Here is a 144179-nt window from a genome sequence, read left to right on the forward strand (position 1 = left end):
TGTTCAATGCAATTTAAAAAAAATTAAAAGGCCGGGCCAAGATTTGTGCAAGCCCAAAAATTCTAGCTGCTTTGGGAGACGACGATCAAGCATTCAGATAACATGGCCATTCTGGCATAGGAGCATCACTTCAATGCTGGTGATCTTTGCTTCTTCCAGCATGCTGACATTTGTCCACCTGTCTTCCCAAGAGATTTTCAGGATTTTCTGAGACATTGCTGATGGAATCGTTCCAGAAGTTGAATGTGGATTCTGTAGGCAGTCCATGTTTCACACACATATAGAGGACAGTAGCTTTATAAACAAGCACCTTGGTATCCCTACGGATGTCCCGATCTTCAAACACTCTCTGCTTCATTTGGAAAAATGCTGCACCTGCAAAGCTCAGGCTCTATCATAAAAACACGGAAAATGTTTATTGAACTGCAAAAACTTTGTTTACGTGGAACATTCTGCAGCACATTTTGCTATAGTTTTTCAATGAATATCTCGAGTCTCAACCAATTTAACATAGTTTGTGGCAGCCACAAAAACGAAGTTTCTGGAGTATAACAACCACTTTCAAAGTGTGTACCACACAATTAAAGAGGAAATAACACTTTCAAACCAGGAACAGATTTTTTTTTCAAATTTTGTTACTGGAATAGCACCCCAAAAGTCCAGGGTTCAAATTTCTGCTCATCCATGGAAACCCACTGGTTTACCTTGTGCAAATCACTCTCCTAGCCTAAGATGAAGGCGATAGTTAAAGCTCCGATCCTATGATATGATAAGGTTGCCTTAAGGTAAAGGTTTTCCCCTGACATTAAGTCCAGTCGTGTCCGACTCTGGGGGTTAGTGCTCATCTCCATTTCTAAGACAAAGAGCCATCTGTAGACATCTCCAAGGTCATGTGGCCAGCATGACTTCATGAAGTGCTGTTATCTTCCCACGGTGCAGTACCTATTGATCTACTCACATTTGCATGTTTTTGAAGCTAGGGCTAATAGTGGGAGCTCACACCGCTCCCCAGATTCGAACCTGTGACCTTTCAGTCAGCAAATTCAGCAGCTCAGCACTTTAACCCACTGCACCACCGGGGGCTCCTTAGGGTATTCCAGATTGGAAATTATTTGAAGGCACACAAGAATAGTGACAGCATCAACAACAATTGCTGGGCAAGAGAGGCAAAGGAGAGAAGGCAATTCTCATCTAGGGAAAAGGAGACTTTGAGACCATGCTATGGTGTCTCATTAGGAGATAAGAGCTGAAATATGGGAGGAAAGCCACACATAAGTTCAAGGTGAAAGGCATGGATCCCAGAACATAAGAGTTTGTCAGTGTCAAGGCTTAATGAGAGATGTGACAAGTGATAAGAGAGAGAAATGGCTCTTTGTCAGGAGGGCTTTGATTGGATTTTCTTGCCCTGGTGAAGGGAGTTGGATTGGATGGATGGCCTTAAGTATTTTCTGTTGGTCATGGGGGTTCTGTGTGGGAAGTTTGCCCCAATTCTGCCATTTGTGGGGTTCAGAACATTCTTTGATTGTGGGTGAACTATAAATCCCAGTAACTACAACTTCCAAATGTCAAGGTCTATTTTCCCCAAACTCCATCTGTGTTCATATTTAGGCATATGGAATATTCGTGCCAAGTTTGGTCCAGATCCATCATTGTTTGAGCCCAAAGTGCGCTCTGGATGTAGGTGAACTACAACTCCCAAACTCAAGGTCAATGCTCACCAAACCCTTCTAGTGTTTTTTGTTGGTCATGAGAGTCCTGTTATACCACGTTTGGTTCAATTCCATTGTTGGTGGGGTTCAGAATGTTCTTTGATTGTAGGTGAACTATAAATCCCAGCAACTACAACTCCCAAATGACAAAATAAAAAAATGAGTGAAGGACATACATTGGGTTGTTAGGTGTATGCTGTCCAAATTTGGTGTCAATTAGCCCATTGGGTTTTGAGTTCTGTTAATCCCACAAACGAACATTACATTTTTATTTATATAGACTAGTTATTCCTTTCAAATTTACATGCTCATCTACAACCCTGTTCCATGGTCAGTTCTGACTGATGCTACTTGGTCCTTATACAGATCTGGGTTGTTGTAGGTTTTTCTGGGCTATATGGCCATGTTCTAGAGGCATTTTCTCCTGACGTTTCACCTGCATCTATGGCAAGCATCCTCAGAGGTAGTGAGGTCTGTTGGAAGTAGGAAAATGGGTTTATATATCTGTGGAATGACCAGGGTGGGGCTAAGGACTTTTGTCTGCTGGAGCTAGGTGTGAATATTTCAACTAACCACCTTGATTAGCATTTAATGGCTTGGAAGTGCCTGGGGGAATCTTTTGTTGAGAGTTATTTGATGTGCCTGATTGTTTACTCTCTGTTGTTTTGCTATTTGTAATTTTTGAGTTTTTTAAATACTGGTAGCCAGATTTTGTTCATTTTCATGGTTTCTTCCTTTCTGTTGAAATTGTCCACATGCTTGTGGATTTCAATGGCTTCTCTGTGTAATCTGACATGGTGGTTGTGAGAGTGGTCCAGCATTTCTGTGTTCTCAAATTTTTATTTTTATTTTTTGTTGTGTCAACGTCTGCAAGTACGTTGCCCAGGGGACACCTGGATGATTTGATGTTTTTATCATCCTTGTGGGAGGCTTCTCTCATGTCCCCGCATGAGGAGCTGGAGCCGATAGAGGGAGCTCATCCGCCTCTCCCCAGATTCGAACCTGCGACCTGTCGGTCTTCAGTCCTGCCGGCACAGGGGTTTAACCCAGTGCGCCACCGCGGGCTCCTGTTCTCAAATAATATGCTGTGTCCAGGTTGGTTCATCAGGTGCTCTGCTATGGCTGACTTCTCTGGTTGAACCTCATCAACCAGAGACTCCCAGAAGACATCACAGCTCTGTTTCACCATTGCCTCACCACCAGCTACTTTCAGTGGGACAATGAATTCTATGAACAGAAAGATGGAGTAGCTATGGGGAGCCCTCTCATCCCGGTCATAGCTAATTTCTACATGGAACACTTTGAAAAACAAGCCCTTGTAACAGCAACCAAAAAGCCCACCATATGGTTCAGATATGTGGATGACACCTTCACTATTTGGAGCCATGGAGAAGAAGAACTCAACAGGTTCCTGGACCATCTGAACAGCATCCACCCAAACATCCAATTCACCATGGAAAAAGAAAATGAAGGAAGGCCAGATCAACAATTGGGTCACACCGTTTACAGAAAACCCACACACACAGTGATAGATATCTACATAAAAACTCCAACCATCACCCAAGTCAAAAAAGAAGCACCATTAAAGCCTTGGCAGACCGTGCAAAAAGAATCTGCGAACCCCACCTCCTCCAAGATGAACTGAACCACCTCAACTGGGCTCTACAGACCAATGGATACTCCACCTCAGACATCAGAAGAGCGGCAAGACCAAGAACAAGCCACGAGAGTAAAGATGAAGATCCACCCAGAGGAAAAGTGTTCTTGCCATACATCAAGGGAACCACTGACCGCATAGGGAAGCTGATAAGGAAACACAACATACAAACCACCTACAGACCCACCAAGAAAATCCAACAAATGCTACGTTCAGCAAAGGACAAGAGGGATCCTCTCACCTCTGCAGGAGTCTACCGTGTACCATGCAGCTGTGGACAAGTCTACATAGGGACCACCAAACGCAGCATTGCCCAAACACGAATCAAGAAACATGAAAGGCACTGCAGACTACTTCAACCAGAGAAGTCAGCCATAGCAGTGATTCTGGCCATGAAAGCCTTCGACTTATACAGATCCCTCAGGAGAGAGACAAGGTGGATTGGTATCCCCAAACCACCAAGAACTTGCCACAGGCTAACCTGCTAAAAGTCTCCCATTATTCCAGTGCTTCTCAACCTTCCTAATGCTGTGACCCCTTAATACAGTCCCTCATGTTGTGGTGACCCCCAACCATAATATTGTTTTTGTTGCTACTTCATAACAGTCATTTTACTACTGTTATAAATCATAATATAAATGTATTGTCGAAGGCTTTCATGGCCGGGATCACTGGGTTGTTGTAGGTTTTTCTGGGCTATATGGCCATGTTCTGGAGGCAATTTTTCTCCTGACGTTTCGCCTCCAGAACATGGCCATATAGCCCGGAAAAACCTACAACAACCCATAATGTAAATATCTGATATGCAGGATGCATTTTCATTCACTGGACCAAACTGGGCACAAATACCCAATACACCCAAATGTGAATGCTAGTGGGGTTGGGGGAGGATTGATTTTGTAATTTGGGAGTTGTAGTTGCTGGGATTTATAGTTTACTTATAATCAAAGAGCATTCTGAACTCCACCAGAGATGGATTTGAACCAAACTTGACTCCCATGACCAATGGAAAACACTGGAAGGGCATTGACCTTGAGTTTGGGAGTTGTAGTTCACCTATATCCAGAGAGCGCTGTGGACTCAAGCAATGGTGGATCTGGACCAAACTCAGTATGCCCAAATGTGAATACTAGTGGAATCTGGGGAAAATAGATCTTGACATTTGGGAGTTGTAGTTGCTGGGATTTATAGTTTACTTATAATCAAAGAGCATTCTGAACTCCACCAGAGATGGATTTGAACCAAACTTGACTCCCATGACCAATGGAAAACACTGGAAGGGCATTGACCTTGAGTCTGGGAGTTGTAGTTCACCTATATCCAGAGAGCACTGTGGACTCAAGCAATGGTGGATCTGGACCAAACTCAGTATGCCCAAATGTGAACACTAGTGGAATCTGGGGAAAATAGATCTTGACATTTGGGAGTTGTAGTTGCTGGAATGTATAGTTCATTACAATCAAAGAACATTCTGAACTCCATCAATGATAGAATTGGCTCAAACTTCCCACATGGAATCCCTATGACCATCAGAAAATACTGTGTTTTCTTATGGTCTTTGGCGACCCCTCTGGACACTCTCAGGGGTCCCGACCCCCAGGTTGAGAAACACTGCATTATTATTTATTATTTATTTCACAGTTTTCTATACCGAGCTTCTCAACCTCATTGAGGGACTCAGCCCGGTTTCCAGCCATAAAAAACATATACATTCATTAAAATATCATATATCACAATTACAAAAACAACTTTAAAAAAACTATATATAAAACTACAGTGGTCAGTCGTCGTATTAAGATGGATCTACATCAACTTCCATCCAGGGTCCTATGGTATTGTCTCATTCATCGAAGGCCTGACTCCACAGCCACGTCTTCACCCGTTTCCTAAATGTTAAGATGGATTTGGGGGGGGGGGGTTCTGGCCTCCAGAGGGAGAGAGTTCCAGAGTCACGGGGCCACCACCGAGAAGGCCCTGTCCCTCCTTCCCATCAGACGCGCTTGCGAGGCCGGTGGGACCGAGAGCAGGGCCTCTCCAGATGATCTTAGTAATCTTGATGGTTCCTAGGGGAGAATACGTTCGGAGAGGTAAACGTATTCCATAGTACTGAGCCATGGCAATTCAAAAGTCTCAAACTGCATTAATTCTACAGTATGGACACACCCTTGTAGGTCTTCCATTCCTCTCTACAAACTGATCTCCGTGAACGGGAGCGAAAGAAAGCCGCCACTCCTTGTCTAGCCGCCCCGCAAATAACGCGCGTCGCCTTCCCGCGTGGGCCCTGCTGCCATTGGCAGAGGCGCCGACGCCTCCCTCGCGTCTCAGCCAATGGGAGAGCGTCCCTCCGCGTCCCTCATTAGCATCTCAAAAGGGGAAGGCGAGGTTAATGAACCCCTCGTAAAAAGGGAGGGGAGAGGCGCCTATGCACACAAGTATAAAGCAGGGAGGGAAATCAAGGAAGGGGAGGAGCCAAGTTCGCCCCCAAAACCCCAAACTTGGAGGGAGCCTTAGACAGAGGTGCTGCCCCCCAATAAAACTCCCTCCTCCTTCTCTGGGAGGAAAAAGCCCGGCAAAGTGGACCATCTGCTCCACACGCAGGAGAGTTAGAGGCAGGGAGAGGATCTGGTACGTGTGGATCCAAGAGAGCCTGGTTCTCCATAAAGTAGGTCATTTTCCGAAAAGGAAGGCAAGTGGGAAGGGAAACAACACCACCCCCTTCCCACGGATACATAACCTCCTCGGCTGCATTTAGATTTAAGTGACTGTGGGAAAGGATTCGAGAGATCTCTTCTGGATCACCATGACGGAAATCACCGAGAAGGAAAACGAGCCCCAAAACAACCCCGATCCGCAACAGACCCCCGTGGGCAGCCTCAGCCTCCAGGAGAGCAAGGTAAGCCACTTCCTCCGTTTGTCCGCACTGGGGAATTAACGCGGGTTGATCCCACTTGGAGTGCTCGATGCTACGGAACCAGGGGAGGTCTCATTTGACAACAACCTTCAGGTCTTTCTGAGGATGCCTGCCAGAGATGCAGGCGAAACGTCAGGAGAGAATGCTACAACACCGACAACAACCTGAAGGACCTTCAGGTCTTTCTGAGGATGCCTGCCAGAGATGCGGGCGAAACGTCAGGAGAGAATGCTACAACACCGACAACAACCTTCAGGTAGTATTCTCTCCTGACGTTTCGCCTGCATCCATGGCAGGCATCCTCAGAGGTTGTGAGGTCTTTTGCCTTCTCCAACTACAATGCTCCTGAGCCTGCTTATGATTCCAGAAGCAGTTCAAAGTGGCATTCATTCTATCCTTTTAGTACTAAATAAGATTCAAACCAAGCGCCTCGTTGGCTTCTGCCACGCTTTCCACTCACAGCAGTCAAGGTTTTCCCAAATGCAGCTCTCCCTTTTTCTCCCAGGATGGGAGTATTGAGAGGGATGTCATCTTTCCTCGATTTTTGGTGCAAACGTGCCAACTCCACCCTTTGTTTTGCAAACCGTTTTCCTTGCCAGCCTCGTCTGGCTTCTTCTGCTGCCATCCATGCCCTAACCATTGGCCATGCTTCCTTTCCCCAATTCTTCTCTCCCTCTATTATTCCAGTAGTAGGGAAGCCAGGGCAAGAGCCAGAAAGTAAGACTTGCCTTGTGTGTCATCATCACCATCATCGTTATTACAATCACAACTGCAGCATCTTCCATGGAATTGAATGGCAAGCTTTCTATTGAGTCCATCATAGCTTCCCATCATATTGGGAGCATTGCAGAATCCAAAAGTAAGCCTTGCCTTGTGTAGTATTATTATTATTATTATTATTGCAATCACAACTGCAGCATCTTCCATGGAAATGGATAGCAAGCCTTCTGTTGGGTTCACCATCTTCCTGGGAGCCCATTGCAGAATCCAAAAGTAAGCCTTGCCTCATTTATTATTATTATTGCAATCACAACTGCAGCAACTCCCATGGAATTGAATGGCAAGCTTTCTATTGAGGCCATCATAGCTTCCCATCATACTGGGAGTCATTGCAGAATCCAAAAGTAAGCCTTGCCTTGTGTATTATTATTATTATTATTATTATTATTATTATTAATATTATTATTGCAATCACAACTGCAGCTTCTTCCATGGAATTGAATGGCAAGCTTTCTATTGAGTCCATCATAGCTTCCCATCATACTGGGAGTCATTGCAGAATCCGAAAGTAAGCCTTGCCTTGTGTATTATTATTATTATTATTATTATTATTATTGCAATCACAACTGCAGTATCTTCAATGGAATTGAATGGCAAGCTTTCTATTGAGTCCATCATAGCTTCCCATCTTCCTGGGAGCCCAATGCAGAATCCAAAAGTAAGCCTTGCCTCATTTATTATTATTATTATTATTATTATTATTATTATTGCAATCACAACTGCAGCTTCTTCCATGGAATTGAATGGCAAGCTTTCTATTGAGTCCATCATAGCTTCCCATCATACTGGGAGTCATTGCAGAATCCGAAAGTAAGCCTTGCCTTGTGTATTATTATTATTATTATTATTATTATTATTGCAATCACAACTGCAGTATCTTCAATGGAATTGAATGGCAAGCTTTCTATTGAGTCCATCATAGCTTCCCATCATACTGGGAGCCATTGCTGAATCCAAAAGTAAGCCTTGTCTTGTGTATTATTATTATTATTATTACAATCACAACTGCAGCATCTTCCATGGAAATGGATAGCAAGCCTTCTGTTGGGTTCACCATCTTCCTGGGAGCCCAATGCAGAATCCAAAAGTAAGCCTTGCCTCATTTATTATTATTATTATTATTATTATTATTATTATTATTATTGCAATCACAACTGCAGCTTCTTCCATGGAATTGAATGGCAAGCTTTCTATTGAGTCCATCATAGCTTCCCATCTTCCTGGGAGCCCAATGCAGAATCCAAAAGTAAGCCTTGCCTCATTTATTATTATTATTATTATTATTATTATTATTATTGCAATCACAACTGCAGCTTCTTCCATGGAATTGAATGGCAAGCTTTCTATTGAGTCCATCATAGCTTCCCATCATACTGGGAGTCATTGCAGAATCCGAAAGTAAGCCTTGCCTTGTGTATTATTATTATTATTATTATTATTATTATTATTATTATTATTGCAATCACAACTGCAGTATCTTCAATGGAATTGAATGGCAAGCTTTCTATTGAGTCCATCATAGCTTCCCATCATACTGGGAGCCATTGCTGAATCCAAAAGTAAGCCTTGTCTTGTGTATTATTATTATTATTATTACAATCACAACTGCAGCATCTTCCATGGAAATGGATAGCAAGGCTTTTGTTGGGTTCACCATCTTCCTGGGAGTCCATTGTAGAATCCAAAAGTAAGCTTTGCCTTTTATTATTATTATTATTATCATCATCATCACAACTTCAGCATCTTCCGTGGAACTGAATGGCAAGCTTTCTATTGAGTCCATCATAGCTTCCCATCATATTGGGAGCCATTGCAGAATCCAAAAGTAAGCCTTGCCTTGTTTATTATTATTATTATTATTATTATTATTATTATTACTATTATTATTATTATTATAACAACTGCAGCATCTTCAATGGGATTGATTGGCAAGCTTTCTATTGAGTCCATCATAGCTTCCCATCATGTTGGGAGCCATTGCAGAATCCAAAAGTAAGCCTTGCCTTGTGTATTATTATTATTTATTATTATTGCAACCACAACTGCAACATCTTCCATGGAATTAAATGGCAAGTTTCTGTTGAGTCCATCATAGCTTCCCATCATATTGGGAGCCATTACAGAATCCAAAAGTAAGCCTTGCCTTGTGTATTATTATTATTATTATTATTATTATTATTATTATTATTGCAATCACAACTGCAGCATCTTCCGTGGAATTGAATGACAAGCTTTCTATTGAGTTCATCATAGCTTCCCATCATATTGGGAGCATTGCAGAATCCAAAAGTAAGGCTTTCCTTATTTATTATTGTTGTTGTTATTATTATTATTATTATTAGAACCACAACTGCAGCATCTTCCATCTAAATGGATAGCAAGCCTTCTGCTGGATTCACCATAGCTTCCCATTTTCCTGGGAGCCCATTGCAGAATCCAAAGTAAGCCTTGCTTTGTATATTATTATTACTATTATTTTTTACTATTATTGCTATTATTATTATTATTATTATTATTATTATTACAACAATCACAACTGAAGCATCTTCAGTTGAATTGAGTGGCAAGCTTTCTGTTGACTTCATCATAGCATCACATCCTCTTGAAACCTCATTGCAGAATCCAAAAGTAAACCTTGCCTTGTGTATTATTATTATCATCATCATCATCATCACCAAAATTGCAACATCTTCAATGGAATTGAATAGCAAGTCTACTGTTGAGTTCACCATAGCTTCCCATCATCCTTGGAAGCCCATGGGTACAATCCAAAAGTAGGCCTTGCCTTGTGTATCATCATCATCATCATCACCATCACCATCACCATCATCATAACCACAATTACAGCATCTTCAATGGAATTGAATGGCAAGCCTTCTGTTGAGTTCACCATAGCTTCCTATCCTCTTGGGAGCCCATTGTAGAATTGGAAAGTAATCCTTGCCTTGTGTATTATTATTATTATTATTATTATTATTGACACAAAAGCACAGTATGTCACAGCAAATGAGATCTATATGCTGGATTTCGTATGACAAAATCACAAGTCGAACTCTTCCCAAGCGTCTAGGACTGTATGATGTATTTTCGAATGATGCGCACAGATTATTATTATTATTATTATTATTATTACAACCACAATATCTTCTGTGGAGACCCCGGTAGTGCAGTGGGTTAAACCACTGAGCTGCGGAACTTGCTGACCAGAAGGTTGGCGTTTCAAATCCGGGAAGTGTGGTGGGCTCCTGTTGTTAGCCCCAGCTTCTGCCAACCTAGCAGTTTGAAAACATGTAAATGTGAGTAGATCAATAGGTACTGCTCTGGCAGGAAGGTAATGGCACTCCATATAGTCAACTGGCCACATGACCTTGGAGGCGTCTATGGGCAATGCCAGCTCTTTGGCTAAGAAATTGAGATGAGCACCGCCCCCCAGAGTCGGACACGACTAGACTTAATGTCAAGGGGAAACCTTTACCTTTACTATCTTCTATGGAAATGAATGGCCACATTTCTGTTAAGCTCACCCTGGCTTCCCATCAACTGTTCTTTCCATAGGGAACCACATTAGGGTTAGGATGGAGTGGGGCTGGATGGGACCTTGCATTGGAGAGAGGTTCATCCAGCTCTTTCCAGTCCGACTCCCATGATAGGAACATCCTGAAGGTTTGTGTATGTGTCTGTGTGTTTATCCTAGCATTAAAGTCATGGAAGCTTATGTAAAAAAAACCCATCCAGTTCTCCGTACGCATACTGATGCCTCCAATCATTACAGATCAAAAATCAAATTACAGGAGGGACTCACAGCCGCACCTCTCCCTGACCTTTGAAAAATCAAAATCCCCTTCCCAGCCTCTTTATTCCCCCCTTAAATATAAACCAGCTTGATTAATTGCATATCCTTTCTGTAATTTCCTACTCGCCACCCTTCATTTCCACTTGATCCCAGTCATTTAAAAGGCAGATGTGGGGTTTTCAACATCCTGCAGTGCATGGGTGGCCATGCATATCCAGGATGGGATATAGGTGCCTCGTTGGCATGTTTTTGTATAAAGACGGGAGGGAGATCAAAGGAAGCGGGGAAAGGCAGAGGGGATGGAGAGGAAGAGCATTGCCACTTCTGTACACATCATGTGCATGCGTTTGTAAGAGAAGCGGGAGCGGGAGCCCGTACGCAAAGGTTACTAGCGCACAAATCTCATAACATCTTAATTACGGTGAGGTGGGGAGGGGGAGGCCTTGGAAAGCAGCAATTTCTCCTGGTGGGTCTGTGTGTGTCTGCCTGCATGTCTCACTGCAGCAGTGTGACTTATTAGCGCACGCTTTAATTGCAGCCTATGCTGTTATGATACAGGCAGTCCCCACGTTATGAACAAGATAGGTTCTGTTGGTTAGTTCTTAAGTTGAATTTGTTTGTAAGTCACAACAGGTACATTTTTTAAAGTGTAACTCCAGCCAATAATATATATTTAGTAGCTTTGGATCACATACTTACTTACTTAGGCGATCCCTCATTGGCCGAGTAGGATAGTCTTCCAGGATCAGTATTCTGGTGGGTCTGTAGGTGACTGTGGAGTCCGGTTCTTGATCTGCATCTTCTCCTGCAGTGAGGGCATTGGTTTCCAGGTGGAAGGCAGTCTCGGTCGGGATTGACTTGATGCGCCTTCCTCTTGGCACATTTCTCTCTTTCGCCCTCCATTCGTTCCTCTTCAAATTCTACAGCACTGCTGGTCACAGCTGACCTCCAGCTGGAGCGCTCAAGGGCCAGGGCAGTGTCTATGCCAGAGTTTTTAAGGTTGGCTTTGAGCCCATCTTTAAATCTCTTTTCCTGTCCACCAACATTCCGTTTTCCATTCTTGAGTTCAGAGTAGAGCAACCGCTTTGGGAGACGGTGGTCAACGCGGCCAGTCCAGCGGAGCTGATGGCCGAGGACCATTCGCTTCAATGCTGGTAGCCTTTGCTTCTTCCAGCACACTGATATTTATCCGCCTGTCTTCCCAAGAGATTTGCAGGATTTTTCCGAAGGCAGCGCTGATGGAATCATTCCAGGAGTTGTATGTGACATCTGTAGACAGTCCACGTCTCGCAGGCATATAGCAGGGTTGGTAGGACAATAGCTTTATAAACAAGCACCTTGGTATCCCTACGGATGTCCTGATCCTCAAACACTCTCTGCTTCATTCGGAAAGATGCTGCACTCGCAGAGCTCAGGTGGTGTTGTCTTTCAGTGTCGATGTTGGCTTTGGTGGAGAGGTGGCTGCCAAGGTAGTGGAAATGGTCAACATTTTCTAACGTTACACCATTAAGCTCTATCTCTGGCATTGGAAAGGGATTGGCTGTTGACTGCTGGAAGAGGACTTTGGTTTTCTTGATGTTCAATGACATCTCGTATGCTTCTGCGAAGGTGTTTAGGGTGGCTTGTAGATCTTGTTCTAAATGCGCAGATCACATAGGGAAGGGTTCACATAGGATCACATAGGGAAGGGTTAACACCCTGTGGTTTTTGTTTTGCTGTCTGTGCCCATGTTCCAGAAGATTTCGCCTCACTTTCCGTCCCTGTGATAATTGGATTTTCAAAAACGTGGCTTGTTGTGGAAACAAGCATTGGTGAGAAAGCTTCCATTGAGACCCCTTTTCCCTATGATAACTCTTCCAAGAGTGAATTTCCCTTCCTAAAAGTAGATTTCTCTCGCTTCCTGTTGACTCACCACCATTCTTAACTATGATCTAGGGAAGATCCAGGGAAGTCATTCTGCCTTGGTTAGACCACACCTGGAATATTGTGTCCAATTCTGGGCACCATAATTGAAGAGAGATATTGACAAGCTGGAATGTATTCAAAGGAGAGCAATTAAATGATCAAGGGTCTGGAGAACAAGCCCTATGAGGAGCGGCTTAAAGAGCTGGGCATGTTTAGCCTGAAGAAGAGAAGGCTGAGAGGAGACATGATAGCCATGTATAAATATGTGAGAGGAAGTCATAGAGAGGAGGTAGCAAGCTTGTTTTCTGCTGCCCTGGAGACTAGGAGGTGGAACAAAGCTTCAAACTACAAGAAAGGAGATTCCACCTAAACATTAGGAAGAACTTCCTGACTGTGAGAGCTGTTCAGCAGAGGAACTCTCTGCCCTGGAGTGTGGTGGAGGCTCCTTCTTTGGAAGCTTTTAAACAGAGGCTGGATGGCCATCAGTTGGGGGTGCTTTGAATGCAATTTTCCTGCTTCTTGGCAGTGGGTTGGACTGGATGGCCCATGAGGTCTCTTCCAACTCATATGATTCTATGAGTTATTTGTAAGTCGGATGTTTGTGACTCAGGGACTGGCTGTAGTTGTGTTCTTTGGCAGCAGAAAAGTCAAAAGGCTGAAGGGTGGCTTAGGAAAACCATATTTTTACGAGGAGGAGGAAGAGAACGGGCTGCTTCAATGTAAAGCTTGCAAGAAGGAAAAAGAAGAAAATTCAAACATAGACACATCCGATCTGCCTTCTGTTCGAACAGAAGCCTATGTTATACTGCTAAGAAGCTCACAAGATGGGTATTTGAGTGGCAGTAGTGGTCTTTCTTTATCTCTATCCAAGGCAAGGATCTAGTGCTCAAAGCAATGGTATTTGTGCACATGGAGGCTGTTCTGTCAGGTGGTAGACGTATCTTCCACCCAGAAAGGCAGTTTCTATATTGGTTTTTCTGAAGATGAAAAGATTTTCAAGTGAATGTCATCATATGCACCTGTTCTCACATGTTGAAAGGAAAAGAGCCAATTTAGAGAGGGTATGAGTTGCTTAGAAGTTGTTTGCTGTTTTCCAACAACGTGTATTTTTACACCAGCCTTTCTGAACCTAATTCATCCCTAAAGGATGGATCCCAACTCCCATCATCTCCAACCAACCTCTCGTGCCTGGGGATGATGGGAATTGCAATCTGACACACCTTATTTGGGAAATTTGTTCTGTCCCCTCTTTGTTGGAACAAAAATCCATACATTCAAAAAAAATCTTTTTGTTACACAGTTGAATCCTGACACTGAAAGCAGACATAGGACCTTCCGCACATCCACATAACCCAGAATATCAAGACAGAAAATCCTACAATATCTGCTTTGAACTGGATTAGCTGAGTCCACACTGCCATATATTCCAGCTCAAAGCAGATATTGTGGAATTTTATGCAGATGTGTGGAAGGGGTCTTAGTGGAAAGAGCTAAGTTGGGGAGGGTTTGAGTTGCTTACAAGTAGTTTGCTGTGTTCCAACAACCTGTCTTTTTGACTCCAGTCTTCCCAAGACTCACCTGATAGACCCCAACTCCTATCATCCCCAACTAGTCTCTACTGAATGATAAGAACTGTAATCTTACACACCTTGTTTGGGGGAAATTATTCTGCTCTCTCTTTAATGTTGTTGGAGTGAAACGTTATTCATACTTCAAAGATGTGTTTTCCTTTCTGTTCTGTTACGCATCTCAATCCTGACATTGAAAACAGATTCAAGGGTTGAGTTGCTTAGATGTTGTTTGCTTTGTTCCAGCAACCTGCCTTCATGCTCCAGCTTTCTGGAGTATCCTCCCTGCATGATTAACCCCAACACCCATCATCCCGAATCAGCCTCTGGTGCCTGGTAGTGATGGGAAATGTAATTGGACACACATTATTTAGGGAAAATTCTTCTGTTCCCTTACCACTGTAGTTATAGTGGAGTGAAAAGATATTCATCACATGTGCAAAGACTGGTTTTTCTTTCTCTCCCTTTGTATGAACCTTGTCATTGAAAACAGATTTAAGGGGAAAGTTGACGGCTGCATTCTGAACTGTCATGACTCAAATGAAGCCTCACATGAAAATTAAGTTGGGGAAGAGAATCAGATTTCTTAGATGTTGACCTATTTCAACCCAGATGACAGAGCTTCAAAGGGCGAGAACAAAGAGTGGGCCCTAATGATGACAATCTGCAAACGTGGTTTGGAACTCAATGGGATTTCTGTCCAAATTAGGTTAGGATGTAACTAACTGGAAGGAGTCTAGCATGCCGATAATTGGCAGTTCCGCCCCCTCTCCAAGTTAAAACCAATGGGCATATGAGTCAAAGTAAGGATTGACAGGCTGGGTTTTCTCCATGCTTTGATGTCAGCATCCCTGCTGATGTCAATGCTGTGACGTTAGCAGGCAGTGAATCTGAAATCCGGAGTGGGTTTTAAATAGAAGGGTTTGGATCATTGCAAGCATAGTGCTGCTGATTCCACTCTTGCCAAGTATTTCTTGCAACCATCACTGTGTCTCTCTGTGTGTGTGTACACATACACACTTGTTTCATGCAAACAGAACAGAACACATTGGGATTTTAGTCTGCAATTCACCCAGTGGGGAGTTAAGTGTGGGCACTGTGGGAGAGCAAGACACAGTATATTACAGGTCCCTTGTGTGGGTCAAGTATCCTGAAGAGGCCCTAAAATCTGGTGGTTTCAACAAGCCTTTGAGAACGACTGGGTCCAGCTCAGCCCTAGACATTGTTGAATATAGCCTTATTTTTCCTACCATTACCCAGGTCATTTGTTGTAATAGGCCCTGGAAACGAACAGCCATAGACCCATACCTATTATTGTTGTTGCCTGCTATAACACTTCACTTAATTCCCGGACCACCTAGAATTTTTGAGCTTGCACTAATCTCGGCCCGGCCTTTTAAATTGCCTTGAACAGGCAGGATTACTTTTAATATATGTGTGTTATGGCGACAATTTTATTTATTTTATTTATTTACAGTATTTATATTCCGCCCTTCTCACCCCACAGGGGACTCAGGGCGGATTACAATGTACATATACATGGCAAACATTCAATGCCATAGACATACAACATATATAGACAGACACACAGAGGCTATTTAATATTCCAGCTTTTTCATGAGGGTATTCTGGCCTCCAGGGGAGCTGTCACTTCACCGCCCATCTGTGACACTGATGAAGTACTTCCTCATTCTTTGCATGCTTGCTGGAAATTTTTATGGCATCGGAAATTAGCCTCCCCACATAATTTCCTACTTGACAGATTCAACTGTCTTTCAGGCTGCAAAGGTGGACAGCAACCTTCACAAATTGGTCGGAAGCTCACTCCGACCCGGGATGGCTTCGAATTCATGACCTTTTGGTCAGTTGTGATCTTAATGCAGACCAGGGAAAACTGTACAGATAATCAGGGATAAACAGAAAACCTGGAATGAGATCCTGGGATATAGGGCCTGTCTGATAGGGCCCTTAGAGAGAGAGAGAGATCTATAATGAAGATATTCTGGAATTTAAAGCAATAGGAAGAATATCCACTCTGTTTGCATAAGAGAGAACACAATGGGTAGACCTGATCAGGATAATTGAACGTGAGAAGGTTTTTAAAAACCTTTTTTCAGAGCATTTCTCTCTAATACTGTTTTTGCCATGGAAAAGAAATATGGGAACCCATAGTGGGCAAGTCATACACTTCTCAGCCCCAGCAAACCCCATGCAAGGTTCACCATAGGGTCAGAATAACTTCAGTGCACACAACAACCACCCATACGATAGCTTTACATTTCCACCATGAGGCAAATAGCAGCTTGCAAGGGGCAATCTTAAAATGGAACAGGAGTGTGGGAGTGCGAAACTTGTACAGGTTCTTCATCCAGTGCCATGGTCCGGATTTAGATTCCCCTCTCCATTCGTACAGCTAGATTTTTTAAAACATATACACATAGTTCTGTGAGACCAAGTTGCATGGCCCAGATCATAACCTTTTGAGCTAAACTGCAAAATACTATTCATTGGGATTACATTCTCAACACCTCTCCCAGTCTCCAAGACAGCATGACCAGTGGACCATACTGGTGAGAAAATTCCAGAATGTGTAATCCAAATTCTGCTTTTAAGTGTCTTCAAACTGAGACTGGATCTACACTGCCATACAATCCAGATTATCAAAGCAAATAATTCACATTATCCACTTTGAACTGGATTATATGACTCTACACTGCCATTTAATCCAGTTCAAAGCAGATCATCTGGATTTTATATGGCAGTGTATGAGAGTTGAACTCGTAACTCCTCAACTGATGGCAGCACTGGTATGCAAAGGTACTGGCTTGTTCAGTAGACTCTCCTCTATAGTTCCATTTTGGTGGGAAGCCTTAGCATTGAACGGGTGTGTTGTTAAAGTGTGAAGTATGGAAACCTGCACAGGCGGTCAGTCAGTGAGGCTTAAGCAACGTGCAGCGATTGAATTCTTGACAGCAGAGGGTGTCACCCCAAAGGAGATTCATCAGAGAATGCAAGCAGTTTATGGTTTTTTTTTTTTTTTTTGTCGTGTCAGGAGCAACCGCTCCTGTTGTGAGAGAATTTGCCGTCTGGAAGGACGTTGCCCAGGGGACGCCTGGATGATTTTTTTAATGTTTTATCATCCTTGTGGGAGGCTTCTCTCATGTCCCCACATGAGGAGCTGGAGCTAATAGAGGGAGCTCATCCGCTTCTCCCCGGATTCGAACCTGCGACCTGTTGGTCTTCAGTCCTGCCAGCACAGTGCTTTAACCCACTGCGCCACCAGTTTATGGTGATTGTGTTGATGTGAGTACTGTGCATTGTTGGGTGAGTAAGTTTAAAGATGTTGAGGTGGGGACACCTGATTTGCGTGACAAACAAAGAGTTGGACGTCCTATGACAGCAACCACCGAGTTTCACAAGCAAAAGTTGACAGATTGATTCAGGATGATCGTCGTGTCACTCGGAGAGAAATTTCAAGCATAATTGGCATTTCACAAGAATGTGTAGGTCACATTATTACTTTGCTTGGCTATTGGAAGATCTGTACACAATGGGTTGTGGAAACAAGAGTGTCAACTTCTTCCGCGACCGCTTCAAAAAACATAATCGTTGGCAGAAATGTATCCAATTGTCTGGTGATGATGCGGAAAAGTTAATAGTGGTAGTTAAAGAGCACATTCTAAGGATTATTTCTGCATTTGATTTATTAAAATATTCCCATCCAAACCCAAGTAACGAAGGTGGAGGCATTACTTTTCATTCAACCCTCGTAGATGCTGTCTGAGACTGTACAGTTGTTGATCCTTTGACCCAACGTTGTTGTCTAAACCACTTGCTACACATTATGTTTTCTTAAATGTTGCTTCCCTTGACTCTACAATAATGGATGATTTACATACTGAACTTGTGCTGGGATGCCTTGCCTCTGAATTGATATCAGACAATACAAATGTTCTGACTCCAGTGAGATAACTAATCCGTGAAAGTTTATTCACTTGTGCGGATCATGCTTTGATCCTGCCAATGGTGAGCAATGAAGACGCATGGGTGAGCTCACCCTGAGACATTGAAAGGTTATGCCTATGAAGGCTGAGTTTTCCAAACTCATTGGTCCCCATCCCAAATGCTCAGGTTTGAATGGAAGCAGGCAGGCAAAGAGGACACTGAGGTTTGCCAAGTGAATCAGCTTAGTTTTACTCTGTGCTTTAGAATGAATAGGACAACCATGTGACACCACCAAAAGGTAGGAAAGACACTGCCGAATTTCAGAAATAGACAAAAGAAGATACGTATTTGCATGTCTGGACGAAAATTTAGAAATGATGACTATAATGGAAATAGAACTATAGCAAATCTCACCATGGAAAGTTGAGGAAAACTACAATCAGGTGAATTGTGAGGTTCTTCTCAGGGTGCATCTGCACTGTCAAATTAATGCAATTTGATACCACTGAGTGCCGTGGCTTGATGTTATGGAATCCTGGAATTTGCAATTTGCTAAATATTCATTCCTATTGGTTAGAGAAGGTTAAAGACCGTTTGAAACTATGTCTTTCAGGATCTCACAGCATTGAGTCATTAAAGTTGAAGTGGTATCTGAAGCGGATTTTAGCCAAATGCAATAGACACACAGGCAAGGGGAAAAAATGAACAGAAAAAACTGTACTCTTTCCAGCAGAGGCAAAACATAACCTTGCAGTGTTGCATACAAAATCAAACAGTGCAACAAACTTACATAGTCCTTGCAAGTAACACAGAATAAGGCTTCTTCATCTTCATTCAAATGAGAGAGCAAAACATAAACCTTGAATAAATAGCTATTCCACAAAGAGCATCACTGTTAGAATATAGCAGTATTACAGCATATTGCATCTCCTTCAGAGCAGCATATTGCTTCTCCAAACGGTATTCTTCTCCAAACTGTATTCATCGGTATGTGGCCCAAACATGCTGGCTGACCTACATTACCAGCTGCACATAATAATAAATATTGTAAGGTTTTTCTTTAACACACATACACTTGATCCTGCTACGACTTACTGTAACAGTATCAAACTGCATTAATTCTACTGTGTAGATGCAATCAAAGTCTGTTTTTCCAGGTAATTTCAAGGCCCCTTTTGAAGGGGAAATTCAAGTTCCTTTTATCCACTGTCTTACACTTCACAAACTTTACACTGGACTCAGACTGGACATGCTAGCTGCCCAATGGTAAGGCTGGCCTCAGATAGACTTTATATTGTAAATAGCAACCTTCTACAAGCCTCCTACACTAGTTATTTGTTATGTATATAGTTCAGATTGCTTACTATATTGTATATATATATATTTAATATGCAGTTTCCCCTTAACTCTATGTTGTTTGAAGTTTGAAGAGGACTATGTGACCAGATCTGTGACAATTCAGACAGAGACTCCATTTTAGAAGTTTGTTTACATCAGAAGCAGTACAGTTCAGTTTAGAAGTCAGTAGTGTCAGTATGCTGCAGTGTGTGGTCAGTCTGTATTGAGTCAATATTCGGTAATGTATTAGATTGAAGAGAGGGTTAGTGTGTATGCAACAAAGAAGAGACTGAAACACAATGCTTTAGAGAACTTACTATTTAAACTCTCAACCTATAAGAAATGTACCTGTATGCTGAATACATGAAGTTTGAAAGTAAAACAACTATGTTTCTTTTTAATGAAGACTACCTATTTTTGGTCACTTGAGAGCATGATTAAAAAGCAATATATTTTATGGGACAGTAGATTGTGAAGTAGTGTAAATTCAGTTAGTTCTTAGTATTTGTGAATATTTCTTCAGCAAGGGAGCTGAAGGTGAAACCTCGTTAGGTTACTTTGAGGAGAAAGAATCTAACAGAGGGGGTTTTAGGATCGCCAGTAGTGGAAGACTGGAGATCAGTGGTTTGATCCGGTATAGGACAAACAGTGTGAATATTCACAATAGGGAACACTGAAATAATAAAGCACTTCACTGAAGAAGGAGTTTATAAGATTGTAACATCAGAAGCCTGAATGTATCTCAACCAAGCCATATTGTAACCATCAAGCATATGCCAAGTTCAACATCTCAATATTGCAACAATTACGCTTTGTTAATAATAAACTTGTTTTCTTTGTATTTTAAACCTGCCTCCCCCATTGAATTTACGTTTGGTGTATTCCACTCTACCAAAGTTACCTCACAACGCAAATAGGGATAAGCAGAGACTTTAAGACCAGCGTCTCTAAACATATTGGTGGCAGTTTAATTTAATAGCAATCTAGGAACTCCCTTACATTTTTGGTAATCCCATTTGGTGGGATTAACGCACGTCTTTACATTTTATTGGTGGCATTGATACGTCTTTACATTTTTGGTGCCATTCGGTGGGATAAAGACTTCTTTACATTTTTGGTGGCAGACGACGGGATTCGTGTAACAACTGATCGAGTGCCTTAAGTTTAATTTAGGAATAAGTTGTGAGGTAAAAGTTGTTGAAAACATGGCTACCAGGCGGCAGAGAAAGCTGGCTGAGGAAAGAGAAGGAGACCAAGAAGAAAGTTCGAGCTCTGAGACAGAGGCAGAGCCAGTGCCTATGTCAGAAATGGCTTTTAAGTACAAATTAGAGATGAAACGATTGGAGATGGAAGAAAAACAAAGAGAGAGAGAACAGGAGTTAGAATTGAAGAGAATGGAGTTTGAGCTAGAGAAACAAAGATTGGCTTTGTCTCAAACATCCAGTGATGTCCAGGAAGGGAGATCTGGAGGAGATACCCCAGATTTGACAAAGAAATTCCCAAAATTTACCAAGGACGATTGTCCAGAGAAATTCCTAATATCTTTTGAGAGATGTTGTCGAGATTTTGGGGTGGCTAAGGAAAAATGGATGACATACCTTAGGCCACAGATAAGTGGGAAACTTTTGCAGATTTATGGACAGATGCCTGAGGAGTCTTATGGAGACTATGATCTCTTTAAGAAACAGATTCAACAAGAGTTTAGATTGACTCCTGAATATTACAGATTTAAGTTCAGGACATTAAAGAAAGATAAAACACAAAGTTTTGCTCAGGTTGCCTCAAACTTGTCTCAACTGTTCGATAGTTGGATAAGGACGTCTGAGGTGGAAGATTATCAACAGCTGAGAGAACTTTTAAAGCTGGAACAGTTTTTTCAGTTAGTGCCTTATGATATTCGCTGGGTGATTCAAGATCGCAAGCCATCCACTATTGTAGAGGCAGCGGTTATGGCAGATCAAATAACAACCTTAAAAGAAGGATTCAAAAGGGAAGATCTGCCAAATGACAAAAGAACAAACAGGCAGCCATTTTATCCACAACAAACGCGCCCACAGCAAGAAAAGGGCTCTGACTTAGAAAACACCATCTATAGGAGGCAGAGTGTAACAAGACAAACTGCTCCTGAGGTAAAAAGACGGTGCTTTCAATGTGGAGAATGGAATCATATAAAGTATCAATGTCCCCTGTTAAGGAAAGAGAAAACAACCCTCTTTGTGAATAAACCCCAAAGACAGAAACCCCAAAGACAGAACCAGATACTGTTTCAAAGGAGAGTGCAGGCTCAGAGCCTCAAGAGAAACAATGTTTGTTCATCTTGTCAGGCAGCCCATCTAAGGATTACTTAGAAACCATTTCTATTGATAACAAAGACAGGAAAGGACTTAGAGATACAGGCTCCGAAGTGTGTATAGTGCACCCCGAAATAATACCTCAGAAATTTCAGCAGCCAACCTCTGAAATAAGATTAAAAGGTTTAGGACCTGCGATACCAACAGCAGTGGTGACTTTGCCAATAAAATATGAAGGATGGAAGGGTATGTGGGATTTTGCAGTCAGTCCTGACATACCATACAAATGTTTATGGAAATGATTTGGCTAAGAAGATTGAGAGCTGGAGGATGGCGTGTGAGGAGAAAGAATGTAACAACGAAAGCCCTGAACAAAAAGCCATGTGTTTTGCCATACAACAGGATGGGGATGAGAGTCCGGAAACCAGTGCTACAGTGGCTGAGCTTGTTAAGAGGACGGGAGGAGTTGAAGAGATTCGGCAGGAACAAGGAGCCGATGTTTCTCTTAAACCTCTATTCGCTTTAGCTCAAAACCCCACAGTATCGGCAAAAGAACAGCCCTCCGAGTTTGTGTTAAAGAATGGTGTCTTATATAGAGAAACCAGAAGTGTGAACTCGACAGAAGGATCAGTAACATGTAGTCAGATTGTAGTGCCTCAAAGTTTTAGAGAACAGCTGATGAGGGTGGCACACGAAAACCCTCAAGGTGGACATTTGGGTGTGAGGAAAACCACGAAGAGAATTACTAAGAACTTTTATTGGCCTGGCATGTTCCAGAGGATCAAAGAGTTTTGCCAGTCTTGTGACATCTGCCAGAGATTGAGTACTGGAAGGGATAAAGTTAAAGCTCCTATGATCCCTATGCCAATAATTGGAGAACCATTTTACAGAGTAGGCATTGACATAGTGGGGCCTCTTTGTAAACCGAGCAGACGTGGTTACCGATACATTTTAACCATGATTGACTACGCCACAAGATATCCAGAGGCTGTAGCTCTGACTAACATCGAGACAACAACAATTGCAAATGCCCTGTTATCCATTTGGGGAAGAACTGGATATCCTAGAGAGTTGGTTTCGGATTTGGGAACCCAGTTTACTTCCAGGCTTATGTCGAAATTGCTTGAGTTATGTGGAATCAGACACCTGACTTCAACAGCTTATCATCCACAGACAAATGGACTAGTTGAAAATATGAACAAGACTTTAGTCAAAATGATAAAGTCTTACAGTCAAGAGAAGCCATATGACTGGGACGTCAAATTGCAACAACTGTTATTCGCCTACAGGACCGTCCCTCATGACAGTACTGGCTACAGTCCATTTGAATTGCTATATGGAAGGAAAGCTCGTGGTCCGTTAGACCTGATAAGAGAATATTGGGAAGAAAGTCCGGCGACAGATCCAGTTCCAGTGTCGGAATATTTAAAAGATCTTCAAGCAACAATGCAGCTAGCTAGAGACATTGCTCAAGAACATTTACTTGCGGCTCAGCAGAGACAAAAAGACTATTATGACTCTACTGCTAAACCAAAGATCTTCAACATCGGAGATGAAGTTTTATTTTTATCTCCCAACAAGACCAACAAACTTCAATTGGATTGGTCTGGACCCTGGAAGATCATCAGAAAGCACAACCACATAAACTATGATATTTTTGATGAACATTCCAATGTAGAAAGAAGAGTCCATGTAAACATGTTAAAGCCTTATGTTGTAAGGTCTGCGAATGTATGTTTTGTTGTTTCAGAAGAGGAATCCGGTCCCTTTTCTTTTTGGGAGGGTGATCGTGAACAGTACAAAAATTTAGATCGAGTAGATATGAACATAGAATTGTCCCAACCACAGCGTAGAGAGGTTGTGGAAGTTTTAAGTAAAAAATGGCATTCTGATGAATGTAGTATGTCAACAAATGAAAATGGCTAGATAATGTGAAAGGTACGAATAACAAATTGTTAAGATGGAGTTTATGTTTACAGGATTTTATATTTGAAACATGTTTAATTTCAAATGTTTCAGGTAAATGAAATATAGTTGCGGACGCCTTATCTAGACTTCCATAGGTTAAAGGTTTGTATGTATGTGTAATTGAAATGTATTTAACCCTAATATGTTTCCCTTTCAGAATTGATGTATATGTATATATTGTTGAATAATATGTGGAATTATTTTGCCATTCTAGGATTGAGAATGGTCCAAAAATAATTTTTCTGGGGGGGAAGGTGTAGAGATATGTTTATTATAAAGTGTTTATTATACTGTGTTTAAACTGTATTTGTGTTTTACATTTGTTGCCATGGCCTAGCTGTGAGAGATAGGTTGCCATGGAGACAAGGCAGCAGAGGAGGTGGGCGGAGCTTAAGGAGAAAAAGGTTTGAAAGTGACAGTTAATTTTCAGTCAGGAGGATGAGACCCTGAGAGGAGGAGCAGAGTCAGATAGGACTCTGGAAAAAGTAGTTTAGTCAGGAGGATGAGACCCTGAGAGGAAGGGCAGAGTCAGTTAGGGCTCTGTGGTGTGAAGTAGTGTAAATTCAGTTAGTTCTTAGTATTTGTGAATATTTCTTCAGCAAGGGAGCTGAAGGTGAAACCTCGTTAGGTTACTTTGAGGAGAAAGAATCTAACAGAGGGGGTTTTAGGATCGCCAGTAGTGGAAGACTGGAGATCAGTGGTTTGATCCGGTATAGGACAAACAGTGTGAATATTCACAATAGGGAACACTGAAATAATAAAGCACTTCACTGAAGAAGGAGTTTATAAGATTGTAACATCAGAAGCCTGAATGTATCTCAACCAAGCCATATTGTAACCATCAAGCATATGCCAAGTTCAACATCTCAATATTGCAACAATTACGCTTTGTTAATAATAAACTTGTTTTCTTTGTATTTTAAACCTGCCTCCTCCATTGAATTTACGTTTGGTGTATTCCACTCTACCAAAGTTACCTCACAACGCAAATAGGGATAAGCAGAGACTTTAAGACCAGCGTCTCTAAACATATTGGTGGCAGTTTAATTTAATAGCAATCTAGGAACTCCCTTACATTTTTGGTAATCCCATTTGGTGGGATTAACGCACGTCTTTACATTTTATTGGTGGCATTGATACGTCTTTACATTTTTGGTGCCATTCGGTGGGATAAAGACTTCTTTACATGAAGAGAGGGTTAGTGTGTATGCAACAAAGAAGAGACTGAAACACAATGCTTTAGAGAACTTACTATTTAAACTCTCAACCTATAAGAAATGTACCTGTATGCTGAATACATGAAGTTTGAAAGTAAAACAACTATGTTTCTTTTTAATGAAGACTACCTATTTTTGGTCACTTGAGAGCATGATTAAAAAGCAATATATTTTATGGGAGAGTAGATGTTTTGGGCAACTGAAACAACACTTCTGAAGATCTGCTATATATTTTGTGCATTGGCATATCTTTGTTCCTGACAGTTCAGAGAAATAACCAGGTATATCAGTCTAACAACTGAGAAACCTAATTTGTCTTGCATGAATAATACGAGTGGATATTTACCACTAAGGTGAAGACTCACTCAAATGAGTATTTAACTCTTCTCAGGAAGGTCATACTTTACAAAAAAAGGTTGTGATTATTCCAAATAGTATGAATACCAATTAATCTCCAAATGGGTCATGTTGCCAAAAGGTTATGGAGATTTCTTGTTTCTCAAAAGGTCATGCCTTTCCCAAACTTAACGCTGCCAATGAGGAAAGAAGCTGAGGGATAAATGATCCATTATATTGGGAAAAAATGAATGTATGCTGGAGAACAACTTAGCCTAGTTTCCCGTATACATACTTTGCTCTGGAGAACGATTTGTGTGTGAAAAACAGGGAGGGGGAAATGCCAGCAGAAGTGATAGAGTCAAGGGAAAGGTCATACTTTCTTTTCAATCTATGTGTCCCTCTTATCCTCCACAAACACCTCAAAAAACTAAAGCACAATTTTAAACATACCCAATGAAATAAAAATACAGTACAACTGCCACCCCGTTGAAAACCATTTGATCATACTTCTTGTATAACACCATGTTACAGAATTTGAAAAATGTTCTGTTTCTGGTTTGAAAGTGTTCTATCCTGTTTTATTGTGCAGTACTTCCTTTGAAAGTGGTTGTTATATTCCAGAAACTTTGTTTTTGTGGCTGCCACCCACTATGTTGAATTGTTTGAGACTCTATGAGATGTTCATTGAAAAACTATAGCGAAAGGTGCTGCAGGATGTCCTGCAAAACCAAAGTTTTTGCAGTTTAATAAGCCTTTTCCGTGTTTTTATGATAGAACCAATTAGGAAATGACATTTATAACCCAGGAACAAAAATCGTGTTACATAGTGTAATTGGCCAGAGATCGAAGGAGAGATGTGACATAGGAGGGCTCTAATTGGGATATCATAACCTTTAAAAAATAGCAGGAGAGCTTTGGGGTTTGAATTAAATTATGATTTATTTTTCAAAAAATGCACAACCAAAAAGGAAAATAATAAGTGAAGGTGGAGAGGTAGGGACCATGAATAATGACTTTGAAGGTGGGATGGGGACTTGTAACATTTTTCCTGAATCATTTTCCCAATTAACCTCTGCAGCTGCTATTTTCTCCGTTGGGAAAAACAAAAGGGGTGTCAAAATCATATGGTCCTCCAAATGTGTAAAAATTATATGGTCCTCCATATATGTGTAAAAAAGATCTTGGAGTCCTTGTGGACAACAGGTTAAACATGAGCCAACAATGTGATGTGGCGGCAAAAAAGCCAATGGGATTTTGGCCTGCATCAATAGGAGCATAGTGTCTAGATCTAGGGAAGTAATGCTACCCATCTATTCTGCTTTGGTTAGACCACACCTGGAATATTGTGTCCAATTCTGGGCACCACAATTCAAGAGAGATATTGACAAGCTGGAATGTGTCCAGAGGAGGGTGACTAAAATGATCAAAGGACTGGAGAACAAGCCCTATGAGGAGCGGCTTAAGGAGCTGGGCATGTTTAGCCTGAAGAATAGAAGGCTGAGAGGAGATATAATAGCCATGTATAAATAAGTGGGAGGAAGTCACAGGGAGGAGGGAGCAAGCTTGTTTTCTGCTTCCTTGGAGACTAGGACGCGGAACAATGGCTTCAAACTACAAGAGAGGAGATTCCCTCTGAACATGAGGAAGAATTTCCTGACTGTGAGAGCCATTCAGCAGTGGAACTCAGCCCCGGAGCGTGGTGGAGGCTCCTTCTTTGGAAGCTTTTAAACAGAGGCTGGGTGGCCATCTGTCAGGGGTGATTTGAATGCAATATTCCTGCTTCTTAGCAGGGGGTTGGACTGGATGGCCCATGAGGTCTCTTCCAACTCTTTGATTCTATGATTCTATGTTAACCACAACTTCCCACATCAGTTAACGTTTGGGTATGCTGGCTGGGCCTGATCAGAGTTGGAATCATAATAACATCCAACTCTGCTTCGACTTTCTCCCAGTGAGCCAAACAGCAGTTGACAGGGGGGTTGGAAAGTTGATTGGTAATTGTAAGCCCACCCTGATTTATAGCCTACCATTCATCTCAACATGCCGCATGTAATCTCTGCATGTAAATGAAATTGGGGTGGGAAGAGGAGAAAAGGCAGGAAGCAAAAAGCCCAGAGATCCAGCCCCTCCATCTGCAGTCCCTGTGCTGTTGGTGACGCTTTGGTTTCTTTCAGAAAGTGCTGCACAGGAAAGCTTTTATGTTATGTCTCCCAGAAAGGGCCAGAACAGGGTCATTGTCTTCCTATTCTTCCTACAGTGGCCACTTCACTTTAATCTCACCGGTGGAAAAGCAGCATCCGCATTTCACTGATGGAAATGAGGTTACTTTTGTGTACTTGCAGTGTCCCTATTCTTACGTTAACAAAGAACTGTTGCCACCCCAGGTCTTCCACTCATCTAAATTGACATGTTGCAGGAGGCTATTCTCTGTCTGCCAGGTGACATGTTCATTTAGTCTGCAATGTCCTCTGTTGTGCTGGTTTCTGAAGCAAGGCGAGTGAGTAAATTGACCGTGACATAAGAGTTATCTCATACACTGATGTAGCCAACTTCTTTTTGGAGTGTGGTTCCTTCTATAGCCAAAATGGCACCACTTAAATGCATGTGGGAAGTGTCTAAATGCACTGTTAAAGTTCAAGATTGTAGATCAGTGGGGACCAGGAATGGGAGATAGTGATGAAATACTAGATAAAAGTGCGGGGAATAGAGGAGAAATAGATGGGAGTACTTTGGAAAAGGGCATGCTTGGCTGGCTGGCTAAAATTCATCCACACTTCAATCTCCATGCTGAATTATACACAGATAGTTATTATCTGTATATAATTCAGTTATATACAGTTATTATTTATTTTCTACTAGCTGTATCTGCCACGTGTCGCTGTGGCCAACCTTCCCTCTTTCTCTCCTTTCCCTCCTTCCCTCCTTCCTTCCTTCCTTCCTTCCTTCCTTCCTTCCTTCCTTCCTGTCTTTCCTTTTCTTCTTCCTTCCTTCTCTATCTCTTTCCTTCCTTCCCCCCTTTTCTTTCTCTTCTGCTGTCTCTCTTTTTCCTTCTCTTTCCTTCTTTCCTTCCCTCCCTCTTTCTCTACATCTTCTCCCTTCCTTCACTCCCTCTTTCCTTCCTGCTTTCCCTTTTTTCTTTCCGTCTCTTCTTCCTTCCTTCTCTAACTTTCCTTCCTTCCGTCTTTTTCTTTCCCTCCCTCTTTCTCTCCTTTCTTCCTTCTCTACCTCTTTCCTTCCTTCTTCTCTCTTTGCTTCCATGCTTCCTTCTCCCTTTCCTTCTTTCTTTCTTTCCCTCCCTCTTTCTTTTCTTTTCTTTCTTTTTTTTTTCTTTCTTTTTTTCTTCTTTTCCCTCCCTCTTTCTGACCTTTTTTCTGTATTGTCATTTAGCTTTTGGGGGCTTTTTAAGTCCCCTCTGCTGTGTTTTTCCATGTTTTTATGAGTTAAGGGCATACATTGGGGTGTTAGGTGTCTTGTGTCCAAATTTGGTGTCGATTCCCCCAGTGGTTTTTGAGTTCTGTTAATCCCACAAACGAACATTACATTTTTATTTATATAGATTATTTACAACATTTGTATCCCGCCCATATCAGCCCGAAGGCGACTCAGGGTGGCGTACAAGTCGGCAACAATTAGATGCCATATATAAAAAGACATACATCAATAAAAAGGAAAAACATCACAATATGTTTAAAAACTATAAAAGCAATGAATAATAAAAATTATAAAAACGATGTCTTCTTGTTCAAATCCTCAACCGTTCCATCGTCTTAGCCGTTCCTAGTTCATTTTCTGATTTGAGTTTTTTTGGTCATGCTGTGGTTCCAAACACTTGCTCAAAGAGCCAGGTTTTCACCCTTTTTCGAAAGTTACAAACATGATAGGTTTTGTATGTTTGTTCTTATGTCCGAACATGTACATTTTTAAGTGTTACTCCAGCCACCCATACACACAGGGGCGATTACGCGAAGTAAGCGGTCCATTACGCGAAGTAAGCGGTCGCAGAACACTTTTTTTTGCCAGGGGCACAGAGGCGCCTCTGTAAATGCCCCTCGACTGCCACTTGAGGAGCGCCCCCTCAGCTCACAACAGCCCTAGCAGTCCGGGGGGAGCCTCGGCTTTCTTGCCTTGCTGCCGGGTGATCCTCTTCCCAAAGGTGCTGGGCCCTTGAGCCTCGCCTAGCCCCTCTCGTTCCTGCTCCACCCGGCCACCGGGTGCACGAGCAGAGCCGGCGCTCAGTCGTTCTCCACGCAAACGCACATACAAACACTTTGGATAGCATAGAAAAGTGTTAACACCTTGTGGCATTTGTTTTGCTGTCTGTGTCCCTGCTCAGAAGATTTCACCTTGCTTTCTGTCCCTATGATAATTGGATTTTGAAAAAATTGGCTTGTTGTGGAAATTCCGATTGGTGAGAAATCTTCAATGGAGACACCTTTCCCCCTTGATAACTCTTTCAGGAGTGAATTTCCCTTCCTCGGGAAAGATTTCTCTCACTTCTTGTAGTCTCACCCCTGTTCTCAACTTTTAGTCATTTGTAACTCAGGGACTGCCTGTATTGAATTTAAAAATGGATCTGCTTATACTGTGCTTGCCAATTTAGGATCCCAGGTTTTCAGTTTATCCCAGGTTATCCGGCAATGTGGACTTATATTATCCAGATTAAAACAGAAAACTTGGCATCGGATCCTGGGATATGGGACCTGTCTGGAAGGGCCGTCCGAGGCAACCTTGGTAATACTATTATGTGCTATGCATCCAGTGTCAACCTCAGTTGTTCCCAGCTCGTCATTCAAATATACATGATATACTATCTTGGAAATTAAGATTTAGCTAAAAGGGATTTGTAGATCACAATGAAGTGAGGGGATTATTTCTTCTCACTCAGGAGTACAGGATAAGAAAGCTTTAATGTGTTTGCTTCCAAATACCCTAAAGACACAGATCCTGCCTGATCTTAGAGCTAAGCAGGTTTAGTACTTGAGTAGGAGACCATCAATGAATCCCAGGTGCTGTGGGATATGTTCCAGAGAAAGGAACTGGCAAAACCACCTTTGAGCATGCCTTGCTTAAGAAAATCCTGTGAAATTCATAAGTCAAAGGGGCAACATGCACACTCACACTTGCCAGAAGTCAGATATGCAACACTGTAGAAGTTGGATCCTAGTGTCACAACAATTGGGGGACGGGGGACGGGGGGGACTAAGTATTTGCTTAGATCTCCCCTAAAGGGCCTTTGCATGTAGCAGCAGCAACAAATCAATAAAGTTTTGCGAATTGTAGAAAGCTGCTGCTCTATGAGGTGAGATTTGCATACAGTCCCTTTTGTTCTTCCAGGAGCTGAGACTAGCAACACTGGAGAATTTGCAGTCTTCTCTCCTGGAGATGGCTCATTTTTTGTTTTTCCGTGGCAGCAGTGACTTGAGAAACTGCAAGTCACTTCTGGTGTGAGAGAATTGGCCGTCTGTAAGGACATTGCCCAGGGGACGCCCAGATGTTTGATGTTTTACCATCCTTGTTGGAGGCTTCTCTCATGTCCCCACATGGGGAGCTGGTGCTGACAGAGGGAGCTCAACCCACTCTCCCCAGATTCGAACCACTGACCTATCAGTTAGTGGTCCTGCAGACATTGGGGGCTCCTGAGATGGCCCATGAAAACCAGAGACTCGTGGCATGAGATTTGATAACTGTAACTTATAATAATTACACAACAGCTGTAAAGTTGAATGTAGTTGGACTATTTCACATTGGGGCTGGGGAAGCTTGGGTTCAAATCCAAACTCACCCCGAAGCCCCCTGATTGACCTTGACCTTGCTGGATTTTTATTCATTTTATTCACTGCATCCCAGTTTCTCCCAATCATGGGAGAACTCAAGCTGCTTTACAAAATTTTAATACCATTACAGATTTTTTAAAAAATCCAAAAGTCAGCAAGATACACATAAAAGTTGTTCTTAAAAGCAATTAAACAATACAAATTTGTATTAAATTACGGAAGGATAAACGGGAAGAGAGCATGACGTACTGTCTGGAGAGATGGTTAAAATGCAGGAAAATGGAACAGACTAGGAATTAGCATGTTGGCATTTGGTGTCCACATGAGAACATTTACATAAATATGGAAGAATTAGTGTGAATTGTTCACCACTTTCAAAGATTTTACTTCTATAGATTTCAGACTGGAAAATCTGTAATATAGAAGTATGTGCAAAGGCCCTATTTTCAAAAGGTTCTTGTATCTCCGTCCCAACCCCTCACTCCCCTCAGGCAAAAAAAGGGATACATATGCATTGTAGAATTAGTGCAACATGACACCATTTTAACTTCCATAGCTCATTGTTATGGAACATTGGGAAGTGTAGTTTTTCAAGATCTTTAGCCTTCTCTGGCAAAGAGTGCAGGTGCCAAACTACAAATTGAAGGATTCCATAGTATTGAGCCATGGCAGCTAAAGTGATGTCAAACGGCATCTACTGTGTAAATCAGTGTTTCTCAACCTTCCTGATGCTACAACCCCTTATTACAGTTTTTCATGTTGTGGTGACCCCCAACTATAACATTATTTTTGTTGCTACTTCATAACTGTAATTTTGCTACTGTTATGAATCGTAATGTAAATATCTGATATACGGATGTATTTTCATTCACTGGACCAAATTTGGCACAAATGCCCAATGTGCCCAAACTTGAATACTGGTGGGGTTTAGGAGGGGGGTTGACTTTGTCATTTGGGAGTTGAAGTTGGTGGGATTTATAGTTAACCTACAATCAAAGAGCATTCTGAACTCCACCAACAATGGAATTGAACCAAATTTGGCACATAGAACTCCCATAACCAACAGAAAATATTGAAAGAGTTTGGTGGGCATTTACCTTGAGTTTTGGAGTTGTAGTTCACCTACATGCAGAAAGCACTGTGGACTCACACAATGATAGATGTGGACCAAACTTGGCACAATTATTTATTTACTTACAGTATTTATATTCACCCCACAGGAGATTCAGGGCGGATTATAATGTACATATACATGGCAAACATTCAATGCCATAGACACACAACATATATAGACAGACACACAGAGGCTATTTAACATTCCAGCTTTTTGATGAGGGTATTCTGGCCACTAGGGGAGCTGTTGCTTCACTGTCCATTTGTGACACTGACAAGGACTTCCTCATTCTTTGCATACTTGCTGGAGATTTTTATGGCATCGTAAATTAGTTAAATTAGCTTCTCCTCATACGCTGTACCTAAATTTCCTACTTGACAGATGCAACTGTCTTTCAGGCTGCAAAGGTCACCAGCAAGCTACACAAATTGGTTGGAAGCTCACTCCGACCTGGGCTGGCTTCGAACTCATGACTTTTCGATCAGTAGTGATCTTAATGCAGCTGACTCCCAGCCAGCTGCGCCACAGTCCCGATGGCACAGTCCCGGTGGCGCAAATACTCAATATGCCCAAATATGAACACTGGTAGAGTTTGAGGAGTTGTCATTCAAAAATAATGTTTCCAAATTTGCGGAGTAAAGACTATCACTGCTCAGAAGGATGGTCTAGAACATGTGAAATCAGAAACCGAACAGATTACATTAGAAGAGTGGAAACTTGATTGGAATCCAGCAATGGAGAAGTAAGATTTCCAATTAATCATTTGTTCTCCAATAGCTATAATAACATCCCCTTCTCTGCACTGAATTATTCAGTGGTGAAAACATAGAAGAGCTTGCCAGAAGTGGGTTTTTTTAGTAGTAGTGAGACACTGACCTTTGTTCATTTTTAGTACTATGAACAAACTTCTGGCCTTGAAATGTTTAAATCCTAAACCATGAGCCATTTGTACCAGACTCTGGTTGGCGGGTCTTGAGCTTTTGATAAAAAGCAAATAAGCAAGCCTCGAGTCTGTCCGCCCTTGCCACTTATACAATATTTTGCCATGCCAGGCTAATAATCACCATGAACAATAAGCGACTCCAGATGCCATCCCCTCCCCTTTCCCTCCGGTCTTACTCAGTCTCAGTCATTTCTTTCCCTTTTTAAGACCTTTCGTTCCACTAAGCTGGGTGCTTAGCAGGCAGCCTGCCCTGGATTCAGGTTGCAGCTCCTTCTAAGGAAAGAGCGTTTCCAAAGGAAAGGAAAGGATGCCCAAGCAAACAAGCCAAGCTGAATGGAAAGAGAGGCCTTGCTTAAAGACCACCCCGGATCCAAATTCCAAACCTTGGGATTATTTTAATGGGTTATTCCATCTCTGGAGGAAGTTGCATTTGGTCTTGGGAAATTTGGGATGTTGTAGTCCAGAAAAAGCCACTTTTCCAAATGCCTGTGTATTGTTTATTTTACACAGGGAGGGGGCATTTGAATCCTCCTCATTATCCCAACCTCTTGTTATTTAAGGCCAAGATGTCTTTTCAGGAAAAGGCGTCACACGCCAAGGTCTTGCATGTTTGTGATGCGTAAGGGAAATTCTTTTCTGTGGCCTTTTGCCGTTGCCGCAGCCCCTTGAGCAATACAACAGATCAAACAGAACAGGCAGAAGAGGTTTGTGCTGATTCTTGTTCTTTTTCACTCCCAAGGTTGGAAGCAGATGTAGAAATGATACATTTCCCAAGCAATTGCTGTAGTTGGTCAGTTTCTGGAAGAGAGAGGAAAGGATGTTTGTAACTCAGGTATTACCTGTATTGAATTGCTTTCTCGCTTGTAATGGAATCACTTCCAGTATAGAATGGAAAAAGAATGGGCAATGTGCCGTCCGCCCAGACGATATAAAAAATAAAACTGCGACGTTCTTCTCTCTATGCCTGAGCGAACTGCAAGTGTCTATCTTGAGAAGCTTGAGATACTCAGCAATTGAGACCATCACTGGTTTTAAACATCAAAAAAGGATATTTATTTATACAAAGTCCTTGAAGACTTGGCACAGTTCACCAAAGTTGCAAATAAACAGTCAATAGATGAAGCTACAAAAATATTCTTTCTTTTCTTTAGTTACAGAGGTAACCTTTTCTCCAGATGGCAGATAATATCCTGGAATCTTTACACCCTAACCTTAAGCTGTTATGGTTTAGAAAAAAGCAGGCTTTTCCCCCTATCTATAACTTAAGGTTAGTTCTGGAGACAAAGCAGTGAAGACTCTCTATAACTATATTACTCAATCTTCTCAATTAAGCTTATCTATCTATAATATCTCAATACAGCTGAATACACAATACACTATCTATATTAACTCAATATAGCTTAATACTTATCTATAATGTATAATATACTATCTATAGCTTAATATAGCTTACTCAATTCAGTTTTTGCAATGGTTTTCCCAGAGCTAACTGCCTAGCCATCAACACGCCTGAAGTCTTTACTAAACTGAAAAGGCAGGGGAGAATCCAAAATGGAGATCTCTTCCCTGGGAGAAAAGGTGGTCCCTGGACCCCCCCCCCCCCAAATGCCTTTCTGAACCAATAGCTGCAAAGGAGGCCTGCAGACTCTGATACTATTTAGGGCTGTTGCAAAGCCCTGAGAGAAAATGTAAGAGGAAGCAATCTCAAAGTAAGGGAAATCAGGCTCCTGGGAGATGGAACAGGCAAGTATTGTAAAGATTGCTGGACTACAATTGCCATCACCCCAAGCCATAATGACCCCAATGCTAATGTTGGGGCTTGCCTGATGTCCTTGGGAAGTGAGTTCCAGAGTCAGGGGGCCACCACCGAGAAGGCCCTCTCCCTCATCCCCACCAATCGCGCCTGCGAGGAAGGCGAGAGTGCGAGCAGGGCCTCTCCAGATGATCGAAGAGATTGTGTGGGTTTGTACATAGAAATGCGGTCATGCAGGTAGGCGGGTCCCAAACTGTTCAGGGCTTTGTAGGTAAGAACCTGCACCTTGAATTGGGACCGGAAAATGAATGGCAGCCAGTGAGAGGCCAGAAAAATCAAGAGATTTTTCTGGCATTCTTTTCTCCAGTCTGAAGTTGCCAAATTGCAACATTCGGCATAAACCCCTGTGCTTTACCACCATCTCATGATAAAGCTAGCACTTGATGCATTAAAGGACAAAATGTTTGGGTTTGGAACAGATTCTGGGAAGAATGACTAGTGAACTCTCAGCTTAAGATCTGAATGTAGGGCTCCAAGAAAGTTAAATCCTGCTGTAGACCTCTTAATCTTTTAAGAGCAAGAGAGAATATTTAGGTTGGCACTGAAAGACCTGCATTTGCATTCCTTCCCAGCCAAAGTTTGAACATACACTGGATAATCTTGGAGGAGTTAAGGGCTGTTTGGAGATCTTAAGAGTACTGAACATTAGGCTTGTGCAATTCGACTGGAGGGCGATCCATTTTTGGTATCCAAATTTCATTGGATACCCAGTTCTGTTTTTCGGGAGCCTCCCAAATATCGGCTAATGGAAAAATCTGTTTATGGCTAGGCAGCTGAAAGATCTGGGAAGATCTGGCCCATTGGCGGAAATGGGAAACTTACGAGGCTCCCTTTCCATTTCTGGGATCCTTTCTTCTTTTCTTTTTTTCAAGGGAATCTTGGTTTGAAGAATGGGGTTAAGGAAGCACCCCACCTGGGACCCTTACCTTTCTTCCTTTCAAGGGAGTATGAGAAGAACGGGGTTAAGTAAGCACCCTCCTGGGACCCTTTCCTAGACACAGCTTGCGTAAGATACGTAATGGCATTCTTCCATTCTGATTGGCGCAACAGGCAGGGCTCACAGGGGAACCCCATGTGAGCAGTACATGGCAGCCTCTTTGTGCACCGCATGATGCCAAATAGGGAAGGAGGAGCCATGATTTGCTATCATGTGGTCCCTCCCATTACAGACAAAAAGAGGTGACCGCTGGGCCCTTGCCGTTACGGCCATCCGACCAAGCCGGATTGGCCAAAGGGAACCAACCACTCTGAATCTATGCACAAGCCTACAGAACATAAGGTGATTGAAAATAATCAGTTGGCAAAGTCATAAATAAATCTTTTGAGACTAACTGGATAAAATTCAGTCCACTTCATCAGATACAGTTTTGCATCTGATGCTTTTTGCTTGAGATCCCCCCCATATGATTTTGCTGGAAATTTCTCTTCCCTAGTTTTCTCAGAGATCCTCCTAAGCTCTTGATGATATTTCCAACTGAAACTCAATAGACATGAAACCCACAGGCAGTGATACAAGCAGAATTACAGCTTTTACTACAAGAGAAGGTCATTTTCTGATGCTAATGGGGTTGAAATTGCATTGCCTGTTTTTTATTGCTCTTTGCCCCAAGTTCTCACCCAATAAGTGTAGTTGTCTTTGCCTGCATTGAAACCCATGAATACCACCTCAACTGAGAACATCTCACACAGAACGTAGGCCTTTGAGTCTAACATTATCACAGTTTTTCTAGTTCACCATTTTCAAAATCTTTGCTGATGAAGCCAATGAAGCCAGTGAAGCTTGGAAGACTTGCATAATGTATTTTATGCTTTTTAGCTGTTTCTTATGAATTTTATATTTTGTCATTCTTTTTCTATACAGCGACTGCAGCTACCTTTCAAATTTTTTAATAGACCTGCAGACACCGAATTTGTTCAGTCTTCCTTTACCTAAAAAGGCTGGAACTTTTGCTTCCTTTTGCATGTTTTTTTAATAATTCTTCATAGCATGGAATTTTCCTGGAGAAGTTTCTTCTTTGTTTTCTTCTCTATAATTCACCCAATTTTTGGACTGGCCTTGTTGGCACCCACCCACCGGAGTTTGCTGGTAAGAGAAAGCAATGATACTGCCAGCTTACTTAAATTGGGTTTGCTTATTCTGCAAGCTAAGGGAATAAATGAGCAAGGAGGCTGCAGTTCTGCACCGCCTCAATTAAGTGAAAAACAAACCTGATTAAAGCTGCACTTTTTGCATCCAAGATGCTTAGTTTGCAAATGAAGTAAATTGCATAATTTAAAGCCTGGAGCCTTCGGATTTGTATACATATATTAAAATATTTTAAACTGATCCTGGATCAGCCGATCCCTAGGTGGGTACAATCAATGAAGCCACTGTAGAGCAGTCTCAATCAGTTTAAGCTGACAAATAGTTTGAACAACTCAGAACAGCTGGAGTCTAACAAAATAAACTCTACAATCTGACAGATAAATAATAGAGCCAGGCCATCTAAGCTTCAGTGATTCACCAGATTTTAACTTGGTACCAAAATAAGGATAGAATGGTGTGGACCTGGCTTTGAAGAGAAGGCCTTCCACAACTGGGACCCCACAGTCAAGAGCACCTTCTACTAGAGTTGTGCACATAATTCGTTTCTCCCATTTCCTTCAATTTTTTTTGTTTCTTTGGAATCATGGAACAGGAAGACCCCTCGCCGTATGAAAATCAGCTCAGCATGAAAGTAAACAGGAGCAGGTCCCATCCCCTCGCCTGCTTTTCAGCATCACGGAGTATTATTATTATTATTATTATTACTATTAAACTTTATTTGTACCCCGCTAGCATCTGCTGAAGAATTCGATGTGGCTTACAAAGGCCAAGGCCTCAACACACAATATAACAATACAAAACCTAAGGCAAATTAAAAACAATTAAAGCAATATAACAACAAGCAATAAGCAATACGCTAAGACACAATAAACTGGGCCGGGCCAGAGTAATGGGTACAGAATTAAAAGTGCTAATGTGACAGGTGGTATATAAGGCTTATAGGGCAAGTGCAGTGTGCAGCGTGTGGCAATCTTAGTTTTAATAAAGTGCTTATGGGACTTGGTATTGGAGATTTCCTATTCTGGGAAGGCACATCGGAACAGCCAGGTCTTCAAGTTCTTTCTAAAGACTGCCAGGGTAGGGGCCTGTCTAAGATCTTTGGGGAGGGTGTTCCAGAGTCGGGGGGCCACCACAGAAAAGGCCCTGTCTCGTGTCCTCACCAAACGCGCTTGCGATGCAGGCGGGATCACGAGCAGGACCTCTCCCGATGACCGAAGTGAATGCGTGGGTTCGTAGACGGAGATGCGGTCACACAGGTAGGATGGTCCCAAACCATTCAGGGCTTTGTAGGTAAGCACCTGCACCTTAAGTTGGGCTCGGAAAATAAACGGCAGCCAGTGGAGCTCCTTGAACAGGAGGGTTGACCTCTCTCTGTAAGGGGCCCCAGTTAACATCCTGGTCGCTGCTCGTTGGACCAGTTGGAACTTCCGAGCCGTTTTCAAGGGCAGCCCCACGTAGAGCGTATTGCAGTAGTCCAATCTGGAGTAAGAGGCGCTCGGATGCAGGCACTGGCAGGCGTGGGTGCTTTCTGGGCCTGCATGCCACAAACACATTCTCTTTCCAAGGAGAATGCATGTGTGGTGTGCAAGAGCACCCACCCCTGCCAGTTCCTGAAACTGAGTGCCTCTTACTCTGTGATGCCGAAAAGCATTCCGGGAGCTGGAACCTGCTTCTGCTTACTTTCGTGTTGAGAGTGCATGTGTGGTGTGCAGACCCAGAAAGTGCCCATGCCTGCCAGTGCCTACAGCCAAGCACCTCCTTTAGAGTAGAAATAGCAGGTAAGAAGAAGCCTCCTTAAAGCACACGCCAGGAAGGGACCCCTCCCCTGAAATGGACCAATAGAAAATGGATCAAAACAGATATCTGCCCTCCCAATTTCAGGAGGCTCCTAAAAATGGATTGGGGCCCAACCGAAAGCCAGGACACAAAACAGGTCAAGGTTTATCCCAAATGCACAACCCTACCTCGAGAAGTCTGACTTGACCATGGTGATCCATGCCTTAGTTACCTCAATATTGGACGACTGTAATGCACTCTACCTAGGGCTGCCCTTGAAGATGGTTCGGAAACTATCGCTGGTGCAAAGGTCAGCGGCCAGATTGTTAACTGGAGCAAGTTACAGGGAGCATTCAACCCCCCCTCCCCCGTTTTCAGGTCCCAATTCAAGGTGCAGGTTATTACCTATAAAGCTCTGAACGGTTCAGGACCTGCCTATCTTCGCAACCGCATCCTCCCCTACAAACCCACTGGGTCCTTAAGATCTTCCGGGGATGCCCTTCTCTCACTCCTGCCCCCGTCTCAGGCGTGGTTGGTGGGCACAAGAGAGAGGGCATTCTCGGTGGTGGCCCCTTGTCTCTGGAACTCCCTCCCCAGGGAGATTATCACCCTCCCTATCCATATTCCATAAGGAATTAAAGACATGGATGCTTCGTTGTGCATTCAACTGACCACTCCTGTGACAGATGACCTGAATCTGAATTCCTATATTTCATTATTACATTTAAGTTAAGCCGAATTGATCCTGTTTAATTGCTCTGTTTCCATGCTATTTCCTATGCTATAATACGTTTCTATCCACCTTTTGACCACCCTATCCTTTAATCAGTTTTGCATAGTGGCCCCCTCCTCTCCCCATAAATGAGTCTGTTGTTGCTTTTGATGCTTGTTTATTATTGCTGACGCTGTTTTATGCTATTTTAATTTCTTATTGTTCTGCTTTTAATTGTATGTTGTTTGGCTTGGCCCCATGTAAGCCACCCTGAGTCCCTTCGGGGAGATGGTAGCTGGGTAGAAAAAAATAAAAGTTCTACTACTTTACATGATAGGTGGTGGTTTCCATGTTAATGGGATGGAGAATCTGGTCCTGGCTTTAGCCTGAACTTCAGAGAACCTTTCCATGGTGCTGGAATATATATTTGCAATACACTCAGCATTTGGAGAAAAACCTGGATCAGATCACTATCTCACTAGAGTGGAAATTATTCAACATCATTGACTGTGTGTACATGGGGTACCTCATTGGTTGTACTGATACCCCCCTTCCCAAAATAATACTGGACATTGAGCAACAGTGCCAAGTGAAGGATGTATTGTGTTTAGTTAATTTTGGGAAATGGCACAGCTGTCTGAGTGTCAGCTGCATTAAGATCACTTCTGACCATAAGGTCATGAGTTCGAAGCCAGCCCGGGTCGGAGTGAGCTTCCAACCAATTGTGTAGCTTGTTGTCGACCTTTGCAACCCGAAAGACAGTTGCATCTGTCAAGTAGGAAAATTAGGTGCCATCTATGTGTAGGGAGGCTAATTTAACTAATTTACGAGGCCATAACAAAGACACCAGCAAAGCACTGCAGCAAAAGCATGCGGGGAATGCGGAAGTACTTCCTCAGTGTCGGAGATGGATAATGAAAGCGACAGCTCTCCTGGCGGCCAGAAAAGTTAAATAGCTTCTGATTGTCTGTCTATATCTGTCATGTGTCTTTGGCATTGAGTGTTTACCATATATGTGTACATTGTAATACGCCCTGAGTCCCCTGCGGGGTAAGAAGGGCGGAATATATATACTGTAAGTAAATAAATAAATAAATAAATTATATGACTGTATGGCAGGGGTCCCTAAACTAAGGTCTGGATACGGCCCTCCAAGGCCATTTACCTGGCCCTCACTCAGGGTCAAACTAAGTCTGAAACGACTTGAAAGCACACAACAACAACAATCCTAACTCATCAGCCAAAAGCAGGTCCCCACTTCCCATTGAAATAGTAATAAGTTTATATTTGTTAAAATTGTTCTTCATTTTAATTATTACATTGCTTTTAAGTGTTTTTTGCACTACAAATAAGATACGTGCAGTATGCATAGGAATTCATTCATATTTTTTCCAAATTAAAATCCGGCCCTCCAACAGTTTGAGGGTCTGTGACCTGGCCCTCTGTTTAAAAAGTTTGAGGACCTCTGCTGTATGGCATCCATGACCCCCAAATGGTCTGTTTTCCCACCTGCTTCCAAATCTCATTATTGTGCACTCTGGCTAATATGGGTGAGGTTATATGGAAAGGAAGCAGGCTTCATGTCTATCACAATGCTCTCCCCAAGTGTTACGTTCTTCTGCATAACTGAATGGCTACACTGCAATTCAAGAATTTTCCATGCTTTGGAAAGATGAAGGAAACAAGAGGAGAAAGATGGGAGAGAGAGGGATAAACATAAGTCCATATCTGACATTCCATCATATAGTGCAGATGTAGGCAGAGTGAGTTTCTGCAGCCAGCCCGCCTACCTCACCAGATTCTTTGGACTGCCTTTTTTCCTGGCCAAAGAAAGATGAATTGCCTTTCATGGAAGCTCTAGGAGTGACAATGCACATTTAAAATCTGTTTCATGCTCTATTAAGCATTTGAAAGTGCCAGCTTTGCAAAACCAAGAGAAGGAACTTTGGCCGCTTTCAGTTTTGATGTTTTGCTAAACATCAAACCAAAACAAGAAAAGAAAAACAAAACTAAAAAAGAGTTCAATGTATTGTCCGTTGACTTCCATTCTGTGCTTTAGCTATTAGTATTTTGTCCGTGTCTTCCTGATTTTAATAAATGTTCAAACATAGAAGAGTATGAAAAATACATTTATCTTCCCTGTTCTTTCTCCATTACATACACATCAAAAAGTGTCCAATCCGTCTTCCTTATTAGGTTATCTGAATTCGACTTCAAAAAGAAGGTTAATTTGTCCATATCTCTAATTTCTCCTAATTTACTTATCCAATCTTCCATATCTGGTATTTTATTTAATTTCCAAAACTTTGCATATGATATTCTTACCGCCGTAGAAATATATGTAAATAAAATGTCTTTATTAAGATCTAAATTTAAATCCAAGTCTGTGAGGCCTAAGAGATAATACTCAGGTTTTCTTTCATATTTAATTCCCAATATTTTTTGAGACTCTTCGTGTATCAGCTTCCAATATTTTTGGGTTTCTTTACAAGTCCACCACATGTGGAAAAAATTACCCTCCTGATGTTGACATTTCCAACAGTTTTTGCTTATGTTTTTCTACATTAATCCGAGCTTCTTTGGGGTAATGTACCACCTATGGAACATCTTTAAGAAGTTTTCTTTTAAATCCATAGCATAGGTATATTTCGATTTTTTAGTCCAAATTTGTTCCCACTCATTCATATGAATGGGACGTCCCAACTAGATTCTTTCAAATTGAAACCTATTTTTCTATCTTGGTTATAATGTTTCTTAATTTGTAGGTAGTGTAGCCAGGAAATATTTTTATATTCTCACTTAAGCGCTGAGGGGGAAAAGGAAGGGGCCTGAGGCTGTTAAGAATTGTGGGAGTTGTTCTGTCTTCCAGGAGCATGGTTTACGTTGCCTCTTAGCTGCATGGGATAGCATTCCTTTGCATTTCCCCAGGGTTGCTACAGACCCAGCAGCACCCTGGAAGTTAAACAGTATCAGAGTCTGGAAAGCCAGGCTGCAGGCCCTCTGCAGTTATTAGTTTAGAAAGTATCTCTTTGGGTTAGGAGTCTGACCTTTTTCCTGAGGTTGAGATCTCCATTTTAGAATCTCCCCTGCCTCCTTTAGTAGAGAAAAGAGCCTCAGATGTGCTGTTGGTCAGGCAGGGAGCTCTGAAAAACCAATTGTGAGTACTATTGAGTTATAGATAGATATTGAGTTATTAAGAAAGGTGTAAAGACGTATCAATGCCACCAATAAAAAGTAAAGTCGTGCGTTAATCCCACCAAATGGGACCACCAAAAATGTAAGAAAGTTCCTAGACTGCTATTAAATTAAACTGCCACCAATATGTTTAGAGACGCTGGTCTTAAAGTCTCTGTTTATCCCTATTTGCGTTGTGAGGTAACTTTGGTAGAGTGGAATGCACCGAACGTAAAATCAATGGAGGAGGCAGGTTTAAAATACAAAGAGAACAAGTTTATTGTTAAACAAAGCGTAATTGTTGCAATATTGAGATGTTGAGCTTGGCATATGCTTGATGGTTACAATATGGCTTGGTTGAGATACATTCAGGCTTTAGATGTTACAATCTTATAAACTCCTTCTTCAGTGAAGTGCTTTATTATTTCAGTGTTCCCTGTTGTGAATATTCACACTGTTTGTCCTATACCGGATCAAACCACTGATCTCCAGTCTTCCACTACTGGCGATCCTAAAACCCCCTCTGTTAGATTCTTTTTAACTCAAGCAATCTAACGAGGTTTCACCTTCAGCTCCCTTGCTGAAGAAATATTCACCAATACTAAGAACTAACTGAATATACACTGCTTCACACCACAGAGCCCTAACTGACTCTGCCCTCTTCTCAGGGTCTCTTCCTCCTGACTAAACTACTTTTCCAGAGTCCTATCTGACTCTGTTCCTCCTCTCAGGGTCTCATCCTCCTGACTGAGCTACTCTCTCAGAGTCCTTATCTGACTCTGCTACCTCTCAGGGTCTCTTCCTCCTGACAAAAAATTAACTGTCACTTTCAAACCTTTTTCTCCTTAAGCTCCGCCCACCTCCTCTTCTGCCTTGTCACCATGGCAACCTATCTCTCACAGCTAGGCCACGGCAACCAATGTAAAACATAAATACAGTTTAAACACAGTATAATAAACACTTTATAATAAACATTTCTCTACAAAAGGCAATTGAGATTCTGGCCCAAGTTACCTATCCGAACGTATCTCTGCCTATCAGCCCGTCAGGACCCTAAGATCTTCTGGGGAGGCCCTGCTCTCTATCCCGCCTGCTTCACAGGTGCGGCTGGTGGGGACGAGAGACAGGGCCTTTTCTGTGGTGGCCCCCCGGCTGTGGAACGCCCTTCCTATGGAGGTAAGATCAGCCCCCTCGCTAATGGTGTTCCGAAGAAGATTAAAAACTTGAATGTTTGAACGGGCATTCGGTTAAACAGTGCAATGAATGTGATGATTACAGGAATGGAAATTTGGACAACGGATTGGATCACGACTCTAGTTATGAGATGCATTGTGTTGTCTATTGTTGTGTCAATATTGTATATTATGCTTTTATGGTTTTAAATTGTATATCGTTGATTGATTCTTATCTTTGTTGTAAACCACATTGAGTCGCCTGTTGGGCTGAGAAACTGCGGTATACAAGTAAAGTAAAATAAATAAACAAAATAAAATAGAGAGAGAGATATTAAGATATTGAGATAGTAATTGAGTAATTGAGTTATTGAGAAACAGAGAGAAATAGTTATTGAGTACTATTGAGCATTACTTCATCTCCTAAACTGACCTTGTGCTTAGATAGGGGAAGACCTGTTCTTTCTAACCATAGCAGCTGAGGGTTAGGGTAAAATATCTCAGGATTTTTTCTACCATTTGGAGAAAGGTTACCTCAGTAATTGAAAAAAAAGGGAAAGAAAGAACATCTCTATGGTTTCTCAAATTGACTGTTTGTGTTGTAACTTTATCAAGCTGTGCCATGTCTGCCAAGGACTTTGGAAATAAACATTTTGTTGATGTTCATATCTTGACAGGCATCAGTTGCTGAAAGTATTGAGTTATTGCTTCAAAGAAAGACCCCCAGTGGTTCACCCAGATTAAGAGAGAAGCACATCTTAGTTTTAATGTTATAGGGTCTGGGTGTGACGGCACAGGAGTTGAAGTCCAAAACACCTGCAAGGCCAAAGTTTACCCATGCCTCCTGTAGATGCACCCGCTGTATTTGAATGACACCAAATGCATCATCTTCTTGATTCGATCCATATCACATGCAAGCTGTCAATAACATTAGGCCATTGATAAACACAAATATAAATACTCAAAGTTAAGTAGATGAACAATTTTAAAAAAGAAAGTTGGTATTCTCATACTTGTTTAGCAGTGATGGCCATACCTATAAACTATTATCATCATTATTATTTGTCACCAAAATGTCAAACTATGATTCGTCACCAAAATGTCAAACTACGATTCGTCACCAAAATGTCAAATCTACCCCTTTAGCAAAACATTCAAGCCAGCTTACGATAAAACCTTTAAAAACACGAATCAAAAAGACAATACAGGGATAATTGCAGTCAGAAAGAGCTGAAAGAAACCAAATGTGCAGTTTGGGCACTGATTCACCTTGCTAGCTGGATTTTCAAAATGCCAACTGGAACTTAATCAATTCCTTGTTGCTCATCTAAAAGCAAACAGACTTTGCTTAGATTTTTCCCTATACTTCATTCCTGGCAACTATAGTTACCCCATTCCAAATAAATGCCTTTCAAATTTCCAGTGGCAGAGAGATCCAGAGCATGGTCAACAGAGATGGATCACATTTCTCAGAGAGGCTCCTCTGGAGGGAGATATTTCATGAGATATTCTGGTATCTGATCATATGGGCTTTAGAGGTGAATGCTATCACCTTGAATTGAGCCTAGAAGCAAGCTGGCAACCAGCACAGCTCACGTAAGATCAATGTAATACAATCTGACTTTGATTTACTGGCTCCATTCATAACACTGCCACCAGCGTTTTCAATCATTTAAAAGTTTCCAGGCTTGTCTTCAAGGGCTGTCTTACACTAACTGTATTATAGCAATCTAGCATAGATAAGGCATGTGTGGCCAGTTCTAGGTCTGGGTTGTTGTTGTTTTCAATGATCCTGTATATAACGTGAAATTGGCTTGGCATATGTTCTGTATCAGAAACTAGTGCTGATGTGGTCTATCCAATTCAGTTTTATGAATCAGCACCCTAAATAACCAAACTGAATTTAAAGTTGACCAAAAACTGATTCGTAACCCTTTTGGTACTAATGTTGGAGTGTGGTCCCTGGTCAAAGTGGTCTCTAGTCAAAGTGATCCCTGGTCAAAAAAAAGATTGAGAACCACTGTTCTAAAAGAATCAGAAATTCTAATCGAGGCAGGGAAGACACTGGCCCATCATCAGTATTGAATACATAGTATATCTGCCTGTTGACCTTTTAAAACTTGGGGTGCATCTATTTATTTATTTATGTATGATTTACCGCATTTTTATCCCACTCTTTTCAGCCTGAAGGCGACTCGGGGCAGCATACAGACAGTCAACAATTAGATGCCAGTCAAGATACATACATATCAATTTAAAACATTTAATACCAGTTCAACTCCTTATCCATTTACATCGTCTAAGCCATTCCAAGTTCGTTATTTCATCATACTGTGTTTATCTACTTACACTGCATTTCCAAAAGCTTACTCGAAGAACCAGGTTTATACTCTTTTCTAAAAGGTCAGGAGGGAGGGGGGCAATTTAATATCCCTGAGAAAGGAATTCTATAGCCGAGGGGCTGCCACTGAGAAGGCCCTGTCTCTCGACAGATCTAATATCCCTGGGAAGGGAGTTCCACAGCCGAGGGGCCACCACTAAGAAGGCCCTGTCTCTCATCTGATCTAATATCCCTGGGAAGTGAGTTCCATAGCTGAGGGGCCACCACTGAGAAGGCCCTGTCTCTTGTCTGATCTAATATCCCTGGGAAGGGAGTTCCATAGCCGAGGGGCCACCACTGAGAAGGCCCTGTCTCTTGTCTGATCTAATATCCCTGGGAAGGGAGTTCCATAGCCGAGGGGCCACCACTGAGAAGGCCCTGTCTCTTGTCTGATCTAATATCCTTGGGAAGGGAGTTCCACAGCCAAGGGCCACCACTGAGAAGGCTCTGTCTCTTGTCTGATCTAATATCCCTGGGAAGGGAGTTCCACATCTGAGGGGCCACCACTGAGAAGGCTCTGTCTCTTGTCCCCTGCCAGGCGCGCCTGCAATGAAGGTGGGAGCAGGGCTTCCCCAGATGATCTCAAATTCCTGGTTGGTTCATAAGGAGAGATCCTTTGGACAGGTAAGCTGGACTGGAACCGTTTAGGGCTTTATAGGCTATAGCCAGCACTTTGAATTGTGCTCAGTAGCAAACTGGGAGCTAGTGCAGCTGGCAGAACAGTGGAGCTGCTGCCTACTGGACCATTTGAAGCTTCCGAACAGTCTTCAAAGGCAATCCCAGGTAGAGCATATTGCAGTAGTCTATACGGGATGTGACCAGAGCGTGGACTACCATGGCAAAGTCAGACTTCCCAAGGTACAGGCACAGATGGCGCACAAGTTTTAACTGTACAAATGTCCCTCTGGTCACTGCCGAAACCTGGGGTTCCAGGCTCAGCGATGAGTCCAAGACCACACTCAAGCTGCGAACCTGCATCTTCAGGGGGAGTGTAACTCCATCCAACAGGCTGTAGCCCAATGCTCTGTTTGGCCTTTTGACTGACCGGGAGGACTGTCTGGATTCAATTTCAATTTGTTCGCCCTCACCCAGACCGTCACAGTGGCCAAGCATCGGTTTAGAACCTGAACAGTCTGCTTAGTAGCAAGTGGGAAGGAGTGACAGAGTTGGACGTCATCTGCATACAGGTGATACCATACCCCAAAACTCCGGATGATCTCCCCCAGCGGCTTCATGTAGATGTTAAACAACATGGGAGACAGTATTGCGCCTTGCAGAACTCCACAGGACAATGGCTGTGGGGTTAAGCAGGTGTCTCCCAACAACACATTCTGGCAACGGCCCTCTAGGAAGGACCAGAGTCACTGTAAAACAGTACCTCCAAGGCCCATTCCCACAAGGCATCCCATTGGATACCGTGATCAATGGTATCAAAGGCCACTGAGAGGTCCAGCAGAACAGACAGGAACACATTCCCCCTGTCTAGCTCTCAGTGTAGATCATCCACTAAAGCGACCAAGGCTGTCTCGGTTGCATGTCCCAGCCTAAAGCCAGATAATCTGTGTCTTCCAAGAATCCCACACATCTACACTGTAATATTAATTCAATTTGATACAACTTTAACTGTCATGTCTCAGTGCTATGGAATCCTGGAAGCTGTAGTTTGGTGAGGCACCAGAACTGTTTGGCAGAGAAGGTTAAAGACCTTGTTAAGCTAAAACTCCCAGGATTCCATAGCATTGAGCCATGGCAATTAAAGTGGTGTAAAGTGGTGGCCGTGACAGACTTTGTATTTCTAGGCGCAAAGATTACTGCAGATGCAGACTGTGGCCAGGAAATCAGAAGACGCTTACTTCTTGGGAGGAGAGCAATGTCCAGTCTCGATAAAATAGTGAAGAGTAGAGACATCACACTGGCAACAAAGATCCGCCTAGTCAAAGCCATGGTATTCCCTGTAGTAACCTACAGATGTGAGAGCTGGACCTTAGGGAAGGCTGAGCGAAGGAAGATCGATGCTTTTGAGCTGTGGTGTTGGAGGAAAGTTCTGAGAGTGCCTTGGACTGCGAGAAGATCCAACCAGTCCATCCTCCAGGAAGTAAAGCCCAACTGCTCATTGGAGGGAAGGATACTAGAGACAAAGTTGAAGTACTTTGGCCACATCATGAGGAGACAGCAAAGCCTAGAGAAGACAATTATGCTGGGGAAAGTGGAAGGCAAAAGGAAGAGGGGCCGACCAAGGGCAAGATGGATGGATGGCATCCTTGAAGTGACTGGACTGACCTTGAAGGAGCTGGGGGTGGTGACGGCCGACAGGGAGCTCTGGCGTGGGCTGGTTCATGAGGTCACGAAGAGTCGGAGACGACTGAACAAATGAACAACAACAACAAAACTGAATCAGCACTTCAGTGTAGATTTACCATTGGTTGTAGCCTCAGGCAGTGATTTGGCTTATAGATGGGCATGAAGCTGTATTTGTTCACCATCTCAATTCATGAGTTCGAAGTTTCTATTGCTTTTGTATCATAATGGCCTTTTTGGCTGGTGATTATATACCCTGGCTGTGCCGTCTGAGCGATTCTGGGAGTTTTTGCTCCCAAAAGCAATTTTTCTGAGCTCTGATAGATATGTGCGTTTCAGCTAAGTGTTCTTTGCATACGACCAGAAGTTAAAGAAGAGTAAAGTGCTTAAAGCCATCCCCCAAGGAAGGAACTGGCAAAACCACCTCTGAGCCTTCCTTGCCTAAGAAAACCCTAGGAAATATATGGAGTTGCATAAACAGACAGGCACTTTGAATGCATGTACAGACACAGATAATGTTTGGTGGTTTTTTAATGCAGCAGCAACAGGTGAAGCTGTGAATGTGCACTTGAGACACCATCCAGAGAATGAGGTGGAATTGGGGGCTGAGACAGGCACAAGCAGGAAGTTAAACATTCTATTTGGTTTCCAAACACGGGGGAGGAGAGGCTTTTTTGGAAAGGATTGGGAGCTGAGTCGCCGATGAGACTTCTATTTGCCAAGCTGTTTTCACAGCGCTTGGGTTAAAAATAGCTCCTGGGGGCTGGAGCCACACGTCAAGAAATATTAAGGGATTTTTTCCCTTTTTTTCATAGCATCTTGGCATTCTCGATCGTCACAGGAGGTTAAAAAAAGAGAGGAAGAGATGGCATCTCCTTCTGTTTGGGTAACTCAGGCAGGACTGTTCTCTTGAACACTTATTTAAGCAGCATAATGTGGGCCAAGGGGAACATAACAGACCCTTTCCTCTCCAAAATAGTTGTGTGTATGTCTGTGTGATTGAGAGACAACCTGCTTGGGGAAAGGGCATAGTTAGTTCAGCTATATTATTCCCGACCAATACCTGCTCAACCCCTGAGGTTCTGTGTTGCAAGCATTACTTTCTACCAATTTCAAGAGATGATTTCTTTCTTATTGGGGGGAAAGAGGGAGGGAAAAATTCTAGCACTCATAAAATAGTAACATAGAGTTGGGAGATACCCCAAGGGCCATCCAGTCCAACCCCCTGCCATATAGGAACACACAACTGAAACACTCCCAACAGATGGCCATCCAATCTTTGTTTTAAAAACTTCCAGAAAAGGAGACTCCACCACACTCTGACTCAACATTCTCCATTGCCAAACCACTGTTATTGTCAGGAAGTTCTTCCCAATGTTCAAGTGGAATATCTTTTCCTGTAGTTTGGCTCTATTGCTCTGTAGCTTCCAGAACACCAGAAAACAAGGTTGTCACCTTCTCAATGTAACATCCTTTCAAATATTTATACATGGCTATCATGTACCTTCTCAGCCTCCTCTTCTCCAAAGTAATCATATACCACTCTGTAAACCAGGAGCTCATGGTGGCACAATGGGTTAAACCAGGGGTCCCCAAACTATGGCCCGCGGGCCGGATCCGGCCCCCCGAGGGCATCTATCTGGCCCACGGGCTGTGGAGAAGGGTGAGAGGCAGGTGAAGGGGGAGGGAGGCGGCGGGTGAAGCAGGGGAGGCAGCGGGCAAAGCGGCTTGGGCCCGCTTTGCCCTCCACCTCCGTGGGCCCAGGCTCTCCTGCCTTCGGGATGCAGCCTCGCTGCATCCCGGAGGCAGGAAAAGGGGGAGGAGGCAGTGGGCAAAGAGGCTTGGGCCCACTTTGCCCTCCGCCTCCGTGGGCCCAGGCTCTCCTCCTTCGGGATTTAGCCTCGCTGCATCCCGGAGGCAGGAGAAGGGGGGGCCTTAAATCCAGTCATTTCCGACTCTGGGACTCTGCTGTTCATCTCCATTTCTAAGCCGAAGAGCCGGTATTGTCCATAGATACCTCCAAGGTCATGTGGCCGGCATGACTGCATGGAGCGCCGTTACCTTCCTGCCGGAGCAGTATCTATTGATCTACTCACATTTACATGTTTTCAAACTGCTAGGTTTATATTTATTCTAAACTGCTAAGTTTATATTTGTTAAAATAGTTCTTCATTTTAATTATTGTAGTATTTAAAGTGTTTTTTGCACTACAAATAAGATATGTGAGGTGTGGATAGGAATTCATTCATGTTTTTTTAAAATTATAATCCGGCCCTCCAACAGTTTGAGGGACTGTGACCCGGCCCTCTGTTCAAAAAGTTTGGGGACCCCTGTGTTAAACCCTTGTGCCAGCAGGACTGAAGACCAATAGGTCGGAGGTTTGAATCCAGGGAGCTCCCTCTGTCAGCTCCAGCTCCCCATGTGGGGACATGAAAAAAGCCTCCCACAAGGATGATAAAAACGTCAAACATCCAGGTGTCCCCTGGGCAATGTCCTTCAGATGGCCAATTCTCTCACACAAGAAATTACTTGTAGTTTCTTAAGCCACTCCTTGCCTGAAAAAAGAAAACTCTGTAAACCACTCTAATGCAGCCAGTCTTCCAAAACTTTGATCATCCAGCTCGCTAATATCCTTAAATTGTGGTGCCCAAAACTGGACACAGTACTCCAGGTGACATTTAACCCAAGTGGAATTGAGTGGAACGATTACTCTCCTTGATATCTAGACACTATATTTTTATTAATACAGCTTAGAATCACTGACAGACAACACCAAGGAAGCATTTTCAAGAAAATTTTTCAACCCAGTTGTTGTGTGCCTTCAAATTGTTTCCGACCGTAAAGCAAACCTATCACAGGAGCCAGAACTGTGTAGCTTGTCCAGGGGGTTTTCATTGCTGAGCACAGGTTAAAATCCTGGATTGCTTTTGACCTGGAACTATATGAAAACAATAAGACTCAAGATTTATATAACACTAGCTGTGCCCTGCCACGCGTTGCTGTGGCTTTTAGTAAGAGTTTTGAAGTCTGTGCCTGGCCTCTCTTCCTTCCTTCACTCGCCCTCTTTCCCTCTTTCTCTCTCTCACACTCCTTCCTTTCCCCTCTTTCTCTCTCTCTCTCTCTCTCCCTCTCTCTCTCTCTCTGGCATCCCTCCGTCCTCCCCCTTCTTTATGCTTGTGTGTAAACTTGAGTATCTTCTGTTGGTCATGGGGGTTCAGTGTGGCATGTTTGCCCCAATTCTGTCGTTGGTGGGGTTCAGGATGCTCTTTGAGTCTTGGTAAACTCTGAATCCCAGTGACTACAACTCCCAAATGTCAAGGTCTATTTCCCTCAAACTCCATCTGTGTGGATATTAGGGCGTATTGAATGCTTTGGTCCGGATCCATCATTGTTGTCTTCCAAGTCGCCCCCTCCCTTCTCCCCACCCCTTCCCTCCCTGAGTCACTCCTTCCCTCCTCCCCCCCCTCCGGAAAGACACGCCCCCTCCCTTCGCCCCACCTCTTCTCTTCCTGATTGACTCCTGGAAGGAAAGGGGTGGGGCGAAGGGAGGGGGCGTGTCTTTCCGGAGGGGATGGGAGGAGGGAAGGAGTGACTCAGGGAGGGAAGGGGTGGGGCGAAGGGAGGGGGCGTGTCTTTCCGGAGGGGGGGAGGAGGGAAGGAGTGACTCAGGGAGGGAAGGGGTGGGGAGAAGGGAGGGGGCGAATTTGAAGACACGCCTCCTCCCTTCTCCCCACCCCTTCCCTCCCTGAGTCACTCCTTCCCTCCTCCCACCCCCTCCGGAAAGACACGCCCCCTCCCTTCGCCCCACCCCTTTCCTTCCAGGAGTCAATCAGGGAGGGAAGGGGTGGGGCGAAGGGAGGGGGCGTGTCTTTCCGGAGGGGGGGGAGGAGGGAAGGAGTGACTCAGGGAGGGAAGGGGTGGGGAGAAGGGAGGGGGCGAATTTGAAGACACGCCTCCTCCCTTCGCCCCACCCCTTTCCTCCGTGACTCACTCCTTCCCTCCTCCCTCCCTCTCCGGTTAGACACGCCCCCTCCCTTCACCCCACCCCCTTGTGTGTGCCACGCGGGGGGGGTGAGGGGCGGCGCGTGCGCGCGTGGCGGGGAGTTTGCACCGCGCACGTGTGTATGTGCCGCGCGGGGGGAGGGGGGGAGGGGCCGTGCGTGCGCGCGTGCCGGGGAGTTTGCGCCAGTGCGCATGTTCAGTTGTTTTGCGGTGTTTTTGTCGTTGTTGTGGTGTTTTTTTTTTAATTTGGAGTACATTAGTTTGTACCGAGTGGGTTGTCCTAGGGGCATGGCAATTCTGGTTCAGTTTCGTTGGGGGGTTGTGGAGTTATACGGCTCCGTACGACGCCCCTTACAGATTTATATTATAGATATGCATACTTTTTATGGGTAGTCATACAGTCTCAGAGGAAGACAACAGCAAACCTCTCCTGAACAAATTGTGCTGAGAGAACCCATGAGTCAACATGGATCAGAAATTACTTGAAGGCACACAACAACAAAAGCAAGGACTCTTAAATTAGGCATGGTTTAGGAGCCTCTGCATTAATCCATACCATATAACAAGTACAAATGTGGGCCCTGCCACTGTTGTACATTGGAGAGAGACAAGGATGTGTTAAGACAGACTGAGGACCTAACGTTGCCAAATTTAAGATGCCGCCTCAGCACGTATTATGTAATGCCTGAAGTTTAGCAGTGTTGTTTTGATATTAATGGTAAAGTTTGCTACTGGCCCCTTTCCCTTATGTTTCTTGTTTTTAATGCTGTTGGAAGCACACAAATAAATAGAACTCCCATGATATGAAGACTTTCATGTGTGTTATTTCTGTTAGGCTACGGCTCAAAATAGAAGACAGGGGCCAAAGGAAAAACAAAAACTGGCAGTGCAGTATCATAACTTCACCCCATGTTCCTTCCTAAACTGAAATATGTTTCCAGAATGAAAACTGGGAAGGAAAACTATTCCTATAATAATTGTGTGGGAAAAAGCATTTCAGCAGCGACGGATATGTTATCTGATTGCATAACACTATGTAACACAATTTTTGTTCCTGGGTTATAAATGTCATTTCCTAATTGGTTCTATCATAAAAACATGGAAAGGGTTTATTAAACTGCAAAAATCTTTGCTTTGGCGGGACATCCTGCAGCACATTTTGCTATAGCTTTTCAATGAATATCTCATAGAGTCTCAACAAATTTGACTTAATTTGTGGCAGCCCAAAACACTAAGATTTCTGGAGTATAACAACGACTTTGAAAGGAAGAACTGCACAATTAAATAGGAAATAACACTTTCAAACCAGGAATATATATATATATATATATATATATATACACACACACACACACACACACAAATTCTGTAACATAGTACAACAAGGGAAGTCTGGGAAGTCTGACTTGGCCACAGTAGTCCATGCTCTGGTTACATCCTGTATAGACTACTGCAATGTTCTCTATGTGGGGTTGCCTTTGAAGACTGTCCGGAAGCTCCAAATGGTCCAACGAATGCCAACCAGGTTGCTAATGGGAGCGGTGCTCAGGGAGCACATGACTCCTCTGTTGCGCCAGCTCCACTGGCTGCCAGACTGCTACCGGGCACAATTCAAAGTGCTGGCTTTAGCCTATAAAGCTCTAAATGGTCCCGGTCCGACTTACCTATCCAAAAGTATCTCTCCTTATAAACCATCAAGGACTTTAAGATCCTCTGGGGAGGCCCTGCTCTCAGTCCCACCTTCCTCGCAGATACATTTGGCGGGGACGAGATACAGGGCCTTCTCAGTGGTGGCTCCTCGAATATGGAATGCCCTTCCCAGGGATATAAGATCAGCTCCCTCCCTTATAACATTCCGTAAAATGGTTCAGACCTGGCTCTTTGAGCAAGATTTTACTATTGGAGCATAATTAGATGAAAACGAATATATGGAACGACTGACGATGCAATTCGACAACGATTTTAGTAAGGAAACGCCGAGGATTTTGTTTTTACAGGCAGTATTGTTTCTTTTATATCACATTTTAAATGTTTTAATTGTTTTTATAATTGTTTTAACTGTATTTTGATATTTGTTATGGCATTGAATCGCTGCCGGCTGTGAACCGCCTTGAGTCGCCTCTGGCTGAGAAAGGCGGTATACAAATGCGATAAATAAATAAACAAGCAAGCAAGCAACACCCGCTGAAACATTTGCAGATGGTCATATCCATTCAGTGAAGCCCAACATCCATCACCACTCCTCCTGAACTCTCCTTCAACCTTGTCTGTCGAATCTAGATCTGCCATTCTTTCTATACAGCACCTGGGACGTAGTTGCAGAGCTTAGGAAAAGTTAGTTTTTCATTGCAACTCCCAGTGAGCATGACCAATTGTCCAAGAAAGTACATTTAACAAGCTCAGCGCAGTTGGATTAGTGGCACCAGGTAATGTGATGAATCCCCGGACGGGGAGCTTGGTGGTCCATGAGTGAGCAAAGAGCAGGGTGCTGTCTGGGTCCTAGAGTGCATCACAGCCACTGTTTTGCAAAATCCATTAGTGAGACACCCACCCATCCACCCACCCTTTGCTTCTGTGTAACTTTGTGAAGGTGTTACAGCTTCCATTAGCGAGCTGGGTCAGGGGAGCCACACGGCGTGTCTCTCTCGCTCCAGTGGCCCTGGCTGCTCATCAGCAGTAAGTGAAGCTGAAAGCTTTTAAGCGCAGATGTCCGAGCCAGCTGGGTTCCCTGCTGAGGCAGCTCAAAAAAAGAAGAAAAAAGTGTGTATGACCTCACACTTTCTGCCTCTCTTATTCTCTCCTTTAACTTCGACCCTCTTCTTGTCTTTGCCTCTATTTTGCTTTTGCCTAGGCTTCTTCTCCAATATGTCCCTCACCTACTTTTGCCAAAAAGAGTTACAATTAGACCAAGCCTGACTACTGCATAGCTGAATCCAGAGGTCCTTTGGGAACTACAACCCCAGAGTGCTCATATTGGAGAATTCTAGGGATTGCAACTCCCATGGACCTTAGCTAGTACAGCCAAAGGTGAGAGGTGCTGGGAGTTGTCACGCACCAGTTGCATGCTCTGTGGTTAGAAGTAGACATGGGTAGGTACAGTCGTTATCTTCTTAAATTGTTATTATTTCGGGGGGAAATTACCTTTTGAAGCAATATCGATGCGCTTTAGCAAACCGGACCTACAAGAAGCACTGCCTGAACATCAAGCAAAAAGTGGGCGCTAGAAACAACATCATACGAAAGCTGACTGGCACAATCTGGGGATCACAACCAGACACAGTGAAGACATCTGCCCTTGCGCTATGCTACTCTGCTGCTGAGTACACATGCCCAGTATGGAACACATCTCACCACACTAAAACAGTAGATGTGGCTCTTAATGAGACATGCCACATTATCACGGGGTGTCTGCGCCCCACACCACTGAAGAAATTACACTGCTTAGCCAGTATTGCACCACCTGACATCCGCCGGGAAGTAGCAGCCAATAGTGAAAGGACCAAGGCAAAGACATTTCCAGCTCATCCCCTGTTTGGGTATCAACCAGCACGTCAACGACTTAAATCAAGACATAGTTTTCTTAGATCTACAGAGACACTCGCTGGAACACCTCAGCAAGCAAGAGTCCAAAAGTGGCAGGCCCAAACCCAGCACCTCAATCCGTGGGTGATACCAGATGAGAGACTCCCCCCTGGGCACACAGAAGACTGGGCGACTTGGAAGGCACTGAACAGACTGCGCTCTGGCACCATGAGATGCAGAGCCAACCTCAAGAAATGGGGCTACAGGGTGGAATTGACGGCATACGAGTGCAGAGAAGAACAAACCACTGACCACCTGCTGCAATGCACCCTGAGCCCTGCCACATGCACAATGGAGGACCTTCTTGCGGCAACACCAGAGGCACTCCAAGTGGCCAGATACTGGTCAAAGGACATTTAATCAACTACCAAGTTTGTAAAATCTGTGGGGGATTTTTTTTTCGTTTCTGTTTTTTAAATCTGTTTGTTTGTTTTGTTCTGTTAGAAATGTAATACAATGGTATGGTTGCTGCTATGGTCACCATCTTTCTTACGACTTCAGGAAGTGAATCGGAAATGAGTCAACAGGTATTTGTATGCTGGGATGCTTGGGTGTGTCCACACTGTCCAGCGAATGAGTAGACACCATGTGTGGAGGGGTGGAGTTTCTGCAGAGCAGCCATTGCCCTTTAAAAGGGGCTGCGCATGCCTCGTGGCTTCAGTGCGAGAAGGGACTTGGACGGGAGAGGAGAGGAGAGGGTCTGCTGCTGCTCTGCTTTTCAGGCTGCAAGGTGCCTGGCCTGCCTGGGCCTGCCACTGTTAGCCACGCAGCCAGCAGGGTTGGGAAGGGAAAGACAGAGACACTAGGGTTGAGAAGAAAAGCCCTGGTTTCTCTGTCTGGGGGTTGGGTATTTTATTTTTAAAAGTAAAAAATCCCATCTATTTCTCACAAGAAACTACAAACTACAGTTTAATACATCTCACTAAACTGCATATCTGTAAGGAATTCTATAAGATATTGCTATGGCACTTATAATCAAATCATAGCAGCATAATTGTATAATGTGAAAAGAGCCAAAAATGTGCTAGGTGCCTCTGGATGGTGACCAGCTTTGCAGTAAATGGAAATTTTCTCCTGTAAAATCAGTGCTGGAAGAGATGTCAGTGATATCAAACAAGCTGTTTTTCCTTTAGCCAAGTAAATCCATTAATCTTTCTCCCGCTGCTTGTAGTCTATTGCTGAGCCCTGGCTCCAGAACTGGCGTAAACTTCAATGCGAGAAACTGCTTTGTGCAGCAAAATTTGAGGAGTTCTAGCTGAATGTTCAAGGATAGAGGCTCAGACAGTTCCTTCTTTTACAAACTTTTAGGCTAATTTGCCCTGAAGTATGGGCAACAGCTCTCTCCTCCCTTTCCTAAATAAACTCAGTTACTTCTTTGGATCGAAATTATCGGAATCCACCACACAATGGTCATACTGGCTGAGAGTTTTACCCAAGGAAGAAACAGTCCCAAGCCCTGCTCTTTCACCTTCGGTTTACCTCATTCCCTTTCCAAGGTGGCAAAGCAAGAAATAATTCTTTACTGAGACATCAAAATATGACTCAACCAGAATTCCAGACTTAAATGCCCGCCTGGGCTTTCGTCGTGACTTCCAGCAACTGAAGTACCTCTCTGGAAAAATCTGGTTTGCCCTTGTATTCATTCTTCTGCTGCAGACAACTTGTTTGCTTAATGTACTGTATGCAGTTCTCCCACTCCATCAAAATATTATGAAATGGCCTTGAGTTTAAAAGGGGACACATATGAAGACATCCTAGTCTGGACCAAAATGGCACAATTCATACAGCTGGGCAGTAGTTCTTCTCTCCTCCATATTTGTTAATAGGAAGATACAAGATGTTAGTTTCTTTTCCTCATCTTCTTTCCACTCATCAAAGAATGTGTATATTGCCTTAAGGATAAAAACAGAGGCAGATAACATCTGAATTATATATTGTCCTAAAGCATTGTTTCTCAATCTGGGGGTCAGGACCCCTGAGGGGGTCGTGAGGGGGTGTCAGAGGGGTCGCCAAAGACTATTAGAAAACAGTATTTTCTGTTGATCATGGGGTTCTGTTTGGGAAGTTTGGTCCAATTCTATCATTGGAGGGGTTCAGAATGTTCTCTGGTTGTAGGTGAACTATAAATCCCAGCAACTACAACTCCCAAATGTCAAGGTCTATTTTCCCCAAACTCTACCAGTGTTCACATTTGGGCATATTGAGAATTTGTACCAAGTTTGGTCCAAATCCATCATTGTTTGAGTCCACAGTGCTCTCCGGATATAGGTGAACTACAACTCCAAAACTCAAGGTCAATGCCCACCAAACCCTTCCAGTATTTTCTGTTGGTCACAGGAGTTCTGTGTGCCATGTTTAGTTCAATTCCATTGCTGGTGGAGTTCAGAATGCTCTTTGATTGTAGGTGAACTATAAATCACAGCAACTACAACTCCCAAATGAGAAAATCAATTCCTCCTCCCCAACCCCACCAGTATTAAAATGTGGGTGTATTGGATACTTGTGCCAAATTTGGTCCAGTGAATGAAAATGCATCTTGCACATCAGATATTTACATTACGATTCATAACAGTAGCAAAATTGCTGTAATAAAGTAGCAACGGAAAAAACTTTATGGTTGGGGGTCACCACACCATGAGGAACTGTGTTAAGGGGTCACAGCATTTGGAAGGTTGAGAAACACTGTCCTAAAGGAAGAATAATTGGCTTCTTCAATTAACGACAGAGACAGGTTCAGATAACAGCTGGAATTTTGTTGTTGTTATTGTTGCTATTATGATTGTTGTTAATATCCTGCCACTCTTCCAATAATGAGACTCAAAGTGGCTGACAACATATTAAATAAAAGAATATATTAATTTAAGCAATTCAAAAATCAGAATAAACATACAAATATACAATGATAAATAATTAAACAATTTTAAATTAAAATATTAAACCCTCTTAAAGAAGCGATTAAAGATTCTTTATTTCATCATTTAAAGATAGAGACAGGTGCAGATAACATCTGTGTTTTATGTTTTCCTAAATGAGAAAGCAATCACTATTGTTTTCATCTAAATATGAAGACAGATGAAGGTAACATCTGGATTATATATTTTTGCAGCGGGATCAAACACCAGTTCATTCATCTAAGGATGGAGACAGGTGGAGCTTACATCTGGATTTTGTGTTTTCTAAATGAAAGATTAATGGCTATTGCTGTATTCATCTAAGAGACAGGTGCAGGGACATCTGGATTTTATATAGGCCTAACTAGGGGGTTATCATTCCTGGGTTCTGACCCCAATAAGTGCTAAGAAGTCTTAGGTATAAAAAGAATCCATCATAGTACTTATCTGATCTTTATCTGCCCTCCACCTTCCATCTAAAGCAGTAGTTCTCAACCTTCCTAACGCCGCAACCCCTTAATACAGTTCCTCAGGTTGTGGTGACCCCCAACCATAACATTCTTTTCGTTGCTACTTCATAACTGTAATTTTGCTTCTGTTCTGAATTGTAATGTAAATATCAGATATGCAGGAAGTATTTTCATTCACTGGACCAAATTTGGCACAAATACCCAATACACCCAAATTTGAATACTGGTGGGTTTGGGGGGCGGGGAGGTTAATTTTGCCATTTGGGAGTTTTAGTTGCTGGGATCTATAGTTCACTTACAATCAAGGAGCATTCTGAACTTCACCAATGATGGATTGAACCAAACTTGGCACACAGACCAACAGAGTATGGTGGGCATTGACCTTGAGTTTGGGAGTTGTAGTTCACCTACATCCAGAGAGCACTATGGACTCAAACAATGATGGATCTGGACCAAACTTGGAACAAATAGTCAATATGGCCAAAATGAACACTGGTAGAGTTTGGGAAAATTGACCTTGACATTTGGGAGCTGTAGTTGCTGGGATTTATAGTTCACCTACAGTTAAATAGCATTCTGAAACCCACGAATGATAGATTGGGCCAAACTTCCCACACAGAACCTCTATGACCAACAGAAAATACTGTGTTTTCCGATGGTCTTTGGCGACCCCTCTGAGACCCCCTCATGACACCCCCAGGGGTCCTGACCCCCAAATTGAGAAACACTGATCTAAAGACTATGGGAATCATGAATCCTTTCAGATGTTGTTGGACTGCAGCCTCCAGTAATCCTTACTCTTTGCTATGCTGCCCAGGACTACTAGGATTTGCAGTTCATCAGTGCCTGGAGGATTATGCAATTCCTACTATTGCACTACACGAAAACTGTTTGGCTCATTCATTTTCTATTACTGTACGACACAAAAACTCAAAGGTTTTAGCTACTTTCTACTTTCCTCTCTCTGCCTCCACTGTTTTCTTTCCATCTAGCATGATGAAAAGTTCTGAAGGTACATAATATTTTTTATAATTTCCTGTTTCCAAAAGACTTGCATCCAATTTTGCAGAGTATTCCTAATGTTTCTTTTCCTTTATTTGAATTACTGATCAGCTAGTCCTTCCCTTCTACTCGACTGACCATCTAGTCTTATTCTTTTCCCCATCCAAGCAAACAATACAGGAAACACAGCAACTTGTAGTCTCTGGAGAAAAAATAAGTCTTGGAATTTGGGTTCAAATCTGATATCTGCCACAAATCTCTCTTGTGTCCAGAAATACAACATTCTCACTTTCCATCTCCCTTACATAAAACTAAGCATAGTGCCAGCCTGGATCAAAAGGATACAGTATTGACTAGTGCAATTGCATGTTTCCTTCATAATTGGGAGTGCTTAGCTATTTTATTTTGCAGTTAATTGCTCCAGCTCTTGGTTCAGTGCTCTTAAGTTCCTTCTGCTTCTTCAAGCAGGAAAAACCACAGGAATACAATGTGTTTTAGTTTCCTTTGGATAAGAGGGCACTAGAGTCTTGGGTTCCATTGTAGTGTTTGTTTTATTTAGCAGAAGCAAAAATGCTCTCTGTTAGCAGCAACCAGAGTGGCTTTCTAATAATGCTTGGTAAGGTAGAAAGCAATAGAAAAATAAGACCACATTACAAATGGATAGACTCAATTCTTTGTCTGCTAAACGAGAGCAGAGCAGTTGAGAACAGTTGAGAACAGGGTGACTTGTAGGCCTCTCATTCATAGAATCAGCATAAGTCAAAGTTGATTTGAAAGCAGTTAACAAAACCAAATAACAATCCAACTCCTAGCTTCTCATTCTCTTCTGAGAAGAGAATGGTGCCACCACCTGCAACTGCTAAAAAAGAATTCAGAAGAAATTTTGCAATCCTAATTTCCTCCAAATCATTTCTGCCATCTACAAGGGTTGAATGAAAAGTAATGCCTCCACCTTTGTAACTCTTCAACAGATGGCAGTATTGGTGTGCGGCAGGTACCGGCTTGTTCAGTAGACTCTCCTCTACAGTTCCATTTTGGCAGGAAGCCTTAGCATTGAACAGTTGTGTTGTTAAAGTGCAAAGTATGGAACCTTGCGCAGACGGTTGGTCAGTGCGACTTAAGCAATGTGCAGTCATTGAATTCTTGACAGCAGAGGGTAACACTCCAAAGGAGATTCATCAGAGAATACAAGCTGTTTATGGTGATTGTATTGATGTGAGTACTGTGCGTCATTGGGCGAGTAAATTTAAAGATGTTGAGGTGGGAACATCTGACTTGCATAACAAACAAAGAGTTGGACATCCTGCAACAGTAACTACCGAGTTTCACAAGCAAAAAGTTGACTGATTGATTCAGGATGATCGTCGTATCACTCAGAGAGAAATTTCAAGCATAATCCGCATTTCACAAGAAATTGTGGGTCACATTGTTGCTTTGCCTGGCTATCAGAAGATCTGTGCACAATGGGTACCCAAGTTGCTAATGCATGAAATGAAAGCTCACAGACTTGAAATTTGCCAGGAACTCCTCTCATGTTATGAGAATGAAGTTGACACCTTTCTCCATTCAATTGTGACAGGAGATGAAATGTGGGTACACCATTATGATCCGGAGACAAAGCGTCAGTCTATGGAATATCGACACAAAGACTCACCCCAGAAATTCAAGACACAGACCTCAGCTGAAAAAAATCATGGCAACAGTGTTCTGGGATGCAGATGGTGTTATCCATGTTGATTTCCTTAAATGTGGAACAATAATAAATTCAGAGTGTTACATCACAACTCTGCGAACTTTGAAATGAAAGCTAACAAGGGTCCGAAAGGAAAAGGGAAATGTTTTCCTGCAGCATGACAGTGTCAGACCACACACTTCACATGCCACCACAGCAGAACTTCAGAGACTGGATCTCACCACCGTACGGCATCTTCCATACAGTCCAGATTTAGCACCGTCTGACTTCCATCTGTTCCCAATAATGAAAGAAGATCTGCAGGGGCATCATTATGCTTCTGATGAAGACGTTGAGAGAACTGTGAGATGCTGCTAGCGGAAACAGAGTGTCGACTTCTTCCATGATGGCTTCAGAAAAGTTGTTCATTGTTGGCAGAAATATATCCAATTGTCTGGTGATTATATGGAAGAGTGAATAGTGGTAGTTAAAGAGCACATTCTAAGGATTATTTCTGCATTTGATTTATTAAAATATGATGTATTCCCATCCAAAGCCAAGTAACGAAGGTGGAGGCATTACTTTTCATTCGACCCTCGTACAGCTGGTGGCACAAATGCTAGTGTGCGGTCAATTTACTCTGAGCTTTAGTCAGAATGTTTGAGCTATCCATGGTGCCAAATGTATCTACAGGATACAATTCATCACTTTGAACAGCCAATGTACTGTAATAGTTTGAATTTTGGTATAGAGCTCTGGGAGAACCCTTTCATCCATGGAAAGGCGCCTTGCGCAAGTCACACTCTATCCGCCTTCATTCTCACACAATGTTCAACTCCCATCCAGGCTTTCAAACTTTAGGGTATTTTTGTGGTAGAGATTGGCAATATGGCAAACCCCATATTGGCTGCTGTTCTTTCACTGGTAAAGGGAACTAAGATTGAAATTAGAAAATTGAAGTTAGAAATTATCGCTATCCAACCACTCTAATTCTCAATATGAATATAAGTAGAAGATCAATTTTAGGGTTCCTCTGTGCCCATACTCCAATTTCCCAGAATGAGATGTAAATATAATCACTTGTTGTCTTGAGTCATTTGCTGGCCATAGAATTCAAATGTATTTGCCCTTTGTTGACTTATTTAGAATTGATGGACTGCCCTTGGATAATGATTTAAATTGGTGACCACTGACTATTTGTTGTCTGTTTTTATATTGTTTTTATATTGTTTATACGATTTTATACTGTTTATCCTGTATTATATTGTTGTTATTATTACATTGCTGTTAATTGTATATTTATGTTTTGATGTGGGCGCCATGGGGTGCCACTTTGTTAGCTGTCCTGAGTCCCTTTGTGGAGGTTGAGAAAGGGTGGGATAAAAAAGCCCTAAATTAATAATAAATAAATAAATTGTGTAAACCAGTGCTGCTCAAGTTGGTGGTGGTCCCTAAAGCAGTGCTGGTCCCTGAGTCATTGGCTCCCAGTTTCTGAAGAATTTGAAAGAAAAGAAAGAAAGAAATAAAGAAAGAAAACCAATGGGTACAAATGGCACATTTAAAAAACCAATTACTGGCCCTGCACAGCCTGAGATACACTGATTTAGACTAAGCTGAGTGAATTTGCTGGTCAGACTGCTATAGCTTGCTGGAACTAGATGATGGTAAAGAGCATATTATGGAGCTTAGGGCTAACCTTGACAATGCCGGAGCCTGGCAGGCAAAAGCACTGTAACATCTGTGGCTGGCATTCTTCAGCAGAGCAGGAAGCAATGGGCCCATTAGCTGCCCTGGGGGGTTAATTGGTGTATCTGGTCTCTGTCTTCCTTGTTTTATTATTATCTTGGCGAAGCAGGTGGAAAGAATATGTAAGTCTGCTTACACATCCTTTCCACTGCAGAAAGGGAGAGTAGCAAAGGGGATACAGCTTTGAGAGCATATAAATGGCTGTGGTGAAGTGTAAATTTTAACTTGCAGTTATGTATAATTATAGATAGATGTTTTAAAGGGTAAGTATTTAAAGTTGCATAACTAGGACTGATGGTAGCCAGCTCAGCTCATGTTGAGTTGGGTTACCATGGAAACAGGGGCAGAGGCAACTGCCACTTGGCAGTGAACTACAGGGGAGGTTGGTTCTAGTGTGTGTTGAGAACCAGTAAGTTAGTCTGCAGTCTGTGAGCTGCAGGAGTGGCTGGATCTCTAGTAGTGAGAACCAGTAAGTTAGTCTACTGTAAACTGTAGGAGTGGCTGATTCTATAGTAGTAAGAATCAGGAAGGTTTTGGCTTTTAGCCTGAGTAGTTTAGATAAGTCAAGTTGGCTTATTTATATTAATAAGTAGTGTATGAGAGAAAGGGTGAGAGAAACTCAGTGAGAATCTCTATTGCAACAGAAACATCACAAAGAAAGAATAAGCTTGTAACTGAAGTAATCTATTAAGGAACAAAACAGTTTGAAGAAAAATAAGTTTGAAACCTGTTTAGTGGAAGGAAGAGTCCTTTCCAGAGCTGTTTAAGAAACGTTATAAATGTAACCTATGAAGATATGTGCCTCTAAGAGTAAGAAACATTGAAACCATCACACTCCTTCTACATTTCAATAAACTTGTTACTGCTTTTTTCTCAAGCCCGGTCTCTGTTACAATTCCTTTCCAAGTTAAGTCACGCTACACAAAAGGAGAAAGACCAAGTCAATATCACTGGCTACTTTTCGAGTGGACTTGGAGTGGCCAGCCCGCTCTCCAGATTTGGCCCCTTGTGATTTTTTTCTATGGGGTTTTTTGAAATCTCGTGTTTATGTGAACCATCCAAAGACCCTACAAGATTTGAAGACCAACATCCAGGAAGAAATTGCCAACATAACGCCTGCTATGCTGGCAAGAGTCATGACAAACGCCAGAAATCGGTTTACTCGGTGTATGGAGAATGGGGGGACATCACCTACCTAATTTAATCTTCAAAACTACGTAAAACGAAACTTTAAGTATGCGCCTACATTATAATTTTTTTTCTGAATGAATACAATGGATTTTATTACGTTTTGAAAAAAGGAAATTATGCTACCTCACCCTGTACTATGTTTTCTCATGGTCTTTGGCGACCCCTCTGACACCTCCCTCATGACCCCGCCCCCCAGGGGTCCCAACCCTCAGGCTGAGAAAGACTGACCTAGAGATTTCTAGAGAGAACATGTTAAGAAAATCCACGGATAATCAAATCAGCAAAGTTAAACCCACAATTGTGGAGGACCAACTGTACAACTTTCATTGTTAGCATCACTGAAACGGCACAATTTTAATAAGATTCCTTGTTTTGCAACTTCCACAAAGTTCCCCGTTGCATAACTTCCAAACTTGCATAATTGTATTTATATCACCATAAAGCTTCAGCAGAATCATAGCCACAGAAATCTAAAAGTTCTGTTGTGGTCAATTTTTTGTAAAAACATAATCCTCCCGCATTTTCATTCCTAAACAAACCTACTGAATTCTTATGGAAGACTCATTAAGTTAAGTATGATCACAATAGCACCCTTCTGTTCAAAGCTGAGAACTATTGCATTACCAGTAAGGCTGCTATTTATAGCTGATCCTTCTGGAGGTAACAAGGAAGCCGTGACATTCCTTTTTAATCCCTACTTGTTGGTATACAAGAATGTTTGGTGGGCAATTTTGAGATGCTTTTTATTACTGTTTTTGGTGAGTCTTCTTCTAAATGTAACAAGCAACATAATGAGGTTGCTGTTTTTAGCAGAAACAACTTAATGGCACTCACTAGGTACGTTTTTTAGAAACAATGCAAGAAGTAATAGCAACAATTTCCTTTTAAACAGTGACATGTCTCTTAAACCATGTCTAGCAGTCATTGATAGGTTTATATTCCACCATTTTCCCTAATCACCCAAATTAGCAGTTGTCATGACATCTAGTTGCAGCAAGTGTTCACACACTGTGAAGTCTTTTCTTGTCTCTGACTTTAATTCTCACACAATTAAGCTTCAGTGGATGCCTCTGGGTTCTAGTATTATGAGGACGACCTGATAATCTTTCTCCACCCTTCAAGGGTCTCTCTTGTTGTGTCTTCTTTCGTGCATGTTTTCCCAAACAGCATTTAAACAGATTAAATTTTTATTTATCATTCATTTACAAGCTGTACCCGCCACACGTTGCTGTGGCCAACCTTCCCTCCCTTTTTTTTCTTTCCTTCCTTCCTTCCTTCCTTCCTTCCTTCCTTCCTTCCTTCTCTTCCTCTTCCTCTTCCTCTTCCCTTTCTCTCCCCCCCCCTTATTTCCCTTCCTCTTTTTCCCCATTCTTCCTTCTGTACCTATTCTTGGATTGCAACTCCCAACAGTCCTCCTGATCTATCCTATCTGTCTATCTACCTACTTACTTATCTATCTCTATCTATCTAACTGGAGGGTTTCTGAGAGCTGCAGTCCAGTAATAGGAAATTGGAAATATTCAGGGATTGGGATGCTCTCACAGAAATCCAAGGAGCAGAAAGCTTGCAGCTTGGAAGCAGTGCATTTGGATCATCCTCCTCTCCTAAAGGGCTTGGTTTAAGGGATGCTGGGAGCTGTAGTCTGGAAGAGAGTGTGGATATACTATTATGTGTTTTGTTTGCCAGGGGAGTAATTTTTGTGCATGCGATGTCGCGTGTTTCTGCTTTTTGGGGGATTTTTAAGTCCCTTCCACTGTGTTTTTTATGAGTGACTAACTGCCCCCTGCCATGTGTTGCTGTGGCTCAGTCTATGTGATTTGTGTGTGTATATATGTGTGTTTGTGTATATGTGGTGTTGCACATGCGTCGTAATGTATTTTTTGTTTTTTGGCTTTGTAAGTCCCACTCCAAGTGGCCAGATACTGGTCAAAGAGAGGCACTCCAAGTGGCCAGATACTGGTCAAAGGACATTTAATCAGCTACCAAGTTTGCAAAATTTGTGGGTTTTTTTATCTGTTTGTTTGTTTTGTTCTGTTAGAAATGTAATATAATGTTCTGGTTGCAGATGACACGATAAATAAATGAATAAGTCCCTTCTGCTGTGTTTTTCAGTGTTTTTATGAGTGATGGTCACTCGTTGGCCTGATAGGTGGATTGTGTCCACATTTTGTGTCAATTCGTCCAGTGGTTTTGGGGTTATGTTAATCCCACAAACGAACATTGCATTTTTATTTATATAGATTTATTTACAGCATTTTTATCCTGCTCTTTTCAGCCCAAAGTCAACTCAGGGCAGCGTACAAATGGCAACAATTAGTTGCCATAACATACATGCATACGTACATCAATTAAAAACATTTAAATCACATGATAAAATCTATATAAAAACCATTAAAACTATAATAATCAATATCTTCCAGTTCAACTCCTTATATTTCCTTTCTTTTTAACAACGCCATCCAAAATAATCTGTCTTTAAAAGCTCATCCTGATTTTACGGGGTGACCCTGGGCAGCGGGAAGGAAGTTGCCCTTTATCTAGTGTTCATGAAAGCATTGACCTCTCACTGCAGTTGAACTGTATGGTTGACTCAAGAAAAGTGCTTGTAGTTGTTATTTTTAGAAGAATGTACAGCCAAGTGCATGTCTAGGACTAGTAACTTAAAATACAGTGGAACTTTTACTTAAGAGCATCCCAACTTAAGAGTGCTGAGTTAAGAGCTGTTGTTCAGCCTGTGTTTCACTTTGACATAAGAGCAGCATTTTGAGTTAAGAGCTAGCGAGAGAGTACATTGCTTTAGGGCTTCAAGGGAACAGCCTCAGTGCCTCGCGTCTCAGTGCCTCGTGCTCTTGTCTGCTTTGGGAGATTGCTGTCTGGTTTGCTTTGTCCACTTTGAGGAACTCTGTGTTAGTTGATTTTGTGTGGTTTTTATTCCTGGTATGTTTGGCTTCATGAAGAGAGAGAGAGGAAAGAGAGCAAGAGAAAGAGGGAGGTTGGAATGAGTACATTATGAAGAAAATTATGTTTCTGCCTCTTCACTTTGTGCTTTGTGCTTCTATCATTTTAAAGTTGAACTTTTGTCTTTTATTGTTCCATGTGAATGTTCAGGTTTTGCTTTGTTGTTACATTGGCCAACACACGTTTTGTTGCCTCAAATGCACTTCCTTGCCACAACGTTGTGCTCGTGCCATTTTAAAGTTGATATTGTTTTTTAATGTTCCATGCAAATGTGCATGTATACATTAAGTTCTTGTGAGTTTTTTCGGGCTATATGGCCATGTTCTAGAGGCATTTCTCCTGACGTTTCGCCTGCATCTATGGCAAACATGGCCATATAGCCTGAAAAAACCCACAAGAACTTAGTGATTCCAGCCATGAAAGCCTTCGACAATACATGTATACATTATTTGTTATTTATAAAGTACATTTTCTTATTTAAAAGCACATAACAAAAAATGAGGAAGGGAGTCAGGGGGCTTTTTATTTCTCGTGTCAGGGCAGCCAGTCAATTATATTACATTTCTAACAGAACAAAGCAAACAAACAGAGAAAATACAAAATGTGTGAGTTTGGTAGTTGATTAAATGTCCTTTGACCAGTATCTGGCCACTTGGAGTGCTTCTGGTGTTGCTGCAAGAAGGTCCTCCATTGTGCATGTGGCTGGGCTCAGGTTGCATTGCAGCAGGTGGTCTGTGGTTTGCTCCTCTCCGCACCCGCATGTCGAGGATTCCACTTTGTAGCCCCATTTCTGAAGGTTGGCTCTGCATCTTGTGGTGCCCGAGCACAGTCTGTTCAGCGCCTTCCAAGTCGCCCAGCCTCTGTGTGCCATGGGGGGAGTCTCTCATTGGGTATCAGCCATTGGTTGAGGATCTAGGTTTGAGCCTGCCACTTTTGGACTCTTGCTTACTGAGGTGTTCCAGCGAGTGTCTCTGTAGATCTTAGAAAACTATGTCTGGATTTAAGTCATTGACGTGCTGACTGATACCCAAACAGGGGATGAGCTGGAGATGTCTCTGCCTTGGTCCTTTCACTATTGGCTGCCACTTCCCGGCGGATGTCAGTTGGTGCGATACCAGCTAGACAGTGTAATTTTTCCAGTGGTGTAGGGCGCAGACACCCCATGATAATGCGGCATGTCTCATTAAGAGCCACATCCACTGTTTTAGTGTGGTGAGATGTGTTCCACACTGGGCATGCATACTCAGCAGCGGAGTAGCACAGCGCAAGGGCAGATGTCAGGGGGCTGAAATGGATTAATAGCATTTTACTGCATTTCAATGGGAAAATTCACTTTCCAATAAGAGTGTTTTGAGTTAAGAGCCCATTCACAAAATAAATTAAACTCTTAAGTCAAGGTATCACTGTACAGGTGGTGGGGATATTAAGACATACTGGCTGTGATAACAGATTTTCAACTTGGATATGGAAACGTCTTCCCTGCCTACCTGATAAGTATATTCTGAACATAAACATATAGGCATGACATTGACTACCTCATCACACAGAGAGAAATTCGCATCCTAGCACACTGCCAAAATGCTTCATCCAAAGAGCCCACTGGATGCCATCATATAATGTAAGGCAACTTCCAGTGGGATCCCATAGAGGAAGCATCCTGGCAGGATGCTAGGACATTTCCCAGGTAACATGAAAGGCTTCCCATGTTCCATAAAGAAAAAGGAGGGGAAGTCGGGTGACAATGCTTCCCCCATGGGATAATGTAAGGTGTGCAGCACTTGATGCAGGGCAACATTTCCCCACCACCACCTCCACTGCTCCATGGATTTGCCACGCTGCATGAAAAATTCCACCCACAGATTCAGACCTCAATGTGATGAGGTCCTATGTGGTGTAATTTAAACTTTTAAAAAAACATTGCTTATTTATACAATTCATTTTAAGCTTATTGTATGCCAGTTTCCAGCAGCTGTGGATGTTGTTCTCATTGTGGGCAAGATCTTGTAACCCCAGAGAAAGCTTGACAAGGGTTCTGCAGCACAATTGTCCCAGATGTTGTGCATTCTCTCCATTTTGTTTCTCTTATCTCTACAATCTTCTCCAGCTGCAGCGTTTCAAGCGCTCCCTGTCGCTCAAAACCATCCTACGGAGCAAGAGTGTTGAGAACTTTTTCCTGCGCTCCAATAGTGAGTTCAAGCTGCCGTCGGATGTGCTGCTTAGCCCCCCAGATTCGGTGCCACCCCCGTCTCCCCCACCAGTGCCCACTGAAGCAGAGCGCTCTCCCCGAGCGGCTCAGAGATCCCTGGCACCCCTCAAGCCCATGAAGACTCACAGCTTCCAGGAACACATCTTCAAGAAACACAACCCTTGTGAAATCTGCCATCAGCTTATAGTAGGTAAGTATTTGGAGAGCCTCGTTGCTTTGCTCTATCCTTTCCCTACTCCTGGCTAACACACATGGACATGCATAGATACACGTACATGCATAGGTTGTCCTTCCTTTTCCTTCCACATTTTATTTATGAAAGTATTTTTGTATCCTCCCCTACATCAAAGAGTTTCTTGGTGATGTACAATCAAATCAATTCAACCAATTTAAAACAGTAATTACACATAATGTGAAAAACTAAAAACATTTGAAACAATTGGACAAGTTAAAAGAATTGAGCAAATCAGTTTAAGACAATTAAAAAGCATATGGTTTGAAAGACATCCAATTTATCAGTGATTCTTAATATTTGATTGTACATCATTGTACATCACCAAGAGATTCTTTGTTCACGTTCCCTGTTGCTGAATCTCAACTATGTTTTGAGGATGATGATAACAACAACAACAACAACTTTATTTTTATACCCCACCACCATCTCCCTTTGGGGACTCAGGGCGGCTTACAAAGGGACAAGCCCAGAGAGTTACAGATAAAAACAGAGACACAGTTAAAATCAATCACTATAATAATAATAAAACAGCACAGCCATAAAACAACATCATAAAACAGTATGGCTGAGATAAAGGGAACATAGCTGAGTTCAGGCTCATTGAGTGCAAAATTCCTAAAAGGAGCCCATGGAAGGTGACGAAATCAAATGAACAATGGCTGGGGGATACTACTGGGATACTACTGTCGGAAATGTCGAGGTTGTGAATAAGAGGGCCAAAATAAGGTGCAGATCTTAAAGTAGGTGCAGGATAGTTTTCTGGTGAATTGCCTAATCAAAGGCACAATGGAACATCCAGTTTTTAATTCCCTCCAAAAGAAGGACACGGTGAGGAAGTTCCAAAGCCACGGGGCCACCACTGAGAAGGCCCTCTCCCTCATCCCCACCAACCATGCTTGGAACAGCAGCGAAAGAGAGAGCAGAGCCTTCCCAGATGATCTCAGGGCACACACTGTTTCATAGGGGAAGATACAATTGCAAAGATAGGCAGGCCTCGAACTGTTTAGAAGTTTATAGGTGATCACCTGCACCTTGAATTGAGATCAGAAACTTATTGGAAGCCAGTGGAACTGTTTAAACAAGGGGGATGAACGCTCCCGGTAACTGGCTCCCGTAAGCAGCCTGACCGCAGATCTTTGGACCAACTATAGTTTCCGGGCCATCTTCAAAGGCAACCCCCCATAGAGTGTGTTGCAGTAATCCAGCCTTGAGATAACTAGGGTATGGACCACCATGGCCAAGTCAGATTTCATGAGGTACAGGCACAGCTGGCACACGAGCTTTAACTGTGCAAAAGCCCTCCCAGCCATCTCCGACACATGAGCGTCAAGTGTCAAAGCGGAGTCCAGAAGGACCCGCAGACTGCGGACCTGTGTCCTCACAGAGAGTGTGACCCCATTAAGCACAGGTAGCCACCCTACACCCCAATTGGTCCCGCAACTGGCCAAGAGGACCTCTGTCTTGTCAGGATTAAGCTTCAGTTTTTTAGCCCTCATCCATCCCATCACAGCCGCCAGACACTGGTCAAGGATCTGAGATGCTTCCTTGGAATCTGGTGGAAAAGAGTAATAGAGTTGAGTGTTATCCGCATAGAGATGGCACCGAACTCCAAAACTCTGGATGACCTTGCCCAGCAGTTTTATGTAGATGCATAGGGGAAAGAATGGAACCTTGTGGGACCCCCAGGTCAATGGCCAAGGAACTGAGCAGGTGTCCCCCAGCTTCACCAACTGGGTGCAGCTCACCAGGAAGGAACGGAGCCACTGGAGCGCAGTTTCCCTGAGACCCATTCCTAAGAGTTGACCCAGAAGGATACCATAGTTGATGGTATCGAAAGCTGCTGAGATGTCAAAGAGAACCAACAAGGACACACTCCCCCTGTCAAGCTCTCTATGGAGGTCATCCATCAAGATGACCAAAGCCATCTCAGTACCATGGCCAGGCATGAAACCTGACTGAAATAGGTCAAAGGGTTCATGTTGGCTATTGTAGATTCCCAGGAAGAGCTGTAGGCAAACATTTATCAAAGGGCTTCCACACTTTGACTTTGGTAGGACTCATCTTGTTCCATGACCTGAATACCTACTGTGCCTTTCCGTTTCACAAATTATATATAGAAGAATGCAATTGATTGTATGGATTTCTTTTGTCTCTCGTGCTTTTGTTTCTGGAGATAAAAGGTGGCTAAAGCTAAAGGACAATATATAAAACATTTACAGTGCAAAACAAAAAAAGCCTACCTTGTGAATTCTGCAACAATACTAGTATCTGAGGGTGCTAAGGAGTCTATTCTAGTTGGAAGAAGGCTAAAGACCAGACAGCTTCATTTTTGAGGAACGTATTCAGTCCTGTGCCTGTAGCTGTCTGCTCACTGTCCTGTGCAATCTATATATGTGTGTGGGGGTGTTTTGAAAACACTCGTGATCCAGTGCTCATGAAGAAATTGTTCCTGCAAAAGGATATATTTGAAATATCTAATTGCATGGGAAAGGGGGAAGCATGACATAGAACAGTGTTCCTCAACCTGGAGGCCGGGACCCCTGAGGGAGTCGCGAGGGGGTTGTCAGAGGGGTCGCCAAAGACTATCAGAAAACACAGTATTTTCTGTTGGTCATGGGGGTTCTGTGTGGGAAGTTTGGCCCAATTCTATCATGGGTGGGGTTCAGAATGCTCTTTAATTGTAGGTGGACTATACATCCCAGCGACTACAACTCCCAAATGTCAAGGTGTATTTCCCCAAACTCCACCAGTGTCCATATTTGGGCATATTGAGTATTTGTGTCAAGTTTGTTCCACATCCATCATTGCTTGAGTCCACACTGCTCTCTGGATGTAGGTGAACTACAACTCCAAAACTCAAGGTCAATGCCCACCAAATACTTCCAGTATTTTCTGTTGGTCATGGGAGTTTGCCAAGTTCGGTTCAATTCCATCATTGGTGTAGTTCAGAATGCTCTTTGATTGTAGGTGAACTATAAATCCCAGCAAATAAAACTCCCAAATGACAAAATCAATCCTCCCCAAGCCCACCAGTATTCAAATGTGGGTATATCAAATATTTTTGCCAAATTTGGTCCAGTGAATGAAAATACATCCTGCATATCGAATATTTACATTGCAGTTCATAACAGTAGCAAATTACAGTTATGAAGTAACAACGAAAATTTTATGGTTAGGGGTCACCACAACATGAGGAACCGTATTAAGGGGTCACTGTATGGGGAAGGATTTTTGTAGTTAACGCATCCTCCCCAAAGCTGGTGCCTTTAACATGTGTTGGACTGCAGCTCCCATCAGGAGTGGGATAAGAGGAAGGGAACACCCCCTTCTTTTAATTTCTGTTGGTTTATTTCCCCCTTTTTTGGAAGTCGACTCTCCTCCCTGCGAAGTACTATACACATATATGCCGACACACAGACAAGCACACCCCAGATTGCTTTTTCACGGTGTGTTACAGCTATCTCATTTGTTTCTTTTTTACCTCTTAGGCAATTCCAAACAAGGCCTGCGATGCAAGACATGCAAAGCTAGTGTGCATTTGTGGTGTTCAGAAGAAGTTTCTCATCAGCAATGTCCAGGAAAGGCAGTAAGTGGAGGAACAAAACTATTTACAAGCCAGTTGCCAATAAAAAGGGAAATAAATGACACACAGTATTAATTTCTGTATTACTTACTAAAGTCTGCTGAAGAGACATTGCAGTGTCTACATTCTGCATGGATGTCATGGCCTAGTTGATACAAAACAATAAACCAGGATTCCTGGCTTGATAATCTACAATGGGAATAAACCTGATGTTGGTGTACCTCTCCTGCTTCACTCCTCGCTTCATCCAAGTGGGCAATCAAGCAAGAAAGGGAGATCTTTGCATGATGTTTGAACCTGTGATCACGAACCAGCTTCAAATCAGTTTTGTTCTTGAAAAAACTGACTTGTTTCAGAACATGTAACATCATAACCCTATTTGCTGGATGGAATCAGCTGATTTTCTTCTTCTTTTCCTCAGCAGGCAGCATCTTTCAGACGTAATCTCAGTTCCCCTATGCTGTTGCATGATCCACAGCCACAGCCGGCCACTACTACTACCACCTCCCCTGCTACTGTCACTGCTGCCACGACCACAAAGGAGTCTCCCCCTGCAGGTGAGAATGGGGCAGACTGTTTTTGGATTGTGGGATATGGAGATATAGACATTCTAGACAGTGGATGGGTCACAGCAATTTTTTTAAAATAAATTTTTATTAAGCATTTTAAACATCAACACAAGGAAAGAGGGATAACATTTCAAAAGAAGATAGAAAAGTAGGAGACCCGTTCACCACCAAAAGAGAGAGAGAAGAGAGAGAGAGAGAAAAAGAGACAAAGTCCAAAAAATTACAAAAAATACAAAAAAGACCAAAAAACACACACACACACAAACAGTACTAAAATGACTTCCACTCCAGCCTCAGGAACTTCTTTAAGTACTTCCTTGTCTAATTTATGTATTCTTAGCCTCTATTATTCTTCTATTTTTTTCGTAGTCATAAAAAAGGGTCCAGTTAATTCATCCATGTATCTTATTTATTTAACCTTATCTATCCATTCATCAATAATGGGAATCTGTTCCTTTTTCCAATGTCTAGCAAAGCTAATCCTAGCTGCTGTTGTAATGTATATTAATAATTTGTCTTCGTTTTCTTCAAGTTGTAATTACAGGTCTGTGAAGCCTGGTAAATAATACTCTGGCTTCTTCTTAAACTTTCTTTTCAAATTTGTTTGTGTTTCCTCATGTATTAATGACCAGTATTTAGATGTTTCTTTACATGTCCACCACATATGGTAGAATGTACCTATTTGTTCACTACACTTCCAACATTTGTCAGGCGTATTCTTATACATATGGCTTAATTTTTTGGGAATAATGTACCATCTATAGAACATTTTAAACCACAGCAATTTTGAGCACAAGCAGTAGTGTAGAGAAGCCAGAGTTTGTATAGTCCAAATCTTGGAACTTTCTAATGAACAGAGACTGTGGGTGCAGCAACACCATAGAATTAATACAGTTTGCCAGCACTTTGAAGATCGATGCTTTTGAGCTATGGTGCTGGAGGAAAGTGCTGAGAGTGCCTTGGACTGCGAGAAGATCCAACCAGTCCATCCTCCAGGAAATAAAGCCCGACTGCTCACTGGAGGGAAAGATACTAGAGACAAAGTTGAAGTACTTTGGCCACATCATGAGGAGACAGGAAAGCCTAGAGAAGACAATTATGCTGGGGAAAGTGGAAGGCAAAAGGAAGAGGGGCCGACCAAGGGCAAGATGGATGGATGGCATCCTTGAAGTGACTGGACTGACCTTGAGGGAGCTGGGGGTGGTAACGGCCGACAGGGAGCTCTGGCGTGGGCTGGTCCATGAGGTCACGAAGAGTCGGAGACGACTGAACGAATGAACAACAAAGCCAGCACTTTGACTTCTTATGGAATCGTGGGAATTGTAATTTTACAAGATCTTTAGCTTTCTCAGCCAAAGAGTACTGATGCCTCACCAGACTACAAATCCAAGCATTTGATAGCATTTGAACCATACCAGGTAAAGTGGTAAAGTGGCAAAGGGTCTCAAGATTCACATTTGCAGACAGAGGATACATCAATGCCAGGGAAAGGAAAGGGGTCTATTCTTTCTAGTTCTTTTACTGCAGTAAGTAAAACTGGGTCAAGTCACTTTATTTGAGCCAGAAATTACATATTTTACATGTTTAGTCCTAGTTCTGAAATATTGAATGGTGCAGAAAGACGGTGAAAACCATATAACTGGGTTTGTGAAAGGCAGATCAGAGAGAGTCCAGCTCAGGACTGGGAAATATATGACCCTCCAGATGGTGCTGGGCCGAAGCTCTCATAATCCTTTATAACAGAATAGGCTGGATGGTACTTATTTATTTAAAAGTGCACAATCTGGGAAGTGTCAGCTATGGAAAGATCAAGAAGGAGATAAGCTAAGGAGCCTCTTCTTGTTTTGGATGCTAGAAATGTATTGCCAGTCAAAATAGACAATTAGGAGCTTGATTGACTCTGTTCTCTCCATACCACACTGGACATACCTGGTCTCATCAGAGTTGGGTCTGGTTTTTACTTGAATAGAAAACCACCATGAAATACCACCATTCCTACATAGAGCTGGAAAATAATCCCACCTGAAACACTGAAATGTCATTGCCACCAATTAGGGCTGAGACTACCAATCTAAATGGAGTAATGATCTGACCCAATGTAAGGACATTGCCTAGATATCCTGAAGGCACTAGATCCCAGTTGATCTTGGAAGTTAACCAGGGTCAACTATGGGAGTCCACAAGGAATGCTAGGTTCTGTAAACTAAATTTCAGAGGAAGGCAAAGGCAAACCACTTTGAGTCTTCCTTGCATGTGAAAAACCCATGAAAGTCATGGAGTAGCCATAAGTAAACAGGAGACTTGAAGACACACATGATCTGGTGTAAGGTAACCCTATACAGTTCCGGCCCAGCGTATCTGTCTGAACGTATCTCCCTCTATGTCCCGCCTCGGAATTTAAGATCTTCTGGGGAGGCCCTGCTCTCAGCCCCACCACTATCACAAGTGAGGTTAGTGGGGATGAGGAGCAGGGCCTTCTCGGTGGTGGCCCCTCACCTGTCGAATTAACTCCCCAGGGAAATTAAGTCATCGACATCCCTCCTCTCTTTTAGAAGGAAATTGAAAACATGGATATGGGACCAGGCTTTTGGGTAATCTGGCAGATAGACAAAGGACAATTGACGACTAGAATTGATAGGATTTGACAATGTGGAATGAATTTACGGACTCTGAGCTGGCGAACGTTGAGCATTAGATTGGTTTTATTGATTATGATGTATAATTGATTGTTTTAATCGTTTTTAATTGCTGTTTATATATGTTTTATCTTATTGTTTGTGTTGGCATCGAATTGTGCCTTTTGTAAGCTGCCCTGAGTCCCCCCTCGGGGGTTGAGAAGGGCGGGGTAGAAATGTGTGAAATAAATAAATAAAAATAAGGTAACATGCTATGTTTCGTCCCCATATTGGAAGATACACTCTGAATGGCCTTCCCTTTACCAGCAGGGACCAGTGGAAAGGTGGATCCCATTTATGAGACTCTGCGCTATGGGACTTCACTAGCCTACATGAACCGTTCCAGTTTCAGCAGCACCTCGGAGTCTCCCACCAGGAGTCTGGTATGTTCCTCCCTCAAAGGGAAGTTAGCATTTTGTTGGCTCAAGCGTTGGAGTTGTGGGCATCTGTGTGGGAGTTCCAGAAGAAGAAGATGGGGGGAATTAGTCTGGAAACTTGTAGCTGGGAAGCTGTGTGGTGGGAAGAGGAGTACGGTAATTAAATGTGAAATGACTGTAGATGGGATTATGTCATGGGCTGCTCAGATGGAAGCCAGAGAGGAATGAGGAAAGCAATGCAGAGCCCTGTTCATATCAAGCATGTATTTCACAGCCGGAGCTCAAATTCTTTTGCCTGTAGGGAAAACTCCAGTTCTGTTTAAACCATGTAATTGAAAGTGTCTGAAACCCAGTAATTAACATGGCAAGGTAGGAGAGAGGGATGGAATTAACTTCATGTTAATTACTTTGCTCTCTCCCAGTAATCCACATTTTTGTGAAAAACATGCTATTTCTTTTTTGTTAAAGAAATACTAATTTTTAAATGACCCACATCCTCCTTGGCTGCCTTCGCGGGAGAAATGAGGTGTATGTGACCCAAATCAAAATACATCTGTGTGCTATACGTGTCGTTATGATAATAATAATAAACTAAAAGCTTCAGGCACAGTGAAAAACATAACAAATCAATACAGCCAGTGTCTGCAGGCTTACATCCTAATGGTACAATATGAAAGGAAAAAGAGGAGAGAGGAAAACAAGCAAAATTGATACCAGCTCTTGTACAAAATGTGTCCTACTCTAAGAACTCTTGGTCTCAGCATCAACCAACCTATTCATAGAATCATAAAGTTGGAAGAGACCTCATGGGCCATCCAGTCCAATCCCCTGCCAAGAAGCAGGAAAATCGCATTCAGAGCACCCCCGAGAGATGGCCATCCAGCCTCTGTTTAAAAGCTTCCAAAGAAGGAGCCTCTACCACACTCCAGGGCAGAGAGTTCCACTGCTGAACAGCTCTCACAGTCAGGAAGTTCTTCCTAATGTTCAGATGGAATCTCCTTTCTTGTAGTTTGAAGCCATTGCTACGTGTCATAGTCTCCAGGGAAGCAGAAAACAAGCTTGCTTCCTCCTCCCTATGACTTCCTCTCACATAATTATACATGGCTATCATGTCTCCTCTCAGCCTTCTCTTCTTCAGGCTAAACATGGCCAGCTCTTTAAGCCGCTCCTCATAGGGCTTGTTCTCCATATCCTTGATCATTTTAGTCACCCTCCTCTGGACACATTCCAGCTTGTCAACATCTCCCTTCAATTGTGTTCCCCTCTGTATTGTAAACCAATGTATCTTAGCAACCCCAGGTTATGGGAAGGTAAGGCTAGATAGGAGGATGAAATGGACCTAAAATATCCCAACTGCTTCACTGTGGTCAAGTATGGAGATTGCCTTGGGTAAAATCAAGAATCCAGTGCTGCTCCGGTTTTGCTAAGGCTATGTCAGAAAACTTTTATCTACATCACTGAAAACTTTTATCTACACTGATATATACTGATTTTCTGCTAAATTCTTCTCACTCTTGTATTTTTCTTAGAATGAAAAAGATGAAGAGGGGACCAAAGATGAAGGGACAGAGGACACGGAAGCTGGTGGCCAAACAACAGAGGAAACTCAAGCGGATAATGGTGAGCATGACACCCATTCTTTTATTACTGAAACCAAAGAAGTTGAAATATACCAGAACAATAGCTCATCTCGTTGACCCTGTGTGGAAGTTACCCCATATGCAAAGTAAATACAGTGACGGTAAAGCAAGTCAAGTTGTGTTTGCCCCATTTCAAATTCTTTGACTCCTGCAAGAACTTTTACCCTCTTTAACTTTGCACATTAGGTAAAGGGTGGGCAGCTTCTGTGGCCCTGGGGGCAGGAGGAAGCCTCCTGGGTTGAATGGAAAGTAATGCCTCCACCTTCGTAACTCCTCAACAGATGGTAGTACTGGTATGCGGCAGGTACTGGCTTGTTCAGTAGACTTCCCTCTACAATTCCATTTTGGCAAGAAGCCTTAGCATTGAACAGTTGTGTTGTTAAAGTGCAAAGTATGGAACCCTGCACAGACAGTGGTCAGTGAGACTTAAGCAACGTGTAGTCATTGAATTCTTAACAGCGGAAATTGTCACTCCAAAGGAGATTCATCAGAGAATGCGAGCTGTTTATGGGGATTGTGTTGATGTGAGTACTGTGTGTCATTGGGCAATAAAGTTTAAAGATGTTGAGGTGGGAACATCTGACTTGTGTGACAAACAAAGAGTTGTACATCCTGTGATAGCAACCACCGGGTTTCACAAGCCAAAGGTTGATAGATTGATTCAGAACAATCGTTTTATCACTCAGAGAGAAATTTCAAGTATAATAAGCATTTCACAAGAACATGCGGGTCATATTATTGCTTCGCTTGGCTATTGGAAGATCTGTGCACGATGGGTACCCAGGATGCTGACTTCTGAAATGAAAGCGCACAGACTTGAAACTTCAGAGACTGGATCTCATCACCATACGACACCCTCCATACAGTCCAGATTTAGCACTGTCTGACTTCCATCTGTTCTTGATAATGAAAGGAGATCTGTGGGGACATCATTATGCTTCTGATAAAGATGTTGAACTGTGAGACACTGGTTGCGGAAACAGAGTGTCGACTTCTTCTGTGACGGCTTCAGAAAACTTGTTCATCATTAGCAGAAGTGTATCCAATTGTCTGGTAATTGCGGAAAAATGAATTGTCTGGTAATTGTGGAAAAGTGAATACTGGTAGTTGAAGAGCACATTCTAAGGATTATTTCTGCATTTGATTTATTAAAATATTCCCATCCAAACCCAAGTAATGAAAGTGGAGGCATTACTTTTCATTCAACCCTCATATTTGGCTTTGTAGACATTACACTACAACCCCCATTGTCCTTGGCAATCATACCTAGTGGTCTCTATGGTGATACATTCTCAATTTCTGCTATAAAAATGCCAAGATTTGAAGTGGCTGTTGTTAGAAGTGTTCTGCCTACCTAGAAACATTTGCAATGAAAATAGAAGTGCTTGGTCATATTTTATGTCAAAAATGTGTTTTTGTTATAACTTGTACAGTGCAATCTTATTCTGTCTATTTCCGCTTCTTATGTTTGAGAGGCTTGTCACAAGACTTCTTGCTCAGAAGAGTATCCGATTGTGTTCAGTGGCACTTCCTCCTAAAGAAGTAAACATAGCCTTGTCAGAATCAATTTGTTTGGAAATTTAGTCGCTTGTCACATGAAATGGAGAGCCTGTGTGGTGTATTGGTTTTAGTTTTGCACTAGAACTTCAGGAGACTAGGGTCTAAATCACTGCTTAGCCATGGAAACCCAGTGAGCGATCTTTGGCAAACTGCACTCTCGTAGGAAGGTGATGGCAAACCTCCTTTGAATAAATCTTGCCAAGAAAACCCTGTGAATTGAGTCAACCATAAGTATGGGTTGACTTGAAGCACAAAAAATAAACCCTAGAGATAAATATGATCACATGCCTTTACTGCTGTCTTTGGACATTGATCAAAATGTCAAAACAACATCAGCAACACTAAAATGCTAAATTTTTCAACTGGCTTCTATGGGCAATTCCCACTTCTGTCCTGAGAGAGAAAGGAGACTGCAGAAATCAGGCTCTGCGAGTGAGTTTGACATGGATCTTTGAGACTGTTCTTGTTGTGCTTGTTGTGTGCTTTAAATCATTTCCAATTGATAGTAACCCAAAGCTGAACTTAGCACAAGCTTTCCTTTCAAAATTTGTTCAGAATAGGTTTGTCATTGCTTTCCTCTAAGGCTGAGAGTGTGACTTGCCCAAAGTCATCCAGTGGTTTTCCTGGCTAAGCATGGATTTGAACCCTGCTATTCAAAGTTGTAGTCCAAAGCTTAAATTGCTACATCATGCTTCGAATCATAGAGTTGGAAGAGACCTCTTGGGCCACCTAGTCCAACCCCCTACCAAGAAGCAGGAAAATCGCAGTCAAAGCACCCTCGACAGATGGCCATCCAGCCTCTACTTAAAATCTTCCAAAGAAGGAGCTTCCACCACATTCCCGGGCAAAGAGTTCCACTGCTGAACAGCTCTCACAGTTAGGAAGTTCTTCCTTTTTTTAAAAAAAAAAAATCTTTATTGGATTTTCAAATATAAACAGTAAAAAGGGGTAGGGGTTAGATGGGGAATTGGAGAGTGCAGGGGAGTGTGAGTGGGGTAAAATCCAGAATGGAACAAAGGGGGAAGAAAGAAAAAAGAAAATAAAAAATAAGGCAAAGTATTGAAAAAATTGAAAGAAATAATAATAATAATAATAATAATAATAATAATAATAATAAATGACTTCCATTCTATTTCCAGGCAGTTCTTAGTCCAATATTAACTTTCTCCCGGTGTTTGTCCAGGGAGTTATCCCATAAAGCTTTAGCCCCCACTCTGATTAATATTCAATGTCTCTCTATTTTTAAATTTAATTATCTTTATGTTTGTAATTATTTTCTCAATATTCCTCTATAGTTCTTCCTAATGTTCAGGTGGAATCTCCTTTCCTGTAGTTTGAAGTCATTGTTCCGCGTCCTAGTCCAGGGAAGCAGAAAAAAGCAAGCTTGCTTCCTCCTCCCTATGACTTCCCTTCACATATCTATACATGGCCATCATGTCTCCTCTCAGCCTTCTCTTCTGCGGGCTAAACATGCCCAGCCCTTTAAGTTGCTCCTCATAGGGCTTGTTCTCCAGACCCTTCATCATTTTAGTCGCCCTCCTCTGGACACATTCTAGCTTGTCAACATCTCCCTTAAATTGCAATGCCCAGAACTGGACACAGTATTCCAGTTGTGGTCTCACCAAGACAGAGTAGAGGGATAGTGTGACTTCCCTGGATCTAGATACTAGACTCCTATTTATGTAGGCCAAAATCCCATTGGCTTTTTTAGATGCTGCATGACATTGTTGGCTCATGCTTAACTTGTTGTCCAAGAGGACTCCAAGATCTTTTTCACACATACTACTGTCGAGCCATTCTGTATCTTTGCATTTCATTTTTTCTGCCTAAATGGAGTATCTTGCATTTGTTTACTTGGCTATGAGTCTGTACTCAAAACATTTTGTTGCCTGACAGAGAGCAGTAGATGACATTGCCTGGCCAGTTAAAATGTGTAGTACCCAAGGAAGAAAATAAAAATAAAAGGGTTAGAACCAAATTTATTTGCAGTATTATTGCTACATCGACTGCGTTTATATTAGTCTGAATCCAACTCGGTAATAACAAATAAAAAATCTGTTGTTTGAGAAGGCCACATCACCCTGTTTAATGGTAGGACTGACCCTGTAGGTTTCCTCCATCATCTCTGACAATCCTCAAGGCATGCAAGGCATTCTTTTCTGAAAGGAAGTGAAAGGGACAAAGATAATATGTACTGCAGCTGCCACATACGGGCAATCTCCAAGTTACAGAAACTCAACTTAGACACGACTTGTAGTTAACAACAGGAATTTGGGTGAAGCTTTAAAATGTGCCTGTGTAGACTTACATACAAATTCAAATTAAGATCAAACCTACAGAGCCTATCTTGTTCATAACCTGGGAACTGCCTGTATATTGCTCAAATTCTTGAAATGCCTGATCCCTTGTTCTTGTTTCAGTGTTCTTGGGGCCAGCAGAGAGTGAGGTCACCACATCGGAAGAAAAGAGCCCAGAACAGCAGGTGAAAAACATATAATTTCAAACTAAGATGTGGGTTGAGGACAGAGAATCAACAAAGCATTTGGAAAATTGGTTGGATAACACAACAGCAACAAAATTTTCTTGGGGTTTTGGTTTTTAGGCCTGCTCCTGGGGTTATTTGGGATACTGCATTGGATAGATCACATCAACTCTAGTGTCTTATATAGTTATTCGGCATCGAGCAAGGTGCTGGCTGCTGAAGCAGATTAACATCTGCATTGCATCCTGTCAGATCCCTAAAATCCAGAAAAAAGCAAGAGTCATAGCCATTTTGAAACCAGGCAAAGACCGCAATGATCCAAAAAACTATAGACCAATCTCCTTGTTCTGCCATCTTTACAAAGTTCTGGAGAGGCTTAATTTGCATAGAATTATGGAAAAAATAGACGCATGCTGATTTCAGGAAAGGCAAAAGCTGCACATCACAAGTGCTGAACCTGACTCAGCATGTAGAAGATGGTTTTGAAAGGCAGAAAATTACAGGAGCTTTCTTCATAGACCTGCTAGAAGCATATGATACTGTAAATCATGACCTTCTCCTGAGAAAAATATATATCACAAAGGACTACGACCTCAACCACTTCATAGGAAATCTGCTACAAAACAGGAGCTTTTTTGTTGAATTTCAGAGCCAGAGATGCAGATGGCAAAACAGAATAATGGCCTGCCTCAGGGGAGTGTGCTTGCTCCATCAATGTTTAACATTTACATAAATGACCAGCCACTGCCAGAAGGGACGGAGAGTTTCATTTATGTTGACGATTGCGACATCACCACTCAAGCAGGGAGCTTTGAAATGGTTGAACAGAAGCTCACTGAAGCTTTAGGTGCTCTTACTGTCTATTACAGGGAAAACCAGCTGATTCCTAATCCATCTAAAATGTAGACGTGTGCTTTTCATCCTTCTGGGACGCCTCGCGGGGATGGGCCTTGGAGGTACTGTTTTACAGTGGCTCCGCTCATTCCTTGAGGGTCGGTCTCAGAAGGTGTTACTGGGAGACTCCTGTTCAACCCCACAACCTTTGTCTTGTGGGGTTCCTCAGGATTCAATACTGTCTCCCATGTTATTTAACATATACATGAAGCCGCTGGGAGAGATCATCCAGAGTTTCGGAGTGCGATGTCATCTGTACGCAGATGATGTCCAACTCTGTCACTCCTTTCCACCTGCTACTAAGGAGGCTGTTGAGGTCCTGAACCGATGCTTGGCTGCTGTGACGGTCTGGATGAGGGCGAACAAATTGAAACTGAATCCAGACAAGACAGAGGTACTCCTGGTTAGTCGTAAGGCTGAACAGGGTATAGGGTTACAGCCTGTGTTGGATGGGGTCGCACTCCCCCTGAAGACGCAGGTTTGCAGTTTGGGTGTGATCCTGGACTCATCGCTGAGCCTGGAACCTCAGGTTTCGGCAGTGACCAGGGGAGCATTCGCATAGTTAAAACTCGTGCGCCAACTGCGCCCGTACCTTGGGAAGTCTGACTTGGCCACGGTAGTCCACGCTCTGGTTACATCCCGTTTAGACTACTGCAACGCTCTCTACGTGGGGTTGCCTTTGAAGACGGCTCGGAAGCTCCAACTAGTCCAACGTTCGGCAGCCATGATACTAACAGGAGCGGAGCGCAGGGAGCATACCACTCCTCTGCTGCACCAGCTCCACTGGCTGCCGATCTGCTACCGGGCTCAATTCAAAGTGCTGGCGTTGGCCTTTAAAGCCCTAAACGGTTCTGGCCCAAGCTACCTATCCGAACGTATCTCTGCCTATCAGCCCGCCAGGACCCTAAGATCTTCTGGGGAGGCCCTGCTCTCTATCCCGCCTGCTTCACAGGTGCGGCTGGCGGGGACGAGAGACAGGGCCTTTTCTGTGGTGGCCCCTCGGCTGTGGAACGCCCTTCCCATGGAGGTAAGACCAGCCCCCTCGCTAATGGTGTTCCGAAGAAGATTAAAAACTTGAATGTTTGAACAGGCATTTGGTTAATCAGTGCAATGAATGTGACGATTACAGGAATGGAAATATGGACGACGAATTTGGATCACGACTCTAGTTATGAGATGCATTGTGTTGTTACTGTTGTGTAATATTGTATATTGTGCTCTTGTGGTTTTAAATTGTATATCGTTGATTGATTTTATCCTTGTTGTAAACCGCGTTGAGTCGCCGGTTAGGCTGAGAAACTGCGGTATACAAGTAAAGTAAAGTAAATAAATAAATAAATAAAAGAACAGACAAGCATCTCAAGCTCTGAGGATTACCTAGGAAGGAATCCCACTGGAGCATTGCAGCACACTAAAATACCTGGGAGTTACCCTGGACCGTTCTCTGACTTATAAGAAGCACTGCTTGAATATCAAGCAAAAAGTGGGTGCTAGAAATAATATTGTACAAAAGCTGACTGGCACCACCTGAGGAATAGAGTGAACACATATGCCCTTGTGCTTTGCTACTTTGCTGCTGAATACGCATGCCTAGTGTGGAATACATCGCACCACATTAAATACATGTTAATTGTACCCTCATCTTGCTTCTGACATGATAAAAAATAACTCAATCATGATATTGTATGGGCTAGCAGATGAAGGATATAATCTCAAAAATAGAACTTATAGGGGAAAACTGTTTGCATTTTTAAAATCATCAAGTCAAATATACCCAGAAACTAGGCTAATATCTAAGGCACCAAAATGTGTGCCGGCCAGTGTAATCCAAGAAGAGATAAGGGGCATTCTTATTTTTTTAGTGCCAAACACCAATGTTGTCTCTTAAAGCTCAGGTTTAAATATTCTTGACCATGTAAACATTTAAAATAAACCCCAGCACTACCAATAAAATATTCTATTTTTAAAAAGCTTAAATATACAACTTCAACCTTTTTCTAAAGGTAGAAAGAGTGGCTATTTGTTCCCATTTCTAAGAGAAGTTGGTTTCAATAGAACTCAGTATGTTTATTCAGAAAATGTTCCCACATGTGGCTTTGCAACCTGATTTAATAATCTTGGATGCATTTGTATGGGAGCCAGTCCTGTTTCTGGACATAGTTTTAAACACCAATCAAGTTGTGTTTCCTTGCGGAAAACAAGGAGATTAGCAGCCTTATGTTCAAAAATGGCGAAGGCAGGGATGGGGATTGTGAGCTTGCAATCTCCATTGGCTTTGGAAGCATAAGCAGAGGTTTTTCTGCAGCTCCTACAACCCCTCTTTATTTCAAACAGAAAAAAATCTGCAAAAATAGAGAATCCTATTTCAAGGATCGTCCTCTAAAATGTTGTCTTCTACACTTCCCACACATTCCCTGTGTCCCAGATTACATTTTTGAACACGAGGAATGATCTCCCAGCCATTTCCATTTACATCACGGGTAGGGGGGTGGGCTAGTGAGACATGGAAGTCCTAAAGTAGTAGAAAATATGGTGGGTATACTCTTGTCATCTGTGGTTGCCCACTTGAACCTAAAACCTGGACAAAGTCTGTAACACATAGTTTTCTTTCTTCTTCCTGCAGTCGGCTCGAGCTTCTGCACGGAAGGAGATCTCACCCATGTACTCATATGTAGCTCTCTACAAGTTTCTGCCTCAGGAGAACAATGACCTACCCCTGAAGTAAGTCTATCCCTTGCCCTATCTTGACAATTTCATTAGTTCAGAGCATGAGGTGCCAGCAGATTAGCCCTTTGACCACATGCTAACGCAATCCAAAGTTTTGTTGACTAGTAGTCAGAAAGCCTTTAACAAACACACTAGCTGTTTGAGGATAATGGTGAATGCTAATCAAGTTCTAATTGTTCTTGTTAGGATTACTACAATAAGGGTATCATAATATGCATGCATGCATGTATGTATGTATGTCATAGCAGTTTACGCGCTGGATTAGAAATCCAGGAGACCAAGATTTGAATCCCTGCTCGCTAGTTAAAACCCTTGCTGATCTTGGAGACATCACACTCTTTCAGTCTAAAAAGAAAAGCAACAGCAAACCTTCTGTTTAATAAATCTTGCCAAGGACACTTACGTTTGATAGTATATGACAAGGCTTTCATGGCCGAAGGCTTTCATGGCCAGGATCACTAGGTTGTTGTAGGTTTTTGGGGCTATATGGCCATGTTCTAGAGGTGTTCTCTCCTGACGTTTCGCCTACTTCTATGGCAAGCATCCTCACTACCTCTGAGGATGCTTGCCATAGATACAGGTGAAAGGTCAGAAGAGAATGCCTCTAGAACATGGCCATATAGCCCGAAAAAAACTACAATAACCCAGTATATGACAGTACCCTGTATGTGTGCATATCTTATTTGTATAAAGTGCACTGGTTTGAGAATCACATATCCTCTAGTCCAGAGCTTTTCAAACTTTTCATGTTGATGGCACATTTTTGGGATATGCATGATTTTGCAACACAGTAACTCAGTTTTACTAGCAAATGAGAGGTTAAACCAACCTCTTATAAGAGATAGGGACACATACATACATTGTAATAATGAAATGTATGGGGACACAACATATCTCATGAAAATCTTTCATTTATCTATATTAATAAAAATGTAATGTTCGTTTGTGGGATTAACATAACTCAAAAACCACTGGATGAATTGACACCAAATTTAAACACAATACAGCTATCAGGCCCACAAGTGACTATCACTCATAAAAACACTGAAAAACACAGCAGAAGAGACTTAAAAAGACAAAAAAAATAAAAAATACATTACAACACATTCACCAAACCACATATATACACATATACAAAAATATATGCACATATCAAAATACAGACTGGGCCACAGCAATGCGTGGCAGGAGACAGCTAGTATTTTTATAAATATATAAAAATAATAACATGCATTTCTCGTTATATTGTCGAAGGCTTTCATGGCTGGAATCACTGACCTCACAACCTCTGAGAATGCTTGCCATAGATACAGGCGAAACGTAAGGAAAGAATGCTTCTAGAACATAGCCATATAGCCCGAAAAAACCTACAACAACCCATACCTTGTTATGTTTGCATGATTTTTGTCACCTCATTACATTTGCACAACACACCTACAGACTGCAGCCAACACACTAACATGTTGCAACACACAGTTTGGAAAGCTCTGCTCTAGATGTTTGCTGGACTGCAGTTCCTATTTAAAGTGCTATGTGGTTCCCACCTCTGATGTTTTCAAAGGGCTTTGACTGTTGGTGAAACTTTTCTAGAAAAGTATCTAAGTGGTAGAAAATAGGGAGGATGCCTCATGCTGGTGACTGATCTTTTTGACATGGGACCACTTGCTCAGCTGTGGTGTGACCACTTGCTCAGCTGGTTCGAGGTTTTGGGCTTGAGTGTTACCAGTACGCTGATGACACTCAGCTTGTGCTGAAGATGGAAGGCCGACCGGACTCTGTACCCGATTGTTTCCATCAGTGCCTCGAGGCCGTTACTAGATGGCTGCGTGCCAGCATGTTGAGGGTGAATCCATCAAAGACGGAGATCCTATGGCTGGATATCCAGCTGCCTACCCTGGATGGCGAGGCGCTACGCCCGTCACCATTGGTAAAGAGTCTGGGAATCCTTTTGGACCCTCTGCTGACGATGGAGGCCCAAGTCTCCGCTGTTAGCAGAACCACCTTTTTTCATCTGTGGCAAGCTAGACAGCTGGCCCCCTACCTGTCCAGGGCCGACCTAGCTACGGTGATCCAGGCTATGGTCATCTCAAGACTGGACTACTGTAACACCCTCTACATCGGCCTTCCTCTGTCGGTGATCCGGAAGCTCAAGTTGGTACAAAACGCAGCTGCTCGGCTTCTTGCGGGAATTCCGATGAGATGCCACATAACCCCAATCTTACTACAGCTGCATTGGTTACCAATTGAGCACCGGATCACTTTCAAAGTGATGGTACTCACCTTTAAGGCCTGGCATGGTCTGGGGCCGATGTACCTGAGGGACCGCCTCACCCCCTACCAACCCCAGAGATCCCTCCATTCTGAGGACCAAGATCTATTGGAAATTACCAGTGTCAAGACCTTGCGTCTAACAGCAACCAGATGCAGAGCCTTCACAGCAGTGGCACCATCACTCTGGAATACTTTGCCACCTGAAGTCCGTGCCTTGCGGGATTTATCAGCTTTCCGCAGGGCATGTAAGACATATCTATTTTGATAGGCCTTTGATCTCTGATTGTTTTTAAATTGTTTTAAATTGTGTTCGATTTTAGCCGTTCTTGTAAGCCGCTCTGAGCCCCAGGGGAGTGGCGGCATATAAGTTCAAATAATAAATAAATAAATAAAATATGCTTATATATTATCCCTTTTTTATGTCTGGAGAAGAATCATTTTTTTTCTCTCACTTCAGGCCTGGTGATCGAATCATGCTGGTGGATGATTCCAATGAGGACTGGTGGAAGGTGAGTAGGAAGGGAAATGTTCTAAAATTGCTGCCCAATTTAAATTTTAGGGACCTGATTTGGGATCTTTTCATTAAAAAGCAGTATGTGTGTGTGTGTGTATTGTCGTGTCAAGAGCGACTTGAGAAACAGCAAGTCGCTTCTGGTGTGAGAGAATTGGCCGTCTGCAAGGACGTTGCCCAGAGGACGCCTGGATGTTTTGATGTTTTACCATCCTTGTGGGAGGCTTCTCTCATATCCCCGCATGATGAGCTGGAGCTGACAGAGGGAGCTCATCCGCGCACTCCCCGGACTCGAACCTGTGACCTGTCGGTCTTCAGTCCTGCCGGTAGAGGGGTTTAACCCACTGCCACTGGGGGCTCCATTGTGTGTATAATACAAATAAGGAAATAATATTTCTAAGTGGTAAACGCTTGGCTTCATGGCATGGCAAGGCACGGAGATTTAAATTTGCATCTTCTCCGTTCAAAAAACACCATATCTTCTTTCCATTTTTTCTGTCCTAGATCTCCCAGTTACATTTGGAAGCATGCATGTCTTGCATTATAGACTTTGCCTTGTTCATGCCTGTACAACACCATCCCCCAGTGGATTACGCTCCACATATGTTGGATGACATCTCCCATCATCCTATCCAGCAAGATGGAGCCTTCACCATGTGTGGAGAGTACCAGACTTGGGAAGGTTCTGGTGCCCTCCTAAACCAACTTGCTTAGCTACATAACAGAGTCTGGGAAACATGCTTTGTGGAATACAGCTCCCACGCTTCCTAAGCTACATGGGCACTGGACTATTGGATGTGGGATTCTAGGAGGTGAAGTCTAAAAGATAGTGTGTCCATGCTCTCATGCCCAATTTTCTGATCCTTTCCTTTCTCTCTTGCATTCACATATTATCTCTTATGCACACACATGTTTCCACATCAATGCACGCGCACACACATTTTATAAACCCTGGGGGAAAGAGTTTGGCCTCGAAGGCAGCCAAACACACATCTGGTACCTTGTCCCTGTTACTATAGCAACCTGACAGGTTGCAAGAACATCCTTCACACTTCCAGAGCTTTCCAGCCGGTCAGAGAAATCTGTGAAGAGTCTGAGGACAAGACCTTGCAATGTGTTGCCCTCTATATCTTCTCCTGTCCTTTCCATCTTGATAGCTTCTGCTGCAAATGCTCAAATGCTCTTGCTCCTGATTTTGGGCACTAAATGGTGTTGGAAAGGCAAGAGTTACTGCAATGGTGATGTGACACCAAGACCTTTTCCACCTCAAAACTATTTTGGGGTGTCAGAAGTCATCCCCAAGGTGTTCGGATTGGATGATTTATCTCTTAGCCTATGGTGGAAAAGGTCTTTATTTCACCTCTTGTATATAGCGGCGCTCCATGCAGTCATGCCGGCCACATGACCTTGGAGGTGTCTACGGACAACGCTGGCTCTTCGACTTAGAAATGGAGATGAGCACCACACTCCAGAGTCAGACATGACTGGACTTAATGTCAGGGGACTACCTTTACTATATAGGGGTGTGCGAAATGGCAGAAATACGTTATGTGTTTGTTTTGAATTTTGTGTCCGTCCATCGTCCGTGCCCCCCCCCCCCCCCCGTTCTGTTTTTGGGAAGAGTCTTCCAAAAATGAAAACGGAATTTCACTTCACAAACGCGTTTGGTGGGGACGAGAGACAGGGCCTTCCCAGTGGTGGCCCCTCGGTTATGGAACACCCTTCATGGGGACATTAGATTGGAGTGTCTTTTGCCTTTTTCCCACGGAAGCTGTTTCTATTTATCTACTTACATTTATGTGTTTTCGAACGGCTAAGTTGACAGGAGCTAGGGCTAACAGCAGGAGCTCACCCCATCCCGTGGAGTTAAACTGCCGGCCTTCAGGTCAGCAGTTCAGCACAAGGGTTTAATCCATTGTGCCACCTTGTTGTTGTTTTTAAAGCAAAGAATAATAAAAAATAGAGAAAAATAAAACTCCTATGTTATCCCTCCATCACCCAACTCCCTGACCACATTTTCCACTATATTGTTATCTTTAGCCATGTGCATTTTTCACTATATTGTTATCCTTAGCCATGTGCACAGTTCTATATTGGCTTTATCCATTTTTACCAATTCTATATATGTTGTCCATTTGTTTTTTATTTCCTCTATTTTATCCCCTTGTGTATCCTCCGTCATTACACTTGCCAGTATTTGAAATTGTTCCTGTTCATTTGTTCCAGTTTTCCAATGTCCACTTTTTTCATCTTTCCACCCCCATGCAAAAACTTCTTGTCCAACTCGAATCATAGTTTTAAACGTTTCTTGTTCCTTTCCATTAATTCTCTTGTTTCCTAATATTCCCATTATTTATTTATTATTTCTCATCCCGAGGGGGACTCAGAGCAGTTTACAAGTAAAAAGTAAATACAATATATTATATTATTACCATAGCACAATATTAATATTATATATTACATTGTACTATAACATTATACTGTAATATTATTAGTAATATTACATTTAATATAAAATATATAATTATAATATCATATTAGTAGTAGTAGTATTATATTGGATTACATTATATTATCAATATTATATGTATATACATATAATATATGGAACATTTGTATCATGTCTAAATTGACTTGTATAGGCAGAGGCAGCCCTAGGTAATTTTCAACAGTAAGCACACAGTATTTTGCCCCCCCCCCCCCCAACCAATCATTGATATATATTTTCTTTCGTCGTGGGAGTTCTGTGTGCTATATTTGGTTCAATTCCATCATTGGTGGAGTTCAGAATGCTCTTTGATTGTAGGTGAACTATACATCCCAGTAACTACAACTCGCATATGTCAAGGTCTATTTTCCCCCAAGAGTGCCTCAAGAGCGCCCCTGGGCAAAATCAACTCTATCGCGAATGCTTACTTTGGATAATGGTTGAGCCGCCCCTGTGTATAGGTATTTTAAATATTATTTCCATCTTGCTCTAGAGCAGTGGTTCCCAGCCTTTTTTGACCAGGGAGCACTTGACCAAGGACCACTTTGACCACAGTCTACTTTGACCAGGGACCTTTCTCCAACATTAGTATTGAAAGGGGTTATGAATCTGTTTTTGGTCATGTTTAGATTTAGTTTGGTTATTTGGGGTGCTGATTCAAAAAATTGCATTAGATAGACCACTTCAGCTCTAGTTTCTGATACAGAACATATGCCATCCAACAGTCGCCATCTGCTCACCCACAGAAAACCATATTTAATAATCTAGAGCTGATGTGGTAGTAGAGACCTCTCCTTTCTGACATCCCGTTGCTTCGGCACTATAAGAGGATTTCGCAAGACCATTTGTTCTCATTGCCGTATGGTTTTGACGCAACAGTGTAGTAATTGTGAGGCTGCGGACCATATTTTCCTTCTTTTGGACCACTGATGGTCCACAGACCACAGGTTGGGAAACACTGTTCTAGAGAACTAATCTTGTGAGGTTCAAAAACTCAAGGAGCACCTGTTTCAAGCAATCAGGGAGATTTGCATCTAGTCACTTTAATGATGTAAAATGAGATGTAATGTCTGCAGTCTTACAAGGTTTATAAATGTAAGTATTTATTTATAAAGACATTTACATACTGCCTTTGAGCACCTCCTCCATAAGTGCCCTCAAGGTGGTTTATAACAATAACACAAAATCTTAATACAAGAAGGAAAGAAAGAAAGAAAAATGAGGCTGTCAAAACAAACAATATGAAAGGCGGTCCAATTAACAAACAAATAAAACCCACTGAAAACCTGGCAAAATAAATATTGTTTTCACTGCCCACATTTAAAAAAAAAAAACACCATCAGAAGTATGGTGAGTAAAATATGTGTATATTCAAAATGTTAGAATCATAGAGTTGGAAGAGACCTCATGGACCATCCAGTCCAACCCCCTGCCAAGAAGCAGGAATACTTCATTCAAAGCACCCCTGACAGATGGCCATCTAGCCTCTGTTTTAAAGCTTCCAAAGAAGGAGCCTCCACCACACTCCGGGACAGAGAGTTCCACTGCTGAACGGCTCTCACAGTCAGGAAGTTCTTCCTCATGTTCAGATGGAATCTCCTTTCTTGTAGTTTGAAGCCATTGTTCCGTGTCCTAGTCTCCAGGGAAGCAGAAAACAAGCTTGCTTCCTCCTCCCTATAACTTCCTCTCACATATTTATACATGGCTATCATATCTCCTGTCAGCCTTCTCTTCTTCAGGCTAAACGTGCCCAGCTCTTTAAGCCACTCTTCATAGGGCTTGTTCTCCAGACCCTTGATCATTTTAGTTGCCTTCCTCTGGACACATTCCAGCTTGTCAATATCTCTCTTGAATTGTGGTGCCCAGAATTGGACACAATATTCCAGGTGTGGTCTAACCAAGGCAGAATAGAGGGGTAGCATGACTTCCCTAGATCTAGACACTATGCTCCTATTGATGCAGGCCAAAATCCCATTGGCTTTTTTTACCACCACATGACATTATTGGCTCATATTTAACTTGTTGTCCACGAGGACTCCAAGATCTTTTTCACATGTACTGCTCTCGAGCCAGGCATTGTTCCCCATTCTGTATCTTTGCATTTCGTTTTTTCGTTTTCATGCTGGTGGATACCTACATCAACATTTATTATCTCAACACAGAATTTACCTATCTGCTTTTATGTGATTAGTATAAAGTTGGCTAAGGCTTTTAAATAGACATTTGTAAAAACTCACTACTTTTTTATTTATTTTTTTAATTTTGGACACTTAACGGTTCCAGTTGCTGTTTTTGTATTATTTTATATTTGTTTCATGTGTAAACTACCTTAAAATGGTACATGAGTATTTCAAACAAAGTTCACAATTTAAATTCTCTGTTCTAGGGAAAGTTGGGCGACCGCATAGGCTTCTTCCCAGCCAATTTTGTGCAGCGGGTTCGTCCGGGTGAAACAGTGTGGACTTGCAATCGGACTTTCTATGGCAATAAGGAGCAGGGACAGCTGAGCCTTAAGGAAAACCAGGTAAGGGCAAACACTCAGCAACTGGGACAAGCAATCTGTACCCCAAAGCAGGGATTATGTGATTCCCCTAACATTATTGGACTGCACCTTCCAGCATCCAGTAGCATTGCCTGTGCAGGCAAGAGTTGCAGTCCAACATCTGAATCAGCACCCCCAAATAACCCCAGACACAGGTAAAAAAATCAAAACAACCTAGATTTTTTTTTGTTGGGCTGTGATTAGACTAGGGCCTCTTCCACACAGCTGTATAAAATCTCACATTATCTACTTTGAACTGAGTTATATGGCAGTGTGGACTCAGATAACCCTGTTCAAAGCAGATATTGTGGATTATCTGCCTTGAAATTCTGGATTATATGGCTGTGTAGGTTTAGAAAAGGCAGAGGAACGAGAGACCAAATTGCCAATATCCGCTGGATAATGGAGAAAGGCATGGAGTTTCAGAAAAACATCTATTTCTGTTTTATTGACTATTCTAAAGCCTTTGACTATGTGGATTATAATAAATTGTGGCAAGTTCTTGGTGGGATGGGCATACCAAATCACATTGTCTCTCTCCTGAGGAATCTGTATAAGGACCAAGTAGCACCAGTAAGAACTGATCATGGAACAACAGACTGGTTCAGGATTGGGAAAGGTGTACGGCAGGGTTGTATACTCCAACCCAACCTATTCAACTTGTATGCAGAACACATCATGCGAATGTAAGGCTGGGGTGAAAATTGCTGGAAGAAACATTAACAACCTTAGATATGCAGATGACACCACTTTGATGGCAAAAAGCGAGGAGGAGCTGAGGTGCCTTCTAATCAAGATGAAAGAAGAAAGCGCAAATGCTGGGTTGCAGCTGCTCCAAGATTATGGCAAAAGGAATGATTGACAACTGGGAAATAGAGGGAGAAAACATGGAGGCAGTGACAGACTTTGTATTTCTAGGTGCAAAGATTACTACAGATGCAGACTGCAGCCAGGAAATCAGGAGACGCTTACTTCTTGGGAGGAGAGCAATGTCCAATCTCAATAACCTAGTGAAGAGTAGAGACATCACACTGGCAACGAAAATCCGCATAGTTAAAGCAATGGCATTCCCCGTAGCCACCTACGGATTTGAGAGCTGGGCCATAGGGAAGGCTGAGTGAAGGAAGATAGATGCTTTTGTACTGTGGTGCTGGATGGAGGAAAGTTCTGAGAATGCCTTGGACTGTGAGAAGGTCCAACCAGTCCATACTTCAAGAAACAAAGCCTGATTGCTCATTGGAGAGAAGAATAGTAGAGGCCAAGATGAAGTACTTTGGCCACATAATGAGAAGACAGGAAAGCTTAGAGAGGACAATTATGCTGGGGAAAATGGAAGGATAAAGGAAGAGGGGCCGACAAAGGGCAAGATGGATTGATGGTATCCTTGAAGTGACTGGCTTGACCTTGAAGGAGTTGGTGGTGGTGACGGCCAACAGGGAGCTCTGGCATGGGCTGGTCCATGAGATCACGAAGAGTCGGAAACAACTGAACAAATGAACAACAACAACATGGCTGTGCGGAAGGGCCCCAGGACTCTGGAAAATAGCATTTGATTTACCACTCTGTCATGAAGTAACTTGGGGCAAGTCACACAGTCTTAGCCTCAGAATATCCCGTGATAGGGTTGCCGTAAATTGGAGACTACTTGAAGGCATACAACAGCAAAAATAACAATAATGTACAGGTATGGTCTTACATTCCCAACAATAGACACCATCTGTTGTTATCACTAGAATGTTTGAGTCAAAGACTCCTGTGCATTGCAAGTTCCCTCCCTTCTGAAACTAACAAAGACCTGCTAATGATCTCGGAGCCCCTTGATCTGTCTGTCTGATACTTTAGTATCTAGTCCCAATGGGCCCCTGCAGACAGATTCATTTTGATGTATCTTAATATGTCACTGGCAGACAAAACTAAGATAATCTGTGACATGAAAGAAGGGGGCGGGTAGTTACAAACACCTAACAAAGGAAGTGAGATCCATAACATTGCAATGCAGAGATTAGAAGGGGCACAAAGAAGGGGTGGAAGTAGGGTGAAAAACAGCCCCAAAGCACTCCCACTAGGCAGATTGAGGCAGCCACCTCAAGCAGCTCACATAAATAGACCAGCAATTATTAGTTCTTACCTTTGTTATTGCTTTGTTTTTATACTAAAGTCAGGATCATGTAGGCCATAGTATTTCCAATTTCTATTTGTGGACAGTGAAAAAAGTTGATGGGACCACAGAGAATCAATTCATTTGAAATATAGAGTTGGAACAGAGTTCTACAAATAATATGGACTGCCAAAAATGGGTCTGCAAGGAAATGAAATCTAAACTTTTTCACTACAAGCAAAAAGGATTACACTGGAGTTGTAGGAATGGTTCAGGACCTGCCTATCTGCGCAACCGCCTCCTCCCTTACGAGCCCACATGGTCCTTAAAATCTTCCGGGGATGCTCTTCTCTCACTCCCGTCCCCGTCTCAGGCACGGTTGGTGGGGACGAGAGAGAGGGCATTCTCGGTGGTGGCCCCCTGTCTCTGGAACTCCCTCCCCAAGAAGATTAGGCTGGCAGCCTCCCTAGCCACATTCAGTAAGGAATTAAAGATGTGGATGTTTCGTCGTGCTTTCGATTGACAACTCCTATGACAAATGGCCTTTATCATGACCTGAATTATCGTTTAATCTGATGTCCTATACTATATTAACTGAATTGTTTCTGATCCTGTTAATTTGCTCTGTTTCCATGATATTTCCTATACCATTATACGTTGTTATCCACCTTACTAAACCACCTTATCCTTTAACTAGCTCACGTAGTGGCCTTCTTCCCCCCCCCCCCCCTCCAAAATTAGTCTGCTATTATTGTTGTTGCTAGCTATGTTGTTTTACGCTGTTTTATGCTGTCTTAATTGTTATTGCTTTGTTTTTAATTGTATTCTGTCTTGGGCTTGGGCCCCATGTAAGCTGCCCCGAGTCCCTTCGGCGAGATGGAGGCGGGGTAGAAAAATAAAGTTCTTCTTCTTCTTCTTCTAGAAAAAGAGAAAAACAATAGGTGTACCTATCATGGAATTTTCTTGGCAAGATTTGTTAAGAGGCAGTCTGCCCTTGACTTTCTCTGAGGCTTAGAAAGTGCAATTTGCCCAAGGGCCCTTCCACACAGCCATATAGATCAGAATATCGAGGCAGATAATCCACAATATCTGCTTTGAACTGGATTATCTGAGTCCACACTGCCATATAATCCAATGTAGATTTTATACAGCTGTGTGGAAAGAGACTAAGATTGCCTATCAGGTATCCATGGTTGAGCAGGGATTCAAACTCTGGTCTCTGGAGTCCAGGTTTAACCACCTAACTACCATACCACAATATTGCAAGTGGATTCACTTAATAAAGGAAAGCGTGGCCTTATTTTGCAAGATATCAGCAGCACTGTTAGTAATTGGATTTCTTGGAGGTCTCATTCTTAAGGTCTCCATAAGCTGAAGCCAACTTGATAGCACATAATGATAGAGAAGGGTTGGAGATGTGTAGGTTTCACTCGTTAGGTGTTGAAATGATCTACGGAACTCCCTGTGGAACTCCCTGCCCAGGGATATCAGATCGGCCCACTCCCTCCTAAGCTTTCAAAAAAAACCCCTGAAAACTTGGCTCTTAGAGCAAGCTTTTGGAGCCTCAGCTTAATCAGATAAACCTGAATTAGAAAATGACCTAGGAATGGCTAAAACGACGGAATGGATGAGGACTGAATATGACAACATAGTTTTTAAAATGGTATTGTTCACTGGTTTGATGTTTTTAGATATATTGTAACGTGATATTTTATTTTTATTGATGTGTGTATTTTATATATGGCATCGAATTGTGTCGATTGTTCGCCGCCCTGAGTTGTCTTTGGGCTGATATGGGTGAGGTAAAAATGATATACGTAAATAAATAAATTTATTACACCTGATAAATGATCCATGTTGACTTGGGCAGGAGGTTGTGATACCATTTCCTGCACCATTTTAACAGCAAAATATCTTGGTGGATTTTTTTTTTTGTATATGACCCAAGACATGTTGCTACAGACTCTGAATGTGTTTTTATTGTATGTGTCTATAGACACCTTTGGTTTTTTAAAAATTGTGATAAGCAATATTTAGAAATTGTAACTTGACAGCCCTGATGTTCATGGATTAGCAAACCCTCAGGGCAATCTGACAATCCGTCTGCTTTCTCTTCCCACCCACTCTTTTGCTCTTTTATCAAAACTCTGACATCCGAGTATCATTTTTTCTGTTTGTCTCTAGAGTCCTCTTAACAACATTTTCCTTTTTTTTCTCCCTAGATCTGTGTTGGTGTGGGGAAGACCAAGGAGAATGAGGGTTACATCAAGGTGACAAGTGGGAAAAAGAGAGGACTTGTGCCTGCAGATGCCCTAACAGAAATCTGATGACATAACAAGAGCGCAAAGCAAGATGGAAAAGTTTAAAAGTAATGTCCACAGGCAAAGACAGCTCTGCCTGAGTCCAGTCCAGCCCATCCCATCCCTGTGCACTTGGCTATTCACTCTTTTATGGAATCTTCTGGGTGGATTGAGGATGGCTTTGTTTTGGAGGACAGAAGAAGGTGGAAGGGATCGGCTTGAGGTCCACTTAGAGTGGGGCCTTCCTGCTTCTGTCTAGCTGGGGCTGGAAATTTGTCTCCAGCCTGATGTTTCCGTTGGTTTGTTGGTTTCCAAAAGAGCCCTCTGCCATTTTTTCAGAGGGCGCCACTGACATCTCTGTGGCATAGGGTGCATAGGAGATTTCCACTGCTGTGGTTCACCCCCTTTTTTCTTTGTCTTTGGGTTCCACTTCCATGGCAACAAATGTTGGTTGTTGTCAGCCAGCCTTTACCCTATAGGGCTCTTTATATCTTGGCATAACGCTTCTTCTGCACCCAACCCGTAGTGATAATTTTGTGTCGCATGCGTATGACATGTGGACATACAAAGGCCTTCTCTGGCCAAGAACACCACATCAGTGTGTTGTGTCTGTCTGTCCATGTATGTGTGTATATGTGTGTTTGGATGTTGCTCAGGGTTGGTAGAGCCTCTTATTGGAAAGCAAAAAGAGGCAGGACATTTCTATTGGTCACGGACCAAGATGTCTCACTACGGAGCCTGTTACGCATTTTGCTCTAGCGGGGCTAACTGCTTTCGCATTTCATTATTTCCCCTCGTCCTTGATATGAAATGTTGCCTTCGTTTTTGGCTCCCTGGGCATTTCTTTGGTCTCCGTTTGCCCCTTGAGCCCGCGGCAGCTCCCTCATCACATGGCTGGCAACAGTGAGGACCATTTCTCAGGGACCTTCCTCAGCCAGATGGATTTTGGGAACTAAACTGAGAATGTCACAGGAGAGGTTGAGAGACCCTGATCGTCCTGTCTTTCCTCACTTTGCCAGCATGCTTCCAGCTATTTGTCATCTATAGATGTACTTTTGTAATGTGAAAACAAACAAACAAGATTTCATTCCGTCCCATCTATCAGAAGATTGCACTGATATCTGAGCATTATCAGCACAACTAAGCTGGTATTTTTCATCTTTGGATTGGATGGTCAAGCAGGAGACATAGCAGGCCTGATGGATCAGAGGAACAGCCGTTTTAGCCCAGTCTTCTGTTTCCACAATGATCAACCAGATGTCTCTGGGAAATCCTCCAACTGGGTATGAGTGCAATAGCACCCTACCATTTTATATACAGTCCAGCCCATGGAAAAAGCACTTGCATGTGTAAAGGTATCATGCATGAAATGGATTGAGTGTGTCTACTGGGTCACTCACATGTAGAACACTAGTAACCAGTGGCCTAAATCCCCTAATGGTAGCAGATCCTCTTTGATCTTGGAAACTAAGCAGGGTCAGTTCTAGTTAGACCAATGAATTACTAGGTGCTCTAGATTATATTTCAGAGGAAGGAAATGGTAAAACAACTCTGAGTATTCCTCGATTAAGAAACCAGGGGTTACCGTAAGTCAACAGGCAACCTGAAGGCACACACACACACATACACACGCATATATATATTCATATGTACTCACACACAATCAGTGGCAGAAGCCAGTGATTAGTTATGTGTATAATCTAGTGTACATGGTAAGTGGAGTCAGACAGGATGGTATGCATGAAACATTAACCTAAGTAAGCCCCTTACCTATGACCCACATAATGTTAAGATCAAGCCTGAAAGCACATTTTCTTCGTTTTTACAAAATGGCCTGAGCTTTATAGTAGCTTAGCGATAAGTTTTTGAGCGTTTTTTTCTCCTTCTGGCAACCAAAGTACAGATCAAAAATCCTCTCCCCTGTTTTTCATCCATCAAACACCTCCAAAGGGAGCTAAAAGGACATTACAGGTTCTGAAGCTCTGGAGCATAATTCATCAGTGTGTTTTTCAAAAAAGGATTTTGACACTTGTGCCAGTTTTTCCTCCATTACAAAATCATTCTAAATGGCAAAGCAGGGAAGGTTCAAATGTATTTCTCTGTGGTCCATGTTGGAATTTTGCCCTTAGGGTTTCCAGATCACTTTGGGAACACAAATCACTTTAAAATGGCCATCTTTTGATCTGCAAAAGCAAATTAAAGGCATGTAAGTGGCCAAATGCCACTTGCTAAATCTGTAGCAAAGGTATGTGAGCTTGAGTATCTCACAACCAAGAGTGTAGCTGGCAGATTGGATGAATAACATTAAAAAAAATTGTACCTCTTTACTGATCCAGTTGTAGCATTATTACCTGCTTCTAGCTACTTCCTTGAGCAGAATCCCAAAGTTTGGCATTTTTTGGGTTTGTGCTCCCAGAATCCCCAGATGCCTGAAAGGACAATATTTTCCTTAACACATACACACAACCTTTGCCATCTTCTTCTGCTCAAGAAGACTTTTAGTCATATGTCCTGAGCCATCTGCACTGCTGCCTCTTCTCTTTCATTGAGGAAAATGATATCTCTGAACATGCATTGTTTATCTCCAGATTGTGTTGTTGTAGGTTTTTTCGAGCTCTATGGCCATGTTCTAGAGGCATTCTCTCCTGACGTTTCACCTGTATCTATGGCAAGCATCCTCAGAGGTAGTGAGGTCTGTTGGAACTAGGAAAATGGGTTTATATATCTATGGAATGACCAGGGTGGGACAAAGAACTCTTGCCTGCTGGAGCTAGGTGTGAATGTTTCAACTGACCACCTTGATTAGCATTTGATGGCCTGGCAGTGCCTGGGGCAATCTTTTGTTGAGAGGTGATTAGATGTCCTGGACACAGCATATTATTTGAGAACACAGAAATGCTGGACCACTCTAACAACCACCATGTCATACTACACAGAGAAGCCATTGAAATCCACAAGCATGTGTACAATTTCAACAGAAAGGAGGAAACCATGAAAATGAACAAAACCTGGCTACCAGTATTAAAAAACTCAAAAATTACAACAGCAAAACAACAGAGGGAAAACATCTAATCACCTCTCAACAAAAGATTGCCCCAGGCACTGCCAGGCCATCAAATATTAATCAAGGTGGTCAGTTGAAACATTCACACCTAGCTCCAGCAGACAAGAGTTCTTTGTCCCACCCTGGTCATTCCACAAATATATAAACCCATTTTCCTAGTTCCAACAGACCTCACTATCTCAGAGGATGCTTGCCATAGATGCAGGTGAAACGTCAGGAGAGAATGCCTCTAGAACATGGCCATATAGCCCGAAAAAAACTACAACAACCCAGCGATTCCAGCCATGAAACCCTTCGACAATACATTGAATATCTCCAAATTGTTTCATAGTGAAAAGTTTTCAGAGGGAACCTTTGTAACTATAGGTTCCCCTACATTCCTAAATGTGTTGTACAATGCACATTGCATTCTTCAAGGAGTGACAGAAATGGTTAATTTGCTCTGTTTTGCCTATTCATCTTTCTAGCTGACTTCCAAGTGTGAATGGGCCACTAGAGATTTAACTTCACAGTCAAAACTTTTGTATAATCTCAGATGCAGCGCTTTTCAGCAGAGTTAATTGACACTTTCAGCTAGCAGTAATCAAGTGTAATGAAACCAAATGATGTATGTGCATTTCTAAATTAGCCCCTAGCTGAACAGATATTTTTTCAATGTGCTGTGATTGCTTAAAGAGATTTTAAAAACCAAAACAGAATATAGGGTAAGAACTTCAAATGCCCGTGTCACTCCGTGTTATCTGTCAAGGCAGGAGAAGACATAGTAAAACTTGACAATCAACTCAACCACCCTTGAGGAAAGCTGATATAACATTGTGGTGCATAGATTGTCTTATTAAAGTGATTGCTAAAACCCTGCCCTGGGCCAGAATTCTTTTGGAAGTGCTAACTGGAGTAACCCCATTGCATCCAACAGTGATGTAAATCCTATTGATTACGTGGGTTCACTTTAGTATGGACTAACAATAGGATCTAAGTCTGAACATCAAAATGTTGCACCAGTACTATTTTTTTAAAAGAAAAAAATGATCCATATTGGTAACGCATTAGTCCAAATCTCAAAAGTATGTTTTTTCCATTTTTTTTTTTTTTGGCTCAGTGAAGATATTACTTCATGATCCATCAAGGCCTGGTTCATGAGTAGCTTGCCACTACTCATTACTTAAAGAGGATAACTAAATTAGTACGGTTCTGTTGTTTAATTCCACCCTACCATACATTTACCAGATAAAATCAAGAGATGGCTGAAAAAGCTAAATGTTCAGAAAGTTTGTTTGTGTTGTGGTGGGGTTTTTGTGTTGCTTAGATTTACAAATATTAGCTTGAATCCTGTTGGTTTTCCCAACTAGAGTAGAACCATTGGACCAATTATTGAATGGTGAATGATCACATATATGTCCAATTGATTGAAATTATTATTATTATTATTATTATTATTATTATTATTATTATTATTATTATTTCCACCATTTCTACCCCGTCCATCTCAACCCCCAGGGGCAGAGGGGGGTGGGGACTCAGGACGGCTTACACTCGGCAACAATTCGATGCCATACATACAAGGAAATACAACAATATAACAACAGTTTAAAACAATAGATAGATCGATTAAGTTAAAAAACAGTTAAAAGCATTTATCAAAACCATAAAGCCATTCCAGTTCAATTCCAGGAGCCCCCGGTGGCACAGTGGGTTAAACCCCTGTGCCGGCAGGACTGAAGACCGACAGGTCGAAGGTTCGAATCCGGGGAGAGGCGGATGAGCTCCCTCTATCAGCTCCAGCTCCTCATACGGGGACATGAGAGAAGCCTCCCACAAGGATGATAAAAACATCAAAAATCATCCGGACATCCCCTGGGCAACATCCTTGCAGATGGCCAATTCTCTCACACCAGAAGCAACTTGCAGTTTCTCACGTCGCTCCTGACACGACAAAAAAAAAAGTTCAATTCCACATCCAAAGTGCTGTTATATCTGTTGTCCAAAGGTCTGGTCCCAGAACGGTGGTTTCAATTTCTTCCTGAAAGACAGGAGGGAAGAAGCCGACCTGATCTCGCTGGAGAATGAGTTCCACAGATGGGGGATGGGGGTGGGGGCACAGCTGAGAAGGCCCTGTCCCTTGTCCCCGCATTTGCGAAGCTGGTGGGATCGAGAGCAGGGCCTCCCCGGACGATCTTAAGCTGTGAGGTGGGACGTAGAGGGAGACACGTTCAGACAAGTAAGCTAGGCCGGAACCATGTAAGGCTTTATAGGTCAAGACCAGCACTTTGAATTGTGCTCGGAAGTGGATTATTCTTGTAAAGGGTAATAATATGATCTAAATCATGGCAAAATAATATCCCGAAGGTACCAGAGCTTGGCTGATCTTGGCAGCTAAACAGGGCTAGTCCTGGTTAATACATGCATGGGCAAGCACTATGGAGTAGACATGCATTGTTCTCCTGCCATCATCAAAAACATAGCTTCTCCTTTTTTGTGTATAACTTTGGGATTGTCTCAACATTAACTTGGCACACAATAGTCCCTGAGAATTAGATTTGGCCCTAGTGAGCACATATGTTCTCAGAATGCATTGAATACACCACCATGTTAATCAGGGCTTCTGAGAGAATGTATTAATAGCTTCTAGGTGGTAATGTCAAGATCCTTCATTAGCTTTCTAATGCTAAAAGGTGTTACACTTACAGCACTTTGAAGGATGTGTTGAGACTAGACATCAACAGATGTCAAGGCCCTGCTTGTATAGGAGATGTATGGGATAACTCAAAGTTTTTCACTTCTTCCTTGTAAGTACACAATCAACTATTGGTCCAATTAAAGTGGGTTTATTTTGGCTTTCTTCTTTCCCCTAGTGCACTAAATTGATTCTTCTATTAGCTTCCAAGCCTCCTTTAATGAGCTTTCTATTCCCCTGCAAATGATTTTTTCCAGAGTGCATTAGGATAGTCCATTGAAGGTGTTTATATTATATAGTGTCAGAAAGCAGGTGATTATTTTTCTGTAAAACAAAACAAAACCCAAGTTCACTTTATAAGGGAAGACCTTGGTAGAGGGTACTCAATAAGCAAGATCCTGGATTCATCGCTGAGCTTGGAACCCCAGGTCTCAGTGGTGGCCGAGAGAGCTTTTGCACAACTAAAACTTGTGCACCAGTTGCGCCCGTACCTTGGGAAGTCGGATCTGGCCACAGTGGTCCACGCTCTTGTTACATCCTGAATAGATTTCCTCAACTCTACGTGGGGTTGCCTTTGAAGACTGTTTGGAAACTTTGGAAACTTCAGTTAGTCCAGATTAGTCACCGGAGCGTCATACAGGGAGCATACCACCCCTCTGTTGTGTCAGCTCCACTGGCTGCCGATCCAGTTCCAAGCACAATTCAAAGTGCTGGTCTTGACCTACAAAACCCGATATCTGTCCGAACACATCTCCCTCTACGTCCCACCTTGGAGTTTGAGATCTTCTGGGGAGGCCCTGCTCTTGACCCCACCTCTATCACAAGTGAGGATGGTGGAGACGAGGAGCAGGACCTTCTCGGTGGTGGCCCCTCACCTGTGGAATTCACTCCCCGGGGAAATTAGGTCATCGACATCCCTCCTCTCTTTCAGAAGGAAATTAAAAACATGGTTGTGGGACCAGGCTTTCAGGCAATCTGGCGGTTAGATAAGAACAATGATGACCAGAATCGATAATATTTGACAATATGGAATGAATTACGGACTCTGAGATGGTGAACGCTGAGTATTAGATTGTTTTTCTTGATGTATAAACTGTCTTAATTGTTATAATTGCTGTTTACATGTTTTATCCATTGTTATGTTTATACTGGCATCGAATTGTGTCTTTGTAAGCCGCCCTGAGTCCCCCCCCCCCCCCCCGGGGTTGAGAAGGGTGGGGTAGAAATACGCGAAATAATAATAATAATAATAATAATAATAATAATAATAATAATAATAATAAAAGGGAGGAAGAGGGGGAAAAAGCAAATGCCCAGATGATGCCCAGATGTTGATATGGTGGCCTGTATAAATGTGATCAATCTTTTGAACCATCACTAGAAAGAAAATCCAAAGGGTGTGGATGGAAGGCAAGTATATTGTAAGGGAGGGATTATTTCCCCTTTGACAAAAATATTCCTCCTTCTATATGAAACTGGATTTCTTTTCTTTTAGATTGAAAACAAAAGGTCCCTTCTGGGTCTCGTGGGCAGTTGTGCCTCTTTCTGTTTTGAGTTAATGTGAAAGTATATATAAAAGAAGATTTTATTCCAGAAATAATCCTAAAACTTCAGAAAAAAAAGTAGCTAAAATCAACTTGCAGGGATTTTACAAAATTGTTTTTCCAAGAAGTAACAGATCGGATTTGGAGACACCTATGTAAAATGTTGGCAAATAGATTTTAAGCAGTTTTCCCCTAAAGAAGACCATATAAATATTCCTTGATCAAATTTATTTATTTTATTTATTTATTTCCAGTATTTCTACTCTGTTCCTTCTCAATCCCCAAAGGGGGACTCGGGACGGCTTACATTTGGCAACAATTTGATGCCACTACATATAACAAAGCAATATAACAACAATTAAAACAATAAATAGAACATTAATTAAAACAATAAAATCAGTATTAACAGTCGTATCGCTATTCCAGTCGAATTCCATATCCAAAATGCTATTTATGCTTGCTGTCCAAAAGTGTGGTCCCAGAACCACAACTTCAATTTCTTCCTAAAAGACAGGAGGGATGAAGCCGATCTTACCTCGGTGGGAAGCGAGTTCCGCAGGCAGGGGGCCACAGTCGAGAAGGCCCTGTCTCTCATCCCCACCAGACATATTTGTGATGCTGGTGGGAACGAGAATATGACCTCCCTGGATGACCTTAAACTGCGAGGCGGGACGTAGAGGGAGATGTGTTTGGACAAGTAAGCTGGGCCAGAACCGTATAGGGCTTTAAGGTCAAAGCAAGCACTCTGAATTGAGTTTGGAAGTTGACCGGCAGCCAGTGGAGCTGACACAACAAGGGGGTGGTATGCTCCCTGTACGTCGCTCCAGTTAGTAATCTGGCTGCAGCCCATTGGACTAGTTGTAGTTTCTAGTCAGTCTTCAAAGGCATGTTGGGTTAATTTCTGATATAAAACTCACTTTTGTATTCTGAGACTCAGTCTTTCCTTCACACCAGGTTTTCTTAGATGTTTTCAGTCTTTTTTGCTTCTATTTCATGCAGTATAGTCCACATTGATTTGATGTTTACACTAAAAGAAACCCATCATCCCACTGCCCTCTTTCTACAGTTGGGCAAATGAAGGGAGAGGTTGATCACAATTACACATACACACACATACAGAAATAACCTGGTTGCACAACAAACCTGACACCGTTTATCCCCTACTGGGAATCCCATTCACTGAAGCAATAATGTCCGGATTTTTGCCGGCTGCACTGTAGAGAGATAGCTTTGTTAATATGGCACCTTGTCTATGTTAAGGAATGCATGATGTTGCTGTTGTATGGATCTTGATGGCCAAAGAAACTAGTTGGAAACAAATGTCTTGATTAAACATTATTACAACACACCAAACATCTTGTGGTTGCCTATTTTTTCTTCTTCTTGCTGGATGCAATTTCTCCTCTGTTGCCTTTTAGCAGGATAAATATAGGTTCCGCACAGAACTCATTTATCTCAGAGTCTCATCCTAGGAGGTCAGCACCTTTGCTCAGGCCGCTCTTATCAAATCATTCTCTGTGTCTGAAGTTAACACTTCACCCTTCAGCTACTCTTCTTCTACGCTTCTGGGAATGAGAGTTCATGCACAGTAACATTATCACTGCCAAACAGATGATGTCTCGCTCCTTTCTTATTGTCAAGACCTCCTAGGTTGCCATGATTACATCTTCTTGGATTTGCTGGTTGACATGATCCATATAATTACTTTGCCTAAGGTGTATCAAACGTTTGCTATGTTTTTTGTTTTACTTTCAATGTGTTTTTTGTACATGAAACACTTTCAGGACTTTCACTTGACAGAAAGTTACACATTTTGATTGTAAAGACACACCTGGCTAAGGAGGTTGAAGAAGTCGAGGCAATTATAAGTTTACGGGTTTCATTGTACGATTTTCCGGGTAGCTGGAATAGAACTCTTATTTGCATAGTAAGGAGCACTGGCTGGAGAGAGATAAGCCTCTATCATGATCAGGATTTTTTACCCTATCCCAGTGGTTCTCAACCTGGGGGTCACGACCCCCAGAGGGGTCACGAGGCCATTATGGAGGGGTTGCGAGGCCACCTCCTTTGGCCCTGCCCCCTCCTCAGAATGGCTCCCCACAGGGCCCAGGCTCTGCCTCGGAGCCTGGGTCACCTGGCTTATGCCCCCCGAGCCGGATGACCCAGGTCTGTGGAAGTCAGAGCTGAATCGTTTGAAGGTACTGCAGATCCCAACATCCATTGTCCAACCTCCCCAAAACATATTGTTTTTGTGATTAATCACTATGCTTTAATTATGTTCAATTTGTAACAATGACAATACATTTACATTATGATTCATAACAGTAGCAAAATTACAGTTATAAAGTAGCAACGAAAATAATTTTATGTTTGGGGGTCACCACAACATGAGGAACTATATTTAGGGGTCACGGCATTAGAAAGGTTGAGAAACACTGCCCTATCCAGTATGGTGCATAAATGTGAAAGAAAGATGCAGAAAGTCATCAGGTAGTAAAGACTGGATGCATAGTTCATAGGCCTGGGCGGTTTCGTTCATTAATTTTGTAATTCGTTAAATATTCGTTAATTTTAGCAATTACAAAACGATTACAAAACTTATTTTTAAACCCGGAAGTGTTTTTAAATATCGAAACGGCAGGCGCCAAAAAATTTTGTATTTCCGTCCATTTCGGAAATACGTAAGATGGCCGCCTGGCGATGCTTGCTGGGAGCTCTCCTCTCTCGGCGCCGGCTGAGCGAGTGAGCGAGAGGGCGAGCGAGAGGGGCGAGCGGCGAGCAAGAGGGGCGAGCGGCGAGCGAGAGGGGCGAGCGGCGAGCGAGAGGGGCGAGCGGCGAGCGAGAGGGGCGAGCGAGAGGGGCAAGCGGCGAGCGAGAGGGGCGAGCGGCGAGCGAGAGGGCCGAGCGGCGAGCGAGAGGGGCGAGCGGCGGGCGAGAGGGGCGAGCGGCGGGCGAGAGGGGTGAGCGGCGAGCGAGCGGCGAGCAAGAGGGCCCGCCAGAGTGAGTGCCTGCCTTCCCTCCTTAATAATAATTTTAATTTCTCCTCCCTATTCTACTAAATTAATAATTAAATTAAAAAATATTTAAAAAATATTGAAAAAAAAAGGGCGCCATCTTTACAAAATGTTTTGTAAATATTAATGAAATTTCGTTAATACCGAACCTTTTTAAGGGAAAATTTTGTAATTATTTTAAATATCGAAACAAAAAAAAACCCCAATTACAAATTGATTTTAGAAACAAATTTTTGCGTTGTTACCCAGGCCTAATAGTTCAACCCATCTAATAGGATCTAATTTGAACTGTTGTGCTGGAGGAAAGTTCTGAGAGTGCCTTGGACAGCGAGAAGATCCAACCAGTCAATTCTTCAAGAAATAAAGCCTGACTGTTCATTGGAGGGAAGAATAGTAGAGGCCAAGATGAAGTACTTTGGCCACATCATGAGAAGAAAGGAATGCTTAGAGAAGACAATTATGCTGGGGGGAAAGGAAGGAAAAAGGAAGAGGGGCCGACCAAGGGCAAGATAGATGGATGCTATCCTTGAAGTGACTGGATTGACCTTGAAGGAGCTGGGGGTGGTGACGGCCGACAGGGAGCTCTGGCATAGACTGATCCATGAAGTCACGAAGAGTCGGAAACAACTGAACAAATGAACAACAAATAGGATTGCAGGGCTCCTTTCACAAGATGGCAGTACGATGCCATGGCTAAAGGCATATGGGATCCTGGGGTGAGTAGTTTGCTGGGGCACTGAATTCTCAATGCACCCCCCTAAACTACAAATCGTAGGATTTCATGGAATTGAACTCTGGCAATGTGAAATGCTATTGTCCATCCCTTGTTTGACTGGGATTGACAACTGGCATCTTTGCAGTGTCCTTCTCCTTACACAGTCTCGCCCCAGCTCTTGGTCAAGGTACAGATTCCTTGTTTCCTATATCAGATTCCTCACCCCCACACTAAAGTGTTAATTTTCTTGTATCCTGTACTATCTAGCTCAGGGGTCCTCAAACTAAGGCCCAGGGGCCAGATACAGCCCTGTAAGATCATTTACCCAGCCCTTGCTCAGGGTCTGAAACGACTTTAAAGCACACAACAACAACAACAACAACAACAACAACAACAACAACAATTCTGTTTCATCAGCCAAAAGCAGGCCCCCACTTCAAATCCAGTGTTGGTTGTCTCAATCAAGGGTCCTCAAATTAAGGCCCGAGGGCCGGATACGGCTCTCCAAGGTCATTTACCCAGCCCTCGCTCAGAGTCAAGCTAAGTCTGAAATGACTTTAAAGCACACAACAACAACAATCCTTTTCATCAGCCAAAAGCAGGCCCCCATTCAAATACTAATATGTTTATGTATTGTCAAAGGCTTTCATGGCCAGAATCACTGGGATGTTGTAGGTTTTTTCGGGCTATATGGCCATGTTCTAGAGGCATTTTCTCCTGATGTTTTGCCTGCATCTATGGCAAGCATCCTCAGAAGTAGAGAGGTCTGTTGGAACTAGGAAAAAGGGTTTATATATCTGTGGAATGATCAGGGTGGGCCAAAGGACATCTAATCACCTCTCAACAAAAGACTGCCCCAGGCACTGCCAGGCCATCAAATGCTAATCAAGGTGGTCAGTTGAACATTAACACCTAGCTCCAACAGACAAGAGTTCTTTGTCCCACCCTGGTTATTCCACAGATATATAAACCCTTTTTCCTCATCCGAGTAGGATTGTCGTCCAAGATCAGTGTACTGGTGATGGATACATAGGTGACTGTGGAGCCCTATTCTTGATCTACATGTTCTCCTGCAGTGAGGACATTGGTTTCCATGTGGAAGGCGGTCCCGGTCGGCGTTGGCTTGACGAACCTTCCTCTTGGCACATTTCTCTCTTTCACCCTCCATTTGTGCCTCTTCAAATTCTACATCACTGCTGATCACAGCTGACCTCCTGTTGGAGCACTCAAGGGCCAGGGCTTCCCAGGTTGGTTTGTTTTTAATTTTCTTGGAAGACACCTGTGTGAGAGTTTTTTTAATGTGTGGAGGTCAGTGCACAACTGATGAACACACAGTCTTCACAGAGTGAGGTTCCACTGGTGGCATAGTTAACACGGCGACTGTGGCTTCTCAGTCTGTTGCAGCCTTCTTCCGCCTTCACAGTCATTGTAACATATACCATGTTATCCTCCGCCTGCTCCACCATTGAGGTCTTTGGGTCTTCGGACTGTGATTGGTCTGGAACCTCTCCTGCAACCACTCCTGGGAGTACACAACTCAGGTCATTGTGCCCAGTTGTTCATTGGAATATGCAAGTTCCCTCACCATGACTAGGTGACAGTCCATTGAGGGGGGCTGGTTCAACTACTGATTTAGCTGTCAGATTATAGGCTGGATAGCCATTGAACTCCATGGCTTCACATTGATGTGGCATTAGGGGTTGTGAGGTAGGAGTGTTGTTTTGTGATGTGTGCTGGGAAAAGCATTCAATTTCATTGAACCATGTACAATTGCAATAAAGTTATTCTAGTCTATTAGTCAGGGATACTTTGTGTTTTTCCAGCATGGCAGGGGGTTGAACTAGATGCCCCCCCCCCCCCGAGGACCAGAGTGAACAGGGAGGATTGTACAGGAGAAGTAGGTTGTGGATGCCATCAGACAGGCGAATGATTATTCCTACGCTGCTTAGTGTGTGTGCAGGCAATCACATGTTCAGACCCTTATCAAGACCCTGAAGCATTAATATTTAGGGGAGAAGACAGACCAGTGCTTGTTTACACTGGCCATACAAGCATGACAAGTGGAAAACAGGGCCTTGTTGTGATGAGAAGTCACATTTTCTTTCGTGTCAATTATCATTCCTATCAAACTGCAGCATCAGGCCAGCTGCTCTTTCCTTCCCTTCCCATGTCTTGCAAGGTAGTGATTGATCTTGCAGAGAACAATCCTTTCCCAGCTAGTGCTCTTTCTAAAAGGTTAAAAATGTGTGCTGATCTGCCATGCATTAAGCATCTGCAATCAGACGAGACAAGGCGTCCATTAAGGAGGGGGTGTTTGGAACAGTGCTATGATGGATGGCAAAGGCAATGCAGTTTCAGAGATGTCAGTTCTTTAATAGGTTCTTAGCAGATTAGGAGTCAGTTATTGGGGTGGGGGGGGGGGAGATCTTATTCCAAGTGCTGTCCAAGAGGTGAAACTTTTATAGGGTTCAGCACCCTAGATAGCTTCTGCGGCAAAATAATGAAATTTCACTATTCCATTACTAGGAAATGTACCAGATACCTTGGTCTCTAGCCCTACCATTAGGTCAAGTAAAGCAACCACCTAAAGTAGGAGGTATTTAGTGTCGAAGGCTTTCATGGCTGGAATCACTAGGTTCTTGTAGGTTTTTTTCGGGCTATAGGGCCATGTTCTAGAGGCATTTCTCCTGACGTTTCACCTGCATCTATGGCAAGCATCCTCAGAGGACAAGAGGGATCCTCTCACCTCTGCAGGAGTCTACCGTATACCATGCAGCTGTGGACAAGGCTACATAGGAACCACCAAACGCAGCGCCAAAACACAAATCAAGGAACATGAAAGGCACTGCAGACTACTTCAACCAGAGAAGTCAGCCATAGCAGAGCACCTGATGAACCAGCCTGGACACAGCATATTATTTGAGAACACAGAAATGCTGGACCACTCCAACAACCACCATGTCAGACTACACAGAGAAGGCATTGAAATCCACAAGCATGTGGACAATTTCAACAGAAAGGAGGAGACCATGAAAATGAACAAAATCTGGCTACCAGTATTAAAAAAAACTCTAAAATTACTACAGCAAAACAGCAGAGAGGAAACAACCAGGCACATCTTAACACCTCTCAACAGAATATTTTCCCAGGCTCAGCCAGGCCTTCAAATGCTAATGAAGGTGGTCAGCTGAAACATTCACACCTAGCTTCAGCAGAGAGCTCTTTGCCCCACCCCAGTCATTCCACAGATATATATATATAAACCCATTGTCCTATTTCCAACAGACCTCACTACCTCTGAGTATGCTTGCCATAGATGCAGGCGAAACATCAGGAGAAATGCCTCTAGAACATGGCCCTATAGCCCGAAAAAACCTACAAGAACCTAGGAGGTATTTATTTATTTATCATGTCAGGAGCAGACCAAACAGTTGTATTGCATTCTTTAACAAACAAACAAACAAAATGCAAAGTTTGCAAGCTTGGTAGTTGATTAAATGTTCTTTGCCACTTGGAGTGCCTCTGGTGTTGCTGCAAGAAGGTCCTCCATTGTGCACGTGGCAGGGCTCAGGTTGAATTGCAGCAGGTGGTCTGTAGTTTGCTCTTCTCCTCACTCGCATGTTGTAGATTGCACTTTGTGGCCCCATTTCTTAAGGTTGGCTCTGCATCTCGTGGTGCCAGAGCGCAGTCTGTTCAGTGCCTTCCAAGTTGCCCAGTTTTCTGTGTGCCCAGGGGGGAGTTTCTCATTTGGTATCAGCCATTGATTGAGGTTCTGGGTTTGAGCCTGACACTTTTGGACTGTCGCTTGCTGAGGTGTTCCAGTGAGTTTCTCTGTAGATCTTAGAAATCTATTTCTTGATTTAAGTCGTTAACGTGCTGGCTGATATCCAAACAGGGGATGAGCTGGAGATGTCACTGCCTTGGTCCTTTCACTATTGGTTGCTACGAGGTGCTGAGGGATCAAGCAGAGATTCTAAGAAAGTGATGGGCACTTCCAGGCAGGGTTGCAATCCAGGACAAATAAGTGGGGCAAAAAATCGTGAGACCTGACAACAAACACAAACATAGAACTGACAGTCTCAGTAAATACTTTCCTGGCATCCTGATACCTTTATTTTTGGTGGATTTTAGATTGACAGGGGACATTGGGAGGAATTTCACTTTTATTCTTTTCTTTTAATTGACTCTCCAAGATGCACTGGACCTTATAAGCACTGGTGCGGATATCTGAATGTGCACACAAGCAGATTTCTTAACATCTCTTCTCGCCCTCCTATAAATTCAAGCTCTATTTACTTTCATGAACATCAGAACAAAGGAATGATTGCAGAGTTCTTATTGTAATAGCTTTCCATTTGTGCTTCCTTTTAGCCACCTGTGTGTCCATGATTCCATTTGTTTACAGCCCTGATCAGCTGTTTCAGGATTTTAAAATGCATACATGCACTGGAGCAGTCCACACCAGTGTGTAGGAATGAAGTAATGTGTTTTCCTTGACTGCAAGGATATACAGTAATGCAAATATGCACATTTTTCAGCCAAAATCGGGTTTTAAGTGCACCTTTTAAACATGTGTTTTTCAGTCATTAATGTAAATCAGTGCACATTTTCCTTAAATGTCATTTAGCTGCCACCACCCCTCCCCTTTTATCTTGGTTTCTTACAAGTTTTAGGGCCTGTATAGAAGGACCCTGTGTATCAGCACTGTTATGCCAGTATCCTGAAGTGTCAGAAGCATGGGCATTGTTGTAAGATACTTCTAGAGGAATCTCCTCCAAGATGGCATCCTGAAGATGTTGAATTACAAATCCCGCTGTCTGTAGCACTCAGTATGTTAGGAGCATGAGGACTGTAGCCCACCCAATATTTCATCCATAAAATATCCTGCACTAAGAAATCCAAAGTCTGTGAATTAGGATTTAAGAACATATTTGCTTCATCATTCCCACACTGTCTTATGTCCATCGATGTACGTATCTGGGAGACAAAGATGTCTTGTTGAGTAAGAATAATAAATTGTAATCCATCATGCATGGAGGACATGATGTTGGGGAACTTTGCTTACAATATATAGTTCCATATTGAAATAGGCAAATTCAGATACACTTACAAGGCTGTGCCATAGTTAGTGGACTCAAGAACCAGAGCAAGAATCCAATAATAAAGACAGGAGAACGTCAAAACCAGAAAACAGACCAGGAATCAGGATTTAGGACTAAGCCAGACCTCAGCATCAAAGTGGAAATCAAGATTAGAGAACAAATCAGGAGTCAGGATCAATGGGTATGGAAACACATTAGACCTCAGAAAGACCTTGCTGGTTGTTTTGTATCTGGGGAAGAAGGCTTTTTCCTGCCCTTCTTGTCCAAGAGAATCTGATCACTAGTTTGAGCTGACAGAATCAGCTCACAACCTAGGGATATAAAACTGCCTAGGCCACTGGCAATGCTGACTGAGGAATTGTGGGAGTTGTAGTCCCAAATGCATCATTTCCAAACTCCAGTTTCTTCAAAATAAAGTTTGATAGTGCACCATATAGAGCATTGGCACACAAATTGAAAGAATCCAAATTCTGATTCCAAAAGCACTTGAAACCCTGTATTGAATTTCCCTCCAGCATTGCAAAAGAAGACTATTGAATTAGATGCTGCTAACTTGATTTCAACAATAGTTACCTCTAAGCAGTGCCAGAGATAAAAAAAAAAATGTTGGATCTGATAAAATAGTTTGTTAAAGGCTCTGTGAGCTTGTTGATGACTCTGCAATAGCTATAAGTTCCCAACCTTTGTTCTTCCAAGAGTTTTGGACTCCCATAATACATGACAGTTGTCCAAGCTAGCTGGGGCTTCTGGGAGTTGAGTCTCAAATACCTGGAGGACCAAGAGTTTGGAAATGGTGAAATGGGCAGAGAATTTCAAAAGATCAATACCACTAGCCGACTGGGAACTTATGTGGAACAACAAATTAAATTATACATTTGCAGCAGACCTAAAAAAATTGGTAAAAATGTTCCACCAGGGAGAGGTGGATGAGCTCCCTCTATCAGCTCCAGCTCCTCATGCAGGGACATGAGAGAAGCCTCCCACAAGGATGATAAAACATCAAATAATCCAGTCATCCCCTGGGCAATGTCCTGGCAGACAGCCAATTCTCTCACACCAGAAGTGACTTGCAGTTTCTCAGGTCGCTCCTGACAGGACAAAAAAAACAAAAACCGGTAGTATATTACACCAAAAATTAAGCTTAATGTATAAAAGCACATCAAAGAATTGCTGGAAGTGTAGCAACCATGAGGGGAGTTTTTATCATATGTGGTGGACATGTAAAGAAGCCCAAAAATATTGGAAATCAATACATGAAGAATGCCAACAGATTTTAAAGAAAAGATTTCCCCAAAATAACCTGAATATTATTTATTAGGAATAACTGACACAGACCTAAAATTAGATTCAAATGAAGATATACTTTTTATTTATATGACGACAGGATTATCTATGCGAAACTCTGGAAACAGAGGGAAATACCGTATTTAGATCAGTGGATAAACAAAATAAGAGAGGTAAAAGATATGGACAAACTAGCTTTTTAGTAAAGAAAAATTCGAGTAATCCGATTACACAAAAAAATTGGTAACAGGTGGAGGAATATGAAGTAAGGAGAAAAAGAAAGAATCATTAAAAGAATCACTACAAGAAGGAACATAAGGGTGGTCAGTGTTAAAGCCATTTATTGATACTGAAGATTACTGATTGAACAATTTTATAAATGGAAAGGATTAGACAGAAGTCACAATTTTTTATATTTTTATTTTTTTCTCATTTTTGGAGGTTGCTGTATGGTGATTGTTTTTTTTATTAGATACTTTTCAACAACTTTATTCTTTTCTTTTACTTCTTCTTCTTTTTTCTGATCTCTTTTTTCGATAAAGTTACAAGCTGGATAGATGCGGGGAATGCCGTGGATGTAGCGTACTTGGATTTCAGTAAGGCCTTCAACAAGGTCCCCCATGACCTTCTGGCAAACAAACTAGTTCAATGTGGGCTAGGCAAAACTATGGTGAGGTGGATCAGTAATTGGTTAAATGGACGAACCCAGAGGGTGCTCACCAATGCTTCCTCTTTATCCTGGAAAGAAGTGATGAGTGGAGTGCCACAGGGTTCCATCCTGGGCCTGTTCAACATCTCTATTAATGACTTAGATGAAGGGCTAGAAGGCACGATCATCAAGTTTGCAGATGACACCAAATTGGGAGGGATAGCCAATACTCTAGAGGACAGGAGCAGGATTCAAAATGATCTTGACAAATTAGAGAAATGGGCCAAAACTTGCAAAATGAAGTTCAATGGGGACAAATGCAAGATACTCCACTTAGGCAGAAAAAAACGAAAAGATACAGAATGGGGGACAATGCCTGACTCAAGAGCAGTACGTGTGAAAAACACCTTGGAGTCCTCATGGACAACAAGTTAAACATGAGCCAACAATGTGATGTGGTGGCAAAAAAAGCCAATGGGATTTTGGCCTGCATCAATAGGAGCATAGTGTCTAGATCTAGGGAAGTAATGCTACCCCTCTATTCTGCTTTGGTTAGACCACACCTGGAATATTGTGTCCAACTCTGGGCACCACAATTCAAGAGAGATATTGACAAGCTGGAATGTGTCCAGAGGAGGGCGACTAAAATGATCAAGGGTCTGGAGAACAAGCCCTATGAGGAGTGGCTTAAGGAGCTGGGCAAGTTTAGCCTGAAGAAGAGAAGACTGAAAGAAGATATGATGGTCATGTATAAATATGTGAGAGAAAGCCACAGGGAGGAGGGAGCAAGCTTGTTTTCTGCTTCCCTGGAGACTAGGATGCGAAACAATGGCTTCAAACTACAAGAAAGGAGATTCCATCTGAACATGAGGAAGAACTTCCGGACTGTGAGAGCCGTTCAGCAGTGGAACTCTCTGCCCCGGATTGTAGTGGAGGCTCCTTCTTTGGAAGCTTTTAAGCAGAGGTTGGATGGCCATCTGTCAGGGGTGATTTGAATGCAATATTCCTGCTGCTTGGCAGGGGTTTGGACTGGATGGCCCATGAGGTGTCTTCCAACTCTTTGATTCTATGATTTGATTCTATGATTCTCCCCCTGCCTTTCCTACTTGTGCTACACAATATTGTTCTCCTACTTTATTTGGAATATCAATATATTCTTATCCTTCTTTCTTATTACTTTAAATAAAATAAAAAATTATTTGGAAAAAAAAGTTTGGAACCACTGTAGTAAGAGTATCAATTTTTCAGTCAGCACCATGGACAGATCCACAAGCCTTGCCTCCTAACTTGGCTTACAATGTACTCAACATTCTTTCTATTCAATACACATGGCAGGCATACTTTTCTTTGGAGTGGTCTTATACGCAATGATTGACGCAACTGAAGGCAAGCAAGAGGATCTGATATAATGAGCAGTTCTCCCCTCACCTTTTTTCCCTTTCATGAACTTGGCTCATTTCTTCAGTTTAAGAGGCACCTAGATTATAGCAAGATTGAGGATACATAGAAGTGGGTTGTGATTACTCTGCTGTACGCAAAAGCTTGTCTCCTGGCACCTTCACTTTAATTATAGTGCAGTAATCAACTACTCTTATTTCCCAGACTTGCTATTAGCAAATTCCTTTTTCTAATTACTGCATGAGATAGGGGATATCAAGAGGAGAGCAACGGGGGAAATTGCTAACCTTTCCTTCTCCATATGTTGATCTCACCCCAGAAAATCTTCCTTAGTGAATGATATTTGAAGGGAGAGGAGGTCCTGTTTCCATAAATAGGACCTTCTATCCAAATCAGTGACTCCCAAATTCTGGTTTTTTGGGTGTTTTGGACTTAGTTCCCAGAATCTCTGATCATTGGCCAAAGCTGGGAGTTGAGGTCTAAAATTCCTGGAGGACTAGAATTTGGGGACCATTGATCTAAACCAGAGGTCCTCATACTTTTTAAACAGAGGACCAGGTCACAGTCCCTCAAACTGTTGGAGGGCCGGATTATAATTTGGAAAAAAAAATGAATGAATTCCTATGCACACAGCACATACCTTATTTGTAGTGAGAGAGAAAAAACACTTAAAAACAATACAATAATTAAAATGAAGAACAATTTTAACAAATATAAACTTATTCGTATTTCAATGGGAAGTGTGGACCTGCTTTTGGCTGATGAAATAGGATTGTTGTTGTTGTTGTGTGCTTTCAAGTTGTTTCAGACTTAGGTTGACCCTGAGTGAAGGCCAGGTAAATGACCTTGGGGGCCATATCCGGCCCTTGGGCCTTAGTTTGAGGACCCCTAGTGTAAACCTAACAGGAAACTGAGAGAAAGGAGGAATGGAAGGAGACAGAACAAGGGGGAAGAAGAAGAAGAACCTTATTTCTATACTCCGCCTCCGCCTCCAACATAACTTTATTTATATACCGCTCTATCTCCCTGAGGGGACTCAGAGCGGTTTCCAAGTAACATCATCAATACATACAGAGTGAGTAACATAAACATAAAATTAACAAAGCAATATAAGCATAAAAATCACAATAGCACATAAACATTTAAAATAATCCTGCCTGTTCAAGGCAATTTAAAAAGGCCGGGCCGGGGCTAGTGCAATTTCTAGAGGGCCCGGGAAATTAGGTGCAATGCTCTAGCAGGCAACAACGATAATAAGTATAGTCTATGGCTGTTCATTTCTGGGAGGAAGTGATCTGGATAAGTGGCAGAAAAAGATATGGCCATATTCAACAATATCTGGGGCTTAGCTAGAACTAGTCATTCTCAAAGACTTGTTTAAACCACCAGGTCTTCAAGCTCTTACGAAAGGAGGAGAGGGATGGAGCCTGTCTTATTTCTCTACGAAGAGCGTTCCAGAGGTGGGGGGCCACCACCAAGAAGGCCCTCTCTCTCATCTCCACCAACTGTGCTTGTGACAGTGGTGAGAGTGAGAGGAGGGCCTCCCCAAAAGATCTTAAAGTTTATGCCCTTCAGGAGATCGTGATGCCATCTCCTGAAGGGACTTGGAGCGGCTTCCATGGGGCCAAACCCAAACACATATAGTTAAAAACATAGCAAATAAAATATTAAACAACATAAAAACAACATTATAACAATAGTGAGACAAACATCATAAGCAGCGACCAGAAATACTTCAAGTCTCTTTTTTTTGGGGGGGGGGGTTGCTGTTGTGCAAACAAGTTAGATCAGGGGTCCTCAAACTATGGCCTGAGAGCCCGATATGGCCCTCCAAGGTCAGGGTCAACCTAAGCACACAACAACAAACCTATTGACCTGAAAGCACACAACAACAACAACAATCCCATCTCATCAGCCAAAAGCAGGCCCACACTTCCCACTGAAATACTAATAAGCTTATATTTGTTAAAATTGCTCTTCGTTTTAATTATTGTATTGTTTTAAAGTGTTTTTGCACTACAAATGAGATATGTGCAGTGTGCATAGGAATTCATTCATGTTTTCTTCAAATTATAATCCAGCCCTCCAACAGTTTGTGGGACTGTGACCTGGCCCTCTATTTAAAAAGTTTGAGGATCCTTGAGTTAGATGATAGGCTGGTCCATAAGGTGCATAGATCATATAGCAAAGTAGGGATAGAGCATTTGTAACAGGGAAGTGAGAGAGAGAATCAGAGAAGAGGAGAAACAAAAAGAAGGAAGCAATGAGGAAAGAAAAAGAGATGGCAATCAAAGAGTAATGGATAGAAATGACTCGAGCACCAACCGTTTTAGCTTCAATTCCCCCACTGCCGACTCCACTCTTTGTGTGTTGCCCCTGGGAAATTATTCCTGGGGAAAAAACACATCAGGCAGTTTCAATGTAAAGCATATAAAGATGGGGAGGGGAAAAATGCAGTTCTTGCCTGCCAATAGGAACCCTTCACAGTCAGGTGAAAATTTCCTTCAGTCCCCAAATTGCTACCATTATCGGGAGTGAAAAGCGATTCAGTCCGAGAACTCTTCCATTTTCTGCATTCACTTTGCCTGCCCTCTTTACTTTGAATGTCAAAACTGTGCCTCTAAATGCCCAATTGAAGTTCTACATTACTGCAATACTTGAAATTTGGGGACTCAAGGAGATTTTCATTTGGGAGAGATGAATCCGTCTTCGGGAGGGATAATGGGCTTCCTTTTGCACACCCTCTATCTCCACATTGAAAAAATAAACCTCCTCCTCGCCCAAAATGTTACAATAGTTTTTGCACAGGTAAGAAGGTATTCTAGTCTCCAAAATGTATATGCTTGGGGATATGGCAGCTTCAACTCCATGATACAACCTGCCCTTCAACCCCACTTGATCTCTGGAGCAGACAAGGCAGTACATCTGTCCCCATTTCCTGGCTCTTCTTGGTCCAAACTACACAGGCGACCAGTTCCCAGCCTGCAAGTGACAGTGCTACTGCTTCTCCCCTGGGCCTTTTCACTTTCTCCCATCTAAAGCTACGGTGATGGATGATTTATTATAAGGACACATTGTCTGGTGACATGGCCAGCCCCTCTTTCCTGCGGGGATGCTCAGACTGTGTTTATGATGACGGCAGACTTGGCTCTGACCCGAACCAGGGAAGAATTTTAAAAGGTTTGGCTCCATTGCAGCCTCACTGGGTGACCTTGAGTCATTCTTTGTTCATATGTTATAGCCCCGGAGGGGAACAATATTCTGATTTATGGCTTTTGCTGCTCTTTTCAAATGTGAAGCCTCATACTGTCTTCAGCATTTGAAGTTCCCAGAACAGTCCTGTACGGGAAGTCACTGTGAGCAAATACCAGTGAAGTCATCATATATTTAACTAAATAACAACTGTGCATTGAAAAGCAAAGCTTAGGAAAATTATTTACCTAAATGGCAATTCAAAGTGCTGGTCTTGACCTATAAAACCCTATACCAGTGGTTCTCAACCTGGGGGTCCCCAGATGTTTTTGGCCTTCAACTCCCAGAAATCCTAACAGCTAGTAAACTGGCTGGGATTTCTGGGAGATTTTATTTATTTTATTTTATTTACAGTTTTTATATTCCGCCCTTCTCACCCCGCAAGGGACTCAGGGCGGATTACATTATACATATATATGGCAAACATTCAATGCCAGTTTGACAGACAACAAATACAGACAATACACAGAGGCTATTTTAACTTTTTTCTGGCCGCCAGGGGAGCTGCAGGGGAGATGTAGGCCAAAAATACCTGGGGACCCTAGGTTGAGAACCACTGTCCTATACGGTTCTGGCCCAGCGTACCTGTCTAAATGTATCTCCTTCTATGTCCCACCTCAGAGTTTAAGATCTTCTGGGGAGGCCCTGCTCTTGGCCCTGCCTCTGTCGCAAACGCGCTTGGTGGGGACGAGGGACAGGGCCTTCTCGGTTGTGGTCCCCTTCTGTGGAATTCACTCCCCAGTGAAATTAGATTATCAATGTTCCTCCTTTTATTTAGAAACAAGTTAAAAACGTGGATGTGGGACTAGATCTTCGGGTAATCTTGCTGACAATGACAGTGACAATGATGACAATCGCTATGGAAATGGAGTATGGACATGCTGGATAGAGTCTCTAACTACAGAATTTGGCTCAGATAAGGCCACCAGGCTGTTATTGAAACGGAAGCAGATTTTAGTTAATTAATGTGATTTAAAGTTTTAAATGTATGTAATTATTGGATTTTATTATGTATTTTATTATGTGTACATTGGAGGCATTGAATTGTTGCCGGCTGGAAGCCACCCTGAGTGTTGAGAAGGGCGGGGTACAAATATCTGAAATAAATAAATAAATAAAAATATTTACTATATTTATATATGATCTTTCTCACTCCTGGGGCGGGGGGCGGGGACTTAAGGTGGTTTACAACATAGTAAAGTCAAAAATTCAATGCCAACATACAGTCAAAGAAAGAAATCATAAAAACGAATCACTACATATAACTATGACTTAAAATCATTCCCAGAATCCCACTGTGCCTTTACAACTTCCAAAACGGCTGTGGGGATTTGGGGAGTTGTAGTCCAAAGAAGTATTTCCAGACCCTCCCCTATGCTCTGGTTCCGAATCTAAACTCTGCCCCAGGTTAAGCATAATAATGACAATCTTATCAGAAAAGAAAACAACTGTGTGCTCAGTGATATTTTTATTCAGGCATTTCTCAAGCTCATCACGATTGACCTGAAACAAATCAATTTGGCACTTTTCTTCTCCTTGCCTTTTGTTATGCAAATGATTTCTGATTAATGTCACCCCTGTCTCAGCCGTCCTTGGAAAACTACCCAGATAGCAAGAGATCATGTGAAAGTGCTGCCAGCAAGCTGGCACGAGAATGTGAGATTTAACCAAAGGAATGGGGAGAAAAACAGCTTTGCCACTTGAAATAAGAAGCATCCTTTTTTTGTCTTCTCTCCATTTTCCTTGCCCATAGTTTAGTGGGGCGAAAAGGAAGGGATGGGGTTTGGAGTTGGAGGAAGACGTCACAAGACGGGGAGGCTGGGATGGAGCATCAGCATACTCCGCTGCAAAGAACAGCAAGTCTTTCTGCTGAAGCGTGCCCCGCTGCAGGGGGCAGGTCATGGATTCAGAAACTGCTGTCATCCCAATTCCTGTCTATAAATAGCCACTGGAACTGTACAGCCAGAAGGCCTAGAGCCATTCTTCTGGGTCTCAGGGTTGCCAGATCAAAAGCAAAAGGAAAGTGAGTTAAAACTCAATGTACTGAACAATGTTCAGTATGGCTGTCTGTTCAGTGCTTTCATCCATGTTTTAAAAGTGTGGGACTAAGAGAAAGGTTGGTCTTGGGGCAAATTCACCCAAACCAAAGGAATATTTATTTATTTATCGTGTCAGGAGCAAACAGACATTTGTATTACATTTTTAACAAAACAAACAAACAAACAGACAAAACACAAAGTTTGCAAGCTTGGTAGTTGATTAAATGTCCTTTGACCCGTATCTGGCCACTTGGAGTGCCTCTGGTGTTGGCGCAAGGAGGTCCTCCATTGTGCATGTAATAGGGCTTAGGTTGCATTGCAGCAGGTGGTCAGTGGTTTGCTCTTCTCCACACTCACATGTCGTGGATTCCACTTTGTAGCCCCATTTCTTAAAATTGGCTCTGCACCTTGTGGTGCCAGAGCGCAGTCTGGGGGACATGAGAGAAGCCTCCTCGCAGAATTGCAAGACATCCGGGTGTCCCCTGGGCAACGTATTCATAGACGGTTGATTCACTCATTCCAGAAGCGACTAGGAAAGACTTGCAACATCCAAGCAAACCAAAGGAAAAGCTTGCTAGAGAAAAGAGAGGTTTCTGAAATAGTGAGGCATTTCTGTAGATCCTACTGAGCAATGGTTCTCAAACTGTGCTCCTCCAGATGTTTTGGACTTCAGCTTCCACAATTCTTAACATCTGGTAAGCTGGCTAAGGTTTCTGGGAGCCAAAGTCCAAAACACCCAGAGGACACAGTTTGCAAAACACTGGTTTAGAGGGAGGAATCAAATCTGAAGATAAAGTGCTCAGAGAAAAGGGGGGAAGAGGTAGATTCAAGAGAAAGACACAGGTAAGTAAGTGGTAAAATAGCAGGATGAACTAGGATTAAGAGGAGCACATTCCACAAGTGACTCACGTATAAGTCTAGGCCAAGGGTCCTCAAACGTTTTAAGCAGAGGGATATATCTTAAGCACTACAAATATCTTCTTTTCAGTGCAAAAAAACTGTATAAATAAAAATGTAATGTTCGTTTGTGCAGGGGCGGCTCAACCCATTATGCAAAGTAAGCATTTGCAGTATAGTTGATTTGCCCAGGGGTGCTCTTGGGGGAAAATAGACCTTGACATATGCAAGTTGTAGTTACTGGGATGTATAGTTCACCTACAATCAAAGAGCATTCTGAACTCCACCAGTGATGTAATTGAACCAAATATGGCACACAGAACTCCCACAACGAACAGAAAATATATATCAGTGATTGGTTGGGGGGGGGGGGGCAAAATATTGTTTGCTTACAGTTGAAAATTACCTAGGGCCGCCTCTGCATTTGTGGGATTAACATAACTCAAAAACCATTGGATGAATTGTCACCAAATTTGGCCACAAGACACCTACTAATGCAAGGAGTGACTATCATTCAAAAAATTGAGTTTGTCACTTGGGAGTTGCAGTTGCTGGGATTTATAGTTAACCTACAATCAAAGAGCATTCAGAACTCCACCAATGATTGAATTGAACCAAACATGGCACACAGGACTCCCATGACCAACAGAGTTTGGTGGGCATTGGCGTTGAATTTGGGAGTTGTAGTACACCTATTTCCAGAGAGCATTGTGGACTCAAACAATGATAGATCTGGACCAAACCTGGCACAAATATTCCATATAACCAACTAGGAACACAGATGGAGTTTGGGGGAAATAGACCTTGACATTTGGGAGCTGTAGTTACTGGGATTTATAGTTCGCCTACAATCAAAGAGCATTCTGAACACACAAACAATAGAATTGGGGCAAACTTCTCACACAGAACCCCTATGACCAATAGAAAATACTTAAGGCCATTCAGTCCTACTCCCCTCAGCAGGGCAAGAAAATGTAATCAAATACTGTTTACCCACAAGCATAAAGAAATTACATGTATTAGAAACCAACACTTTCTCATTACTTTATTTTCCAGATCACCAGACTGGGCCACAGCAATGCGTGGAAGGGGAAGGCTAGTATGAAATAATAATATTTAAAATGAAGAACATTTTTAACCAATATAAACTTATCATTATTTCAAAGGAAAGTGTGTACCTGCTTTTGATCAATGAGATTGTCAAGTTAATTAGGATAGTTGAAGTATTGTCACCAGAATCACTGGGCTCACTACACACTACATTAAGGACTCAGCCCACTTCATAGAAGAAGAAGAAAAAAGAATCTCAAATTCAACGCCAAGGACAAACTGATCAGCTTTGATGTGGTGCCTCTATTCACCAAGGTCCCCATAGCAGACACCATCACACTCATTAACCAGAATTTCCCAGGAGACAACACAACCCTGTTTCAACATTGCCTCACTACAAGCTACTTCCAGTGGGGTAATGACTTCTATGAAGAGAAAGAAGGAGTAGTCATGGGGAGCCCTCTATAGCTCTGTTATAGCATTTTTTTTAAACATGGAACACTTTGAGAAACAAAGCCCGGAAACAGCACCAAAAAAGCCCACTATATGGTTCCAATATGTTTATGACACGTTCACTATTTGGAGCCATGGAGAGGAAGAACTAAACAAGTTCCTGGACCACATCAACTTTATTCACCCAAACATACAATGGAAAAGGAAATGAAGGAAAATTACCATTTCGACATACCTGAAGGCCCTTCCACATAGCCATATAACCCAGATTATCAAGGCAGAAAATCCCACAATATCTGCTTAGAACTGGGTTATCTGAGTCCACACTGCCATATATTTCCGTTCAAAGCAGATAATGTGAGATTTTATTTAGATGCGTGGAAGGGGCCCTAGTCATCTGCAAACCAAATCCACAATTGGGACTCACAGTTTACAGAAAACCTACACACACTGATAAATACATAAAAACTTCAACCATCACCCAAGTCCAAAAAGAAAGGAGGTTACATCTGAACATTAGGAAGAACTTCCTGACTGTGAGAGCTGTTCAGCAGTGGAACTCTCTGCCCCGGAGTGTGGTGGAGGCTCCTTCTTTGGAACCTTTTAAACAGAAGCTGGATGGCCATCTGTCAGGGGTGCTTTGAATGCAATATTCCTGCTTTTAGCAGGGGGTTGGACTGGATGACCCATGAGGTCTCTTCCAACTCTATGATTCTAAGAAGCACAATTAAATTACTGGTAGGCTGTGCAAACAGGATCTGCGAGCCCCACTTCCTCCAAAGTGAACGGAACCACCTAAACTGGTTTCTACAGGCTAATGGGTATTCTAGGACAGACATCAGAAGAGCTACAAGACTAAGAACAAGTCACAAGAGTAAAGACAAAGATCCACCTAGAGGAAAAGCATTCTTACCATACATCAAGGGAACCACTGACCACATAGGGAAACTAATGAAGAAACACAACCTCCAAACTATCTACAGACCCACCAAGATAATTCAACAAATGTTATGTTCAGCAAAGGATAAGAGGGATCCTCTAACCACTGCAGGAGTCTATCATATACCACGAATCAAGACAGTAAATAATGAACACCACTCAGAAACAGGAAAACTCCAGGCAACAAGCAATCAGGGCCAGTTAACACCTCCAAAACACAGGATGCCTTCAGGCAACAAAAGCCAGGCTACCTCTATGCAGATACCCTCACTGATTAACTTTGCAGCTTCATGGCTACTAAAATGCTAATTCAAGCTTGCTAAATACAACATTCACACTTTAATTCACACAACTGCTGCTCTGAGATCAGAATGAAGAGAGGGGCCATGAAGGCAGTTCCATCTTGTCTCCTGCACTGTGCTTATATAATAAATATAATATAATATAATATATTGTATATACATATAATATTGATAATATTATAATGTAATACAATATACTACTACTAATAATAATATGATATTATGATTATATATTTTATATTAAATGCAATATTACTAATAATATTACAGTATAATGTAATATATAATATTAATATTGTGCTATGATAATAATATAATATATTGTATTTACTTTTTACTTGTAAGCCTCTCTGAGTCCCCTTCGGGGTGAGAAGGACGGCATATAAATGTCGTAAATAAATAAAATAAATAAATTTAAGCAGACAATAATAATAATAATAATAATAATAATACTTTATTTATATTCCAGCAAACATTCAAGAGTTCTCCCACCCTGGAAACATTCAAGAGTTCTTTCTCCCATCCTTGGCATTTCACATGTATATACATGCCACTTGCCTCACTGCCAACAGAACCTCTGAAGATGCCAGCCACAGATTCAGGCAAAATGTCAGGAGATTATTTATTTATTTACCATACTTATATACCATCTCTCTCAGCCCGAAGGCGACTCTGGAACATGCTACTGGAATATGCCCATACAGTCCAGAAAACTCATAGCAACCCAGGACTTGTGTGCCTTCAAGTCATTTCATAGATAGGGCGACCTTGGTAAATGACCTTGGAGGGTCGCATCCAACATTAGTTTGCAGACCCCTGGTCTAGATATTTCAGCAAAAAATGAATGAAAAATTTGGGTCGACTTACCTTAACCTTACCTTAACATTCCTTCAGCTTATACATGAAGTCAGCTTACACCCAAGGATATATATGGACATCTGATTTCCATCCCACAAAGGGACATCCTTCTCCATAATCAGACTTGCAATTTAGTATTGTGTTTAACTTCCAATGGCCAATAATCAAGCATGTGAAACAAATAAGTGAGGAAAATCTCATGCTCTAACAAACAGACATCTTTAATGACTTGAAGGAGCACATCTGTGAGAAACAATGACTAAGCTATCATGTATTCTAACAGGCAAGAGGAGAAAAGAGAGGTGAGGTAGGAGAATGAATAACACAGGCGGAGAGGCATCACAAACTCCTGATTTTTGATCACCAGGCTAACTGCCAGAATTTTGGTATTCAAAAGCAGAAATATGTTTTCCCAGAATTTATTTGAGCAAAGCAGGGATTCTTTGTGTGGATGTCAGCAGTATTTGCATTTAGCGTGCATGAGTAGCCAATACATATACATGAAGGAACAAAATAACTGAGCTTAGCCTAGAGATGTAAAATTTTCAGAAATATTTAGGACATGAGGAAAAGAAACAACTTCAGTGAGAAGGGGAGAATTGCAGTAAAAATGATAAGAATACAATATTACACCTTTTACAGATCTAAAGTGATTTTATCACATTAGGAATGAAAACACATAACGTCATAGAAATATTGTATTGATATATTTGTTGTTGTTTCAGAAAATAACTACAAATTGTATTATAAAAATAAGGGGCACATTGCTGGGGTTTGTGGATGGGATTTTGTGGGGGTGAGTTTTTAAATGCATTTGAGTTGTACTTATTGTGTTTAACTGTATTTTTAACACACAGTACTGTTTAATTGAGCTGTTCAGCAGTGGAACTGTCTTCCTTGGAGTGTGGTGGAGGCACCTTCCTTGGAGGCTTCTAAACAGAAGATGGATGGCCATCTGTCGGGGGTGCTTTATAAGGGGGTGTTATATGAACACCTTGTTTCCAATACATTGCCTCCAGGGAGAAAAAGTGGGCAATTATACTTTTTGCTGTATTTCTGGCTTAGCCCCTGGTAAACCATTATCCACATTGCTGGCTATATAGCTGCCAGACCCATGCGTTGTGCTTCTAACTTATGGCAACCCTATGGCTAAATGTTATGGGGCTTTCTTGAGGTTTTCCCACTCCCTTAAGGGTAAGACAATATGGCTTTCCATGGCTGAGCAAGGTTCCAGCCAAGCTTACCTGTCCAAACGTATCTCCCTTCATGAACCATCACGGAGATTCAGATCTTCTGGGGAGGCACGATTGGTGGGGACAAGAGACAGGGCCTTCTCAATGGTGGCCCCTCGGCTGTGGAACTTCCTCCCTGGTGATATTGGATCAGCCCCCTCCCTCCTGGCCTTCAAAAAGTGGCTTTGGGACTAAGACTTTGGATAATAACTGCAGTGCAATAAACAGGATACAGAATATGCGCAATGACTATCGGAATGGCTCCGAATTATGATAATGGATTGTGTGGTTTTTAATAGTTGGTATAATGTTTAGATCTTTTAATTTTTGTTTTTAATGTAAATGTCTGTTTTAATTGTATGTTGTTTTTATGGCATTGAATTGTTGCCTATGTGTAAAGCTCTGAGTCCCCTTTGTGGTGAGAAGGACCCCCATCCCGCAGTCAACAAATTTTGAATGCGTCCACCTGAGGGTGGGTGACCGGGACAGATTAGGGATTCTGCTAGTGTACCGTCCACCTCGCTGCACTACAGTCTCCCTACCTGAGCTAGCGGGGGTGGTCTCGGACCTGGCATTGGAGTCCCAACGGCTGCTTGTGCTGGGGGACTTCAATGTCCACGCCGAGGCTGCCCTAGCGGGAGCGGCTCAGGACTTCATGTCTACCATGGCGACCATGGGGCTGTCCCAACAAGTATCTGGCCCCACCCACAGTGCTGGACATACATTGGACTTGGTTTTCTGTCAGGGATGGGAGGAAGGCGGCGGTGTTGAGGAGTTATCCATCTCTCCGTTGCCATGGACCGACCACCACTTGGTCAGCTTTAGACTTACTGCACCCCCTAACCTCCGCAGAGGTGGAGGACCTATTAAATTGGTCCGCCCCAGGAGGCTTATGGATCCGGAGGGATTCCTGATGGCTCTTGGGGAATTTCCCGCCACCTCGGTTGGTGATCCTGTTGATGCCCTGGTCGCTCTCTGGAATGGGGAGATGACTAGGGCAATAGACACGATCGCTCCAGAACGTCCCCTCTCAAGTAGCCGAACTAAACCAGCCCCTTGGTTTACTGAGGAGCTGGCGGCGTTGAAGCGAAAGAAGAGGGAACTAGAGGGCGTGTGGCGTTCGGATCCGAGCGAGCCAAATCGAACACGGTTTGTGTCCTTTTTAAGGTCATACGCCGCGGCAATAAGAGCCGCAAAGAAAACTTTCTTTGCGGCCACTATTGCGTCTGCAAAGAACCGTCCGGCCGAACTGTTCCGAGTTGTCAGAGGCCTGTTAAAACCCACCACTCAGGATGGGTGCCCTGATGACTCGGCAGCTCGCTGTGAAGCCTTTGCTCAGTTCTTTGCAGACAAAGTCGCTTTGATCCGCTCTGGACTGGACACCATATTAACGGCAGTCTCTGAGGATGTAACACGAGCATCTGCTTGTCCAATTTTGATGGATTCATTTCAATTAGTTCAAACCGAGGATGTGGACAAGGTGCTTGGAGGAATGAGACCTACCACATGCATCCTAGACCCCTGCCCATCCTGGCTTCTAAAGGAGGCCAGAGGGGGATTGGCCGAGTGGGCTAAGGTGGTGGTTAATGCCTCCCTCCGGGAAGGCATATTTCCAGCCAGCTTAAAGCAAGCTGTGATAAAACCGCTGTTGAAGAAACCATCACTGGACCCCACTCAATTGGTTAACTATCGGCCTGTTTCCAATCTCCCCTTTTTGGGCAAAGTCATGGAACGTGTGGTGGCCTCACAACTCCAGGAATTCTTGGTAGACACGGATTATCTGGATCCGGCACAGTCTGGCTTTAGGCCGGGGCATGGTACCGAGACAGCCTTGGTCGCCTTAGTGGATGATCTCCGTCGGGAGCTCGACAGGGGGAGTGTGTCCCTGTTGGTGCTACTCGACCTCTCAGCGGCCTTCAATACCGTCGACCACGGTATCCTTCTGGGACGCCTCGCGGGAATGGGTCTCGGAGGTACTGCTCTGCAGTGGCTCCGGTCATTCCTCGAGGGCCGGTCTCAGAAGGTGTTACTGGGGGACTCCTGTTCTACCCCACAACCTTTGTTTTGTGGGGTTCCTCAGGGTTCAATACTATCCCCCATGTTGTTTAACATCTACATGAAACCGCTGGGCGAGATCATCCGGAGTTTCGGGGTGCGGTGTCACCTGTACGCAGATGATGTCCAACTCTGTCACTCCTTCCCACCTGCTACTAAGGAGGCTGTCGAGGTCCTGAACCGGTGCTTGGCCGCTGTGACGGTCTGGATGGGGGCGAACAAATTGAAATTGAATCCAGACAAGACAGAGGTACTCCTGGTCAGTCGCAGGGCCGAACAGGGTATAGGGTTACAGCCTGTGTTAGACGGGGTCGCACTCCCCCTGAAGACACAGGTTCGCAGTTTGGGTGTGATCCTGGACTCATCGCTGAGCCTGGATCCCCAGGTTTCGGCGGTGACCAGGGGAGCATTCGCACAGTTAAGACTCGTGCGCCAACTGCGACCGTACCTTGGGAAGTCTGACTTGGCCACGGTAGTCCACGCTCTGGTTACATCCCGCCTTGACTACTGCAACGCTCTCTACGTGGGGTTGCCTTTGAAGACGGCCCGGAAGCTCCAACTAGTCCAACGGGCGGCAGCCATGGTATTAACAGGAGCAGGGCGCAGGGAGCATACAACTCCTCTGCTGTACCAGCTCCACTGGCTACCGATTAGCTACCGGGCCCAATTCAAAGTGCTGGCTTTGGCCTTTAAAGCCCTAAACGGTTCTGGCCCTACATATCTATCCGAACGTATCTCAGCCTATCAGCCCACCAGGACCCTAAGATCTTCGGGAGAGGCCCTTCTCTCCATCCCGCCTGCTTCACAGGTGCGGCTCGCGGGAACGAGAGACAGGGCCTTTTCTGTGGTGGCCCCGCGGCTTTGGAATGCCCTCCCTATAGAGATAAGATCAGCCACCTCGCTGATGGCATTTCGGAAAAAACTGAAAACATGGATGTTTGAGCAAGCATTCGGCTAATCCGATGCGATGAAGTTTTTGATCAAGGACTGGCAATCATAGACAACGAAATTGGATTATGATTTTAATTAAGAGATGCATTGGTCTGTATTGGTGGCCCAATACTGTGTATTGTATATGTATGTGTTTTATATTTTTAATCGGAATTATTGTTGTTTTTAAATGTTGTAAACCGCAATGAGTCGCCGTTTTAGGCTGAGATATTAGCGGTATACAAGTGTACTAAATAAATAAATAAATAAATAAATAAAAGAAGGGCAAGGTATAAATATGATAAATAAATAAATTGAACCCTCATCTCACAGTCCTTATACTCGTCCACCACTCAAACCACTACAGCATGCTGACTCTTAAATCTATATCTTATTATACCTGCCTTCTGCAAGAGCTGAAGTTGAAAAGGTGCATGATAGAAAAGCAACATAGTGGGACTATTGTAGCGCTAATCGCTAAGCAGAAAAAACCAAGATAACCATGAAAAGGCTAAGCAATACAATCTCAAACAACCTTTGAGGATTCTGAGCGGAGCAGAATTGGTAGAGCTCCTCAGATAAGGGAATTGAATTGGAAGTGTTACTTTTTCAACTACAATTCCTACATTCCTACAAACATTATGGAAATCACGACCAAGCGCTTGGAAAATGTGCTGTCATATTGAGCCATGGCACACCCCTCTGGGAAAATTAGTCATTGCACTCCCCTTTATCCAATTACTTTTAGAGTCAGTACAAAAAAAATCTCATTTTTTTCTTCCCAGAGCTGTCCACATTTGATTGCTATGAATGCCTTAAGAAAGCCAATGAGGCTGTAAAAGATAATTGCTTTATATACTTTGAAAATCTTTTAATAGGTTCACCTTAAGATCACCAAAAGTCAGAAATGATTTGAAGGCAAACAACAACAACAACAACAACAACAACAAGTTGTTGCCTTAAAGTCAACTGTTCTCAGTAATCAGTGTGTTATTGCTATAGAACACAACTACCCTCACCCCTAACAAAAGAGAGACATAGTTTGACCATGGAATGAAGTTATAGTTTCCTAAGGATGTAGGGCTGGGATGAACTGCAAAAGCCCCTGTCCCTGGTCCCTGGTCCAGGAAGGGTGTCTCCTGCCACCCTTCCCGGACCAGCAGCAAACCCCAGCCTTACAAAGTCCACTTCCCTTTCCACATACAAATTTTGGCTCAGCTCTTTAATCTAAGCTGGTTTGGATCAGTGTATATGCAGAGAGAACTATCATTCCCCTGCATATGGCAGGGTCAAGTGCGGGTTGCATAGAGATAAGCCCACTCAAGGATCCCTGCCGGTGACCCCTAGGTATCCCAGATGGTTGCCTAGGTCCCGAGGCTATAATGACCAAAGGAAGCCCCCTGCTTCCCATCTATTGGGGCATACAACCTCCATTATAAGAAAGTTGGCACATAATTCCTGTGGTGCTACAATGTATCTCTACTTTCTGGACCTTGCCAACATTTTTCCTTCCAACCTTATACTATACATCTTTTCTTTCCATTCCTCCTTTGAATCTCTGCATCAGCGCAGAGAAGAAATGAATAACAAATGAAACTGAGAAACCTCTCTTTATGCAGCCACAGCAGGACTCCACCACCCCCACCACCACCACCACTTCTCCCTTATTTCCATTTATGAACTTATGGTGGAACTTCACTCGGTTCCTGACCCTATTTCTTTATTTTATTACTTTTTTGATATTATAGAATATATCCAAAACAAACCCTTTTAACCTTTTGTGAAATCCTAAATCATTCCAGGAATTCTCCTCCACCCTGGGTGGAAGGCACGGCCAGGACAATAATCTGTTGGACACAAGTCTTTCCTGACAACCAACAGGAAGCCATCCTTGGCCACCTGAAACTTTCCCTTTGGGGAACCAAAGCCACCTGCTGGGCAAAGACCCAGGAAGGGTCTCTGATGACACACTCATCTTCAATAGACAATTTCAAGAACTTTTCATTGTCTTCCTGGCATAGGAAAATGCCTGGACTGCATTTTCTGGGGATCCAACACTCATTGTCCCCACATCCTGGACTGCATAATCTGATCATTCACCTATCTGGACACTCATTGTATCCTGCATTCCATTGCAACACACCCGGGGTGGACACAACCTCTCTGCCCCAGGAACCACCTCCATTTGCCAATTGAAGGCCCCAGAACCTTCCTTCCAGTTGCATCATTGCCTCCTCGACCAATCAGCACACACACTGGCTAAGCCTGCCACTCAACCAATCAGAGGCCTGGAAAATGCTGGCCGACTTTCTAGCACTGACCAATCACTCGGGTTGTGGCGCAGCTGGCTTGGAGTCAGCTGCATTAAGATCACTTCTGACCAAAAGTTCATGAGTTCAAAGCCAGCCCGGGTCAGAGTGAGCTCCCAACCAAAATTGTGTAGCTTGTTGTCGACCTTTGCAGCCCAAAAGACAGTTGCATCTGTAAAGTAGGAAAATTAGGTACCACTTATGTGGGAGGCTAATTTAACAAGATTTACGAGGCCATAAAAATCTCCAGGAAGTATGCAAAGAATGAGGAAAGTACTTCATCAGTGTCACAAATGGATGGTGAAGTGACAGTTCCCCTGGTGGCCAGAACCTGGAATGTTAAATAGCCTCTGAGTGTCTGTCTATATATGTTGTGTGTCTATAGCATTGAATGTTTGCCATATATATGCACATTGTAATCCACCCTGAGACCCCTGCGGGGTGAGAAAGGCAGAATATAAATACTGTAAATAAATAAATAAATAAATAAATAGATAAATAAATCAGGGGGGTGGGAGAGAATTTCAAACCATAGCAATGTTAATGCATGTTAACTCTTATGTATAAAAATGCCTGTCTTTTCCTTGTGCTGTATTCTTGTACATTTTGAGCACCTGTTGCTGTGCATGCGTCCCTTCTGCAGACAGAATAAAGCTTCTGTCATTTGTCTTCACGTACTGAGATCCTGATTTCTGTCCTAGAACATTCATGGTTAGCGGAACTCACCAGGTGGTGCTTGGCATCCACGGGTCTTGGAAAACTCAAATGTTTGCCCCCAACTTTCTCTCCCCTCCTGTTCCCTCTCTTTTTCTTTTTCCCCCATCCTTCCCCCCTACCCCCTCCCCGCACCCCTACCAAGTTCTCCCTTTTTAACTGCTTTTGAAAAACTTAATAAAGATTATTAAAAAAAAAAAAAAGAAAACTCAAATGTTTGGGTTCATTAATGCATCATAGGCCGGGCTTAAGATAATTCCAGTCCTTTATTGTATAAATCAGCCATATCTTGGATTACAATTCTCATAACCTCGGCTGTGGCATGCCCTCCCTAGATATTAGATCAACCACCTCCCTTTTAACATTCCGGAAAAAGAGTAAAGACGTGGCTCTTTGAAGAAGCGTTTGCAAATGCAGAGTAACTGAAACAGGAAAATGGAACGACTAGGCAATGTGTCCGGACGTTTTTAACAAGGAGACACTATGAATTTATATTTTATTGATTTGTTTAGTTTTTATTATATGCTATGTTTTTAATTATATTTATGACATTGTAAGCATTGAATTTGGTCTGTTAACTGCCTTGAGTCGCTTACGGGCTGAGAAAGGCGGTATACAAATACAGTAAATAAATAAACAAATAACTTCCAACCTGGTTAATGGGCATGATGCATCATGTATGGTGGTAACTGTAGTCTGATACGTCTGAAGGCATGATGCATCATGTATGGTGGTAACTGTAGTCTGATACGTCCCCCTCGATGGACTGTCACCTTGTCGTGGTGAGGGGGCTTGCGTGTTCCGATGAACCTGTAGGCACAACAACTGGAGTCGTGCACTCCCAGGAGTGGCTGCGGGGGAGGTTCCAGACCAAGCACAGTCTGAAGACCCAAAGACCTCAACGGCGGAGCAGGCGGAGGATAACATGGTACATGTTACAACGGCTGCGAAGGCGGAAGAAGGCTGCAACAGACTGAGAAGCCACGGTCATTGTGTTAAACTACATCACCAGTGGAACCTCACTCTGTGAAGTCTGTGTGTTGATCAGTTGTGCACTGACCTCCACACATTAAAAAAATCCACGCACAGGCGTCTTCCAAAGAAAATAAAAACCAACCAACCAAAGTCCCATGGCGATCAGCGAGTGGCGACGGGGGCAGGACTGTGAAATCTGGAAGCCCCTAGTCACAGACTGGCACATGGGCGGTGGGTACAGACTCAGTCGTTCTACCTCAAGGTCCGAGGCAGTTGAGTAGTTCGGCAGCTGTATCCGCGACTGAGCAGCCCTTTTGAGGACCCACTCTGCTCACCCCACACGGGGAGGGGGCTAGAAAAGGTGCCCTAAACATAGTCTGCCTCACTTATCCCTGACTGGACTGCCGCGTCCAGTGGGGTCACCACCCTGCGGCCAAAAAAGAAAAATGAACTTTGGTACGTGGAACGTACGGACTCTGATGGACAACAGCGGCAGTGAACGCCCCGAACGCAGAACTGCCATCATTGCAAGGGAGCTGGGATGCTTCAACATCGACATAGCAGCCCTTCAGGAGACCCGGAGAGCAGGAGAGGGACAGCTGAAGGAAGAAAAAGGAGGCTACACCTTCTTCTGGAAGGGACTGCCCGAAAAAGACCAAAGAATGCACGGAGTTGGCTTCGCCATCAGAAATGATCTGATGAAACATCTGTCCGAAGCACCCACTGGCATCAACGAACGACTCTCAACCCTCCGAATCGATCTTGCCAAAAACCAACGGGCAACCATCATAAGTGCCTATGCACCAACACTAGATGCTGACGAAGACATCAAGGAGAAATTCTACTGTCAGCTGGACACTGTCCTATCGGGGACACCTAAGGAGGACAAAATCATCCTCCTGGGGGACTTCAATGCAAGAGTCGGGCGAGACTTCGACCTGTGGCCAGGGACCATTGGAAAAGACGGGGTTGGAAACAGCAACTCAAATGGCATCCTGCTTCTCACCAAATGTGCGGAGCACAACCTTGTCATCACCAACACGCTCTTCCGCCAGAAAAACAAGTTCAAGACATCATGGAAGCACCCCCGGTCAAAGCACTGGCACCTCTTAGACTATGTAATCACACGCGCCAAAGACCGCTGTGACGTGCTCCTCACAAGAGCCATGATAGGTGCTGACGACTGCTGGACTGACCACAGGCTAATTCGATCCTCAATGGCTATCAAGATCGCCCCCAAGCGCAGACTCCAAGGAAGGAAGACAAGGCGCAAAATGAACACCCAAGCCCTTCAGGAGCCCTCCAGACGAGCCCATCTCCAAACAGCACTCAAGGACCATCTACCCACAGAACACCCCGAAAATGTTGAGGAACATTGGAACAAACTGAAGACCTCCATCATCCAAGCCTGCGAAGAAACTATTGGATACCAAGCCAAGAAACATCAAGACTGGTTTGATGAAAATGACATCGAGATCCAACAGCTAATTGACAAGAAAAGGAAAGCCTTCCAAGCATGGCAGAGAGACATCAACTGTGCTGCTAAGAAAAAGATCTATGCTAGTGCAAAAGCTGAGGTCCAAAGAAGGACAAGAGAACTCAAGAACATCTGGTGGACAAAGAAGGCCGAAGAAATCCAACACCTGGCAGATACCCATAATGCTCAGGGATTCTTCAAAGCCACAAAGGTAATCTATGGACCAAGAAACCATGGCATACAGCCTCTATGCTCATCAGATGGAACCAAACTCCTGAAGGACCAAAACTCAATTGCACTACGTTGGAAAGAACACCACCAAAGCCTCCTGAACCGCAGCTCCAATGTGGCCGAAGAGGTCCTCTCACAAATCCCACAACAACAAACCAGGGATGAGCTTGCAGCACTGCCTAGTTTGGAAGAAGTCAGCAATGCCATCAGCCAACAGAAGAATAACAAAGCCAGTGGACCAGATGGGATCCCTGCTGAAATCTTTAAAGAGGGAGGACCTGAGCTAACACACCAACTCCACCAGCTCATAGAAAAAGTGTGGGTGACCGAGAAAATCCCAGCAGATTTCAAGGTCGCCACCATCATCACCCTCTTCAAAAAAGGGGAAAGAACAGACTGCGGAAACTATCGAGGTATCTCCCTTCTAACCTCCGCTGGGAAAATCCTCACAAGAATCCTTGCAAATCGCCTTCTGCCCCTCTCAGAAGACACCCTCCCAGAATCCCAGAACGGCTTCCGCCCCTCCAGAGGAACCGTGGACATGATCTTCACTGCACGACAACTCCAAGAAAAATGCAGGGAACAAAACCAACCCCTGTACATGGCATTCATCGACCTTGCAAAGGCATTTGACACAGTGAATCGCAGCGCTCTCTGGACCATCCTCCACAAAATCGGGTGCCCTAACAAATTTGTGAACATTCTGCGGCTCCTCCATGATGACATGATGGCAACAGTTCTGGACAGCAGTGGCTCCCAAAGTGACCCATTTAAGGTGGAATCCGGTGTCAAACAGGGATGTGTTATCGCCCCAACTCTATTCTCCATCTTCATCGCTATGATACTTCACCTTGTTGATGGGAAGCTTCCCACCGGAGTGGAAATAATCTATCGGACAGATGGCAAGCTATTCAACCTCAGCAGACTGAAAGCCAAAACCAAGGTTACAACAACATCTGTTATAGAACTCCAGTATGCTGATGACAATGTCGTCTGTGCGCATTCAGAAGAAGATCTACAAGCCACTCTAAACACCTTCGCAGAAGCATACGAGAAGCTCGGCCTGTCACTGAACATTGAGAAAACCAAGGTGCTGTTCCAGCAGTCACAAGCCAATCCCTCTCCAATGCCAGTAATACAGCTTAATGGTGTAACATTAGAAAATGTGGACCATTTCCGCTACCTTGGCAGCCACCTCTCCACCAAAGTCAACATCGACGCCGAAATACAACACCGCCTGAGCTCTGCAAGTGCAGCATTTTCCAGAATGAAGCAGAGAGTGTTTGAGGACCGGGACATCCGTAGGGAGACCAAGGTGCTTGTCTATAAAGCCATTGTCCTCCCAACCCTGCTATATGCCTGTGAGACGTGGACAGTCTACAGACGTCATATGCAACTCCTGGAACGATTCCATCAGCGCTGCCTCCGGAAAATCCTGCAAATCTCCTGGGAAGACAAGCGGACAAACGTCAGTGTGCTGGAAGAAGCAAAGACCACCAGCATTGAAGCGATGGTCCTCCAACATCAACTCCGCTGGGCCGGCCACGTTGTCCGGATGCCTGACCACCGTCTCCCAAAGCAGTTGCTCTACTCCGAACTTAAGAACGGAAAACGGAACGTTGGTGGACAGGAAAAGAGATTTAAAGATGGGCTGAAAGCCAACCTTAAATCTCTGGCATAGACACTGAGAACTGGGAAGCCCTGGCCCTTGAGCGCTCCAGCTGGAGGACAGCTGTGACCAGCAGTGCTGCAGAATTCGAGGAGGCACAAGTGGAGGGTGAAAGAGAGAAACGTGCCAGGAGGAAGGCGCATCAAGCCAACCCCGATCGGGACCGCCTTCCACCTGGAAACCAATGCCCTCACTGCGGAAGAAGATGCAGATCAAGAATAGGGCTCCACAGCCACATACGGACCCACAAGGAAATCCATAATGGAAGACCATCTTACTCGTCCAACGAGGGATCGCCTAAGTAAGTAAGTAAGTAAGTAAGTAAGTACGTCTGAAGGGCACCAAGTAGGAGCAGGTACACCAACATTTCCATCAAATTATCTGTCTTTGAAAAAGCATATAGCTCTAAAAATAATCAAACTGTAATTGGATTGTTTTCCTGTGTGCCTATAAGTAATTTCTGATGCAAGGACCCTAAGGCAATATTATAACAGAGTTTCCTTGGCAAGATTTATTGAGAGGAAGTTGGCCATTGCCTTTCTCTGAAAATGAAAGAATGTGACTTGTTGTCCAGCATCACTTTCCACAGATGAGCTGGGATTCAGGCTCTGGGCTCACATTGCACCATGCTGACTCCTTGACTGGAGGATATCATTCAGTATATAATTTCAGAACTGAGATATATTTGCATTGTTTGTAGATTTAGATAACAGTGAGCTACCTCTGAAGAGTAGTTGGAATTTGTCTGTGGAGACAGTGGAAAGTATGGCACATATATTTAGCTGAAGGAAGCTAAATCTGTTTTGCAGAAATTGTCTTTGCATGTGAAAAAGGTGAGATGAACAACCTACCCAAAACGAGTACAAATCTCACATCATGTCCAGTAGTCCAAAAGTAGCTATTTCAAGCTGCGTTTCAAATATATTAAAGCATATTTAAATTGCTTCAAATCATTTTGTGTAATGTTTACTCCTTTGAATAGTTCTGACTAATTGCAAAAGTTACATCCAACCTTATTAATACCTGATCAATCATAAATGTTCTTGCCTTAGTTCTCTGATTATCCATATCCAGGAAACATACAGGAAAAATGTGGTGTTTGCAGCCCTCTTGTGGTTGTTATGGAGGAGAGCAAGTGTGGCAACCAAAGGAAATGTATTCAGAGTAGTAGCTATGCTGTCCAATGCCGCAAAATGCAACAAAATACAAAATCCACAAAAGACTGAAATGCTCAAAATACATCATGTAAGCTGACAAAGCTCCAGAAGCTTCCTCATCAGGCAAAAAAAAAATTGAAAAGTAATATAGAACTGAATGGAAAGCAATACATAGACCTCACTACCTCTGAGGATGCTTGCCATAGATGCAGGTGAAACATCAGGAGAGAATGCCTCTAGAACATGGCCATACAGCCCGAAAAAAACTTACAACAACCCAGTGATTCTGGCCATGAAAGCCTTCAACAATACATTAAGACATAGATATTTTAAAATATAAGAACATCTCATTGTCTGGATGAATCATTTTCTGGTTCACACTGCAAAACTATTTTTAAATTACCCAAAGGACTAAAATGAGAACTATCACCTAATTGAGAAATCCAAGCTTTTAATGAAGCTGGAATTGAGTCCTGCTCAATAAATATGGAAGAGGTAAATAAATTACAGGAGCTATGTGACGTAGTGTTTTGAGCATTGGACTATGACTTTGGAGAACAAAGTTTGACTCCCCACTTAGCCATGGGTAAGTTACATTCTCTTAGCCCCAGAAAACCCTTGGGGTCGTCATAAGTCAGAAATGTCTTGAAAGTGCACAACAAAAAAATAAATTATCTTACATAAAATTGCATTATAGTAGTTTGTGTGTTGATCTGGACCTCTGGGAATGCTGCCTTGGAGGCATCTCACTCCCTCAAGCCAATGATAAACTCTTTCTGAAAAAATCTTGCCACAAAAAAGAAAAAAACCCGGGATAGATTCACCTTAGGGTTTCTGTAAACCAGAAACACCTGGAAGGGACATAATAACAAAAACATAAACACTATATTATCTACTCCTTTTGAATAATTCAGCTTTTATTTAGTGTGAAGAAGCCACGGTGGTGCAATGGGTTAAGCCCTTGTGCCCATGAACTGCTGACCTGAAGACCTGAAGGTCGGCGATTTGAATCCACGAAATTGAGTGAGCTCCCATCTGTCAGCAACAGCTTCCCATATGGAGACATGAGAGAAGCCTTCCACAGGATGGTAACACATCCGGGCGTCCCCTGGGCAACATCCTGGCAGACGACAAATTCTTTCACACCAGAAGCAACTCCAATTTGCTTCTGACACAATAAAAATAGTGTGAAATACTTTAAAATTAACAGTGCTACTGCTGGTTCTAAAATAAAATGCAAATAATTGTGCCCAAATTGCAGGTTGAGGCAAGTTGTGGCTAGGACAGTGCAGTTTAAATCCTCCCAGGAGTTGAATTATTACTGACCAAAGGTACCAGATCATATTTGATCTTGGAAGCTAAGCAAGGTTACCTTTGGTTAGTTCTTGGACAGGAATACCAATGAATACCAGGTGCCGTAGGGAAGAGGCTATGTTTCAGAGAAAAGAATTAGCAAAACCTCTAAATACTTCATTTGAACTTTCTATTTCTTGCCAGAGGGAAAAAAAACTATGAAATTAATGAAGTCATCATTAGTCAACAGGCAACTTGAAGACACAAACAGTAATCAAATGGGTTAGCTTTCAGTGGGATACAATGATTCTACTAGGTTGATTTCTTCTTCTTCTTTTTGTGTGCCTTCTAATCATTTCTGATATGGCAACCCTAAGGCAACCCTATTTTTCTTTGCTGCCCTCTGAGGCTGAGAAAGTGTGACTCACTTAAAATCACCCAGTATGTTTCCATGGCTGAACAGGGATTCAAACCCTGGCCTCCAGAACCATAGTCCAATGCTCAAACCATCAAATCTAGCTGACCTAGCTGGTAGTTAAGAGCCACACTAGAAATCCAACATTGTACAACAGACTGTGGACCTTACCTCATGAGGGAGGAAATCATCTTCGCAACGTAATGTTTCATTCTGTTGCATTTGTAATGAAAATGGATTATTTATTCACCCCACCATGCACAATGTACTTTTGTCTATTCTCTGCATTCTTTGCTATCACACAGGCAAATGTAGTCCTCACTCATAGTTTTCTTCCTTCCTTCCTTCCTTCCTTCCTTCCTTCCTTCCTTTTTTTCATTATTATTATTATTATTATTATTATTATTATTATTATTATTTGCTGTGGCCAAAGGGATTTCTGGGGGATGATCCATTTTTATTAACCTCCTTATCAGGAATCCCTTGAAAAAGTCTAGAGCAGGGGTCCTCAAACTACGGCCCGCGGGCCACACCCGGCCCCGGGAGGGCATTTATCTGGCCCGCAGGGTGTGGAGAAGCGGCAGGCAATGTGGCCCCAAAGCTGCGTCGCCTGCCGCCTCCCGCGGCAGGGCCTCGCCTCGTCCTGAAGCCAGGAGAAGGCAGGCTCGGTCTGGGGAGGAGGCAGGCGGCGTGGCCCCAAAGCCGTTTCACCAGCCCCTTCCCCCGCCTTCTCCCAGCTTCAGGATGCAGCAAGGCCCCGTCCTGAAGCCGGGAGAAGACAGGCTCGGCCTGGGGAGGGGGCTGGCGGCGTGAACCCAAAGCCACTTCGCCAGCCCCTTCCCCCGCCTTCTTCTGGCTCTTTGATTGTAGATGAACTAGAAATCCCAGCAACTATTCTCAAATGTCAAGGTCTATTTTCCCCAAACTCCACCTGTGTTCACATTTGGGTATGTTGAGTATCAGTGTCAAGTTTGGTCTGCATCCATCATTGTTTGAGTCCACAGTGCTCTCTAGATGTAGGTGAACTACAACTCCAAAACTAAAGGTCAATGCCCACCAAACCCTTCCAGTATTTTCTGTTGGACGTGGGAGTTCTGTGTGTCAAGTTTAGTTCAATCCTATCATTAGTGGAGTTCAGAATGCTCTTTGATTG

General features: G+C 42.9%; 1 protein-coding gene across 2 annotated transcripts; it reads left to right on the forward strand.

Annotated features, from left to right (window-relative positions):
- The first annotated feature begins 5736 nt into the window (after window positions 1-5736).
- Window positions 5737-100518, forward strand: STAC2 (SH3 and cysteine rich domain 2). Of its 2 annotated transcripts, none has more exons than XM_060781089.2 (11): window positions 5737-6259; window positions 70282-70573; window positions 74107-74204; window positions 74623-74758; window positions 77716-77828; window positions 79352-79442; window positions 83443-83504; window positions 87022-87119; window positions 89854-89905; window positions 94782-94919; window positions 99258-100518. In XM_060781089.2, the coding sequence occupies exons 1-11, from the start codon at window positions 6167-6169 to the stop codon at window positions 99360-99362; spliced, it is 1278 nt and encodes a 425-aa protein (XP_060637072.2). In that variant the 5' UTR covers window positions 5737-6166; the 3' UTR covers window positions 99363-100518. The 2 variants fall into 2 exon arrangements, with proteins under 2 accessions (XP_060637072.2, XP_060637070.2); XM_060781087.2 differs by having other exon boundaries at window positions 5738-6259; window positions 77713-77828.
- The last annotated feature ends 43661 nt before the right edge of the window (window positions 100519-144179 follow it).

This window comes from Anolis sagrei, chromosome 6 (assembly GCF_037176765.1).
Source record: "Anolis sagrei isolate rAnoSag1 chromosome 6, rAnoSag1.mat, whole genome shotgun sequence".
NCBI lineage: Eukaryota > Metazoa > Chordata > Lepidosauria > Squamata > Dactyloidae > Anolis > Anolis sagrei.

Coding starts and splice junctions, on each gene's coding strand:
- STAC2 (XM_060781087.2), top strand. CDS start 6,167: ATGACGGAAATCACCGAGAAGGAAAACGAGCCCCAAAACAACCCCGAT. Junction 83,505..87,021: donor AAAAGAGCCCAGAACAGCAG/GTGAAAAACATA, acceptor TTCTTCCTGCAG/TCGGCTCGAGCTTCTGCACG. Junction 87,120..89,853: donor AACAATGACCTACCCCTGAA/GTAAGTCTATCC, acceptor CTCTCACTTCAG/GCCTGGTGATCGAATCATGC.